This window comes from Perca fluviatilis, chromosome 20 (genome assembly GCF_010015445.1).
Source record: "Perca fluviatilis chromosome 20, GENO_Pfluv_1.0, whole genome shotgun sequence".
NCBI classification, from domain to species: Eukaryota; Metazoa; Chordata; class Actinopteri; order Perciformes; family Percidae; genus Perca; species Perca fluviatilis.
In genome coordinates this window covers 15128560-15271726 of record NC_053131.1, presented here as the reverse complement: position 1 = coordinate 15271726, position 143167 = coordinate 15128560, and the positions used below count along the sequence as shown (strand labels likewise).

At 40.2% G+C, this 143167-nt stretch overlaps 9 protein-coding genes across 29 annotated transcripts; 8 read left to right on the top strand and 1 right to left on the bottom strand.

The window, feature by feature from the left end:
* The first annotated feature begins 17020 nt into the window (after positions 1-17020).
* On the top strand, positions 17021-27131 carry lbh (LBH regulator of WNT signaling pathway). Of its 2 annotated transcripts, none has more exons than XM_039786377.1 (3): positions 17021-17235; positions 22170-22271; positions 25217-27131. In XM_039786377.1, exons 2-3 carry the CDS (start codon positions 22194-22196, stop codon positions 25433-25435), a joined length of 297 nt encoding a protein of 98 aa, XP_039642311.1. In that variant the 5' UTR covers positions 17021-17235; positions 22170-22193; the 3' UTR covers positions 25436-27131. The 2 variants fall into 2 exon arrangements, with proteins under 2 accessions (XP_039642311.1, XP_039642312.1); XM_039786378.1 differs by lacking the exon at positions 17021-17235 and adding an exon at positions 17245-17362.
* Positions 27132-34704: 7573 nt separating this feature from the next.
* On the top strand, positions 34705-53462 carry lclat1 (lysocardiolipin acyltransferase 1). Of its 8 annotated transcripts, none has more exons than XM_039786031.1 (8): positions 34708-35031; positions 41943-41995; positions 42456-42751; positions 47202-47369; positions 47823-48021; positions 48422-48568; positions 49981-50097; positions 51093-53462. In XM_039786031.1, exons 3-8 carry the CDS (start codon positions 42695-42697, stop codon positions 51617-51619), a joined length of 1215 nt encoding a protein of 404 aa, XP_039641965.1. In that variant the 5' UTR covers positions 34708-35031; positions 41943-41995; positions 42456-42694; the 3' UTR covers positions 51620-53462. The 8 variants fall into 8 exon arrangements, with proteins under 8 accessions (XP_039641970.1, XP_039641965.1, XP_039641964.1 ...); XM_039786029.1 differs by lacking the exon at positions 34708-35031 and adding an exon at positions 41291-41444; XM_039786030.1 differs by lacking the exon at positions 41943-41995.
* A 2280-nt stretch (positions 53463-55742) lies between these two features.
* Positions 55743-59702, bottom strand: ypel5 (yippee-like 5). Of its 3 annotated transcripts, none has more exons than XM_039786774.1 (3): positions 59573-59702; positions 57863-58034; positions 55743-57743 (listed from the first exon to the last, which is right to left on the bottom strand). In XM_039786774.1, the coding sequence occupies exons 2-3, from the start codon at positions 58001-58003 to the stop codon at positions 57519-57521; spliced, it is 366 nt and encodes a 121-aa protein (XP_039642708.1). In that variant the 5' UTR covers positions 58004-58034; positions 59573-59702; the 3' UTR covers positions 55743-57518. The 3 variants fall into 3 exon arrangements, with proteins under 3 accessions (XP_039642708.1, XP_039642709.1, XP_039642707.1); XM_039786775.1 differs by having other exon boundaries at positions 59558-59658; XM_039786773.1 differs by having other exon boundaries at positions 59477-59655.
* Positions 59703-59912: 210 nt separating this feature from the next.
* Positions 59913-76221, top strand: plb1 (phospholipase B1). Of its 7 annotated transcripts, XM_039785082.1 has the most exons (45): positions 59962-59976; positions 60073-60157; positions 61858-61988; positions 62658-62704; positions 63492-63555; positions 63650-63713; positions 63856-63890; positions 64448-64514; positions 64693-64741; positions 65156-65221; positions 65321-65386; positions 65468-65523; positions 65692-65764; positions 65863-65970; positions 66112-66165; positions 66554-66622; positions 66868-66954; positions 67042-67102; positions 67185-67243; positions 67654-67727; positions 67849-67892; positions 68455-68563; positions 68704-68755; positions 68895-68975; positions 69501-69566; positions 69656-69756; positions 69836-69917; positions 70164-70268; positions 70356-70451; positions 70556-70627; positions 70719-70796; positions 70872-70932; positions 71025-71083; positions 71467-71534; positions 71716-71759; positions 71899-71998; positions 72094-72145; positions 72273-72353; positions 73227-73292; positions 73505-73599; positions 73877-73958; positions 74436-74540; positions 74679-74774; positions 74875-74949; positions 75118-76221. In XM_039785082.1, the coding sequence occupies exons 2-45, from the start codon at positions 60105-60107 to the stop codon at positions 75370-75372; spliced, it is 3408 nt and encodes a 1135-aa protein (XP_039641016.1). In that variant the 5' UTR covers positions 59962-59976; positions 60073-60104; the 3' UTR covers positions 75373-76221. The 7 variants fall into 7 exon arrangements, with proteins under 7 accessions (XP_039641019.1, XP_039641021.1, XP_039641022.1 ...); XM_039785085.1 differs by lacking the exon at positions 60073-60157 and having other exon boundaries at positions 59913-59980; XM_039785088.1 differs by lacking the exon at positions 60073-60157 and having other exon boundaries at positions 59958-59976; positions 61936-61988.
* A 1007-nt stretch (positions 76222-77228) lies between these two features.
* LOC120549601 (serine/threonine-protein phosphatase PP1-beta catalytic subunit-like) lies at positions 77229-90733 on the top strand. The gene is made up of 8 exons (XM_039786619.1): positions 77229-77359; positions 82118-82249; positions 87565-87795; positions 87897-88001; positions 88251-88322; positions 88532-88683; positions 89239-89373; positions 89494-90733. The coding sequence occupies exons 1-8, from the start codon at positions 77308-77310 to the stop codon at positions 89596-89598; spliced, it is 984 nt and encodes a 327-aa protein (XP_039642553.1). The 5' UTR covers positions 77229-77307; the 3' UTR covers positions 89599-90733.
* A 2130-nt stretch (positions 90734-92863) lies between these two features.
* manea (mannosidase, endo-alpha) lies at positions 92864-97252 on the top strand. 2 transcript variants are annotated; one of them, XM_039786320.1, is made up of 5 exons: positions 92864-93182; positions 93913-94526; positions 95350-95459; positions 95652-95728; positions 96175-97252. In XM_039786320.1, exons 2-5 carry the CDS (start codon positions 94022-94024, stop codon positions 96806-96808), a joined length of 1326 nt encoding a protein of 441 aa, XP_039642254.1. In that variant the 5' UTR covers positions 92864-93182; positions 93913-94021; the 3' UTR covers positions 96809-97252. The 2 variants fall into 2 exon arrangements, with proteins under 2 accessions (XP_039642254.1, XP_039642256.1); XM_039786322.1 differs by lacking the exon at positions 92864-93182 and adding an exon at positions 93640-93785.
* A 1861-nt stretch (positions 97253-99113) lies between these two features.
* On the top strand, positions 99114-105863 carry fut9a (fucosyltransferase 9a). The gene is made up of 3 exons (XM_039786318.1): positions 99114-99741; positions 101511-101766; positions 102063-105863. Exon 3 carries the CDS (start codon positions 102071-102073, stop codon positions 103151-103153), a length of 1083 nt encoding a protein of 360 aa, XP_039642252.1. The 5' UTR covers positions 99114-99741; positions 101511-101766; positions 102063-102070; the 3' UTR covers positions 103154-105863.
* A 5142-nt stretch (positions 105864-111005) lies between these two features.
* fhl5 (four and a half LIM domains 5) lies at positions 111006-114568 on the top strand. The gene is made up of 6 exons (XM_039786319.1): positions 111006-111132; positions 111322-111509; positions 111727-111901; positions 113289-113458; positions 113622-113808; positions 113951-114568. Exons 2-6 carry the CDS (start codon positions 111348-111350, stop codon positions 114100-114102), a joined length of 846 nt encoding a protein of 281 aa, XP_039642253.1. The 5' UTR covers positions 111006-111132; positions 111322-111347; the 3' UTR covers positions 114103-114568.
* An 891-nt stretch (positions 114569-115459) lies between these two features.
* Positions 115460-122549, top strand: si:ch211-266g18.9 (transforming growth factor-beta receptor-associated protein 1). 4 transcript variants are annotated; one of them, XM_039785006.1, is made up of 12 exons: positions 115460-116264; positions 116380-116574; positions 116766-116920; positions 118781-118863; positions 119027-119374; positions 119539-119596; positions 119684-119827; positions 120002-120136; positions 120227-120371; positions 120447-120868; positions 120982-121084; positions 121225-121271. In XM_039785006.1, the coding sequence occupies exons 1-12, from the start codon at positions 115577-115579 to the stop codon at positions 121248-121250; spliced, it is 2502 nt and encodes an 833-aa protein (XP_039640940.1). In that variant the 5' UTR covers positions 115460-115576; the 3' UTR covers positions 121251-121271. The 4 variants fall into 4 exon arrangements, with proteins under 4 accessions (XP_039640940.1, XP_039640939.1, XP_039640938.1 ...); XM_039785005.1 differs by having other exon boundaries at positions 120985-122549; XM_039785004.1 differs by having other exon boundaries at positions 120982-122549.
* Positions 122550-143167: the final 20618 nt, after the last annotated feature.

The window sequence follows — 143167 nt, the reverse complement described above, 5'->3', positions numbered from 1 at the left end:
AGTGATGAACCCAGGTGGCAGAGTGGCTTTGAAGCACTGCGAGCCTTCTTATGATTCCCGTGGCCATCCAGGTGTGTGTGGGCTGGCCCTTCTGTCTCAGGCAGAGAAGGCCCTTTTTGTCTGAACTTTGACAGCCAGGAGAACACCATTGATCCCCATGAACACCCCCTCCCCTTCAGAGTGCCACCACACCTCCAAGACACTCCCCAGCTTCAGATGTGGGAAAGAAACCAAAGCTGTCTGGAGGATGGAGGGGTTGTTGGGGGGCGATGAAGTAGTGCAGGAGGTGTGGGCAGGGATAAGGGCTCCTCTAGGTGAGTAGGAGCAGCCCCTCTTAGCACTAATAGGATAATTGTTTGCACTCCACAGGTGCTCACCGTCCAAATGAGGTCACAGCTCAAGTGTGGCTCTTCAGCAGTGGAAGAAGATCGGATATTTTTCGGCAGATAACTGGTAGATGGTTAATAGGCAGGCAGGCAAGCACGCACCAAAGGAACAGATTGAAATGTGCAAATTAATTTAGACATGGCAAATACATGCATATAACATTAAATAGACACATTCAGACATAGTGGAAACATGACATTGAGTCAAGTTATATGGACTTTTATAATCTCACACTTTAAATAAGACAGTGGGCTATTTATGGGTTGATAATACTCTATTTCCTTTTTTATTGTAGTTTACAAAAGTCACTCTTAGCTGTTGCTCTTTTCCATTTAGCACTAGACACATAATGTATACGGTAGTCAGCCTGTATTGGGGTTGGCTGCTCATTCTTACATTTAAGTAACCTCATCAGCTCTCTCCAGTAACCTGATTTGGTTTTCTTAATTTGAGTAAGCAACTAAGAGAAATCTATACAGATGTACCAATTTCTGCCTGCGAAGCTAATGCTGCATTTCCACTGCATGGACTCGACTCGCATGTAACCGTTTTTTTTGTTTTCTATTGCCAAAGGTTGTGGATAATGCCTGGTACAAATGAACATAATATGTCAGTTGATTGCATGCAGATAAGCATCTCTTGCTTTAAAGAGTTTACACAACCTGCTTCTCCATCAAGTCAATGGCAATACACATATACAAGTGACTCACACACACACACACACACACACACACACACATACATACATACACACGCACACAAAAAAAAGATAAATGAAAAACTCAAAGTCAGATATAAGCCCCCTCCACTAGTGTTCCGTGCCTTTGATGGTCTCATGCAGGTATTTTCCTTATGCTATTTCCTGTGCTTTTTATATCACTCATTGTGTATGTCCTCCACTGAGTCTTTAGGAAAGCCCCCTGATATCTCTTTTTTCTTATCCACAGGTACAGTCACATCTTGTTTTGGTGTTGGTTTGATCCACAATTATTCCCAGAAAAGAGTGTTGTTTTTCTGAAGAAGCTGGATGTCCAACCCTGCTTTTCCCTAAAGGGTTGTTTGGCCCAAAGAAAAAAAACATATTAAGGGGCAACCTCTTCAGTAAAGAGTATTTCTAGTGCAAACTACAGATTCACGAGTGAGGTCCGTGGATTATACTGACAGTAACAGGAATATTATTTTTTTATAGTTTCTGCAGAATTTTTAAAATTTAATTTTTGAATTTGATAAACACCCCAAAATCAAATAAAACCTACATTGAGTTGAAGTAGAAATCTTAGAGATACAGTATATCTCACAACCACTGCATGGCTAAACCACTGTTTGTAACACTTATGTTATAGAGAATCATTGTCTTTTTTTTAATAATTTCTACTAGATCAATGAAAAAGAAATGCAAGATAGTGGGAAGAGAGGAAAATCCAGAATGGAACAACACAGTTATGAATGGACAAAGACTGTTGACAAAACAGTCTTCCTTTACTGTCCCTTTCTTTCTTTCTTTTGACTGGAACAGTGTTACATATTCTACATCAACACATGATGTTTACTCAGTTGTTATGGAATCTTTCAATGAATTATTCTAAGTTCAAGAATGAAATGTCAAGCTCCTCATGCATGTTAACTTTTAAGCTCAAATGTACGTGAAGTCCTGAAAGTACTCAGAATTGAAAGCTTTGAAACGTGAGTAAGTGGGCCTTGAGTAGGGATTGTTTTGTCATCTCTTCATTTTCCCTTGTTTTCCAAACTGCCAAGCTCAAAAACAAGGCTGTACCTTGCGCCTGTATACTTTTATATCAATGAATTAGTACCTCTACATAACCTTTATTACAATCGTAACTTTTTCAACTTTATCATAACCATACTTTTACTCACTGGAGGTGATCCCTCCTGCCACAGAGGCAGTATATGTGCAACTTTTGTGCATGCAAGTGTGTCTCTCATTGGCCATTAAGTTGTGGGTGATTTCCTGCCTGTTTTGTAGTACTCTGTTTTTACAAAGAAAAAGAAAAAATCATATATTAACTCGCTCCCCAGTCCATATGGAGGTCAAAGTCCCAGATCAGCTACAGTCTTGCTGTTGCTCATCGACACTTCAGCAGGGCATTTAAAGTTCAGACAGGAAAAATAGTACTCTTAAGTGTTTTCTACAGTGATTGAACATTAAAAAGTGTTTAGATCACTGAAGTGCACTTTGGAAACTATAATGTGGAATTTAAAAACAATCCTTCAGGCTCGTCTGAACGCTGCTTTAGGCCCGATGCCACAGTGCAGACCCAAGTCACAATGGGAGACATCACAGAGTCACGGCCTGTAAATGTTAGCTTTAGTTTCTTTTACATCAACAGTTTACCCATCTCTAATTGGAACATGGCCCCCCTCCCGTCTCTTCCTATCTAAACACATAGACATGCACGCGCACACACATAAGCTCACACATCCAGATATAGTGCCACAGTCAGGCATGCACGTACACATCCAGTGAAATTATGGGAACATCTGGAGGAGCTCATCCAATGCACAGACAAATGTTTCCTGGAGAGCACCAAAAGAACCATCAGAGAGGTTTCAAACAGCCCCGGCATTGCTTAAACACACACACACACACACACACACACACACACACCTCTTGGCTGCAGAGGTAAAGGCCAGATCAGATGAGCGGAAGGAAACAAAGAGCGTCTTTTTGCACTCAAAGGTATTGCAGCGCTTAAGGTTAACCCTCCAAGTACAAGGGGTTAGCTCCTCACATATACACTGTCCTGCCAGGGTCCCAGGCTCACCAGGACACAAAGACAGCCAAAGGGCATGCTGAGCTTCTTGTGAAACAATTTCAGTACGTCATGGTCCTACCTGTCTGGCCTCTGACAAGCTCCCACACCACACTCAGAGTGCAGTAGGGAGGGAAGATCAATACACTGCATGTGCATGTAGGTGAACAGTGAGACAGAGAAGAATGCAGATACAACTTCTCAGTTTTTTGCCTTTCAGTCATTATTTTTGACAACCAAAAAGGGACTTTTTAAAAAAGAAATTTAGAATTTGAAATGGTCAAGTTGTAATGTTGACAGAAAAAATGAATCTTTTTGAAACTATTATGATTTTTTACTTATTTAGTCCAAAAATCACACATTTGCCTCAAAGGTCATTAAGAGGAGACAAGTTGCATATTCAAATTGTGTGAGTGTAAAACTTGTATTCTAAATGATAGATTAGAAAAGTATTCACTCTTCCTCAGTACCATTACGCAAATGACAGCCGGTTGCTGAAAATATTAATTAATAATATTAATATAAAATTTTACTTTTCAGTGATGTGTTTGACATTAAACAAAACTAGAAAATGTGGTTGTCTTAATAATAAAGCCACGTTTAACAGTTGACTCTCCACAGAAGTCTCGGACTTGTCTTTGCATTCTTTTTCCCTTTTTTTTCCATCCCTCTATTTCTCTGTCAGACACGACAGAAAAACACAGTTTATCATTATCACCCCCTCTCACCTGAGACCTCACCTCTTGTCTCCCCTCTCGCTCTACTTCCTGACAGCCCCTCCCTCCACCCGCTCGGCCCTTTCACCCTTCCTCTCCCCTGCCACTACCCATCCCTTCACACGTTCTCTCCTCCCCTCCCTCCCCCTCCTCACCTCCCTACCACCTAGTGAGCACATTTCCTTACTCCCTCCTTGCCAACAAAGGGGGAAAAAAAGCTTTTACTCATTAGCGGATGACCCTTGCCCCTAGGCCACATTTTAAGAGGCTCTACTTGACTCCTGACATGGCCGTCAGCAATCAAAACATGTGCGTTCAGTGCATCTAGACCTGGAAAAGCAGTGTGTATTGATGCTTGGCTCAATGTGTGTGTGACAGCAGTCTGACAGGAGACAGACAGGTTCACTAACTACTGCGCAACCTCTGTGGTGGTTCCTCTGTCCCCGGGCCGGACGTTGGCGATGGTTACCCACGATGGAGATAGATCACTCTCTCTCTCTCTCTCTCTCTCTCTCTCTCTCTCTCTCTCTCTCTCTCTTACTCCTCATGTGGCCCGTTTGCAGGAGCCCCATTAGCTTTATCACCAATGTGTGTTTTTACTCATTGGGAAAGGTGAAGGGTTTAGGCATGGCATGTCAGAGTCAGTGCGTAATGGTGTTGATGCTTTTCTAATTGCTCGCAGAAGTTGGATGTGGTAAGTTTGTTTAAGATCTGATGTGTTTGTGTTTCTAATTGCGCAGACAGGATGCAAACGCACATACGCTGTTTATCGCACTCTTGGCCTCTCTCCGTCTCCCACACACACAGACACATTGTGCTTGATATAAAAAAATATATATTAAAATCACTTTTAATCTTTTTTTCAGCTTTATGTTCACTAGATTTCTCTGAAAAATGACAGAAAAAAAACAGCAAAAGAGTCAACCTGAAAATGTGAGCTAACCCAAGGCTCTCTCCTGCCCCGGTCAGTCTTTTAATGAGGAAGCTGACAGCATATTCCCTAAGGCAGGGTGCTGCTACTGTAGTAATAGCCCTTCATTGCTGACAGATTCATGCACACTCCTCGTTTGATGTGGCTCACTCCTTGTGCTTCGACCTCGGCTCGTCTACTTTTGGAATGTTTTGTTCCAAGGAAAAACAGAGCTTTTCAAAGGACAGCAACCAAGCAATTAAGGTCCTCTGTTTTACTGTGTGGTAATGTGACATACCTCTTGGTGTCTCTGACACTAATATAGACATGTCTGCTCCCAATATGGCAACAGAGGGCTGGTATGTGAAAATGATTTAGATATGGTGTGATCAATAACAATGTTTCAAACCACTACGAAGGGCATCTTTATATTTGAAACAGAAACAAAACAAGAAAAGAAAAACAACAATTCACTCAGCCTTAGGGACTGTAGAAAAATGATTAGGGGAGAAGAGGGGTCAGAGAAGGGGAGGGTTGTATATTTTCTCTTTTTGCTAGGGTAGGTAGTCTTTTGGAGGGTCTTTTCAATTTTTCACATCACAGGTTAAGTCTTTCCTTGTCAAAATCGTATACCCCACAAAGATGGCTTTCATTTTGATATTTAATCAATTAAAATAATTATTTCCATTCCTGTCTTCATGGCTTATAAAGGCTGTCTGAAAAAAAAAAAACTTCCAGCCATGCAGCTCAGGCATCATTTAACTGAATTGAGGGACAGTCAGACATCTGATCTCATAAATATCAGACTATAAATTTTATTTCCGATAAGTGAAATCCAGGCTCAGAGCCACAGAGCAGCAGCCTGGGCTTGTTTCACTCGTTCTGTGGCTGTAATAACCATACAGTAGCAGCTCTTTATTCAGAGTTACTGGAATATTCACAATGTTGTTACTATTTTCATTTTAATGGTCGGATCTTGCTTTATACAAAATGGAAAATATGATTCAACTTCCCTTCCCAAGCCAATAATATTTGTACACTCCCTTAACTGGTTGGGGTTGGAAGTTGGGAGTCAGGGCCTCCAGGTCAGGGTCGATGTTTGGGCCTGGAGGGACCAAAAGCTAGACAGATAAGGAGGAGGTTGTTGGTGGAAGTCTTGTCTGGGGCCTGTCTTCACCAGTCCACCACCCAACCCCTGTATTTGGACAGGGTTTATTTTCAGCCTCTGCGTTGATGTTTAACACGAAAGCCTGCAATATCCAAGCACTGAGCAGCAACGGTGACATGTGGCCACCAGACTTTCAGAGCATTTTCTCCTCCCTCTCCCTTACAACCCCCACACACACACACACACACACACACACACACACACACACACACACACACACACACACACACACACACACACACTCTGCCCCCTCTTCTGCTCATGCTGTTCCTCTGAAAACATTGTGTCCCATGGCATGAGCAAACATGCTTGGCCATCCTTCCTGTGAACCTGTAGAATGGAAGGACCCCCTCTCTGCAAGGCCCATGAGATATCCCAACCTCCTCTCAGTGTAACTCAGAACTGGTGAGACAACAAACCTTGAAGTTGGCTTTCTGTGACCTTTTAAAGGTATTTTAATGGGCCTATCTCCCCACTATTGAAATATTTGGTGGGGCAGGGTAATTGTATCTCTGTGAAGAGGAAAACAGCTAATCCTGCTTGAAAAGGCTACCCTCTAGTGTTTGAAGCCGTTATGACTCAAGACATCAAGGCTTTAAAAGTCTCTTTCCACGTAAACTAGAATAAATCAGAGCTTGATTAGTGCCTTGTTTTCACACCAAGTTGCATCTCGAAAATGACCATCAGAACATTATGACCGGCTACAGGCTGAAGTTAACAAAATGATTAAAACAATCTAAATAATTCACAATGATTATTCCTACATGCAGTAACAATAAGCTTATAGCTATAAATGATCCATATTTGTTTTATTAGTTCTCTTCAGATGAAGATGCAAACAAATAGATGAGGCTTGCTAGATGTTTTTTTTCCTAGTTGGGAGGTCTCCATTGCCCAAGCCTTGCCTCGCTTTTACCCTCCGAGATGTAAAAATGTTTGGCTGATGATGGCTATTTACTCATAACCAAAATGGACAGCTTGCAGAGACAGAGATGCTCTTTTTCCTCTGCCTCCAGTGTCCCAGTTATCCCGAATTAGTTGACTTTACTAGAAATGTGCGTGGAAACCCGTTACGGGTGTGGTGCAGTCAATGATTTGACTGTGTAAAAGTCAGACAACAGAACATTAACATCACATGTACATACACTACCGGTCAAATGTTTGGGGTCACTTCAAAATTTCCATTCCACTCCATTACAGACCAGCTGCAGCTTGAATTTTTTTTTTAATCAGGGCAGCAGTTTTCAGATTACATTATTTGCTTACATAATTGCAAAAGGGTTCTCGACTGTTGAAGAAAGAAGTGGCTGATCTTTAATGCAATATCTACATTGCCCATTATCAGCAACCATTCATCCAATGTTCCAAAGGCACATTCTGTTTACTAATCTGATATCATTTTAAAAGGCTAACAGAGAAAACATTGGAGAACCTACAGAGGGGCAAGCTAAGAAAAGAAATATTAGTGGGAATAGAAACTGGAAAAAATAGGAAATGGAAGAGAAAGATGAGAGCCAATGGCATACTGTGGCACAAAATAACAATGAAAGGGTCTGTTGTTCACACAAATTGAACAAAAGAAAGCACATTTTCCTCAGTTACTTAAAGTGGTCTGTCTGAACATGCAGATCATTTTGAAACCCACAGAGATCTTCAAACTCTGCTCCCATCAACAGGGTTTTCCCAGCCACTTTCCTGACCCTTTCTTGCTTTCACCAACTGAAAGGTCTGATAAACCCATTATTTTACTTGCCCAGCAGTAAAAGAGCTAAAGAGCAAGACATATTTCTCCAAAGGTGGTGGAACCTAAAACAGGACTGAAAGTAGGGTGAATTGGACATCCAATTGTCTGGTTGCCAGAAACATGACTTCAAATTATTGCTAATACTGCAGTTCTTTCAACACCACACCTTTATGTTATATTTTCAGTTTGTTCCACTTCCCTTAAGTGGCGAAGAAAAGAGGCAATGCAACGTTAAATGTAGGCTACATTTTAAATTTAGTCAGAACCACAAAAATGTCATGGGCAACATCTCTCACTGGGCAAATACAATCTAAACTCCCTGCATGTTTAGACATATTTACTGGTATAGAAACATATTTTTGGGGTAAACTGACCCAGTGTGCGAAATACCCAATATTCAATATTCAGGGGTGGTCCATATCTCCCGATTGTTGCGCAATACTGATCTACATTTTCTCAATATGCAGTAGGCCTAATAACATTATATATATAATATTTCATGGACGAAAGCCAAGACAAACAGTCTATAGCCTACATGACAACACACACACGCACACACTTAACAATGTTTGATAATCCGATATGCTATAGTATTCGTAAAGCAACAATGACATAGGAGGTTGCATTGGCTAAAGTTGTTTGGATGCACGTTTTATAACAAGGAGAAGCAAAGTTGTGCATTACAATGCAGACATGACAATAATTGGCACCAATCTGGCGCACTTACAAGAGCAATCAACTGAATAAATGCCAGGTATAGCCTATCGGAGACTGGCACGCAATCAGTGCACTTGCAAATGAGAGCCTGCAGTATGACCAATCGTGTGACATTATTTAACCATCCATCTAAAGCAAATACGATCAGACAGATACATCATTGAACACATACACAAAGCACATTCGCCTAACCGTGCAAACAGGCCATTTCTCAAATTGAAAAAAGACCATGGTGAATGCTGACAGATAGCCTACAACACTCTCTCTCTCTCTCTCTCTCTCTCTCTCTCTCTCTCTCTCTCACACAATCACTCCACTTCTCCAATTCCAAGGCTAGGCTGCTTCACTAAGACCACAGCCAACCACAAGGCCTACATTACCATGCAGTATGCCGAAGGCCGGAAAGGACACACGCACAGTCGCACACACTCATCTTATGCACAACAATCAGTTCTATCATCACAATGCAGTCACTGCAAAGATTGAAAAAAATATCTTACCTTAACTTAGAATAGACCAAAGATGCCTTGGCTCGACTTCTTGTGGTTGCCGTCCTGGTTTCCAGGAAGAAAAGAGGCGATGTCCTGCTTTAATCCAGCTTCTGACGAATGGAACTGGGTCGAATTTGTCCAGAGGAGGTCCATTGAGATCCACAAACAGGAGTGAAGACAGGCTGTCTTTGCGCAACCTGTTGAGCGTCTGGTTGTCCGTCTTATTAACTGTGGATATTACCAACTTCGGCTCCGTTAAGCTCCTGCATTGTCATGAGTGGGTTGAGCTTTTTGTACGATAGCCTTTCCTTTGCCACGGTGTAAGCTGTTTTGAACGAGAGTGTGGTTTTCTTGAGTAAATCAGACTGTATGCACTGGTTAAAAGGGCATATAATGCAGCTTTCGTGTCCACCCTGTTGCCAAAACTCTGTCCTGCATCTAAAAAATGCACTGGGATCAAAGGAGTTCAAATGTATTTCTACAGCATTCAATATAAATGTATAAATAAACATTACTAAGATAATGTAAGGAATATGTGTAAGACAACTTCACAGAGAGAAGTGTGCATGATCACTGCGCTGTGTTTGCTCTGGTCAGTCTCCCATGGATGCTGGACAGCTGTGTCACACCTTCGAGCCTCAACTCTCAAACCAGGTGATGACAGCATTATTGTAGTTAGGTCCCCGAAGGGTTATGGTCAGTGTGTTAAAACATTATATAGGCCCTGACGGTCGAAGTGAGAAACAGCTCTTTTCACCTGCTATGCTCGCCACAGTCTCTACAACCGGCAGACTCCCATGGTTGTGTGAGGTCTTTGTCGAGCTCTTCATTCGTCTCCCTCACCACTGATAGCGGAATACAGTAAATATTTAAGAGAGTTATTGCCGGGATCGGATTAATAACATGCAGTCTTGATTTTCTGCAATGCATCCTTTGTTCCCCTGAGAAGTTACACAACATTAACAAGCTGTCAAGCTGTGAACTGACATGGTTTGTCTCAGTGACTTGTTGTTGGTTTGCCTTAACGTTCTATGTGTGTGTGTGTGTGTGTGTGTGTGTGTGTGTGTGTGAACGAGTGTGTCTCCGTGCCTCTGTATAAGCACACAACAACATTTAAGACTACACACACTTGTCAACACACATCTGTCAATTTTCATGTCCAGAACGTTGTGTATGTGTGTAAGGCAGAAAGAGAACAAGAGAAGGAGACAGTGACAGTGAAACAGCATGAGAGTAAGAAAGGAGGGGAGTAATGGAGCTTGACTAAACCAAGCGCTTGTACATAAATTGACATGTGCAATTAGGGAGATGTACACAGTCCCCCTGGTCTGTTTAAGATCTGGAATAGTTTCCTAACAGCTTCAAGATGCCCTGTTTTGGCTTTGGTTTCAAATCTAAATCGGGTTTGACCTTGTTGAATAATGGTGCTGGTGAAGTTCCCTCTGTTCTCTTTGGCTAAAGTCCAACTCCACACCAAACATGACGGCAAACACAGAACAAGGTTTGGCTTCGCTGGAATCTGATGAATGGTGGATGAAATTCTGACCTGAACTTGAATTCCTGACATTGGATTGTGTAAGGTGGTCATAAACACTTTTGGTTTCCTGTTTATATGGTGTATAAAGATGGAGGGGGCATTAAACTAGAGGAGCTGAGGGTTGAGCTAGCATACTTGGTCTGGAACCTCTCAGAATGAAATGTTTTGGGCAGCTCTTGCTTCTCTTCTTTATTTTGGTCTTTTTCTTACTTTTTTGTTCTGCTTTTGTTTCGGCCTTTTCTGCCCCTTCTTTCACTAAACCAATTCACATACTTGCACAAACACTTGAGTAACTTCCCAACTTTTATCAGTAGCTATTAGCACTTTACACAGTAACGAGTGGCAGACTGCAGTGGCATCTCATGGGTTAAAGACAGCTGCCCACATCTGTAGCTGTGGTTAGCTTTTAATTGTGAGGCCCAGCAAGTGAGCGAGCAGCATGGCGGAGAGGGGGCTGGCAGGCCCGCATATTTCAGCCGAGTGTTCACAGAGCAGCTTTCCGGCCAGCCATGTGGACTCAATGATGGCGTCCAGGGGTGTGCCGTGCTCCTATGAAATATTAAATCTGCTCGGCCCCCAAGTGTGGACAGACCACCTGCAGGCAAGCGTGGCGTGCGGTGAGCCCGGAGATCAGATGTCCCTCAGCAACACACATGCACAAACACACACATGTATGCATACGAGAGAAATATACTTGCCAATGTCCCCACACAGGATAAACCTGTAGGCCTGCACATGCTTACGCTAATGGACATAAACACATACAACAGAAAAAAAACACTGAGAACATGGAAACACTCAAACTGATATGGGAGGAGAGATCTCTACAAAAACATATTTCCTGCATGTGATCATTTTTCTTTGATAGGTTTCTGTTTAAAGCGATAACGTGGAAAGGTTAAATTCACCTATTCAGCTCCAGTGAACAATGAATACTTGTTATTTTCTCTCTTGAAACAATCAGCAAAAGCAGTGAACAATGATGAAGAACAAGAAAAAGATCACAAAAAAAAGAAAACCTAAAAAAAACAACCTTGGAAAGTCCAAAAAGAAACCTAAGCCTACTGCGAAAAGCAGCCAAGAGGACAACGGGTGCTTGTCGACTGCCGTCCCCTTCAGGGCCTCGTTCATTTACACATCGTGCAGTCGGTCCTCAGCCTACCCTCTGCTCCCCTGAGGCATCTCTGCCTGCCCAGATGTGCAGCTGTTTATGTGGAGCTGCAGTAAAAGCAGCTGGCCTGGTCTTCACATGCTCAAAATGAACAGATGGGGTCGCCATTCTCCAAACATAGAGTTCTTGAGGAATGAACTGACTGGCTCAGATAACCTGATTGCAACTCACAACCGGTTCAGAAACAGTTTATTTTCTTTATCCTTCACTGTTCAACCAAAGCAAAATCACACTACCTATTAATGATTATTACAATGTGGCAAGTGGTGCTTTAGGACTTGTGCACACATGGTTACTACCTCAGGTTTATGATTTGAAAAAGACTAGAAATATCCCAATCACTACTGTGCAGCTGATGAACTTGTTATGTAATTCAATCAGGAGAGACTTTGTTGCAGATATGCAAAGATTTATTTGCAAGCTACATATGCAAAATATGAAATGTACAAAGTTTTGGAGATTAGACTCCATCGTATCAAATATGTTTTAAAGGGGTAGAGAAACCCAGACATATCCCCCGATGGAGTCTAGACACTGGTGGTGGTGGTGAAGCAGACTGAATCGAAGGCGTCAATGGGAGCGGTCAGCCGGAAGAAGACCCAGGGTACCGTGGGTGAAGATGACTGGAGGCGGAAGGGGAGGAGGAGGGTCGCACTGTTTGCCTGAAATGACAAGTGACAACTGCATAGGAGAGAATAGATTTAAAGCAGGGATGTCATGCTGTGATTGGCTTGTGAAATACATGGGCGAATCTGATTGGTTTAACTGAAAAGTGAATGCCTAGAAACATCTGATCAGTTTAGGAGAGATGTGATAACGTTATTGAAGTCACCCTGAAATAATTTACGCTGAGCTTCATTAGTGAGCATCAGCACTAACAGAGAATATGTAAACAGACCAAGCAAAAATGTATACATATCAGCATCATTTTTATGGACTAATCAAGGAAGCCACAGCAAGGCATGATTGCACAAAGAAATTTAGAAAAACAAAAAGATTGATGCACTATAAACAGGTTCCAGTCACATTATACTATGTGCCTTTTGTGTTTTAATATGATAACTTAATCCAAATGACTTAATTTCTTAACTATTCCTAATAATCCCTAAAGCATAATAATAATTGGAGAAAAAAAATCCTAAAGCATTTCTGTCACATGCTTTCTGTAATTACTTACTTATTATTAATAAAACATGTTTGAACACATTCCAGTTTGCTTGCCATGTCCTCACACAGCCTACAACTACAATGTTTATTGTTATTGAGAATATTGTAAAAACATATTAGTTAAATTAGCTCATGCCATGCACAATAATTTATTAGTAGCCTATATGTCATAACATTCATAACAGTAGCTGATGTATGCACATCATGCAGTACCTTCTGATCATTACATAGACACTAGTGACCTCCTGTGGTCACTTTGAGTCAATGAATCTTTCTCAATAAATGTTTTTTTTGTGTTATTTGTCCAATTCTTGATAGGGGGTGCCGAACTTTGACACAGCTGTGCATGAGGGATGCAGATGAGATATCGCAAGATTACAGTAAAAAAATAGGTTTATTAGGTGTCTTAGGTTTTCTTTTATACCATATGTTGTAGCAGAAGTTCATGCTGAGTGGACAGATTTTACCAAAACACCAGAGCTCATGACAATATGATGATGTCACTAACTGAGTCACATCCAAGGATGTTGCTAAGAAGCTGCAGTGACACATAAAATAAACATAAATAAAGTCAGAGAACTAACCAAAAATCACCACATAGCCAATATATAATATGCTGCATTGACATCATTGCCAAACACTGTTCATTTTCAAGTTTATCGATGGTTCTGACTTCTGAACACCACGTTTAACAAGGAAACATATCTGGTCAAAAAGGAAAGACTTTTACATTTCATACAATAAATCAATCTAAATTGGCATCAGTTACATTGGTAAAAGAAGCCTATACTTTTCATTTTAATTGGTTTAGAAATACCTACAAGCTTTGTTTTTCATATATAGGCCTCTAAGTCAAACTTACTTAAGTATTTGGTTTCAGTTGAACATTGTGTTGCTAGTAGCAACCGCGACTGACAAAGTTCCATAGCAGTTACAGTTTACATTGTTACATCCATAGACATACAGTATATACATGTATATACACATATACATGTATATACAGTATCTCACAAAAGTGAGTACACCCATCACATTTTAGTAAATATGTCATTATATCTTTTAATGGGACAACACTGAAGAAATGACACTTTGCTACAATGTAAAGTATTAAGTTTACAGCTTGTATAACAGTGTAAATGTGCAGTCCCCTCAAAATAACTCAACATACAGCCATTAATGCATGTAAAGCGCTGGCAACAAAAGTAAGTACACCCCTATGTTAAATTCCCATAGAGGCAGGCAGATTTTTATTTTTAAAGGCCAGTTATTTCATGGATCCAGGATACTATGCATTCTAATAAAGTTCCCTTGGCCTTTGGAATTAAAATAGCCCCACATCATCACATGCCCTTCACCATACCTAGAGATTGGCATGGGGTAGATTCCATAAAATCATCTCTCTATCATCTCTTTATCAGGATGCATAGTATCCAGGATACTATGCATCCTGATAAAGTTCCTGATAAAGGTCTTTGGAATTAAAATAGCCCACATCATCACATACCCTTCACCATACCTAGAGATTGGCATGGTTTTATGTCAGTTAGCCTAATAGCTAGTTTGATTTGCATTGAGACATGATTTTATGGAAAGTACCCCATGCCAATCTCTAGGTATGGTGAAGGGCATGTGATGATGTGGGGCTATTTTAATTCCAAAGGCCAAGGGAACTTTATCAGGATGCATAGTATCCTGGATCCATGAAATAACTGGCCTATAAAAAATAAAAATGTGCCTGCCTCTATGGGAATTTAACATAGGGGTGTACTGACTTTTGTTGCCAGCGGTTTAGACATTAATGGCTGTATGTTGAGTTATTTTGAGGGGACAGCACATTTACACTGTTATACAAGCTGTAAACTTAATACTTTACATTGTAGCAAAGTGTCATTTCTTCAGTGTTGTCCCGTTAAAAGATAAATAATTTTAAAATTAAAAAAAATTAAAAAATAAGAAATATTTACTAAAATGTGAGGGGTGTACTCACTTTTGTGAGATACTGTAGGTATGGTTAGATCCACCATTTTGTCAGATATGTGACCAAATAACTCCCCAAACACCCTCAATGGAGCGTTATCTGTCTATTTTCATTTCAATAAATGCCTTTTAAGTCACTATCACTGAAGGATGTAACACAATGGTGATTGAGCCTATAACCCACTGATGAAAGTATTGCAATATTTATAGCCTATATTTACAGTACTACGAACTGGGTGTCTGGCTTGACATCTCTACAAAAATACTGTATTACAGTTTTGATCTTTTGTATACACGCTAAAAATGGGGCTATGCACACAATGCTGAAAAAGCATGTAACAACACTTTAAGTTACAGATAAATTACTGTTGGGCTAACTGTTATGTATTTAACTTTTCTTACTTTTGCTCATGTGGACTTATCTACTAGACTTATTATTGTATTGTACTTTCCATGTTGCCTTAAAGGTCCTATGACATGCTGGTTTTTGGATGCTTTTATATAGGCCGTAGTGGTCCCCTAATCCTGTATCTGAAGTCTCTTTCTTGAAATTCAGCCTTGGTGCAGAATTACAGCCACTAGAGCCAGTCCCACAATGAGCTTTCCTTAGTAGGTGCCATTTCTGTGTCTGTAGCTTTAAATGCTATTGAGGAGGAGAGAGGGGGCAAGGTGGAGGGTGGGGGTGTGGCCTTAACCAACTGCCACTTTGCTCGTTTGAAAGCCATGATGTCTCTCTCTCATGGGCGGGCCAAATTCTCTGGGCGGGCAAAGCAGAGAAAGGGGAGGTAACCTTGCTCCTTATGACCTCATAAGGAGCAGATTCCAGATCGGCCCATCTGAGCTTTCATTTTCTCAAAGGCAGAGCAGGATACCCAGGGCTCGATTTACACCTATCACCATTTCTAGCCACTGGGGGACCATAGGCAGGCTGGGGGAATGCATATTAATGTTAAAAAAAACTCATAAAGTGAAATTTTCATGCCATGGGACTTTTAATGTTGATCTTTTACTGATGATACTTACTTCTGTCAAGTGACAGCTCATTAGTTTATTTAGTTAGTCTTTTTTTGATGTGTAGCCTAATCAGACCCATCGTTGGCAGGCCCTTTTTCCACACTGTCTGACAATATTCAGTATTAGCTTATACCAAATCTTCACTGGAGCTTCACTGAAATATTCTATATGTCCTGTGCATTATTCATTTAGAGTTGAACAATATTTGAACAAGAAACATGAGGTTTTAATGACTGATTGATTTTTAAGGGGTGAAAGAAAACTCTTTGTGCAGCATTTAAAATGTGCTTGTTTCCTCGCTGTTTGCTTCCCTGCCGGGCATGTGTGTGTCATCTGCTGTCACCCAAGAGATTTTAATAAAGGGCATTTGCAAACTGCCAGATTCACTGAAGCTGTGAGCTGCATTTTAATGTTATGTTTATGTAACCACAAAGATAATGAGGTAGTATTTAAAGATTTACTCTTAATAAAATGATGCACTGTTGCCAATGTTTATTATTATGAATGAGATAACTAAGGACTCGCCCTTGCTCGGTCACAAGGTGGCAATAGAGGCCTACCATCTACCCCTAAAACTGCAAAGCCTCACTGTGCACCTGCTTTCTCTGAGCCAAATGTAGCCTACATACAGTACACCTGCGTGCAGGGAAAAGGACAACTGGACATGTTATAAGGTGTGAAGGTCCACTATGTCCAAGAATTCCTGAACATAGCATAAACACGGTCAGGTCCTGGAAAACCTGGCTTATTATACTTTAAGGAAATCATTTTGAAATGTATGAAACAGTCTGCTTACATGTGTAGTCTGCATGCTTTGTTTTATAAAGTAAAAGGCAACACCATGCAAGAGGACCATTCATTGCAGCTGCAATATGCAGACATTGACCTTGAAATATATTTGTGAATGAAAGGAGGAGCTCTCGCTCTCCTCATTTGGATAAATGTCACGGATTACCTAACGGACGAATCAGTGTGCTTTTTGTCATTCAAGAGGAGGTAAGATTTTTTATTTTTTTTTGCCTTGGAGACTACAAATCAATAGCATCATGCAGTATCTTCTTGTCCATTCCCAATGAGAGGGTTCAGTGGCTGCTGTCGTCATCAGGGCTGGGGGCGGAGGGGGGTTTCGAGTCACATGTGCTCTGATTGGCTCCTGCTGCTAATGCGCTGCCATTGAGGTTTTCTGCTCCGTGCAGAGAGGAGGCGTGTCTTCGGCTGAACAAGCACACGCCTTTTGCATAAATGCTCAACACAGCTGAGGTGATGCTCAGACGCACCAAATTATAGAGCTGCGTTTTGTGCTCAGACTTTGTCTCACAGTTACTTTCGGTTTACGTAAGCAGTGCTGTTCTGCCTTGGAGAGAGAAAGTAGAAAGAAGTCCGCAGCTGTCATTAGATTCCATAATCAGCTCTATTGACAGCAGGTGTGAATTCATGTCTGTATTTCCCCAGCAGATATATACTGGTGAGTACATCTCTTTCACCTTCACCTGTTCACAAGTAGGCGCAGCAATGGTTTGCTTGCTTTGTGCTTGAAAGAAATTAGTAAAACAAGTATCAGACACTGCAGTTGTTGGCTTTGCATCTGACGGGTAAGAACAATGAAGTGTGTGTATATATAGTTGTGGTTTGTTTTTGCTTGGTGATTTCCCCTCAGAATCGGCAACCTTTTGTTGCTGCACCCACTCTTTCCTTTTGAGATTTTCTGTGGGGTGTTGCCCCCGAAATTGGCACTGGCATGGCACCCTTGATTGGAAAATTTAAAAAAAAAAAAAAAAAAAAAATATTCGAGGTCTCACTTTTGTCTTATTTCTTAGAAGCAAACTGATGCCAGTTTGATGTATTTGCTGCATGTGTCAATTCCAAAAGGTCAGTGTTTTCTATTCAAGGAAAAATTCCATTTTATTTATTTTTTAAACCTTGACGTACACAGGCTTACTTGGCTACTAAACATTTTGAATAAGACACTGCTTTCATTCTTTGGTCTTTAATGGTGCAATGCAATTGGAGAACGATGGATGCACTCTGCTACAGTCTATTACTTCTATCTACAATCTCACATTTCCTTTTGGCAATCAGTACACTAACCCGTTGATTTGCTTCTTGACACAGAAATGAGGAGTGCATCTTGAACCTTTCTGTGTTCTCTTATCTGTCAAATGTTTTTCCTGTCTGTCGAGAGGATGTGCAAGTCGCTTTTGAAACATTGTTTTGCGAGCACTGTTCAAACCTCAGCAGGCTTCTTGCTGTTCCTGTTTCAGACTCGACCTCTTTACTGTAACCACACTATGCTCTCTCGCCTGTGCTTTTAAGTACAGTATACCAATGCTTCTGTTCTGTGATGTTAACTTCTATAAGAAATATGAAAATACGGTTTTAGTTTTTATTTCAAAGGTATGCCTAGCAGTACTTGGATCTGCAAGATTGGGGCAAGCTTCTAGACATAAGGTCAACAAACTTTTCACTTGAGATTACCATATGGCACTAGAGTAGTAACTGATCCTTGATGTCTTTTCAGTGGTAGACTCAACTCGCAGGAATCCTTCCAGCACGCTCCTGGGGGGTCTTAGTCAGTCCCTGCACCACCCACATACCTGCAGAGCTGTGTGACTCAGCTGGTGGAACGCTCAGCACTGGCATGGAGCTGCTGTCGCCACACAGGCTGAGATTTATGACAGTAGTAGTAAGAAGTGTGGGGTGGCAGAGGGGAAACAATGTTGATAACGCAAGATGCATATTCCCTTCTTGTGCAGTGAGGTTGCTGCCTGGGCTCTTGTCAGCGCCACTACAGTATAGACAGGAGATAGCATGGCCTTTTTATAGTGTTGAGACAGGTGGATGAACCTGTGTCATGCTTAGGTAATGGCTGTTTTTTCTTTGGGCATCCTTAACAGAATTTTGACCGTTTGGTGTGAGGCAAATATTATTACTGACCATAACAACTAGCTCTGTTAAAATGTGACCGCTGCCTAGGGCTGGGCGATATGGACAAAATCAAAAATCACGATATTTTTTAACAAATATCACAATATATTTGACCAAATGCCTCCTATATCGCTACTGCAGCTATATTGTAGTGTTGACTGTTGGTGCTTTCACAAAATATTTACACAATGAAATTTTGGATAAATCATCAGAATCTATGACTAAGTGGGTAAAGGCAAATAATAGAACAGTTACAACAGCCTGGTAAGCTCAGAAAATGAAATCGCTGTACTGTAATGCAGCCTTTAAAACCAGGAAAAGACAACACTTATGCCATATTACAATATCCAAAATCTAAGACTATATCTAGTCTCGTATCACGATATCGATATAATAGCGATATATTGCATATCTCTACTACTGCCTACTAATGTATGACTAGCTGTAGCATGAAGTTGAGAGCAAATGGCAACATGGTCACTATATAATGAGGTGGGGTAGATGTTTTCCAAAGCAGAAGTGAAGGAGACTGCTAACAACACGACATATCTACTCCTCCACTTGTCTGCCACTCTAGTGGTTGTAATCCACAGGGTTAAAATTCAGACTATGTCAAGTTCTGTTCTCATACAGGGTGGTAGTAAGTGCTAGGGTGATTCTGTTTTTTTTTTTTTTGTTTTTTTTTTATAAGTTCTGATTCCAGGACACACTGAAACATTTTCACCATTTTCTGTCATTTGATAGAGCAAAACTAATCGCTGAATTGAGAAAATAATCTACAGATCAATTGATAATAATCATTAGTTGTAGCCCTGATTAACTTAATTAACAATCTTTCATGCAACTGTAGTGTTAAATATTGCATAAGTAAACTCAAGTAGAGCTGCAACAATTGTGTTAATATTCATGGTCTAAGATGTTTTCAAATTGTTTGTTTGACCAACATTTAAAAAACTATTTTATTAATTGTGTATATACCACTAAATATGCACATTTCTATATATATATTCCCATGGATGGATGTAACCTAGGAAGCTGGCAGAACCAGGTATGCATTATCTTGACTAGGTCAGGAGGTTAAGAGGTTTATTTTATCAACCACACACAATCAATGAAGGTGTAGACTGGCTGCTTATCTTATGTCGTACGTACAGGTTGCATAGGCTACTTGGAGAACACCTAACGTCTCTCTAGGAACCAAGTATTCCACCCTGTGAGAGGGACACACTGTTCAGCCCTGCCTGACACTTAAAGCAGTAAATGGATGTGACTGTAGTCTGTGTATGTTTGTTTCCTCCCAGGTTGACTTGTTACTTGTGCACCCCCACTTCCTCCTTATTGTGCCCCTTTATGTTTTATTAGGCCGATGTTCTGTTATTCTTAGCCGAGCAGGATGTTTATACGATCCCCGAACAGAAATATGACTGGCAAGGCCGGAGTGTTTATCTTTCTTTCCCTTCCCTCCATGTCATCCCCCTCTGCTCAGGTCTGTCACTGTCCAGCCCTCCGTTCCCACCTCCACGGTGTTTTGCATGCCTGCCTCGCCCTCTCTGCATCCCAGTCAAAGATGAAATAAGTGCAAGAGCAGGCCCAGCTGACATTTTTTTCAATGTTAAAACTTGCGTATCCTTCAAGCCTCCTTTCTTTTATTTTTAGATATCAGTGTATTGTTTCATCCAAGTATGCCACGTCGAACCGGTGCCGTAAAAGTTATGTTGCAGTGATTCGTCTAGAAGCTTTTCAATTTTCTACCCTAAATCCTACTGCGATGTCAGTGTTTCCCTTATGAAACAGATGAGGGGTGTGTGTAATTGCAGTGATGGAAAAACTAATTGATAAATGAATTGCTTCAGGGGTTAATGATCTCCTGGCTTTGAGTGACTCATGCCACTCTATTCTTCCCCCACCCCCCCATACGATGTATTTTGTTAAATGTGCCTCCTTTGAGTCAACATGACTGCAGTGTGTTTCTGAACGGAACATTAGCAACATGAGCGACAGTGTTTCAGAAAGTTGTAAATGCACAATGTGGAAGCCTAGAAATCCTGTGGGTTATATCCCAAATTAACAAAAGTTAATTTGCTGAATATTACTTTGTAGCCACAAGTGTAATGTTAAATGCTAAAATGTAGTGCAGTAAGTGGCGAAGAGTCTTTAATTTAGCAAACTGTCATTTACAAGGCAATATCTATGTAAAGTTTGCTCTACCATTAAACCTGTATATTCATAGAGATCTACATGGACTCTCAGTATGAGTGGTGTTTTTTTGTTTTTTTGTATGTATGAGTCATAAATGCAGACAAAATGCATAACTGTGCTTCTGTTTGTGTGGAAACATTGAAATGACTCGGTATTTTCAGTTTTTCTACTGTTGCTACGGAGCATACCTGTCATAATAGATGAATAAGACTGGTGAATGGTAAAATCGTATTCCTTGGATGTTAGAACACATAATCGCACCTTATTTTAAAATGTTTAAATAATCATCACCATTCTGCTGTATCCAAAAATAAACATTCAAGATTCAAAGTAGGTCAAGCGAAGCTCAAATCTTTGCCCCCAAACAAACAAAGTCCATTGAACCAGATAATGTGGGGATGTGAGTGAGCCTCTTGTCATGTACGGTTTACTTTGTTTCATATAGCCAGTGACCACACTAACCACAAGCCTGTGGCCACTGACCACCAGGTTTCAAATGGAGAGCATGAGAAGGCTGCCCAGCATCTTGTCTCAAGACAGCGTCTATCAGCCCTAGGACCTGCTTTGTCTTTTTATTTTTTTTAAAGCTTTACTACGACAATGCTAGATAGTGAATGCACTGAACATGGATAAACAACCTATTGTTACTAAACTCTAAAATGGAAAGTTTGGCTACACTTTGGAACGGAGTGCATCAAGTTCCACCCCAGTCAGATACCACAGCACTCCCCCAGCACACTCTCACAATGACTGTTCTTTGGTTGCTAGCGCAAGAGCGCACCATCCTGTATTTAGAAACGGCTAACTTATGCAAGCCACATCATGAGCTGTGCACCTTTTGCAGTGCATTAGCACAGCAGAGCACAAACTGGATGCTTGATGTGTTGTGGTCAAGATGTGCAGAGTATAAACAAAACTGTCTTAACGTGCAGGTAAAGCAAACAACCATGGCTTTCAGGTTTTGACTGTGTGGATGCATATGAACAGTTTGATGGGTGTTTTTTAAATGGGTTTTCTCCTTGTAATATGCCATTATTGATTTCTAATCATGACTTAGTATCTTTTGTCCTCAGCATATACAACCTGTCCACTAGTAGATTTAGTACAAACACGCACCACATTTATAATAATTGCAACCTTTTTTCTTAATTCATTTGTGAACCGGCACTATGCTTTAGTGCTAAAAGGTTGTGCACAGTATACGTTGTCTCTTGGAACATGATCACCATTGCACAGAATCTAATCACAACTTTTTTTCATCTTTCAACCCTGCAGCCCAGTGTTGTGCTCGGCCAAAATATGACTGAGGTGATGATCAACAGCTCCCCCATGGAGGATATGAGGCTCAGCCCGAGCAAGGACAGACTCTCCTTCCAGGTAGGACACACGCACGACAATGAAACGCCACTTCTGTCTCAATTCCCTACCCTTACATTTTTATTTGGCTTATTCATTCATTCATCACCGCGTGTTGTGATTTGGGAACAGCAGCTGCATTTGGTATGATACAGTAGAAATGTTGGTATAATGGATATAAATGCAAAAGAAAAGGCATTCTAGATATTGTCTCTTTATCCACAATACCCCTGGCCAAACAAAATTGTTTTTGCATAAAAAGACTAAATTTAGAATAGTTTGACTTGGTTTACAATTATGAGTCGGGCTAACACAATTGTTTTGTCATTGAAGTGTAATACCCAAAAGATGATTACATAACTGAGAACATTTTAAAAATGAAGAATGAAATAACAATGCTAAGAGAAACATTACAGCAACATTCTACACCCCTTATTTTTCATGCTCTAATATGTTAGTTAGAGGGCATTGGAGTTTATGGTCAGTCACAACTTTAAATGTGTGTGCGGGAAACTGCATGTAATTTACTGCAGCCTGTCCCCAAAATAAACCCTGCAGATTCAGAGAAATGAGAGAAGCAGCCATCAGGTGGTCATGACAAGGCGTTTTCAACGGCTTTGTTTTACTGTCTGCTCAACAGGGCCATCTTGGAAAAAAAACTACTTAAACACACAGCTGCTTGCTTATTTTAGTGTCACTTTTGTACCTTGGGTGAAGAAAAAGAAGTAAAGGGCCCTATGTTAATACTTAAATCAATTAATCTTCTACAGTGAAATGCAGTTAAGTCTAGACAATTTATGGTTTTGGAAGTTGGCCTAATAGTTAGTGAAGCTGCATGTTAACTGGTGGGCCAGACTTACCAACAGTGTAGTAATGTAATTTCCTGTTTAAAAATGATTTTAGATAATTTCATACAAGTGACACAGTCATAAACTTAATACAGTAGCCTGCTAATGCCATGCTTTATGTAGACTACTTTGATAGGATGTAGACTGACCTAGAGGTTAAGTCTGGCTTCCTCTCCCCACAGTTCACACCCCAGCTGTGAGTCTGAGAGGATGAGAGGAGCGGATGGGGGGGGGGGGAGAAAAAGAGGCTGCCACTGCTCCTTTCTTTCCATCCCATACTCTGTATTTCCTCACCTCTGCCATTTATTTGCCCAAGGTCCTAGCCACTCCTTAGGAAAAGCGCTGTACGGAGCAGTGATGTTGCCACCAGTCACTTCCTCCATTATGGGTGCCAGGAGCTTTGACACAAAATGTGGGACGATACAATTCCAGCTGCAATTTTATTTTTTTACTTTTTTTAAGTTATTGAAATGAATGTGACCTACTAGTGGAGAAGGATGAGCACATAGTTGACTAATTTACTGAATTATCATCTCAAAAGGCAATTTCATGATTCAGGCGTATAGTGTGCCGCACACAAGTTTCTAAAATAGCCAGCATTGTGCCTGGCTGATGTGTCGTTGCTTCCTGCCACTGGAAGTGAAACAAGTTATGACGTGTAAGCTATGAGTCCAAAGGCAAGGTCATTTACTGCCTAACTCCCCTTGGTGCTGACGCACAGTGAGGATTGGTGATGCAGGCCAGAAAATGGAGATGCGCGCAGGCATTAGACATGAACACAGACCTGCACACACGCATAATCAAACCTCTTGCTGTGGTTTTATACACAGCTGTTTTTGAACCATGTAAAAGCCACAAATACACGTACATGCTTTCATAACCTGAAATTCTCACATCCACAAGGCATATTTATAGCTCTTGTTTTTTTTTCTTTTATTTTTTTTCCTTCTCATTGGTCTCCTGTGGAATTCATGGAGACTTGGACACAGCTGGATCCCCTCTATCTCTTCCATCTCTCTCTCCTGCCTCATCTAATGCTTTCTTTCCACTCGGCTCTCTGCCCAGACAGTGACATTGCTCCCGACCCCTCCAATGTCTTGGAGTGAAATATGCAGGTCTAAAAATATTCATCCACTTTATCCAAACAGCAAAAAATGCTGTTCTTGGACCAGGAGTGGCAGACCTTTTTTTTTTTTCTTTTTTTTCTGGGCCATTTTTCTGGTTCCTGAGAACAGAGTCTGTTGTCCAATCTCGCCAGGACAGGGAATGCATGTAATCTCTTGTCAGACTTTCTCTCATGCCCTTGAGTTAAGATCTGAACATTTGAGTGTGGCATGCTGCATATATAAGCAGACGTATCAGTCTGAATTTATAGATAACTTAGCTGATTTTCATGTTCTTTCCTAAGCCTTTTTTCCAACTCTGTCCACAGGAATGTGAAGTATTCAGCACCAAATGCTGACTGTTATAGGCGATAAGATGTTTTTATTTATACACAAATACTTTGCCAGTAAACCTTTCACGTTTTTAATGTTTTGAAATTCCCTGATTATGTTCCCGTATAATCTTCGGAGTAGTGGGTGATGTGGTACTGGATGAGTTTGTAAGCAGCTATGAACTGCTGGGCACAATGCCTACCAAAGCATTTAGATTAAACATGTTGCAGCATTTACTGTAAGTCTCACTAAACATGCCTCATTTACCCATACAGTACACAGCCACTGATGTAACTTTCTTGTGGAATTTGTTTTTGGGTGAGGATGTGGAAAGCTGGCTTGGGTGTTAGGAATGTGGGCTGGGCAAGAGCAGGTATGCCACTGGGATTTTAAGCAACCACTTCACATCACAGATGTTTAGTCTTCACATCACTTCCTTCGGTTGTTTAACCTTGTAGTGGTGCCTGCAACACTTCTACAAGGCTCGAGATTAGTTCTGTTGTCCCAGAGCCTACCACACACTTAGCACTGATCAGAAATATGCTTACAAATCATTTCTCACGTTACAACGGGACGGCCGACTCTCCTAGCTTGAATGGGCCTGCTCTTCCATTTAGAAAACAAATTGTATTAACTTCTGAGGTTAATGAAATATTAATATCCCTTGTCTTTCCTCTTTTAGATATTCCCAGACCCCTCAGACTTTGACCGTTGCTGTAAGCTCAAGGATCGGCTCCCATCCATCGTGGTTGAGCCTACCGAGGGAGAAGTCGAGAGTGGGGAGCTTCGCTGGCCTCCAGAGGAGTTTCTGGTCAGTGAAGAGGAGGAGGAGGAAGAAGAGGAGGAGCGGGATAATGGCAGCATCCAAAATGGACAGCCAACACAGAATTCTCAGCACTAGAGGCTGTGTTGCAGCACCCATACTCGATTGTTCCCGCCCATTGCCACACTGGTTACACTGCACCTCAGCACTCAAACAACCTGGCAGACACACATTCAGTGTCTCGTGATGCCATCTCGTTGCCCTCGAACCCAAAGCATCGCACACAATACACACAGGCAACACTTTCTCACACAATTTATTCTCCTTGACTGCAAACCCGCTAAATCGCACTCCTCACAAAAGAACAGACGAGCACACCTCCAACCTACACATAGTTCCTACCATGCCTACCACCGTGTGTGTCTCAGCCCAGAACGGATGTCCTGTTGGGACAGCGGCAGCTCACTGCTCCATGGACAGTTCTTACACTGCAGTGGGCTACAACTGCTCTGTACTTTACTCCAAAATGGCTGGCATCATGACCCCAGAGACTTGATACTCTCATACAGAACTATTGTGGTACCCGTGGGGCTTATGTCTGCAGTAACACTGTCCATACCTTCTTAGTTTCTGGATTGATATGTTGATTATTGTAATTGCCACTGCTGTCCATAGATTTTGTCTTTCTGAGAAGTGAATGTTTTGTGATTTTTGTCTGAAATGGGTGTTTGTGTAAAATGTTATCGGGATTTTCCCCTCCCCTCTTCGTCTAAAAGATTTTGTGACTTGTGTCAGGCATTCACAGTACAACAAAACTAAAAGGCAACCTGGAATTTTTTTTTTTTTTTTTTAATAAGAAGTGAGCAGGAAAGTGAAAAAATAAACCAACATGCCCTGCTAATGCAATAAATTGTACAAAGCCTTTTTGTGCACTGAGGGTGCAGTCACGCTAGGACTCCTGTGAGCCTTTTGACAAACCGTACTTGGATGACAAATCAGAATAGTACAACATTGAGAACAAAATCTGACGCAAGCAGGTTTATTGTTCAAAAGGGCAAAGCTGAGTACTGCAAATTGTAATTTTAAAAAAAGCAGTTAATGAAGCAATGTACAGACCCAATGAAGGATGTGTAAATACTTGTTCCCAATGAGCCAACCCCTGAGGCCATGTAGTGTGCTGATCTGGTTTGTATGATGGGTTTGTTTTTCTTTTAGACTGAGAATCATTTTGAGCTGTACACTCCTGAACTGAAAGTTGTTCCTAGTCTTCCTTTTTCTTTATGGAAACAGCCATACTGTTAAAGTTCAGGTCGCAGAAAATTAACTGTGGGACAGAGTTCGCAAATAAGTAAAGTTATATCTGACAGTATTAAATTCTGTTAATTTTGTTTTTTAAAGTCTGGTTTGCCAAAAAGTGGTTGATGGGAAGTCTTTTATTCTTTGGTAGTAATGTCTGGTATTTGTTCTGCGATTTCAGAAGTGTGGTGTGTGTGGTATATTTTTTTTTTTCTCACTTTTTAAAATCACCACTTATAGTTTGTGAAACAAGTCTTGTCATTTGTAGAAAATATTTCACATTTGTGCACACTATGAAATCCTGTTGTACAAGCATGATTGAGAAGATTTGTTTTTGTAACTTCTGATTTGAGTGGCATTAGGGCTGTGTACAGAACATCTCTCTCTTTCTCCTGTCTGTAACCTACAGGTCCCACATTGTTTTTGTAAAGCTCAGGGAGATTAGCCGCCATCTTTCTTTTGTTTTGTTTTGTATTTAGACCACTTTTCTCTGACAATTACAGAGGCTGTAAATAAACCTTTGAATTTGCTATCCGACTGTGTGACTCAGCTGTGAGAATAATTGACTGTAAAGAGACTGTAAGAGCCATTTTTATGGGAAGATGAAGTAGACTAGTCTTTTACAGGGGTAATCCTTCAATGCATTTATATTGTTTCCAAGAGACATTACTTCTGTTTACTTTCATCTTTTATGTGAAACCCCACCTCCCCCAATTTTCCATACTCACTTCACCTGCAGTGGTTACAGAAACACAGTATTACTTCCTGCTTGGCATCTGTCACATACAGAATCTCTCTACGAATATAGATGCATCTATCAAATGGTTCTATGTAGAAGCGAGAACAGGCCACATGCTACTTCCTGTCTTCAACTTGCACAGACAATCTGACTCCTAGTTAAGCTAAATCTAATTCCTGAGCACTGAACAGCTTCCATTCCTAAGTTCTTAAAACTTGCATGTCTGTGGAAGCAAGTCCTCACGCTCTACCCATAAACACTCACCACACTGATACAAGACTAATAAAATGTGGTTGAGTGGTAAAGCTTTAATGGGGAACTGCCACATTTACAGGAATAAACAAAGCTTTCTGATCACTGTTAGAATGGAAACTTCTCAGGTGATTTGCTGCTATGTACTGTATTGGTGACTGAATAGGTCAAGTTTAATTGGCTAGTACAGGGAATAGTCCCATCAGATTTGCTGATGTAGGGCCTTTGGGGGCCAAGAGCCTGACAGATTGTTCCAAGGTGATACTCTCAGGGCCTTATGGTCACTTCCTGGAAGGTGAACAATGAACTGACATTCTATCCTGCTTCCTTCTTCCTGGAAAAAATGGAGCATAAAGAGTTATTAATACCCCCTCAGCTGATAATGGTGGTCAGAAGCAGAGTGTGTGTCTGGCCAAGGGAGCCGGTGGCTAGTTCTGAATAGGTTAGAAACGGAATGTCCTTTGTCCCTTTCTAAACAATTGCTTCTTGATCTCAGTGGAAAGTTTATGAGATCATGGAAAAAAGAAATCATAAGCAGTTAGAAAAAGACAACTGCAGTCCTTGGAGAGACTGCCTGAACTTGCATCTAGCTACGCAATCATGTGACGTCAGCCAGACACCTCTGAACTTTGCATCGTCTTTCAAAAATTACTGAAAGTAAGCAAGTAGTGAGAAAGCAATATGCTTCAGTTTTAATAAAGAAAGGTGCTGTGTTTCTGGAGGTTACGGAGATATGAAAGGAAGACCCTGAAGCATCTTTCCGTAGCATTTTGACATTTTGAGCAGCTTTTATTTTCAGCTCTTCTCCTTCAGCCACTTCTCAGCTGATTAACTCAGTAAGGAACCTCTGCAATTAAAGACTATTTTAATGCATCCGGTAATTGAAATTTGCTTCGCCTCTTAAAACCTGATTGAAGGACTAAAAAAATGTATTTCCATCTCAGTTACAACTCCCAGAAAGATCTCACTTAAAAAAACCTTGAAAACCTATTTTCTCAATCAGCGTCTTACTATGAATGATATGTTTTTATTTTTATTAATTTCTGTTGGTCATCATAATTTGGTTCCAGGAAATACATCAAATAAAGGCTAAACAACAAATAAAAAAATAAATAAAAAGAAAATAAATCAATAAAGACAGATTTCAAAATTTCATCAAAATCAGAATTTCGTCAGAATTTCATCTCTATTTTTTATATACTATGCTTCCCTCAGTACTTATTATAGATTATATCGACCCACCCCTACCAACCCACCCTACCGTCCGCCCACCTCTCCCACCCCATCCCCATTTACCCGCATATTACTGGTCCTCATTCAATACAGATCACACACACACACACATACACACACACACACCAACAGATAAGTAAAATAAAATAATACAAAAATAATTATAAAGGGGGTTCTAAAGACATGCCCAAGAGGGCATTATAAATTTGGCTCCAATGGCTATCAAATTGTTTCTTTTTATTTTTGTCCTCTGACTTTCAACACACAGATACTTACTATGAATGATAAACACAGCATTTTCTAACAAAGAAAGAAAAGCTTGGGGTTTTCCCACTGTAATTATTTTTTTCTTCTGTGCTTTTCTCACTGGTTTGAAGTGGGCGGTGCTCAGTGTGGAAAAGGTATTGTCACTACTTCCATGCACCAATCCGGATTTAGCAACATTTTAATCAGTTGTGGGGTTATTTGCTTATGTTGCCATATACAAAAACTGCTAAAATGAGGTATGCTATGCTATGCTATTCTACGTTGGGATAAACTAATCCAACCAGTTTCATATTTACCGTACAGAGATGAGAGTGGAATCTATAACTATCTTCCTATCTAACTTTTGGCAATAAAGAGAATGAGGATATTCCCAAAATGTCCAACTATTATGTTACACTCTTAATAAATAATTCTTAAAGGGATGCTTTGTAGATTTTTAAACTTAGCTCTGTGTCATCTTTGTGTAGGGTGTGTGTTTAGATGAACGGTGTTTGGCTTTCTCTGTGGTGCCAGTGCACGGAGGAGCAGAGCAGCGGAGCCCCATGACATCCTCCGTGACCTCGGCTGCTCCGAGCTGGGGAAGCCACCCACCCTTAATCTGCACAATACTGCCCACACTGTCATGACACAGAGCTGGATTTTAATAAGCAAAATATCTCTTTAAGGATGTTTTTCCTTACATTTTTTATTGCTTATTTAGTCATGGCTATTATCCTATGAAAAGAGGGTTTTAATCTCATATTGACCTTTGAACATGCCCTTATTTTTTGTGATTTTCTTGAGTGCAGATTTTAATCACTTTATCTCTTGTGTGAAAGTAATTTCTTTACACTGTTTATATGTTTATCAACCACTCCGCTTGATGTCAGAGGTGACAGCATTCATTTTGCAAACAGTAAGTGAAAGTCACTGAGTACTCTGTGACATAGGGGAAGGGAGTGTGTCTCGCACACCATTGTTGGCATGAGACACAGTATCTTTAAATGTGTGTGGGAGAGCGTGTGTGCCTGGCTATGTATTAAAACTGTTGTCAGAGCCCTCTGAGTGAAGTCACTGATAGCTCTTCTAGCTCATTCTTGGAATTCTTTCCAATGGAAACAATCCCATCGCTGATCCCAGTGTGTCAGCAGAGTCTGACCTGCCAACCCCTGAATTCTCTCTGACTCCCAACTATAGTCCACATTAACGCTGTTTCACTGTCACCCTTCTACACATGAACTAACACCATGTGAACATAACATAACCCCTCCCTCTTCAATATGGTGTCATGAAGAGAAAAAGGATGCTTATACGATGAACTCTTTTTCCACTCCCTCTTCTCATTTTACTGTTTTTCTCCAATGTAGTTGTTTTCTTGTTCTTTCTATTTTTTGCTCTCCCAGACTTTTATCCCATTCTGTTGTTTCAGCAAGTTTCCCATACTTGCATTACAGTAGTAATATACTCCCACAGTGCAGGTTATGTAATGTAAGTTAACATTTCATTATAAACAGTGTCCCTGTTCTTATTTAATGCTGCAACCTTATTGTATAAGCCACCAAGGTTTATTTTGTGTGTGCATGCATAACTGTGTCTGTGTGTTTGTGCAAAGCTTGCAAAGGAGCACATGTGCTTGGAGGTTTTATGTATAACCGTGTCTGTTATTATGAGTGCCATGTGCGTAAGGGAAAGATTCTTTTCCCATGGTTCCTTAAGTGTGAGAAGAAAGTAGAGCTCTCAGGACATGAAGCAAAAACTCTAGCTAGTTATTTATAACCTGTCTGGAGACAGCCCACCAAGCGTAGACACATATCTGGCACTGTCAACAAGGGAAGAGCTAGAATAAGATACGCTGAGAGGCATACAACAAGGAGGGGGGATTAAAAGGTGAAGGGGTCAGGGAGGGATGGAAAATTAAGGATGATGAGGAGGTAGAGCATTAAGAACACCTGCACTGTGGCCAACTTAGGATGATTTAAGACAAAATGCAACCAATGCAAAAAATGACACTTGGAAACTTGCTTAGTGTCACCATACCCTCATAAAATTAGCTACAGTACTTTCCAAATGATACTATAAACAGCATGAATGGAATAAAATGAAAAAAAGCAGAAATGCATAAGATCTCTAGTCAGTGACTCATTTTGTTGTACTATGTCCTTTCCCAGAATATATTTGACATTTGAAAACCCCACAGCGCCATGTGATACACCAGTCAGAGAACAGAGGACCACAAAGTAGTGATTGCGAAATAAAGCCTCCACAACATCACGATTAATCAGTCAATCATCATTATTACTCTGCCAAACTACTGTCTGAACCTGCATGTCAACACACCAGCAACGCAATTGCTGGGTTCACAACCACAGCACATTATTGGACGGATGAGTCTAAGTACCCAGGGACTTGTTCTCTGTTCAACAGAGCGATGTAAGGTACATCTCCATCTCATCCTAAAGCTTTTAGAGCTTTGATCAATACAAGTCTGCTGGCATCTGCTTTTTACTGTAGTTGTGTGTGTTAATGTGCTAATCCACAGGCTGCTGCTCTTCCATAGGCTGTTGTTGATATAAATAGAAAGCTTATGGCCCCGTCAGTCTAATCCTTATTGCCTATAGAGACCAGGGTGGAAAAAGGGAGGAAAGAGAGAGAAGATAGGACTAGGACATAGACGGAGATAAACACAGAAATCAAGATGCAAAACTGGAGTTACTGTGTTGTTACAGGTGTGAGGCCGATCCACGTTGTCAATTTGAAGAGGTAGTGAAGTGAAAGAGAAGAAGACTCAAGTTAAATCATCCATGCCCCCTCTTTGAACTACCACAAAAGCACAAGAGGTCATTAGAGGCAAGAATGTTTAAAAAAAAAAACAACTGAAGAGTTTTTTCTTCTTTCAATAAAGCCTCGTTAAAGTGATATCAATAGACTCCATTGAAAATAAACCACAACACTGTGTACAATGCCCGAAAAAAAAGTCACAGTGTCCCTCCCACGTGGATTGATGTAAGTGGAATGGCATGTGGATCATGAATTATTGTTGTTGGTCTCTACATTTATCTGTTGCATTTGACTTGGCTTACCTCCCATGTCGTTTTTATCAGCAAACATAACTAAAGTATACATGTTTTATGTTTTTTCATGGATTAAAACGACTGTGATTCTCACCAGAAGGCTTAGATATTTGGAATTCTCAAAAGGAATATGATTAAGAGTACCTAATCAAATTGCTTTTGCTAAATTATCGTGCACAAGCGTCATTAATCATCTGGACGTGCTTCTCTTTTGAAGGTGAGTTGGCACTAAACTGAAAAAATGAGAGCTTGTTTCAAAGCAAAGTTTTTCCATTCCCCCTCTGAAGTGATGCGTTGACCCTTGAGAAGTTTATACTGACAAAGCTATACAGTTCACTCAGTCTCTCAGATAGAGTGCATGCCATAGGGAACAGGTCATGGAAAAGTCTTGAGTTTGACTAAGTGCACTCTCTCTTTTACCCTGTCTGTCAGTCTACCACACACACACACACACACACACGTTTACACACAAGAGAATACATGCATGCTCGGATACGCTCAGACACATTGACTAATCTACGCACGCACACATCACTGAATGCTGAGGTAATTTGTAACAGTAGAACACCTCATAACTGCGGGTAAAAGAAACAAATGACACATGCTAGGATTTATACTACTTTAAAAGGCTATGTTGGGGACTGAGTCAAGAAGTATATCGCCAATAAGATGCTTGAGATTTGAATGAGTTCTGACATATTATTAACATGGGGATCTTGAGGATGAACATTGCAACATGAGCAAAACCTCTTGAGGATTAGTGAGGACAAAAGTAGTTACAGAAATGGGCATACCTTTCCAGTGGCAGTTAATGCAGCGAAAACATAATTGAAAGACATTTATGTCATTGCAAAGGTTGAACTTCCAGAAAGGAAGTAGGTTATATTTAGGTAGAGTATGTTGAAACAATGTGAAGCCTACTGGATATTTACTCTTGAAACAATTTAACCAAAGGGCATGAACGATGAACTTCTTTTCAGTGTGTTGTGGACTTGTCATGTTCATTGTTAACCTGTATTAATGATTAAAGGTGCAATAAGTAATACCGACAGCTAGCGTTTAAAATGATTAATGCATGCCAAATTCAAAATACTGGAGAGAGTCATCTCCCCCGGCCCCTCCTCCCCAGACTTAAAATTCGCTAAAAAAAATTGTTTGCATGTCAGTTTGTAACAAAGTGGGAATCATCTTACTGTCCAGCATAATAACCTTAAAGCTGGCGATGGTAATAAGAATATTCCATAACGTAACATAATATACATTGCAGAGCTACCATAGAGAACGTAAGTTGTGTCCCAATTCAACAATTCAGGCTACACGGTTGTTTTGCCAAAGTTAAATCTTGTTTCCGTTATGAGGAAGTCAAACTTGAGGTTTCCTGTCATATGTCTGTCATGGTGGTTGTAACGTTAACCAGTTGTGGCCCGCTTGCCCCGATCCTCCGGTAACTTTAACAATTAACGTGTGTTAGCATGGCGGCGTTAGCCAGCACCAGTCGAGATCACTTTAATGGCAGTGTCAAAATGCCCATCCCTACTAGTAGCCGTGATAAATTAGCATACGGCTCAATGCTTACCTGTTCAGGAGGAAATTAGCCAACTCTGCGTCCTATGGGCTCTTAGCTGTCTCATCTCCAATATTTTCCCATCTTTTACCACGTCTCTGGTCATGCAACTGTTTAGAAAGATGGCAAGTTTGTTTTTTAGATTGGGTAGAATTAATCTATCTCTGTTAATCCAGTTGCTTCTACCATGGCTGCAGCATGTTGTTTTTGCGTGTTTGCGTTTAATGTCTGGCAACCGGTGTCAAAATGGGCAGTTGACAATCACAAAGACCAAAACAAAAACAGACATTCCATCCCAAGTGAAATTCCAAAGGAGAAAATACTGGCTTTAGCATTGTTGTCAGAGAAGATAGTATTTCAACTTAGCATGTTTCCTTAATATTTGATGACATATTGTGGTCATTTTTTTATTTAATACAGTAAATATATTACATATTGGACCTTTAAAATTATATTTTGATTAGTTAATTGGATAAAGGACTTTTTTTATTTTCACCTGGTTATAATGTTAATGTTAATTTAAATGATGATGCTGAGATAAATTAACTGTATTACTAAACGTTTTGGGGGATTGGACTTTATCTGTATCTCTAGGTACAATTTCAAAAGTATTGCTTTTATGCTGCTTTTTTCTTCTACTCTGCTATTTTGAATGGAATTATTGTATTTTTTACTCCACTACAAATAATTGACAGCTATAGTTACAAATTACCTACTTTGCAGATTACTGTATGATCAGTTTTAAAAGTATGATGCAAAATGACAGCTTTACATTGTAAAGATTTAAAGATATTTTTCCTCAATGTCTACCACTCTCCCTTTGCACCTTCTACAAAGACTTTATGAGTAGAGGTAGTTTGACTGCTGCTCAAAATATAACAAACACGTCAACCATAGTCACTAACAACATGAGAAATCTACATAGATAGCATTCACTTTTGCTCCACATGTTGTTTCTGCTCCTCGCAAGTGGAATGTAACTTGCACAAACAGCACCCCCTGTTGATGTCTGGGTGTAAGGACAGGTGAGAGGTAACAAGTTGAGAGGTCGTGTTAGCAAAACGGCGGCGGCTGTACTTTTGCTGTAGTCATAGTAAGTAAAGGCACTCAAAGAAAGCTTGTCGTGGGCTATTATCTTGCGAAAAACAAGCGTCAGCTTTAAGGACTAGAAACGCAATTGTTGCTAAGCTTTGCTAGTTAGCTAACTTTAGCAAGCTGCTACTGGCTTGCTTAGCTACTTGCTATGTCGCAACCAAGTGCTTGGACTTATTGGAGCTAATAACTAGCTCACCTAACTGAAACTAACTTTGATTCGGGAGGAGAAACACGGAAGGTGGGTATGTTGTCATCCGACAGTATGTAATATCTACCGACAGTAGCTAGTTAGCTAGTGCATTATCCAGCCTTGTTAAAATTAGCAGGATAACGTCGGCTAGCTTTAGCTATCTTATGTTTTATGTTGGATTTGGGTTGTTAAATTAGCATGCATGTTGTTCGTGTCATCCTGGTTGTGAGCCTGGTCGTTAGCTTTCTCTCATTTTTCCAAGTAGCCTATCCTACGTTAACGTTATGGGCAGCACAATATACGGTAGAGTTGTAACCTTCTTATATAGCTACTGTCTATGGTTGTAACTTATCAATGAAGTGGCCACTGAAGAGCACAAACTGTCCTAACGGAAACTATCATAACATCAACCAGTCCATTATTACTTCACATTTCATCTCACCATTTTTAATCTAAAGGGTTGTCACTTATTTGCATGTAGCTAAGGCTAGGGTTTAGTCATCATTTGCGCTAACTGAATGGATGATCATTTACAGACAGAAATGGCAAATCTCGTTTAGGGCCTGATTGTGTAACCACTTAGCTTAAAGTTAAACGTTGGCTAACCTGTTTGGTCATTCTGGTTAAAGTCCTTGCTCCTTATTTACCCCACCCTGAGATTATGGAAAATGTGTGCACGTTAGATAATGAGCGACTTATTGGTTTTGATTAGACTGCATTAACAAGGCAACGTTTAGTCCGTGTTTCCTAATGCAGGTTGATTTAATATCAGCAAATACCCAGCGTTATTGAATTACTCATGATGCAGCCACTGACATGCACCTTGCTCACAAACTCATTACTCATTCAGACTTAATGTGCAGCTGATAATAAACCCCAACCAGTTCAGACATATATACTCAGAGACTGTAAGAAATTAGTCTTAATATATCAAAATGTCTTCCTGATTTGATGCAGTTTTGTTTACACCAGGATTGTTGTCATTTGTTTCCCCACCTGTGTGCAATTAGTATGTATACACAACACACATTACCCCCATTACCTGCCTGTGGGGCTGCTTAAAAGTGGTTAGACAGGAAAGGACATTTTTCAAGGAAAAGTTACCCAAGAAAACCATTGTCCAATTTGATGACATCATCAATTACTCTGTGTTAAGTCCTCTATATTTTATCCAATTATTCACAGACTTTTCTAGCTGACTATGACATCCACCTCCAGTTAGTGCTCGGCGATAATTTGATATGATAATTTATCGTCTTTCAATGGAATCAATATTGTGAAAAAAAAAATCATATTGAAATTTTGTGATACACAATTATGTTGTCTCAATTGACAACAAGCACATTAAAAACTTCTCAGAAATGTATCTGTAATACCTGAAGGAATATGATTTGAAAATTGCAGTTTGGGTTTTATAATCAAACTTTACATTACCCCACAGATCAATGCAATTACCATCAACTGGATTACATAACCCATGACTTCACATACGTTAGCAGATGTCGTGATGTATTAGAAGAAGGAAGTCAAATATCGTCAAAACAATTTAAAAATGTCTAATGTTTAAATACTTTTATACCTCTGTATGCGGTATAGGCATACAACCGCAAGATGTTAATTCTAGAACTGCGTTACAGCAATATTTACGTAATTTGAACACCGCTTTACGTTCGGATCCTTGCACCATTTCATGTTGCTCAGTACTTTTCATTTGTCAAGTATTTAATTCACACAGGAGTATAAAAATAGGCTATACCATTTGCTTATTTCATATATACTATTTATTTCTTGAATTACCAGATGACATCTATCTATCTATCTATCTATCTATCTATCTATCAATCTATCGGAATCCAGATATGAAATGACCTATATCTGGGTTGAAGATTTTGACCATATCGCCCAGCCCTAGCTCCAGTTGTTCAGTTGAAAAAGCTGTCCCAGTGTAATTGTGTTTTAATCCTCCTCTCAATACTGCTTAATTTTCCCCTCATACAGTAAAAGACCCTGGTTGATTGTGGCAGTATTGAGGGGTGCAGACTGAGTAAGGTTGTTAAAGGTGCAATATGTAATACAGTGTCTAAAATAGTTACTGCAGTACAAATTCTAAATACTGGAGGGAGTCATCTCCCCCGCCCCCTCCTCCCCAGACTCAAAGTTGAGACAGCAGCATCCACAACAATGTTGCTAGACGTTTGTCTCACATAGCCAGACATTACTTCACAGCACAGCGGAGTAGCTAACGTTAGATAATGGCTATATTGACAGTCATAGAAGCCCGTGCTCACATGGAGCTCTGTACCCAACTGACAGGCACACTTTTTGGGCTTAGAATTACGACTGAAACCGCTAAAAACACAACAACCTCGCTATCCTCTCCACCCGACAGACAGACACACTTCCTAGGCTTAGAATTACGGTAGGAACTGCTAAAAATAACACTACCCTGCCGTCCTCTCCACTCGACTGAACACACTTTATTGGCTTAGAATTATGGCAGCAAAACACGCTGCAAACTCACGGTCATATCTTCCCGATTTACAGCCCCCCTCTCTTGGCTTAAAATAACTCACCGTTGTCGGCTACGGCCGCTGAACAAAATCCCTGGAAGAGCTCAGTTATAAAACTGACAAATCATATTTAGTTTCTTTTTTGAGTTGATATTAATGTAACTGTGTTAAATTGGCATATGATATCGTCTCGTATCGATCGCAGGTTCCTGAATTGAATCAAAATCGTACTGTGACAGACTTAAGATATCAGCAAATATCCTATCGATGCCCAAAGAATCGATGCATCATATCGTGATAGAACTTGAGATTTACATCCCTATTGCTCAGCTCTGGAGTGTTTTGTTTTCTCCAAGTGTCTTCTAGGTTGTAAAAATAGACCTGCACTTCAATCTATTTGCAATTCATTTTACAGCATTATCTATTTCATTCTTCCGCTCTCTCTTTTCCTCTCTGTCTCTTAAAACACACACACACACACACACACACACACACACACACACACACACACACACACACACACACACACACACACACACACACACACACACACACACACACACACACACCACTTAAGCTCATTGTTTAGCCTAGACATGCTTGACCTCTTCACTCTGCTCTTCTCTGTTGGGATGTCTGGTCTTGGCTTAAAGTAAGGAATGCAAAATGATTGCCAGAGAATTTAGACTTGGACTATGAGGAGTAGGCCTATGCTTTGCATTGCGTGTGGTGGTGTGTTGGAGAAGTGCTTTCGGAATCATTACTCTCTTAAAAAAATAAATGAACAAACCCAAATGAATGGCACTAAATCAAACCACAAGTGGTACTTGCTTTGGAGCATGGAAACAAAGGTGCTTCCGTGGATGCCTTATTGTTATTTCCCAGGTGTCCACGCCAAGCGATGAAAACATGTTTATTTAACATCTAAATGTCCATAATTCCATTCACTTCTCACAATGCAGGCTCCAGGTGTGCCATGCATTTTTGCTGTATGTATAAACGGGCTCGTCTGCTTGTTCCAGGAGCCACCCAAGGGTGTGCTTTTTGGGTGTGTGGGGACACAGCCTAATTGTGCTGAGCAAGCGTGTTTTGTCACCTCTCGTGTCTCACATTTTCCATCGTTAAAGCCAGTAACCCTTAAACCCTTACTGCCAGCATAATCATACACGCCAAACACACTTGATGATACCTTTTGCAATACATTAATTGAAGTGGAAATGTGAACATTTTAAGATCTTTATCTCAGTTTTATTAAAGATTACATTTTGCATGCCGTGCCATTTGTCAGCAATGTTCTGCTTCTTTTATAGTCACACAGGCTCACACAAGATCCAGGTACAACTTACATGAATAGAAACTTAGCCTACTTACTGTTTTCAGTTTATTTACGTAGCCCTTCATTATGTCTATCTATAAATCGAGGAACCTCTGTGCGTTTGTGTTTCCCTACACATGTGCAGTACAGCAGCTGTGGCGGGGATAGCTTCATCTCCAGGGTGGCTGATTGCCTTCCCCCAGCTCCATGTTTACAGCTTGCTACGAGCCTCTGTACAGCAGTGGGAGGCGGGTTAAAAAAAACAACTGCTAGCAACAAATCTAGCGACTTTCTGTGGAAGAGACGCCAGTATTGTCCAGAGAGAGCGAGGTCGCAACACCTCTTTCTGTCACTGACTGAGGAGCAGCAGCAAGGCTATGGGTGCGTCGTGTAGCGGGCCAGCGCCTTGCATGGCGGCTCCGCCACCATCGGCGTATGTGAATTGGTGAATAAGAGGCAAATTTACCATCGCAATTCTGCCACACTCTCTTGAGCCGCCACAGTCACCTCTCTCTGTCACTTCTGTTCAGTGAGCAGCAGCGAGGCGAGGCTTGGGCGTGTCATGTAGTCAGTCCCTCCAGGATTTCACAGCCTTTTTTTGATTGTTGCGGCCCAAAATGCCTGATTTTGCGGGAGCTTTTGTAAAAAATTGCGATAGGAAACTTGTTTCGGGGAGAATAAAACTATCCTGGGCTGAGTTTTCCTAGTAACCTTACCAAAAAGCCTCAGGATGCTGAAAAGGATGCTTTTTGGTATAATATGAAAATGGCTGGTGGATTTAAGACAAAAAATAACAATTTATTGAATTAATCAAATTTGAACATATGTGTAGGGTTGGGCATCGAGAACCGATTCCTACTTGGAATCGTTTCAAAATTACAATTCCATCAGAATTGTTTCTTTATTGGAATTGTTTGGAATCGTTTGGAGGATTTGGTTTAAAATCTGATCATGGGTTCCAAATTTAACATGCGCAAGTTTTGGTTTCCGTAGCGGCCAGGCGCTTGTTGTGTTGCAGCCATGGAGCACAGTAAGCGGTGCTCTAGTGTGGCTTTATTTTACATTGAAAAAGCCCCGTCAAACTGCAACCCACCTTTGAATCAAAATAAAACTTTCCTCTTATTTGTGAAATAAGCATGTGACCCGTTTCAACTCCACCACTCAAAGAATCGGAATCAAGAATCGATAAGAACCGGAATCGAAAGGAAGAATCGGAATTGGAATCAGAATCGTTAATATCCAAACGATGCCCAACCCTACATATGTGGCTTGTTGATCTTTACATTGTTAGTTTATTTCCTAACCTAGCCTGGCTTGGGACACAACGTTCATACGGTTTGATAAAGTACTTATTGGACTTTAACTTATCATTGCACTTACAATAACAAGCGTAGCAGTCCTCAATTTAGGTCATCCCGTACGTCTCATCTCCAGTTTTTCCTGCATCTGCCGTGTGTGTGTGTGTGTGTCAGTAGCGGGGGGGGGGGAGACTGTATGAGCAGTTGTGCACTTTGCAGGAGGAAAAGTAAGATAGAAATTCTATTTCTTCTAACTTTCTCCCTATGTGGTCCATTATACAAGTAAATCTAGCCGAACTCACAGCACAGCTGTTTTCTTTAACTTGAGTTTGGTGATTATGTCAGATGATGTCGCGGTTTTAAAATCATGATTTCAGCAGTGCAAAGTTCCTGCCATCGGCCCGTTCCAAACAGGCACACGCTCCAAGTGGGCACCTGCGCTAGTCTAATCAAAAAAGGGTCATTCATATTTAGAGCTTGTGAAATGATGTTCAGCTGAAGAATTATCTTGTGCATATGTGAAATGTTTTTGTTCACACACATTTAATTTGCATCTGTAAAAAAAAATAAAAAAATAAAAGTGTTGTAGCTGTAGAATAATTTGTGGAGGAATATATTTAACAGTGAGGTTTCACAAAGTGTGAGCAACAGACACAAATTCCCTATCTGCATGTTAATGCCTGAAATTACAAGCATACATTTGTGACTGTTTTTATGCCCGATCGACCCAGTCGACCTTAAGTTCCCCAAAAGACCAATTTATTTCCACATAGTCAAACCAAAAGATTAAGATCTGGGTCTAGTGGATGAATAACGCTCTCTCAATAGCAACCAAGTCAAATTGTCACTTAATGTCAAATGTTTTTATATGCTGCCCTTGCTACATGCTGAGACATGACATGAGACATGATATGGAATCAAACAAGTGTCATTAATATTTTGTGCTTGTGAAATGATGTTCAGCTGTGGAATTATATTTTGCATGTGTAAAAAGGTGTTGTAGCTGTAGAATTATGTTGTGCATGTGTAAAAAGGTGTTGTAGCTGTAGAATTATGTTGTGCATGTGTTTTTGAAATTTGTGGAGGGATATGAGATTGTGAGCGACAGACACACAAATGTCCTATCTGTGTGTGCGACCCTAAAGTTACAAGCATGTGTTTTGACCCCGGTTTTTATGCCCAAGCTGACTAGCCAAACAGCACTTTGCCCCACTGACCATCCAATCAGAGGAGAAGTCAAACTGTGCAATCAGGGGGCAAAAGGTTCTGTTCTGTTTACTTCGTCCATCTGGAGCATGTTGGAGTCAACATGGAGGATCTGACTTTTCTGGGAAACAGGTGGGTTAATTACACATGTTAACACGGAACATGCCAGTAAAGCTTTACGTCGCAATTGACTAGACATATCAAGACAGCTGCGCGTGCATCCAGGGATTACTTAATTTGCATATTTATTAGTTTATGTGGTCGTTGCTAATGTCTTAGCAGCTTCACTCTGTTGTCTAATGTTTCTTGTTGTTGTGCTGTCGAAACGAGTAATGTTAAGGCTAACCTTTAACATGTGCTTCCCGACATACTGCCGCAGGCCCTTGGGGTGGATAATGTTAGCGGTTAGCAATATAGCTACAGTCTATTGTTTTGAGTGTGGCTGCAATCGCCAGACTCTGAGAAGTGTACTCCAGAGCTGTTACTATCTTTCTAGCAAAAAGTAGCGTCTCAGGGGTGAGATACATTAGAATTATTGCTAAAATACCGTAGGTCCACTCACCAATTAAATTTCTTTATTTTTATTGTTATAGTAACTGGCTGATGGAAATCATTTGTCTTTGGGTCTAGATTTGTGGTGATGCGTGTCCATGTCATGACACTCCATCCAGACATTTCCGGAGGTAAAGCTTTCTGTTTGCTGAGAAGTCTTTGTCACGTTTAACTGTGATTGGCACAGCTGTTAAAGAGCTATGAGACCAGTAATGTGACTGGCTGAGAGTATTTATTAATTGCCACACTCACTGATCTATATATTTACCTTCACCCGGCCCTTTTGCATGTTGCGCTGCTGCACGTACATGAACCAAAATAGAAGGTGTGCATGGAGACAACCACGCAGTTTTTGCGCCACCACAACCTTGCATTTATTCAAATTTTGACCGAAATGCAAAATATTAAAGTGAGGGTGCGATGCATGCTTTGCCACTGCTCTGCTTTTGAGTTGCTACTGCATATATATATATATATATATATATATATATATATATGTATGTGTGTGTGTGTGTGTGTGTGTATATGTGTTGTCAATGCTGACTAATTGTCCTTCACATAATTGAAACATGTTACTATTATGTGTTTTAGTGCAAAGGATCAAGTGAAACTGGGGTGTTGCAGCTGGAGTGTGTCGCTGCTGCAGCAGGGAACATTCCTCTGCCTGGCCTGGGAGAACCATGACTGCCCTCGGCATCCCCAGAAACTGCAACATTCTCTTCTCCCTCGTCCGGACTCTGTGTGTCTACAGCGCCCTCATCCCCACCACGCGACACCTGTACAGGAGGCGATATTGGAGAGATTGAAAAGACTGGACAGAGAGGAAGAGAATGAAGGGGATGCTGATAAAGCTCCCAGAACTAAAAAGGATGGATGATCTTACACTGGTGATTCAGTTCTTTCTTTCAGACCCCTGTGGGGCGTGTACCATGGCAAGAGGCAGTTGTTAGAAGAGTTCTACTGAACTAAAGAACTGTATCACCAGTTGTGGAATTAGTATTGAGATAATTTTACCTAAGTAAAAGTACTAATACTACACAGGGTTTTTCCTGGGTGTTAAAGCGCATAAGTGCGAATGACGTCATCCGCTTATTTGCTTAGTGGTTGTCGGTTGCAGCGAGGGAGAGATCACTAAAGCAAAACATGGAGGAGCAGTTTCTCACTAAAATGAGAATAGCTGGTCCACCTTAAAGGTCAGGCCACCTTAAGTTAGTGAGCCTGTGCGGAAGTTGAGCAGACGCCCGTCTGGTGCGTTGATTCCTTTACAGTGTATGGTCGGCTCGTCCACATTGTTTTTACGTTCATACGGGTGTCACGATTCTCCAAATCCACTCAAGTAAAGTATAAGTACTTAACTGCAGTACTTGAGTGATTATAAAGTACTTACTTACATTCCACCACTGTTTCGACATGTACAAGTTTTTTTTATGTAACATGCTGTGATACTTTGAAGTGCCTAATAAAACTTGAAAGCTTGAAGTGTCAACTTTGAAAATTGAAACATTTTTGAAAGTTTGAAACTGTTCAACAAATCCTCCAAAGAGTAGTTTAACCGATTCAGCAGAGGGTATCTATTCATATAGAACCACAAATCCAGTTTGCTTCCTCCAGGCAGCATCACTGTGGTGTACACTGGATGCATGTAACATATATATGCAGTGGAAACTCAAAAGCGGTGCAGTGATATAGCATGCATTGCACCCTCACTTTAATATTTTGCACTTTGGTTGAAATTTGATAATTGCAATGATAAATGCTATGTGGTGGCGCACAAACTGTGGGTGTTTCGATGCACACCTTCTATTTTGGTGTATGTGCAGCAGCACAACATGCAAAAGGGCCTGGTGAAGGTAAATATATAGATCAGTGAGTGTGGCGATTATTAAATACTCTCAACCAGTCACGTTACTACTCAGTATACAGAAAGCAGAAGTGTCTGGATGGTTCAGAGTGTCATGACATGTCACAAATCTGCACCCAAAGACAGCTTGAGTATGGGTTTTCATCAGGCAGTTATTATAATAAGGGAGTTGTGTGTATGTCAGAAGTTTTTTTGATAAAAATATATGATGAAGAACATACTAAGAGACATCACATTCACAGGATAATTTTGCATCCAGCTCGATAAAGTTGTTGAAGAAACCTCAACCATAGCGCAACAATGAGTGAGAAAGGTAATTCTACTAAAGTGAGCGCATCGCAGGAATGAATGATAATGCTTGATTAGAAGTCTACACGTATCCATGGAAAAGAACATTAAGTAGGAATTGAGAAAAAGGCTGAAGAAGTGCAGAACAGCCCAGACATGGAAATTGGAATCATGGCAGCTTGCGCTCTTGAGAAGGAAACCGAAGCCGAGGGTTGATTATCGATACAACAAGGTGTATATTCAATACGCTTGTTTGTGCCCTTTACTCGATTACACTGTGGGGGTTAAAGGCCTTAGATAAGTGTGAATTAGTGCAAAACAGTGCCATAATATGTTTTTTGGGTGTGCATAAATATGCACCAACACTGGCTATAGTATAGCTATATGGCTAAATGGAATTGTTTACTCGATATGGATGCAGATAGGTTGACGAGGCAAATATTTCTCAGGGACAAAGACATTCTTGGTTTTTGGTCTAAAGATATATGCAAATTGTTTTGTAACTGGGGGCTTGGTGAGTGAATATTGGTCTGTTTAAAGAATCTGTGTTTGCTAAAGAGAGCAGTGGGCCCGACGATATATGGTATTTAAGCCAAAATTGCGTATTTTTATGACGATAAAATCTGAATATGGCAGGGAGAATTATGTTGTATACAATTTGTCTAAAAGGCAAAGATCTCTATGTGCTCCGTTGAGATCTGGTATTGTACCTTTGACTGTGGAAACTGGACGATATGTTATGTGTTGTTTAAATGATCTAGAAATGTTTTCTATTTTGTTTTCTACTGTCCTTTTTATTGTGAACAGCGTGATACCTTGTTTAGTAAGATAAAAAACATATTAAGTAAATATGGATGATGCTCAAAGACTGGGATGGCTGTTCACATGTGAAACATATAATGTGAGATATAGTGAGATATCTTGAGAAAGCCTGGGAGAAGAGAAATAAAGCTCTTTACTGAGATGATTTATAGGTATTTGTTTGTATGTACCGTTTTGGTCTTTTTTTTTTTCTTTAAATATTTTTTGGAAAAAAGAAAATGTTTGGCATGACAGCAATAAAGTAAAACTAACTAAAAAATGAACTAACGATAAAAGTAAAGACATTGATTTGGTGATTGGACCGACGCTATTTTAGCAATAATTATCTCACCTCGTACACGGTCGCATAGCTTGGTAATTGATGTTAAACACCCGCGTTTACACTCTTAATGTGTTTCAAGGATAAAACATGAGATGGCCAGAAGATTCGGCTCCAGCTCAGTTTTGCTCTAGGTAGACGGCGTAAACAGAAAAGAACCTTTTGCCCCCTGATTGACTTTTCTTCTGATTGGATGGTCAGTGGGCAACGTGCTGATTGGCTAGTCAGCTTGGGCATAAAAACCGGGGTCAAAACACATGCTTGTAACTTTAGGGTCGCACACACAGATAGGACATTTGTGTGTCCGTCGCTCACAATCTCATATCCCTCCACAAATTTCAAAAACACATGCACAACATAATTCTACAGCTACAACACCTTTTTACACATGCACAACATAATTCCACAGCTGAACATCATTTCACAAGCACAAAATATTAATGACACTTGTTTGATTCCATATCATGTCTCATGTCATGTCTCAGCATGTAGCAAGGGCAGCATATAAAAACATTTGACATTAAGTGACAATTTGACTTGGTTGCTATTGAGAGAGCGTTATTCATCCACTAGACCCAGATCTTAATCATTTGGTTTGACTACGTGGAAATAAATTGGTCTTTTGGGGCACTTAAGGTCGACTTCACTTAGTGTATATTTGGAATTTTATTTTTAAAGGCCCTGAACACTGACATACGAGGAATTACATAAGATCACCAAGTCCATGTACTAATAAGGCACATTGAAACAGGTGCAACAAAATGAACAGGAGAGAGAGGAAGATTCCAGTCAAGCACACACCCCTCAGAAGAGGTCTAATCAGGCCAAATAATTGAAAACACCTGTATACATATGTAGGGACATGTTCCACAAGTGTAATATTACCATTGGAAGCTGAAGTGGCCACCACTGATGTCATTGAAATGACAAGGGATCCACATTGGCATAACCAGATGCTCCCCTTTACACTTACCTGATATGTCATGGACAATTGAAGGTCCTGTTACTTGGGTTTGGGATTTCAGAAGGATTACAGGCTCAGTTCCCTTCCCTCAGGGATCTAATGACCATGGTATTTCTGCTGTGTTGCAGCTACCGTCACTAACATGCTTAACCATGCTAATTCAGTCTACTTTGATGCTTTTCCATGTACGTTCATCTAGAGCGCTGGCGTCTGTGCAGTTTGTATTTATGTGTTTTTTATTTCAAACCAGTTGCTTCATTTGCTATTTTCAAAATTGCCTAGTAAATTCTCGGGCTGTGTATTGGCAAGAATCTGGCGATTTGATACGTATCACGATACATGGGTCACGATTCAATATATTGTCAAATATTGTTACATACTGTTATAAAGTCAAATAATATCAGGTTTGATGGCACTCAAAAATACCTGCCATAGCTTCAGGCATGCTTTCTTCTACTACTTTTTTTTTAAGAGATGTTCAGTTTCCATCTTATATATATATATATATATATGCATATATCCATATATCATTTTTAAAATGGCAATGCAGCCATTGTTAAAATTTCCAGTTACACTTTAAAGTTATTGACAAGATTTTACAGCTTCGGTGGATACCAATCTTTTATGTTGTGAACGTCCGAAAATGTTGCTTAAAGTTTATGCACCTGTACAGACTGTGAATAATTATTTATAGCCACAACCACACTGGATTTATTGACCATACACCCACAATTTGTTACCCACAGTCAGAAAGGTTCCTCTATTTACATTCCACACTAGGAATGTCTGCCCTGGACGTTCCACTGTTTGTGGGAAAATATCTCCGAAGAGCAACAGAACAGCAGTCCTTGCTGTTGATGAGACTGCCGATAATCCCAGTTGTTTCATGTTACAGAATTGCTCCACTTTAGCTAGCCTGCTTTCCATAGTGGAAATCCAAGTCAGGAATTAATTCCATAAATATCATCGTTTTTTATTCGTAACACAACAACGTCAGCTCACGCTTTGGCTGCTCAAGACCATCTTATTTACATAGCGTGGACTTATACTCAGGTTAATCTTGTCTCCTTCATCTCTCCACAGATGGCTGTGTCGGTGCGGGGCCTGTACTTTGTGGTGACCCTTTTTTTGGGTAGTTTTTTTGGAAGTGTCTTCATGTTGGGTCCTTTTTTGCCCCTCATGCTGCTGTCTCCTGCTTGGTACCGCTGGATCACTGATCGCATCGTCGCTACCTGGCTCACCCTGCCTGTGGTGTGTACTCCAGCTTAACCTTTACTTAGCCTACTAATGTGGGTGCCAGATGGCTTTAAGTTACCTGGGTTTGACACGGTCACGATAGTCTTCGTCATCTCCTTATTTATGCCTCCCTGTGTAACCTCAGATTTTATTTTCATCAGAAGTATTTATTTATTTATTTAGATTGCCATTGAGAACAATTATGCAAATTTTGTTTACAGTGGCCACAGGAATTGAAAGCATTATTTATTTATTTTCTTCTCACTCTCTCTTAAATGTATCTTACCACCTTCCCTCTTACCAGTCCCTCCTCTCTCCCTCTACATCCTTTTTCAATAACCATTATTGTTTCCCCTTGATAATCTACCTCTCCATTTTGCTCTCTCTTACTGCCCTTTCCATTCCTCCCCTCTCTTGTACTACTTCATCATCATCCTCCCTCTGTCCCGGCGTCTCTTCCCTCTGTAGTCATTGCTGGAGCTGGTATTTGGGGTGAAGGTGGTGATAACAGGTGATGGCTTCATTCCGGGAGAGCGAAGTGTGATCATCATGAACCACCGTACCCGCCTGGACTGGATGTTTCTTTGGTGCTGTCTGCTCAGGTACAGCTACCTTCGTCTGGAGAAGATCTGCCTCAAGGCTGCCCTGAAGGCTGTGCCTGGCTTTGGTGGGTATACAGTGGGGGCTCTGTCTTTCCTGCACACACACACACACAGCACACACACACAACACACACACACACACAGAGAGAGACAGACTTGCACACCATAATATAATATATGCTTTGCGAAGCATTTCTTCAAAAACATCATTACATCATTGCAAAGCAGTTTACTTAGAACAGAGGAAGAGAAACAGCTGAATCTAAATTTAAAAGAGGAACAGTATAATGCACATTCCGAGTAGTAGAATCACAGAGCATAGGTACTCTGATGGAAAAGGCCAATGTCAGATGCTTTTCCCGGAAAACATAGGCCCTGCCTACTTTGAAAAGTCTTACCGAATCAGTTTAGCGTAAGAATGAATCTATTACACATGTAAATGTGTACTTTGTATGTATTTTCCAGGCTGGGCAATGCAGGTGGCCTGCTTTGTCTTTATTCAGCGCCGTTGGGAAGACGACAAGAAGCACATGGGGAACATGCTGGACTACTTCTGTGACATCAGAGAGCCATTGCAACTGCTGCTTTTCCCGGAGGGCACAGACCTCACTGGTAAGAATTAAACAATGCGACTCTCCATCCATTCTTTGGGACAATTTGCCCACATTTCAGTTTTTCTTCTCACCTTTGCACTGACACTGTTATGCAAACCCAATTTCCAAGTGAAAAGGCATAGCAAAATTGACGGACACACACCCCACACAGTCATTTCTCCAAGAATGCTCTGATCTTGTTTCAATCCAAGCATCAGCGACACCAATGTCTAAAGCCCTTTCAGACCACAAATAAGCCAATCAAAGTCCTGAGTAGCTTTACTGGGTTTGACATATCATGATGTCACGAGGGGTCCAGTGAAGCAGATTAAGGGCTTTAAAGATTGTTTTTACGTTTGGTATTGTTAGCGCCTGTGCATTTGTGTGTCTGCATGCGCACACGTTTGCATTTAAGCCTCTTACACCTAAAGGCTTAATTTGACACAAACAAGCATGTACTGACGCCTTATGCGGAAGTCGTCCTGTTCCTTACTCTTGGCATACATACAGACCTCCATCTACAGGATCAGGTCCAGAGTGCACTTAAGCCCCTCTAAACATTTCCATGACCCCTTTTAAAGCTTGTAGAACTTGTGTGAATTTAATGAAAGATTGTGTAAGAATGACAAGTCACAGCTTTGCCCCGAGAGAGCATAGGCCTGATCAACAGAGTTCTGTCCGTAGTCTTTTTGTCCTACAAGTTGGCCTGAAGGAGCTACTTGTTACATAATATGACAAATGAGTCTTGATATAGTTTACATGTTCCTGGTTAATAAACAATCATCTTTCCTGTGTTGATGTCCCCCTGTGGTCTTTACAAATGTGTAAGGGTTTGTCACTGGTGGATGTATTTCATGAATGTGCTCATATCCCGTAACTAACATGATTGTTTAACTGTTATTTTTATAATAGCATACTGTTATTTTTGCCATTGTATTTCTTATCTACGAAGTTCTATTTTTTTTATAGATATATTATAAATTAGACTATAGGGCTACTCAGTATATAAGCAGCTGTAAAGTACAAAGTCAGAATGAATCCAAATAGACAACTAATACTGCTGGCTTGTTAAGAGTCATTAAAATGAACTTTAATTACCTTACATTGGATGTAAATATAATGTATGTAATAATTGTACTGTTATTAGAAAGTAGAGTAACATGATCAGTCTAATGCACATAAAAAAATGTTTTCAGTTGTGTCTTAACATAAGTAAACAATTTTATATGGCTGTCTCTCCTTAGCTGTGTCACAAACCGGGCTGCACGGCCATGACAAAATATGCAAATATATTTATATGCACATAGTTGATTGCTCCCCAATTAGAATAGTTTCCACATACAACATATGTGACATCATTTACAAGATAACACAACGTATTATGGTGAATGCAGTCGCCAGAGGTTTATTGTGTATCTGTGTCTCTTGCAGAAAATACAAGAGCAAAGAGTGATGCGTTTGCTGCCCAAAACAACCTGCCGAAATTCGAGTATGTGCTGCATCCCCGCAGCACTGGATTCACCTTCATTGTGGACAGACTACGAAAAGGTTCAACTGTTTCTGAAATCATGAAATGTCTACAATAAACATGACAATGATCGGCTCATTATAAAAAAAATGTATTGTTAGTTGGCAGTCAAACGGGTGGGCATTATTTGGTCACCGTCATCATGATAGAAATATTTTATCAGCAAAACCAAGGGGACATGACATGCTTTCATGATGATTGTAGTAGCATCAGTGTAAGAGAGATATCATACCTGTTATTCGTCAGAGTCTCAGACCTACGCTTCATCCTACTGCCAGCCATTACAGCACCCCTGAGATTCTCATGTTTCCCTATGAGCTCATTCTGGCAGTCCTCCAGAGTTCTTAAATACCACCTCTGGCCCTGCCGTCTCATCCCCCCCACCTGCCCTGGATGCTGAGCATGGCACTAACTCTCCAAGCAGGTGTTGGGAATCGCTGTGATGTCAACAGACTTAGCCAATTCTCCTCTCCCTCTCTCTGCACTGCTGACTGACATGCTGTGCATGTTGTCTTTGTCCACGTCCACTGTGGTCCTCTCAGCTCTATTTTTACCTTGGTAGAGCTGAGCTGTACAGGAGCAGGCGCTGGCAGGTGTCACCCTGTCCACTTGATATTTCATTCAGCTCTATGTATGTGTGCTGTAAGGGCACTGCAGATCAATGACGACGGTATAGAGCTTATGGTACTTTTGAAGGCAGAGAGAGGATGAAGCTCTAAGCCCCTGGAAAATTAGAGATACATGAGTAATGGAGCTATGAGCTGGGATTATAAAGGGTGCATACAACAATTCCAAGAACAAGTGTGGATGTGGAAAAGGAATAAGTCTCCCTGCGGTGTCATGTCTGAAACGGCGTAGTTTACAGTAAGCTGTGACTGAAAGTTTAGTATTTTACACAGATTTAATTTTTTTATATATCATTTTGCGCTAGTTCAATGTCTTGTTTTGGTTATTGGACTATTATAACAGCAAGTGATGTTCCTGTGATCATTTAAAACTGTGTCCCTTTTCCTAGGAGACAACCTGGATGCCGTCCATGATATTACAGTGGCATACCCCAAGAACATCCCTCAGACAGAACGCCACCTCATCATGGGGTTTTTCCCCCGCGAAATCCACTTCCACGTCCGCCGCTACCCAGTGGCTTCCCTGCCCGACTCTTCCTCTGACCTCGAGTCTTGGTGTCGAGAGCGCTGGGCTGAGAAGGAGAGCCGTCTGCGGGACTTCTACTCAGGCCAGCCCCGGGCCTTTGATAGGGACGGTGTCGCGCGTGTGCCACCTTGTAAGACGGAGCTGCGAGTGACTCTGATCAAAGCTGCCTCGCTGCTGTACTGGAGCAGCTTCATTGCTCTGTGCTTCACTGGCCTGTGGCTGTGGGCTCCATTCAGGCTCTACTGCCTGGTCATGGTTGGAGTGTATATGGCCCAGCAGAAGCTGATTGGCGGGCTGGAGCTGCTGGAGTTGGCCTGCCATCGATACTGGAAGTCCATGGCTGCCGACGCGGGTGAGAAGAGTAAGGGTCTGGATGGAAAGCTGCTGTGAGGATGGCTGACGGGGTTGGCTGGACAATGATATGTTTCCACCTTTGCTCAGCAAGGACACTGTGGACTCAGTTGTCTTGGCCTGTTCAGTCCAGAGGGCAAGAGGATCCTTTTGAGGAACCCAGTGCTCCATGCCTTAGAAAGGAATGGGAGTAATGAGTTCACTTCCTGACGGTATGCATGGTCTCAGTGGAGAGAGCTTACCTTTCTTTTGAAGCAGAAAAAGAGGAATGTTATTTAGAGTTATCTGTGTTGGATTCAAGGAATGTATCACACATAATGTGTCACTTTCCCTTTGTATTCCTCTCCTTGTATGAACTCTGTTATTAAGCTTGCTGTCGGTGCATTTTATCAGTTTATGTTGTTGGTGTTTATTGTAGTTGTTTGTTCAGAACCTCAGTGTGGACATGTGTCATGATGAAACGATGCTGTTAGTATTTGTTATACCGTTGCCATGTCTTTGTAACTGATGTTATTGTATGCTCTGTGGCCCTTGGTTTTATATTATTGTCATGAAATATGGAGCAGAGCCATAGTACAGACCACCTGTATGACTTGACTCTAACCAATATTCAAATCAGCACTGTAGTTAGCTGGATTAGACTGATGGGACTAGTTAAATGAATCAGTTTTGATTAGTAGTCACTAGCAATGGATTAACTAAGGAATATACAGGTATATATGTGTACCATTGTTTACCTTTATTGGGTATAATTACCTTTTTATACAAATTGTCCTCAGAGATAACGTCTGTGATGATGTTTATTACTGTATGGGTCAGGAAACATAGACTATGTTATTTTGCTTGTTAGCTCAAGTAGCTTTTGCACATAAAGGCCAAAGGTGAGAAAAGCAGATGTGATTTTAAAAAGTAACCAAACAGATTGTAGTCTGACTTTGTTGGGAAAGGGTAGCCTCATCCACCACTGGTAAGGGTACCCAAAGCTACGCTGAGGTAAGACTTCTTGCAATCATCAGTTTATCAGGATCAAAGATCTGACTGAGATCCTATGTCTGTAGAAGCAGATGAGCTTTGTGCCCTTTCTGGGAATGAAGGGATGCCTTGTAGAGGCAGGATGTGGGTGGTGGAAGAATGTCCTGTTGGGACAACATTACCCCTCGATGTGCAGGGTGGCATAGACGACCAGACTTGGAGTGGAAAACTGGCCACGAACTCAACCTAATCCAAAAAAGCCCTGTAATGCCCACCTCTGCCTGTGTCCCTCTCTAGAGGACTGGCATTGATGCGCCTGCTAAACTCAATTAGCAAATGACAGCTGAGAAAGCTACTCCAATTGTGCCAAAAAAGGACCGAAATTGAAACAAGATTTGAGTGGTGCGTCAACCACACTTTTAGCCACCGATCTCTCCTTGCCACTCGATACCATTTCAAACTATGTTAATTCTGAGTCAGGGTACATTTGTGTCTTAGACAGTCTTTAGCGCTTTCTGTAACCCTGCAATGTGGGATCTAGATGACCACTTCAACCCTATTTTGTGAGACAAATGTCTATTAGTGAAGTGTCGGGTTTTTTTTTTGTTAATATGAATCTGAACCCTGTAGTTTCAGTGTAAAGAGGCTGTTTCCAGTCACTGTGATCCAGCTGTGTTAACAATTTTATCATCAGCATGTAGTAGTTTACCAAACATGGTACTATATCTGTTCCTTTAACCCTGAACCAGCCAGAATCTCCATGTATTACTCTTTCACCTGTGCTGTTTTCCGTTGCTCATGTTACAATCACTTGCTGATGCTGGACCTCTTCAAATACACTGTCCTCAGGTAAATAAGAGTCTCTTACAGGAGGAAACGTACATATAAATAAATATACTATACCAACTCATTCACGTTTCCAGTCATTGTTCTTTCGAGTTTCATGGCCAACCTAGGACAAGTTGACCACTGTATTCTATATACTAATACTGCTCCTCTGACCTTTTGATTATTGATGTAATAGCTCATGTAATTAGATTGACAGCAACATCAGTTTAAAATGTCAGACATTGCCAACGCTATAGTGTGACATTACATTACATAGGAATTGTGATGGTGGGTTTTCATTACACGTTACGCCGACGTTTTTAGTTGCTGCAGAGCATCTTGCGTATTGTCTCAGTAGCCCTTTAATCTAGAATGTACTATAACAATCACACTGCAGTGAATGAGTCAACAAGACCTTGAATGCTTATGTTACACAACACTAGGGCCACAGTTTGCACACACACACATTCTAGTCTACCATAGATAACCAAAAAGGTCAGCAGCTTTGAAGGTGAAGTACAGTCGCCATAGTAACTACTGTTGACTCCCCTGTCTCCTAGCAACGGGATGTAGAGTGATGTCAATGGAAAGCATGCTATTTTCTCCTGCTGACAGAATGATGTCACTCCTTTTGTGTGTGTGAAGACAGAGTGGTGGAAAGATAGAAGTTTATTTCTATATTCTATATCTCTGCTCTCCTGAGGGCATAGAGAGGGGGTGTGATGCTGACATGGAATCAAAAGACAAAAAGGCAGTGATAAACTAAAATAGCTGTCCAGAGACGATGAATCATGGGCCAATTAAGGGTGCAATTATGCCCCTGCTGCTTTTTTTGGTCCCCCCACCCCTCCAAATCATTCTCTCCATAAAAATATAACTTCAAAATTGCTCTGATAGGCTTAACAGTGGGTGGAAGTAAGATGAACGAAGCACACATCATCCTATATGAGACAAATGAGACAAACACTTCACTAGTGTGTCTTTTTTTGTTCCTGGTCTTGAAAGCTGAATTGGTGCATATGATACGTTAAACCCTCACGAGAGCTTAAGGTAAGTATTTAGAGAATCACAATGTCCTGCCCAAGAGCACTGTGGAAGTGTCTGAAGGGTAATTGGAAAAATAGCTCCCTCTGGGAACACAGAAGTAAAGACTGTGTCACATCTAGATTTGGGCCATGGATATCCAATTACATGCAGACTAACAGGATCAACAAAGCAGTGTAATTATCTTATCTGGCCCAATGGCTTTTTCAATAAAGAGGGCAGATAATCCTGAGGTTACGCAGGGACAAAGTCAAAGATGCTACACTATGAATTATGAAGCAGTGAGCTCTGTGGAGATGGAGCCTCCTTTTTGCCTCTAGTCATGTCCAGCATTTAAATGGCTCTATATATGGTCATTAAAAACTCCAATCTTCTCAATCCATAAATGCTCTAAATCCCTAAACCAAAAGAATATAAGCAAACTGCAGTGGATGCAAAAAATAGCTGTGACCACAACAGCTTGTTGGGGTCAACAAGCTTAATTAATATTTGTCTGAGCTAACTTTAGTGCTGCATGCTCAGTGTAGGGCTCGTCCAGAAGTGACTGCAGAAAAGCAGACCTGTTGTTGATTCCACCACTGTGACACAGACACACTGACAAAGAAGGCTTCCAACAGGATCAGAGATATAAATAACTCCACAGCAGCACTGCAATATTAGTGGGTGGATTCGGAGAGAATCGTCACTGCCTATTTATAAACCCAATGCAGTCAAACCTCTTCATTGTGGGTGATTCACCGTGAGTGCTGACAGGAAAGAAATGGAATTTATTGTTTAGTAATGTAGGATATTTTTGTCCAAAAAAAGTACGCTTTTTCCTAACTACTCATTCAGTATGTGCCTGTATTGGGGATTTATTTAACTGCACATAATTCAGAAGACATTTCTGCTCCAGAGAGTAATAGAACTGACATGTATTTCCAGACTGCAGTGAAGCTCTACATCCCCTGCCAAGCAGACTAACGTCAGAGGCAGGCAAGGGACTCAGCATCATGCATTCGAGGGAAGACATCTTCAGAAGTCATCCCGTCTCTCAGTATCCTGCTGCCACCTAGAGGTCTAAAGATCATTTTATGGACATGAACGTGACAATATTCAAACACTACGTTTGTAAATCTATGTGTGCTTATTTACACATGTATCTTCCGCAAAATGTTTAAGCCACATTTTGGAATCTAAAATACAAACATCTCTTCAGGAAAAGTAAAAATATGTTAAACCACCTAACTTTCCTCTCCTACAGGAAGAGGACGTTTTGCACTCGCTGACAAAAAAATATGGCATACGCTACTAAACAAGCACAAATAAGACAAATAAATGTAACCCAGGAAGACTACATGTTTATTTAGAAATCACGTCAGAAAAAACCTTGCTATAGTCAACCATACAAGATTTTTTTTTTTCAAACCTCCCATCGAGAAAATATACAGTAAGATAAATGTATCAGTCAATAAAACAATAATCATATAGAGTAAAGCAAATAAAAACAATGGCCTATCAATAAAATGGTAAACAATTCTGGCACAATGTTACACCAGGGCCAAGCTGCTGTGCTACAACCTACTCCAAGAGAGATTGAAATGTGTTTTTTTGTTCTTTTTTTGTTCTTCTTTTTTTACAATTTGACATTTTGACTGAAACCTTCCATTCAACTATTAAAGCTTGCATGGCTTTGCGTTAGTAAGAAACAAGTCATCTTATGACCAAATGTGCCCAAAGCATAGGATTATAATAAAAAAAAAAAAAGAAGAGGATGGGTCACTATCCCAAAAGTAGTTAAACAGTAGAAGATGGCATCCAACTGATTAAATAAATAGAGTACAGGCAAACTTAGACTTGATTTTAACCCTTTTTTTCAGTGTGGCTATCCAACATTGTAATATATTAACTGTTAAGAGAATGTCTGCCATTGGGTATTGTTCCAAACTTGTCTCACATTCTCCAAATTCTGGCAACTTTCAAATGCTTGCAAGACCCATCCTCTCATAATCCTGTCTTTAAGCCGACAGGCAGTCAGAGAATGTCGCCATCACGTCTCAGACACATTCCTCCTCCGTCACACTGAAGACTCATGGCTTGAAGGTACATAGTCCTCATAAGTCACCAAAGCACACCACACAGGTACAGAATCCATGGTAACAGATGGAGAGTGGTAAACTGAATTAAGTTAAAGGATCAATTGCACGATTGTCTGCTGTTCAGGAGATCACGTCCACACTATGAAGTGCAAAAATGGGACACATACAGCCACTTTGTGTACATTTCGAGAATGCCATCAAATCAATCAAAATACATGCACATCATGTGAGCCAGATCTAAATAAAACTCCTACTCATTGTCAAACACTACAATGAATACTTAAATATGACATCAATCTGTGCGGTCCTTATGGTATCATTTGGACGTGAATATAGATTTCAAACACTATTACATTCATTACACTACAGGCTACTAAAAGGTTACTGGTATGGAAATAACAACTATCATGGGCTTAATTGCATTCGGTATTCACCAGTTAAAGATACATTGAGACAAACGTCACAACACAGAAGCACAAGCCCCACTGAAAGAGTGACACCTCCAGCCGTTCATTTCACATTGCTTTGCCCCTGTCTGGATGATGAACATACTCAGCTCTACTGCCTCCAGTTATCTAAATAAAACAACTAGGTGATGCTTTTGTGTGACTGACCATGTCAATTATCATGCATGTGCTCATCTACCATACGAAAAAGGTGTGGAGCATGCCTTGTGAGGTGGTGAAAATCCTGTGCGGCCGTGCATGAAGACTTAAACAAGTGAAGTTGCAACTCCCTATCTGTGTCCCCAGCTGTTTTGAAGGGGTGCCCTGTGATACATAAATCAGGAAGTATTTTGGGGAAGCCTTTCAGCAAAAGAAGAGCCAGCAAACCAACCTTCTAATCATCAGAGATCTAAGGTCATAGGCCAGAGACAGGGAGGGGAAGTGGCGGGGGGAGGGGGACCACTAAGTCTGCAGGTGGTGGTGCACAGCGCAGAGGCAAGGGGATAAAGGAGAGGGATAGGAGGACATGGGAGTGAGCTTTCTCACACAAGTTATTCCAAGGTTAGGGGCTCATGAGTTGTCTGAGGGGACGTGCTCCTCAAAGCCCTCACTCTCCCTAACCAGAGCCCTCTCCAGGATGACACGTCCCTCTTTGTACCGCTGACTGTCCTCAGTAGCAAACTCATAGATCCAACCCAACTTGCTGTTGCAGTTCTTGCAGCTGACGTCACGCACCATGTGCCTGCCGGTTAGCATCACTCTGTCCTGCACCTCGCTATACTGTAGGTTCACCACCTGCCGAGTGGAGACACAAACATGCAGCACAGAGATTTTGAAGCAGGGAACTAGAATCTGTTTATCATGGTTGATGCAGAAGTAAACATCATAGGTAGTTACCACGAATGTCTCTGTACCTTGTTGAAGAGGAAAGCTCTGCCTGTGGCTCCTGTGAAGCGTGTTGAGATAAGCTCAGACCTGTTGGTCAGGATGGTGTCGCAGTTGGCACAGGAGAAGAGGCGAGTTCCGCCAATGTGGTCCAAGAAGATGCGTCCCATTGTCAAATCTCTGGGAGTGACTGAACTTAGGCTAAAATAAGAGAGAGAGAGAAAATGCAAGCTTTTTAATGATAAAAAAAAAAAATCGGAGTTGACTATAAACAGTGTACAGGCAGTAACACCTTACAATACAATACACTAAAATTGTGAAGTCTAAGAGGTTTTGCCATACCGTTTATAACTGTGGTGGCTACTCCTTTAACATAGCTAGGTGTGTGAGGCTATTACGGGCAATGTTGTTTCAATGAGCAGTTTGTTACTGTTTTAAGGTAACATAGGATTTTAAGTCTATGAAGATTCTCAGTCAGCCAGACTATGGGATATCTAGACGTCAAAGGCAAATGCACTTGCTTTAAGTAACCACAATGAAATAAGGAGCAAGTAAAGTTGTTTTGGTTTATGTTTAGTTTCGCTTTTATGCCTCAACTCTCTCACGCTCTCTTTTCTCTCCACTTTGTTTTTCTTCCTCTAGCTTTTTCATTTTCTGAGGCTTTTACTTGTGTTTTGGGAGGATAATAGATAGTGCCCCTAAAGCCATGGAAACCCACAAACACACTGCATCTTTTAATGTGCCCCCCATGTCTTGACTGCCAATGTGTGTGCTTGGGGGGGTTCTGAATAAGGTAATATGTAATATGTGAACTAGACTACCGAATCAATGTGTAATGTGCGTTGGCCCTAAACGACACTACAGAAGTTAAATGTCTGAGGCTTCCAATAATCAGTCAGAAATGTAGATCTTGGGTTTTTATCATTATTTGCGATAATGACAGACATTGTGGACTGATTATTTAAGAAATGTTTATTACCTTAAAAGAAAAATTCGATTACTCTCCAAAAAATAGACTATATTGTGATAAATATATCTCATCACAATATAAAATAACATGTACTCTGATAAGAAGATTGTATACATTTGTAAACTGAATGCCAATTCGCAGCATTTGTAATCTTTCTCACCAAAAATACAAGGCAACATAAAGCAAGGTACATAAATACCCTAACTTTTATTGTTTACAGTCTCAAAGAAAAACTAACATTATAAGCTCAAATAGGTATTAACCGAACTATATTTTGAGGGGTTATTGTTACTTCCCCTCGTCAAAGTAGCTCCCTGTTGAGCATTTTACTGATTTCAACAAGTACTTTTTGTTCCTGACTGGCTTGTCAAGATGATTATTGACTGTAGATGGCAGCTGAGCTTTGAATGGTGCTGCAAATAATAGCCGTTAAAAAGAATTTAAAAAACAGCCTCTCTTCAAAACACACATACTTTTGAGTAACTGACAAAAGGGAACACGTTTGCTGATTTTCACATGTTAGCTGGGTGGTGTTGTACTGATTTATCAAGTCAAAAGAAGCTAACGTTACGTTAGCCGTCCCAGCTAACAGCAAAAACGACGACAAACTATGAACAAGACGACCAACAACATAACGTATATTTCTGCTTAGCTCCAAATGACGGCGTCCTACCTTTTCAAATTTGTTTTAGTGGCAAAATATGTCCCCACCAGCGATAATGTCACCGATGTTTTAGGTATATTTTAGACGCACATATGCTGTTTTTACCGTCGTCGTTGTGGCTTTGTTGTCCTTTTTCAGCTGTTCCCGTCTGAGCTACGCTCGACGCGATAAATGTTTGTGCAGGGTGGTAGGGGAAGACTCATGAATATTCATTAGGGAACTCATCCCTGAATGGCTAGTACTCGTTGCCTGCTCTGGTTGGGTTGGTTAGGTTTAAGCAAGAGGAGGGTTATGTTTAGGCAAGAGGAGTGGGATTGGTTATGGTTAGGGTAGAGAATGTCAGGGCGAGCCAATAAGGGATGAGTCTTCCCCTACCATCCTGCAAAAACTTTGCTCCAAGCTAATATCAACATCCGGTCATGACGTAGAAGCCTGTGCTGTGCTGAAAGCAGCCCATGGGTGCGGGTTCTCCACAAGGTGTCAGCAGCAGAGCAGAGGAAAATCTTCACGTTAGTGAGCATTACAACTATATCAACGATAGTTTTATATTTTTTTTCAAGTATCTTTTAATGTTTTTATTTTTTTTTCTCTTACCTTGTACGCAGTGGTGGAACACGTACTCCGATATTTTGCTTAAATGAAAGTAGCAACAATCGAGTACAAAATTAGCCTAACGTTACTCTCTTACAAGTAAGTCGTATTGTGTATATAGTAGTATCGTGCATTCGACATTTTACATTTTACAACAAAACAAAGTATTAGCATCAAAATATACTTAAAGTACCAACTGTAAAAGTATGTCATGATGACTTAAGTAGTTAGTAAGTTTTTATTTGTCCCCGTGGGAAAATTGGTCTGCAGCATAACGTAGGCATTTCAACATCACTAAAGACTGCAACAGACATAGTCAACCCAAGCCCATATTAAAATGTCACCAATAGACATACAAAAGTCATCGGTAGACATACTTGTCTCTAAGTTTTTGAGCAACCATAACATTCTGATACATTTATTTTGATGCAACACAACGTTATATAAACATGTTTTGCTGGAAATCTCCACATCATGATAACTTGCTGTTTTTACTCTCCCTTGACTCCAAGGGTCAGACTATCTGCGAAGTCAATCTAAGGACAAACTCATAAAGTTGGCTAATTAGCAATCTAATTGTATCTCTCATAACATCTCCAAAACTGAACCTGTCCAGCTTCACTAAATTGCTGGTTGTTAACATATAATTAAATAACCCCACGTGAACTTTATGAAACACCATGAAGTTACATTTATCATCACAGTGTACAAAGTATCTTATGATTGTGAAGCACTGACATGACTAGAAGTTAAAGAGCAACGTATTAAAATGATTTAAAATGAAATGCACCAAGCATGTTATCCTTATGATTTTCATAGTTCTGTCAATATTATTAATGATGTACTTGCTCTTTATAACTGAGAGAACCAAGATTATAAACTTGGATTAAGAACATTTATGGTTGTGCTTTTACACCCAAATAAGTTTTATTAGGATCCACAAATGTATTCATTTCACTGGAAGATCACTGGTTAGTATCACTGTCCACAAACCTATGTCCTGTTCTTTGAAATGATGGAGCAGCTCCAAATTGTGTCTCCTGATGACATACTTACCGCTTACCGAGATGTTTATGTGGCCAAAATACTATTGTCTAAACTCTCTGAAAACAAAAGTTCCACCTACTCCAAATACTATAGACAAACTGAAAACGGCAAGCTTAGAGAAGTAAGAGAGAAGAGAGAAGTCTGTCCAATCAACATTTATACCAATTATTCATATATAGTGGTATTTGATTATAATGTTATTGGGATATTATGATAAACAGTATTACTGTCTGGCTGTCAAAGTACAGCAACCAAAATATATTTTATTATTATTGTTTGGTTCATAAAGGATTGTGTTTAGTCTTTTTCATCCATCTAAACATGATATAAAGATTTTTTGACGATTTATGATTGGGTGAGAGAGCCATAAACATAACTTAACATTTAACTGACCTTCCATAATGTGTTAGTTTGGTCTGTTGCAAAACATGTGCATATTCTTTAGATCTACAAGAAAAATTGCAGGGGACACAGATACACATTGACAAACACATGCAGAGATAGTGCGGAGGAGAGGAATGACTTGTAATTAGATTTGATTGCTATTATTCAGATACACTGATAAGAGGCAGATATGACTGAGAGGAGGAATACATCTTTCTCACAAGAAGTGGTTGTCCTCTTCTTCTCTCCTTTCTAACACTTTGCCCTCTTGGGAAGTCTTTTCCTTCTCCAAACCCTTTGCAGGTACAGTGTACTTTTACAGTCAGTGAAAGCTTACTTATTACTTACTCACTTATTCTTCCTCTGAGGCTGAGGGGAAAAAGAGGAGGGTATTATAATAACCTTCAGTGTGGAAGGTACTCAGTGTCTCACCACAACATGCCTAGATCTGCACTCCTGATCCTGGCAGCCCTTTTTGGATCCTGCACTCAGTTTACAGGTACAGTAGTACAGCACATGGTTATATATTTACATTCGTTGCATTGACAAAGTTTGTACCTTAAATTCTTTGTTGTAGTCACAGACCTTGAGGTGAAAGGTGGCACAGTCAGGATGAGATCAGACTGATTCGGTAACTGAATAGCCAGTCTGCTTTTTTTTTTAAGGATAGGTTAAGTTCACACTGTTGTTCGATGCACGTTGTGCCCAAATTTAGCATTTATAGGCCATTTGCCACAATGTGGATGAAAGTTGCTGTTATCTACAAACATGTTGCTTTACTTTTTACAAAGTGTGAGCTTTGTATAAAGAGCCTTTCAGTTACATATGCAGTAAATGTGCACTGTGCACACATGAGTTTTGGATGCAAAGTAAAATTCTAAAAGTAAATACATCATTAATCAGTACTGACCTCTAAGGTAAAGTAAATTATAATAACAACATATTTATAGAAATGTCCTGCCATGGTTTAACGACAAAAAGAGCTTTACTATGTGCAAATAAGATGCTGTATTTTAGGGGGAAATGGAGGATGGAAGTGTTTTTTTATTCTTGAACTTAATTAGCAATTTTTTAACTAAATGTTTCAAAGTGAAATTGTCCCTCTTTGATTTCATATTGGTATCTTAGAAATGTATTAAGTTATTTTTGTTTGTGTTGTCACATATAGATTCTGTCAACGTTGATGTACGAAAATATGAACTACCACCAGAGAAGGTACAGTATGACAGTAATTAGGGCTGGGTGTCATTCAAAAGTTTTCAATACTGGTACCGGTGCCAATACTGTGAATTTGATACTGTTTCCTGAACATACTTTTTTTAATACACATTTTATGAAATACATTATCAGGAGCTTAGAAAGAATCCCGCACACTGACCGTTACGCAAGCAATTATTTACTTAGAAAATACATCGTTTCGGTCTCAGACCTTCATCAGGTGAATTCCTGATGTTCCTGAATATACCTGATGAAGGTCTAAGACCAAAACGTCGTATTTTCTAAATAAATAATTGCTTGCGTAATGGTCAGTGTGAGGGATTCTTTCTAAGCTCCTGATCTGCAACTTTTGGTCACATCCTACGCACCTGCCTGACAAAAGAGGTGTGCAAAAAGCTTTCCTACGTTGCAAGGAAATACATTATTACAAAAGTAAATTACAACATTCCACATTACAGTACATTTTACACCTATGTGACGCACGTGAGCCCCGTCTCTGTGCGTGACATAGTGTTTTTCCTCCGTCCCTCAACGACATGTAACATTAGAGAACCAATCACAAGCATAATTAGATCTTGGTACAAGCATGCTGCATGCTTATTGGCTGAGTGACGCTGATGAGATCTTACTCCTTAGGAATTGAAATATGGTACTGAATGACATGAATTTTTTCGATACTCAATATTGTGGAGGCAATGCCTCAAGTATTGAAGTTGGGTGCCCAGCCCTAACAGTAATATACCATATCAATGGCAGTCTGAGAAATTGTTTCTTTGTGCTACAGACACAAGGTTACATGCCAATACTCTGCTCACCTACACCTGCACCCTCATCCCCATCCTTTTCAGGTACTGAACTCAGCAAACATCATCAATAATCATATTCATTTGACTTGAAATTGTTTTCTAAAACATGTTATCCTCTCTGCTTCCTCTCCATCAGTTCATACTGTCAGACCTGCTGATATCTCAGCTGTTTATGTCATGGGGATTCCACTCTCACAAAGGTAGACAGCCACAAATACAATGCACATATACTTGAGTAAAACACAAATGTGGCTTCCTGAGCTGCTTCAAAGCAGAAGCTAATATATTGAAACCTTTATTAGCCCTCACTAACTCTGACAACATGTCTGTATTCATCATTAGGGTTGAAGCATCCAGAGTTGTCAATAGAGTCGCTGGTAAGTCTATTAACTCTCACCCACATGCCTTTTTACAGTCAAGTAGAAAGGAAGAGGTGTATAATCATCTAAAAGAGACAGATTTTGGCGTTTGATTTGCACATAATTCCTACTGTATTTTATCTATCTATGGGAGATAACAATTATGAATACATCATACATAATCTTTCTAGACAAGTATCTGCACTTTCAGTATGCTACATTTTCTTTTATTGCGTTCTCAGACCTACGGTTTATCAAAGTCGTAGTCAGGACCATGTAAATGTCAGATACAGAGCACACTATGAAGAAAAGCTTTTAGAGTTTAGCTTTTACAGTTATGTTGAGTTTATCTCTAAGGATAAGGCACTGGGCCATAAACACAGGTTGTTGACCTTCATTCACATAAAAGTGAACAAGGCTGGCAACATTACAGTAATGGATGCTTTCACCAGCTTCCTTTTTCACAACAGCAGTTAACACATAATGCAACGAAACCCACTGTCTGACTGTATGGTAAGGAATTATACATACTGTAGATTCAAGTCCATACAATTGTGTGTATGTGTGTTGAATAGAGTTGCTGTCCATGTTTAACCCTGAAGTGATCGCTCAACATGTGGTTCAGCCCTCATTGCAGCCAAGGTAACACACACACACACATACACACACACACACACACACACACACACACACACGTACAGTCACACATTTAACTGCTGTTTAAGGATATTACTGCGGGTGTGTTCATTTAAATATGTGACTGTACATGTGTGTCATGTGTGTGTGTGCGTGCGTGTGTGTGTGTGTGTGTGTGCTGCAGAAGCTTGTTGGAGGAAGCTGAGGAACTGTCTCTCTCCCTCTTACATCAGGTACACATAACACATACACCTCTCATAACAGCACAACAACAGTTAACAAGTCTCTCATTGTCAAAGTGAACAACCTGTATTTCCTCCATTTAAGACAAACTCCCCAATAAAACCACAACTTTTACACTTAAATGTTTGTACGGACTAAACAAACCAAATACATCAGGTTAATAAGTGGTCATTAGAGGCGCTGCTAGGCAGATGTTTTCCCTTAGGACAGTATGCTAAGCTAAGCTAACTGAGCTGACTTGTCAAGAGTGTACCCTGATTGATCGGCCAGTGTGAGATAGGTTAGATTGTAGGCCTCCATGACCCTCAACAGGATACGTAAATGTCCTTCCTTTTCCAGAGCTTTCACCCACATCTCACAGTAGATGGAGTTTGCTCAGTTTGCTCTGTCTTGTATCTTTGCAGGTGACAGACTGGAAGTTTGGGCTGCTGTTTGTCTCGGCAGATTTCATGTGTGCCTGCTCACCACACGTAAGATTCCTCACTGCAACAAAATAATGTTCGGTGCAGCATACATACGAGCTAGTAAAACATTTGTTAAGAGTGTATTACTGTTTCTTTGTGTTTCAGGTTGCTGCAGATGTTAAAGCTGTAGTGCAGGAAGTGGAGGCAGCTCTGCAGTTGTTGCAAAAAAAGGTATTGTACTATTTGTTGAATACAGTTTTGCCATGAATAGGTAGAATGGAAAAAACTAATATAATGGGTGTATGTTTACAGTTGCATCACAGTTTAGTTCACGTTGTGGTCTGGAGCACAAATCATCAGCAGGACAAGTGAGTGTTTTGAATTTTAGGTATTACAAATCTAGCAAAATACCTGGTTTACTCATTTATTTTGAAATGATAGAAACCCTGCTTTTTACATGTATGTAGTGTAGTGTTGTGATCTTGTTTACTGTAAAAATGCATGTGGCAGTGATGTGCTTGCTTTCTATTTTCTAGCAGGTGTGACTGTATGAGAGACGAAAGCATTAACCAGCGATTACATAAAGCAACTCTTCTGAAAACACTGCAGGTACGATACATGTAAATGAATTGTGTTTCTGTGCCTGTGGCTCATCTAAATCATATTAAGCTACTTACTTGACAAATACCAATTTGTCTGGTTTTCAGGACTCTCTAAGTCATGTCTTGGAAAACCCAAAGTGGCACAGTGAAATGGCAGACTTCACTGTTGTGCTGCATTCTGCACCAGTTATCCTTGAACCCATCTCAGATTCTGTAAGTAGAAGAAAACTTTCCAGATCCACTTATAATCAATATTACTGTAACTAATAATTGTAAATGATTCAGCCTTCCTTCCAGTAACAATGCATGCAATGGCTAATGTCTAACAAGCATATATCATGTGTTCCTTTGTAGGAGAACACATGGTCTGACCTAAACCAATTAGCTTTGCAGCTGTGGACAAACCTGGTAAATTATTATTATTCCAAGTCATAAATAACAATGACATTGTACTAATGTACACATTAGGCATGCTCATAACTTTCACCATTGATCTATATGTTCTGACCCTGACATCTCTGTTGTAAAAATTAGCGAACAGTCACCATAATCTCTCAAAGCAAAAGTAAGAATGAACAATGATTACAGTGCATGTTTATAACTCTGAAGAGAGATTAGATAAGAGATGTAAAGATTAACGATGAGATTTTCCTACAGGATGACTTTCTCCAGCTTTGTTCATTTAACATCTATATGCAGATAAGAGAATTGTGTAATCGGCACTTGTTTGACGCTGCACAAAATGGCCCCACTGAAACCTAAATATCTCAACCGATCATGACTTTTCCTCCTCCAGCTTCAGCCATCGGCAGGTCAGGCAGATGTCATGGACACAAGCGTCATTGCTGTTCCTTGCCCTACCCAGGTGAGGCCCCGCCATCCCATAACACTGCCACAGTGAAATGCTTCATAAAATGATTGAATGTGTTGCAGCAGCATTTTGTATTTAGTAGATATAATTAAGATCAAGATTTTTTAAATCTAATACTATAATAAGATTTAGATCTACTATCCCAGAGGGATATTGGTTTTCACAGCCAGTACAACACATACACATAGCAACATACAGACATGGTTAAAACTGCAACTTCTTTTCCACTCTCATCCCAGGAACGGCCTTTCCTGCGGACGCAGAAGAATTCCCCCACTGACACAGAGGGCAAAGTTAACAGCAAAGCCTCGACACTAACAGATCCTGTAAGTCTTTCATCTCAACTTCAGAACTACAGTGTAGAATGACAGCACATACAATTCAACTAATTTGAACGCACTGTATGTTTGCAGGTTATGGGTACTGAGATACCTTGCACAGACCGCAGTCCATCTCCCACTATACCCACTTCAGGTAAAAAATATCTGTTAACTCTGTTTTTGCTAATGTATTTTGGAAAATGTAGTTCAATCCAACAACTTTATTCTTTGTGTAGTTCATGAACTCAGACCTGGAGATATCAAGGTGGTGGCAGCAGTAGGCGACTCTCTTACAGTGAGTGTTTCCCTTCTCCTACTTTTTCTGCTCTAAAAACATACTTATCCAAATGGGCATAAATAAATAAAGGCATAAAAATTGATCCAATTCAGATATACAGTATATGTAAAGAACAGATGACAGATTTAATGATATGGAGTTGTTTTTTTTGTACTGTATGTGTATCTGGATATGTGCGGACATTCAAACACAACAACCAAGGGATACGCCACTGGGAGTTATGGGTAGATTATAAGGCCTAATTAAAAAGAATAGGTGCTCAAATTTTAACTTTAATACTGAGAAATGACTTGCAGAAATTTTCAAATTGGCTTGTGACCCCCACACCTGCAAAATGCTACTGTAAAAAAAAAATAAAACTTCTCTTCCTCTTGTCTTTCGATCTCACATGTGATGTTTTTCTGCAGGCAGCCAATGGCGTGGGCGCAAAGACCGACAACCTTCTGTTAGTGATTAATGAGTACAGGGGACTGTCATGGAGGTAAGATAAGCAAAGATAAACCTTTGTTCCAATATTGATAGTTTAGGAAAATACTTCAGCAGTTCATTTGGTTATTCTGTGAGCTGTATTTGAAACTAACAAGTCCTTCTTCCATTTTCAGCATCGGTGGTGATGAAAACATTACCAGTGTGACCACTCTGCCAAGTATGTTTGTATCTTATTTAATTATTTTAAATTGTTTATGTTATGGCATTACCCAAAATTCAAAACATTAAATAAGCTTCAACGGTAGCATTGTGCTTGATAGCATCTATTTTGATGGTGTCTGATCACCATCATTATAGGCCTCACAGCAGAACTCATTTTTATGTCAGATAGTGACATTAATCAACTACATATTTTAGGATGCGTTTGATTATCAAAATTAAGACGCCACTTCTTCAATAGCTGTTAAAAATTTTAAATAAAGTATCAGAAGCTATAAATTGTTTGGTTAAATAATACTACAGAAATGCAATAAATCATAGAATAACATAATACATTCAACTGGTTTTACAAAAACAATCCTTAGTTGAGGTTCAAACTAAATAAGTTAGTAAGTGGACTTTAAAATATTACTAGAACAAACTTTCATCCTCAGTTCTGTACTAATTGTTCCAATATTTTTGCCGCTATGATTTTAATGACCGTACATAAATACAGAGCGTGCACAATCGTGTAATTTCCATTTTAGTTTCCTGATCTTCCCTGTGCTTGTGCTCTGCAGACATCCTGAGGGAGTTTAACCCCTCGCTGACCGGATTCTCAGAGGGAATTGGTAACGAGAACTCTCGTCAAGCCTTCCTCAATCAGGCTGTGGCAGGAGCCAAGAGTGGGTCAGTCATAGTACTAGTATTACTTACTTTTAACTTTTACTTACCCTTTGAATTCTAAATTATTCTTCATAAATAAAACCTTAGCAGAACTTAAGGAACATCAGAACAAGAATTTTACCATTTAACCGTTCTATTTTCAGTGATATGGAACTCCAGGTGCGCGTCCTAGTGGACAAAATGAAAAATGATTCGGTAAGCAGTGGTAAACTACAGTAGAAACCATAGGAATGGTAGCAATACATGCAGATATGCTCTCATGGTAACCTTTGTCTCAATTTTATGTTCACAATTACCAAATTAAAAGATTATTTACCTCTTATCTCCTTTACAGCGCATTGATTTCAACAACGATTGGAAAGTGATAACCATGTTTATTGGTGGCAATGACATATGTGACTTCTGCACAGACAGCGTGAGGACCATACTTACTTTTTTCGCAGTGATTTTATATTTTGTACTTACGTTGGCATTATGCTTTGCTTATTTTACATTATCTACAAACATATAGATTTAGGACCTGTTGACATTTCACACAATATTGTTTAAGATCTACTTCACATAATAACATATATAATTCATATAATTTACTGTCATATTGAAATCCACGATAATCCAAAAAAAATTTTATGGCTACAACTTACAATTATGATCATTTGTTTTGTCAATAAAATGTCAGAAAATACAGAAAAATGGCCATCACAATTTCCCAGAGCTGAAATTGATATATTGAAAGTGCTTTGTTTTGTTGGATCAACAGTCCAAAACCATCATAAACTAATACTTAGAAAACCAACAAATATTAACATTTGAGATGCTGGAACCAGCAAATGTTTGCTTGAAAAAATGGACTCACTGATTCAAAAGATGAATTCATTACCGATATAGTTGCCTATGTATGCCTACAGCTTTCATTTCATGTGAAACATTTCTTCCACAGGTTTTTTTCTCCCCCAGGAATGTGGTCGGTCGAATCCGCCAAGCTCTGGACATACTCCATAGTGAAGTATGTTTCATATGTTTGCACAAACATATATCCAAGTCATAATCCAAATGACAAGACAACACCTACTAACTTTGTTTTGTATTTTCCAGGTGCCTCGTGCCATTGTCAATCTGATAGAGCTGTTAAACGTTGTACCATTGCGTGATCTGCACAGCGATAACACTCTGGGCTGTCCCACCTGGTTTGTAAAGTAAGTGCTTTTTTTGGTTGTGTAAAATAAAAAAACTGACCAAGTCATTATTTAACAGTTTTGGATGTTTGTGTTTCAGATTACTTTGCCCCTGCATAATAAAGCCTAAAAAAGGCTCCTCTGAACTTCAGAAGGTCATTGACATCAATAAAGCCTATCAGGTACAAGACTAAGGGATGCTGAAAGGAAGAATAGAGTGTTTTGTACATATTCTTAAGTGCTTTACAAACACAATTCATATACTGGTCTTAATTTGACATTTAAAAATGCTTTTAACCCCTATTTTAGGGACTAAATCATCACCATCATCATCACTATTATGACATTGTTAACTCAAAATGACTGTCACTGAAAAATCAAACTCTTCTTTTCTTGGTCTTTTATCTTTTGGCTGTCTTTCCATCCAGCATGCTATGAAAGAGCTAATTGACTCTGGGCGGTATGACACGCACCATAACTTCACTGTGGTGCTGCAGCCTTTCCTCAGGGAGATTTTCCTTCCCAAGTTAGAGGTAACACACCTGAAACACCCAAATGAAGTTTTCATTTATTTGACTATCTTTAAAAATGTCTTCCCTCCTGTCCCTTCTTTTTAAAAGGATGGCCGGCCTGATCGCTCATACTTTTCACCCGACTGTTTTCATCTCAGCCAGAAGGCTCACACTCTCATGGCTCAGGCTCTTTGGAACAACATGGTAGGATTTGCTTTATTAGATGACATTTCCTACATGTGTATTTTGGCACACATGGTTTTTATTTTCTCTTATAATGATATAAATAAATCTTTCACAATCTCTAGTTAGAGCCAGTGGGCAACAAGACCTTTGAACAAGACTTCGCGACTGGCATTGATCTGAAGTGTCCCTCTGAGGTGACTGAGTCCAACAAGTTATCAAAAATTATACAATATATGTTTTCATCATTTTTGTGTATTCATGTGTTTATGATTATTTCTTTATCAGACCAACCCATTTTTTAGGACTGCTGTCAACAGCAACTACACCTTTCCAGGCCCTCCTCCCACTCCGGCTCCTGTTACAGTAGGTCATAGTTTCTGTCTATTTATGCAGGATGTATCAAGCAAAAGAGTATAACACATCTTTGTCATTCTTTAGAATTGGGGCAGTGACTTTTCCTGTATTAACACAGCTCCATCCAACTCTGTGCCCACTTCAGGTAAGCACTAAACATGTTACTTAGGTATTACCTTACCTAAAGGGAAATAGAGAGGTTGGATGTAAATTATGCTCATGTTGATCTTTTGTTAGCTCACAGGTTACGACCAGCAGATATCAAAGTGGTGGCGGCTTTGGGAGACTCTATAACGGTAAGTTTGTACATAAGAATAACCTGTAAAGCACTTTTCTGTTTTGAAAAGTGACAAATAAATGACGTCTCCTTGCATTCTTGCTAATAGACTAAACAATGTCAGAAAACGTAATAGCATCCCATTATGTTAAGTGGTGTAACAAATGATGTAATAATTATATTGAAAAATGGAATAGATTTGTTTGTGCATGTAATAGTAATGTTATACCAATTTTAATTTCTTTTGGGCCTATTAGTGCTATTATAGCATTTTCTTGTCTTGTGCATCATCAAAATCCAGGTTGCCATATTTTGTAGTTTAGATAGCATTTTTAATTAAATAGGTCAGAGGGAGAAACAGAGAAACGTTTGGGTAGCTTAACCATTTTTTTCTGCATGTAGGCTGGCTTTGGTGCTAAGGCAAAGAATCTCCTGCAGCTAAGAACTGAGTACAGAGGGGTGTCATGGAGGTCAGAGGCTACACACACACACACACACACACACACACACACACACACACACACACACACACACACACACACACACACACACACACACACACACACACACACACACACACACTATATACAGAATACAAATTGCACATTGCATTGTAATTGTTTTATTTATTGTGTGTTTTTCATTAAAAAGCATTGGAGGAGACAAAAGTCTTGAGACTGTGACAACATTACCTAGTAAGTCCCAAGCCCTATCTGTCCTGTAGCGCTCTTGTCGTATACAGTAATGCATATCATCACCACTAGGTGGCAGATTTGGACTGTACCAAAACTTTGTCTCCTGTGCAATTTTTTTTTTGTTTTGTTTTTACATTAGATATACTTAAGAAGTTCAATCCTAACATCAAAGGAGTGTCAAAGGGACAAGGCAAATTGCAGACTGGCTTCAACATGGCTGTATCAGGAGCTAAGATATCGTGAGTTCTAACATTTCTTGGATCTGTTATCAGGTTCGAATGGTTCCCTTTCATGTGTTATGTTTTAAGCATCTTGTGCACAAAATTTCATACAGAGAGATCCCAGAGCAGGTCCGCCGCCTGATTGATACCATGAAGAATAACTCTGTGAGTACTATAGTAATGCATGCACCGTTTTGTGACATACTTTAATGCGCAAGAAAACAAAAACACATCATCTTTGTTCCATCTCTCTTTCTTTCTGATCCTTTCTCCATCATTTGAACAAAAATAGGCGGTGGATTTTGAGAATGACTGGAAACTGGTGACCCTCTTCATTGGAGGCAATGACTTGTGTCAGTACTGCAATGACCGGGTGAGTTGCTTTTAGAAGTGGTCACGTGACAAGCAGGATGATCCAATGGATGAAGGGCATTTTCAAAGCACTCTCCTCAGTTAAACGATTCTCCTGCCATAGCACAGTGTTCAAACATCCTGTTGTGTTGTGTGATGCCCTGTGTAGAGCCGTCTCATGATATCACTGTCCTAGTGGGACTACGCACCGGAGCAGAATAATCAAGCTTTGTGAGCTGCCCTCCCCTAATTGTTTTATTGTGTCAGAGTAAGATGAGAGCAGACATGGTTTCTTTTCAATGGGCACATTCTGTCAAAACATCCCCCCCATCCTCCTCTATCTCGGCTATCTCTGTCTGCATTAAACCAGCACACGAGGCACAGGCACAGGCCTTGTTCTCTACCAGGCATAAACAACACAGAGGTCAACCAAGATTCTCTTCATCCTGTCGGTCTCACTCCCTCCTCCTTCTTCTTCTCTCTCTCTCTCTTTCTCCTTTCTCATTTTGCTTCCATTTCCCTTTTTATCTCTCCCTCCATTACTCCCCTTGCGCTCCACTGACAGTGTAGTCTCTCTTTTAGTGTTTGTGCTTTGAAGCAGAATATCAAAGCACGGCATCAATTTAAGATGAGCTCTGAGACTGTGGTAGTGACAGCTTAGGGTTAGTTGTTGCTCGTACGCTCATACATGTTGCATTACGTTGGCTCTTTCGGTTGATTTGCACTTTTTAGCTACACACTTGGCCAGTTTCCCCTTAAATGTGCCTTAATAATTATGCGCCCACAACAGAGAAGAGTTGTAAATGGAACAAAAAAACATGAGAGTACATGGATTAATAAACAAGACTTGTATATTGTGTATAATTTTATTATTCTTTTTGTCTCAAAACTACAGGCCTCTTTGTCACCTCAGAACTACATCCATCATATGATGACAAGCTTGGATATGCTTTACAAAGAGGTAAAAAAAAAATTGTGTTATCTTCCAATAAATAATAGTTGGTTTTGCAAAAGAATGCTGTAATGGGCTAGAAAATAAAATTTACAGTTTTCTCTCCCATATTAAAGAGGTTCACATTACTTCCGTTAAATTAAGATTGATTAAGGAATCAATTCAGAATTTTACTCTTTGAAACTGCATAAAGGTCATGTTTTCTTGCTCTCTGACCATAGGTTCCCAAGACAATTGTCAATGTGTTGGAGATCCTAGAAATCGAAGGCCTGCGCAGGATCAAACGGGATAGTCTCGGGTGCAGTGTGTTACAAAAGTACGCCCATCCACCTACTCAGTCCACAGCAGATTGGATCTTTTGAATCAACAGCACTTCTTTTAATATTGATATAATAGCTCGTCAATCCAGAAAAGAAATACATAGTAATCTGATGATTATTAAAGGATATCACATGAATGAATCAATCAATGACAAATCCGATGTATGTACTATGCAAAAAGTATCGATATTTATTAATTCAGTGATTATTTAACATGTATAAAAGCATTCTATTTGCCTAGATCATCTGTTTATTTTCACCCCTGGTCCTTAGGTATGTCTGCCCATGCTTCCTGTTCCCAGGAGAGGATTCCCTAGAGCTGGCTGAAATAAAACGGATCAATCGGGAACTACAGGTTAGCAGACTGGGACAGTGAGGCAAAAATGTGTGACCAGCAGCATCTAGTTAAAGTCCCCCCTGCACTCAAAAATGTTTGAAAACAAAGTTTTGCTTATTGTTATTTCACTCTGATATTTGAGCTCCACTCTGCAGAATGATGTATGTGCAGAGATTGACACTAGATGGCTGTTTTTACATTCATCTGCTGAAGGGGGGGAAGTTTCTCTGTCTTAACCTTAACTCTGAGTTTAAGACGTGTGCATACGAACATCACAACTAGTTTGAAAGCCAATCATGGTCCAATATGCAACATACTTTAGCGTGATGTAGAAACATTGATCTTTCAGTATAGTAGGAGACACCTTATGTTTAGTTGTTTAGTTAAACATTTGAGGTGAAAATATTTGCATTTTCATAGATTCTGGATTTTTTTAATGAGGGAGAAGAAGTAGATGGAATTAGAAGATTTGAACTTTTGTGGTCTTTCTTTCAGATTGAGACGGAAAAATTGGTATATGGAAGCCGCTACAATGAGAGAGAGGACTTTGCTGTGGTCCTGCAGCCCTTTTTTAGGAACACCATTGTTCCTTTGAATGCTGTAAGTCTTTCACGTAACCCTGAGCCTTCACTGCACTCTGCACAAACATACGCATTAGCTTTAGGACAGTAACAAGACCTTCCCCTCAAAAAGTACATAATTCCCACTAACACTGATGTTGTATTATTTCTTCTCCAGGATGGCAGACCTGACACCACCTACTTCTCTGAGGACTGTTTCCACTTCAGTGAACGGGGACATGCTGACATGGCTGCAGCTCTGTGGAACAACATGGTAAGTCCCTGTTTGATTGTGGATAAGTCTTTCTAAATGACCACATCTCACTGCAATATAGTCATGTGCTGAGCAAAGATGTTCTCTGTTTTATCTCTAGTTGGAACCAGTGGATAAAAAACAGACTTACAATAATTTCACAAATTCCAGAAATAACATCAAGTGCCCCACTGAGGTAAGAAAGGTGCCACACAAGCACGTCTCACATGCTACTGCTAACCCTCTTGTGATTTATCAGTACAATTTGTGCATAATGGCATGAATGGTTCACAACATGGTAACCATTCACATTCATAAAAGCCAATGTGATTGAATAGAAGCCTTTCTCTCTTGTGTGTTTCAGGAGCATCCTTACATCTTCACAAAGGTGAACAGCTTTCCCAGTTCGACCACCACCACAGCACCCACAACTCACAGCACAGCCCTGCCTCTCACCTCTCAATGCACGGACAACGTGCCAGTGTGGCTCGCTGCTGTGCTGGCCGTAACGGGTCTTCTGATTGGCTGGGCTGTCACCTGGCTCCTCCTCTCCCGCAGAGCCAAGAGAAGCAAGCAGATGATGACAGCTGCAGTGGAGATGAAGGACACTGTGTTTTAAAGTGCTACTTACTGTATTTTGTACACTGTACAATTGAAGGACCACAACAACAAAACACCATTGCAATATGTAAATGAATTGTGCTGATAATAATACAGTTTTTCTTAACAAGACAAGAAAGACTAGAGAAGTTAATTATTGTCCTTGAACCACAGAAAATATTACTAATTGCAAAGGTGGAAAAAGGCTACACCAGTCTTCACCTAAGGAAAGCAAGGGTGACACTCCATTATAAGTCCTGCATTCAAACCTCACCGAAGTGATGTGGTGGATTTAAATGATGTAGCTGGTCTAACAACTGACATAATGAGACAATGCAGTCACCAACCACTGCAAATCAAACAGTACATTTATTGTGCAGAAGTAAAGACTGAAAACATATTACTGCTGTTATATATTTAATTTTATTAAAAGGGTAGAGCGTGTTGTATTCTGTACAGAATGTAAAGCTCCTTTAGGCAAATTTGTTATTTGTGAAAGTGGGCTGTATAAATAAAATTGACCTGACTTAAAATGAAACTGTATTTTAATTCAATACTGTCACACATGTAACCAGGAACATCAGATAAAAGTTCTGGAGTACACTCTTTGTAGATGTAAATATGATTCTAACATTGTGTGGCTATTTTGATCAATGATAAATACTTGGAAAGACAATGTAATTCTATTTGTATCGTAATGCCTTTGATTGTAATAATTGTAATAGTGTTTGGTTATTTGGAATATATCATTTGCAATCAGTCATACAGTACAAACTGTAACCTAGCAATATTGTTCAAGGGACATTTGAACAGCCAGACACTGACATGTTGTAGCCTGCCTGTCCAGGAAATTATCCCCATTACACCTTAATGGTATTTATTTTAGATACACAGGGAAACCAGAATATCACCATATCATAAATTACACAAACCACCATTGTGCAAATTATTCTGCTTGGATCCCAGCACACATCAGCCTGCATGTATTACCGTCATCATTACCACCAATTACCACCAATGAGATAGCCCACTGATAAAACATAAAAGGGGTTATTTTATAACCTCCTAAGAGTGATGAAAGCCACTGGCCGCTTCTGTTGATTATGTCGCAAGAATACAGTCATGGAAAGTACATTAACTCAACTGCTGCACTACAATTTTGAAGTATTTGTACTTTACTTGAGTATTTTCATTTTGTGCCATATTATAATTCTACTCTGCTAAATTTCAGAGGGAAACATTGTTCTTTTTACTCCTCTACATGTATTTGACAGCTGAAGTTATTACTTACATTGCAGATTTAGATTTTACCAACAAAACATACTACCCAACATATAAAATAGTTAATATATTAGCTCCATACTGAACCGGCTACAGCATTAAAAAGCTTTAGGTTACTTTTCATACTTTAACTTAAGTGAGTTTTTAAATGCCTGACTGTTACTTGTACTTTTTACATTGTGTCTACTAGTTACTGCTTAAACATAGGATCTGAATAATTCTCCCACCACTGCTTATTTTTTTTTAGATCAGTTTAAACTAATATGTTGGATGGTGAGACTAGTTGGATTAAGCAAAACATATAAAGCATGGTTCTCAGCCTAAAGTCACAAATAAATTCCTTTTAATTAATATAAAGGTGGTTAAAGTGATGCCAAATTGAAATTAATTAGTAATAAATAACAGCATTGCTTCACAGCCTGCAATCGACGTGTATGTTGGATGGTGAGACTAGTTGGATGTTATTAAGCATAGGATATACAGTATGTCTGTCAGCCTAAAGTCACGAATAAACTAATTTTAATTCAAATAAAGGTGGTAAAGTCATTTACACACGGGTTCACTAGCTACTTCTCTGATTATCATCGCCAGTTACTGTTTTCTTGACAACAGCGCCTCCTGGTGTATTTAGGAGGAATCAAACCGGCCAACACTGTAGCACATCAGTTTGAAGATGGCGGAGGGTGAATTGAACGTGGACAGCCTCATCTCTCGGCTCCTGGAAGGTGAACAATTTCAATACATTCTCTAATGTTACACGGGGTTACCTGTTCATGTTCATTAAGCCTGGTCTGATTTGTGTTCTGGAACTACCACAACACGCAGGACATTGAAACGATGTTACCCCCGGCTAGCTCTGGCTAACGGTTAGCTGGCCGTGTTTATAAACACTGTCAGCGGTGAACGCCTACATTTCTCATTTTTCGCAGTATTTGTTACGTTGCTCTTGCCAAGTAACTTTATGGTGTCGTGGTCTTTACTTTAGTATGTAATTAGACTTTGTGCCTGATGTTTTTTTGTTGTTGCTGTGTTCTGGCTCATTTATTGTCCAATTGATGTACGTTACGGCTGGTATGGATCTAGAAGGAAGGGCTGGGACGTTCGTCCTGTGCGTTACAGCAATAAAATACATCCCAGAGTCATTTGTCATGGCTCTGACGGTTATAACTGTTACGGACATTAATATTAAGTAAGTTAAGTTTATTTTATTTTATTTTTCACCAGCGCCCCTGCCCTTGACACGGTTACGTTTTGCGTTGTCGTTATGATATAGGTAGCTGCTGTTCATTATCTATTTATGGCACATTATTGAAAATGGGGAATAAGTTGACGGATTGGTTAAATCTATAGAAATAGACCTACATTAAAAAATAAAAACAATAATATATGTACCACCCTTTCATCTGATTTCGGATGCCCTTATCACTACACCATAGACCGACTAATTTGAGTTGTGAGGTAGTTTGCTTTTTCTGAAGTAATTTTTAACTTTTGTGTCTCCCTCCTCTCTGGGTTTGTGGGTGTGTTTTCAGTAGGCAGGTTGCTGTGATTCAGTGCACTCATGTACATTAGGCCCATGAGCACACATTCCCTTTAAATGCCTATCCGTGTTAGTATTGGTACAGGTGGCAAAAACATAAATTGCAATTGCAACTTGCCTGTTTTCGTACTTGGTAAATAAAGGGAATTTTGTGTTGTGTTTTAAGACCAGGTTTTGGCAGAGAGAGGGATGTGCAAAAATCCTTTTGTGTTGGCCACCTGCTCAAAAGAAGGCAGGGAGTTTTCTGTTCCCCTGTGATATATCCTTTGAGTCAGACTGGACCACTAAGGCAAATTCAGCTGTCCTTGGCATACTTTCCACTAGTATCTGTGACTCTGCTGGAGGGATGAGACACCAGCATTGCCAGCATTGAAATGCTAAGATTTATTTATAGTAACTGCTGGAACACGCCATTACACTGCAGCTGCCTTGTGTTTCTTGCAATTTCATTTTTATGTTGGCATTCCTACCAAATGGTGAAATTAATTAAAAATAAATAATATCACTGCTTCACAGCCTATTATCAACTTCTTCTCTGTTTTCTACTTGTGAAGCTCTTTTTTCTTTTCTTTTTTTTCTCTCCGTTGGAAGGCTTGTTGATCCTTCACACACTGTGTTTCCTTGTTTCTCAGCTTGGTCTGCAGTGACTTGTTGATTGTGTTGCCCATATTTCGAATATAAGTTGGACTTGGCGTTGGTTGAAAGTGGTCAGTTTTGCCGTGATCTTGTTGGTGCAAGATGGTGATTGTTTTTTATTTTCATGCTCTTGAAACAAGTCACTACACGTGACTAATTCATTGGATGTTATTGTTTCATAGACTTCTTCTTACATAATAGTTCAGCTTTGTCATTAATAGTGTGAACTCGCTCAAGAGTTAGAATCACACATGTATTTAATGATTATGATAAATGCCCATTATGAATTGCATCCTTTTTGATTGTCTGTAGGCCTACTGTAGATAAGAAATGTCTACTAGTAAAATGCCACTGCCAATGCTTCTTGGTGACTATGACGGGTGGGGATTTTGTTTACTAAATTACTCTGGATCAGTCCAGGTCTTATGACTGAAAAAAAAGAAAAGAAACTTATGCTCATTGCTCAAATTTACTGGTACTAGTCAAGAAAATGCACCCTTTAACTTAGCAGAAACCAAAGCCAGGCTTTCAAATGGGCTTGTACCTTTCATTAATCCAGGTTCCTATTTTCCCAGTATCCAGCTATAGGTTTGTGGGCCTGTTTTGATAAAGCGAGTATTGTATTCTTTTGAATCTGTCAGTTTTTAATGAACACATTATAATTTAAAGCTGTGACAAAACCAGTAGTGGTCTTAAATACATACACATATTTTTGTTGATATTTCTGATGTTCAGCACAGACTTACCATAACAAGAGACTAATCATTTGAAAGCTCTTGAGCCCTTTATTTTGCATCTCAACATCACATAATAACTTCTTGTATGTTTTGCTGTCTGAGAAAATTCGGTCTTGAGGAACAGCCAAGTGGCAGTGAGAGTGCTTATTCATTGGAATTAAAACTTAGGAAACACTGGGCCGCTTTCTCCAGACTCTCGTACAATCACACAGACACATGGTTTATGATGGTTGCAAATCCTTGTCATTGCTTTATTTTAGCCTTTGCCCCATAATGTTCTTAAGAACGTAATCTTTTTTTAAAAGTACCAGACTGCAGCAGTGCGAACAGTAAAAGGTTCAGTGTTAAAGCCGGGCAGGCTAAGCATCCGAGCTTAATTCGCTGAGCTTTAATGAGGCCTGGCCGTTGAGTGAAGAGCCCTTATTCTGTAATTTTATGCTTCACACCATGCGTGGCACATGGGTATGAAGCCCTGCAGATACAGTAGATGGATGATAAAGATGATGTAAAGCAACACTTTATTAATGTTGGTGGAGCCCTAGAATAGTTTTTGGCACTCAGAGTCACCAACTGTGAGAATCCATATTCCTCTGGTTCTCTCCCTTATCTCAGGTTTGTTTGGATTACATTCCTAATGAGACGTTGACAGTGAGGGAGTATGAGCAATGTGTGTAAGTAGCATGTGTATGCACACATATGCGTTATGTATGCACAAAAATGCATGCTTTGAGCTTAGGGAATTGCTCAGCAATACATCAGTTAATCCATTTTGAAGTGCTCCTTGTTTGGTCATTCTATAATTTGTCATTCAAAGAAAAAGGCAAATAGCAAAAAAGTGTTCCTCTCTAACTAACGCACATTTGTTTCACTAGGCTTAGCTATCCTTTATTGGAATCTTTAGTGGGCGTCTAGCTTGAAGGCAGCCATGCCACAATGGTTAGTTATTACCTAATTCTTCAGTCATGGATTTGTTCATCACTGTTTTTTTCATCGTCAATGGTTCATCTTCACGCAGCGCTTTGATATGCTTTGTGTGACGCCAAACTGAGGCTTAAACGAAGATGGCTATTTAAGTGCCGTCCAGTTACTATTTACTATGTTAATATAGTGACAGAGCACAGGTAGTTACTGTTGTCATCACTATAATGATGATAACAATAATAACTGTATTAAGCACCTTTTTTAAAACAAAGTCACAAAGTGCTTTACAGTAAAAACAAATAATAAAAGTAAAGAAAATCCCCCAAAATATAAAAGAATTTAAATAATGACAAAAAATGCAATCAGTTAAGAAAAAAAGGTGTGAAATAAAATTGAGTTCCAAAAAGAGGATACTAGAGCTGGGCAATATATCGATATTATATCGATATTGTGATCTGAGACTAGATATCGTCTTAGATTATGGATATCGTAATATGGCATAAGTGTCTTTTCCTGGCTTTAAAGGCTGCATTACAATAAAGTGATGTACTTTTCTGAACTTACCAGACTGTTGTAACTGTTCTATTATTTGCCTTTACCCACTTCGTCATCACATCCACATTATTACTGATGATTATTTATCAAAAATCTCATTGTGTAACTATTTTGTGAAAGCACCAATAGTCAACACTACAATATCGTTGGGTATTTAGTCAAAAATATCGTGATATTTGATTTTCTCCATATTGCCCAGCCAAAGAAGATACTGAGTTTGCCTGCCTGACATCCTCAGGCCAGAGGATCTCACGCAGCGATCAGGCTTAAGTTAGCAGATCACAGTTATAGGCAAGAGCCTGACCATTCAAGGCTTCAAAAACAAACTTAATTAATCAATCAAATCTTAAACCAAAAAATGCAAATATATAAAATGCAGACTTTTAAAAACCAGATGGAACTTAGAATAACTTGAATCTTACATGAGCCACAAGGTACCGTCTAATTACTATTTCCTATAGTAATATAGTGACACAGCACAATTATCACATTAACACATCAAACACTGCACTAACCAGGCTGTCCAGATATTAAATGAAACTCAAATATATAAAAAGCAGGCTTTTAAAACTAAATAGAACTTAACTTGAGTCTTATGCAAGCCACAAGATACCATAGCAAGGAAGCTGTTTTCATGTATAATCTCACTTTTCATACCTCTGATTATTTCAACTGCTGACTGTAGCCAGCGTTTGCAATTCTCACTCCTCATTTCATCGTTGTAATATAAAGCTGCTCCCAAAGCTGTGGCCAAACGCCAGAAAGTAGGCTTAAGCTAACAGCGCAACTACACAGCCAATAAGCCCACACTGGTGCTGAAGATGCAGGCTGCTCTCATAGTCCTGGGTTTCTTGAGTGTGGCTGAGACTAAGCAACTATAAGTTACAGAACCATTACGCTCACAGCTCATCAGATTGTAAGATTGCTTTGTGATTCTCCTGTGAGTGTTTTTTTTCACCTCCTTACGTGAAACGTTATTGTAGTGTACTGACGGAGTTTGTGGTGCTGGGGGTTGTGGCTGCTGTTGCGTTAACACTGACAATGATGCTAACAGATGTTGATGGCACTGACGGTGTCTTTTCTCTCCTCTCCAGTACGGGGATGTCGCCCGGGGAAGATAGTCCAGATGACAGAGGCAGAGGTGCGGGGCCTCTGCATCAAATCCAGGGAGATCTTCCTCAGCCAGCCCATCCTTCTGGAGCTTGAGGCACCCCTGAAGATCTGTGGTCAGTGTTGTACATTTCTGGACTTGTTTTAGGCCATTTTCTCACAACCTCATGTTTTTTCACTCTCTCATAACCTTCTGTACTGTATAACCTACTCTAAAGGCTCTGACACACCAACCCGACTATCGGCCGCCGGACAGTCTGGCGAGGTCGGTGACTCGAGTCTGTTCGGTGTGTTCTGTGCCGTCGTCAGTCGGAGGAGCCGTTGGCGTTCATTTTGGCCGATTTGACTCGTTGAATCGGCCAGTGGGCAGGCGGCCTCAATGACCAATCTGATTGGTGGAGCGCTAGCCCTTGACTAGCGAACCCGAGAGCTGACAAAGCCAGTATCTTCTTATTACTAGCCATCGTATTTTCTTCCGTTCAGCGAGTAATGATCCTTCTTGACTACTATCAATACTCTCTGATGAGAACAATGACTGACGACAGCGTGCTATGTGTTTACTAGGTCTAGAGAGATGTTCCGTCATTTCCGTTTTTCAGTTTTTGGGCGACAATACAGATTAGCGCCGCTTGCTGTTATGGGGACGTATTACGTCTCGCGCACGCGCAGAACGTACGCTGATGTCGGCGTCGCTTCGGTGTGTTCCGAGGCACTTTTTTTGAGAGACGGGAGCCTTTTGTGCCGATGGTCGGCCATAGGGTTGGTGTGTCAGAGCCTTAACACTACTATGACATTTCCTCTAAGCACGTCTGGACTGAAAGGTTTACTTATGTAACCAGGCCGAAAAACACAGCCTCAGCTCAGCCTGGGTCATATATTAAGTCACTGTTACCCTATCGACTTGACTCCCCTGTGTATGTTATTGAAGGATACATATATGGGAATTTCCAATGTATAGTTTGTGTATCGCTGTCTTACACACTTAATATGGACAGACCGAAGTGGAGCAAAGCAGTGCACATTCGCAGGTGAACTCCCTCTCAGCAGTTGAATTGCTACCACTATCTCTAGCTGGCTCCTGCACATCTCTGTCGGCACACTCCCACATGCTTTAGCTCTTCCCTCCAGTGTAGCCCGGCAACTGCAAGCAACTCAGAACTGTCTAATATATGTGCCAGTCCTTAATACAGTACACAAGCTCACATATAGGCTCAGGCCTACACACAGTTCATTTGTGGCTGTCCTCATACCAGTTTCCTCCCACACACATTGACTTTGAGTTTGTTGTTGTGTAGGCCTAATACTGTGTCAACCTTTACTTTCTTTTTGTTTTTAAACCCAGTTTAATCGCCAGACTAATTACTTGCCTTTAACCCAAGGGTGTGACGACCAGAGAGCACCAGCACTGAATATAAAAACCAAACAGTGAATGCCTTTTAATTATTTACTAGGGCCACATGGATCAGGTGATGGGTTTTTATGTGGGTGCTTTTGTTTATCTGGCTACACAAGGTCATGCAACAGTGCACTTGATTACAGATTTGTTACTTAAGTAGCAGTGCCCTGATGCTAGGCTAATGATGGCCATTACATTGTGCATGCAACAACATTGTTGTTTGTTTAATTATTACTGATCTGATTTCTCTATTGGTCTGAACTTTCAGCGCATAGGAGCATGGGCTGCATACTTGGGAGTCATAAGATGCACTGCTGCGTCTTTTTATTGTTGTATGGTTCTATTATCACGATTGCTTTTATATTGTGTTGTTTTCTGAGACAAATCATGCTCATTTGTAACACTGACCTCAGGTCTAGCGCTCCTTTTTTTCCCCCGATTCTCAGCCTTTTGCTCTGCTTTTTAAACCGTAAATCTCTGTGCTGCTATTCTCGGACTATTTTGACACTGCAGAGGCAGTGCTGAGTAAATAATTCACTGTCCTCCTACAATTCCTTGTGACAGGACAGGTGGAGGGAGGGGGGGCCCATGGAAAGACAGTCTTGGTGAACAACATTCCCATTCAGTCATGCAGCAACTCTTAGTGTGTGGAGTTGAGGATAGTTAGGATAGTAGAGCTAACCCGAGGTGCCTTTCTGGAGGCATGCATTTTCAAACAGACAGCCAATCAAATGGTAGTGGTTTATCCAGTTTTTACTATAGAGCTACAGCTCCGCTGAAGTTAAACCTGCTCTTACAAAGTTCACTCACCTCCGACTGTCTCTAAAGAGATTACAGTCTATGTTGCCATGTCTCTGTTTACCATTTTATCCAAATGTGGCTTCCTTCCTGCATTTCATTTCCTTTTCTGAGTAAACTGCAATATAAATGAGCAAAGCTAACTGGTTATGCCTCATGTCCATTTCTGTTTTGGTGCAACCACAAGCAAGATTTATTGTTCTCTGCATGTTGTCCTCTGTATTTACTTTTTTCTCTGTATTTACTCTGTTTTCCAGTATGTGTTGCTTTCAGCCTGCCAAGACAAAAAAAAATCTGTTTGTCAAAATCATTATTTTCATGTTTCTATGTAGGCTTGTGTTTGTAGTTTACAGATTTTCAGTCTTCAGATCTGTTCCCAGCTTTACCTAGGTTAGCAGATTTAGGATGCTTTTATATAAAATAAAAATTAGAATTGTAGCATTTTTCAGTTCATGTTTCGGTTCCTTTTCCAAAAATGTGCAGTTCTTCCAGCATTGGGTCTGTTGGAGGTCGGATCAAGTTCTCACCACAAACGAAACGCTCCAGTCCAGAGTTTGTTTGAAAGCGTACAGAGGTGGTGGTCTCGGGACGCTTGTTTGGTCCGCTTTTGGTGCGCATCTGAGTGCGATTGCTGCATTCACACTTGCCCAAACGAACCGCACCAAGGGGGATACCAAACTCTAGCGCGATTCAACCAAACTGAATGAGGCAGATGTGAAAGCCCCCTTACACTGTTATAAATGCTCATAGACAAAAAAAAGAAGACGATACGACTCATTTTCAGCTATTGTGGCAGACTGACATTGAAACTAGAAAATGCATTTCCTACAGAAAATGCGTGTTAATGCTGAAAAGTATTGAGAATAATTTATAATAATTTAGTTAATAATAAGTTAGTTAATCAAGTTTTAATTAGTATGAGTTTCATTGAAATGTTATATAATACCAAAAATGTATGAAACAAAAGTGAAATATTTTAAGGTTTTCTGAAAAGCTGTCGCTACACTAAATTCCTGGCTTAAATGTGTAAGAAAAGGGTGAAGTTGTAGTAAAATGTGGAAATGGTTCTAATTAATATGACTAATTTTAGTTAAATAATACCAGTATTGTATGAACATTGTGGTAATTTGTTTTTGTAAAAGCTAATGCTAACTGAATTGCCGGCTTTAATTTGGATGAAGAAGTAGCTGAAAGAGTAATAAATTGGCTCACAAGGTGAAAACAATACCAGCGTCACTGTTGCGACTGGTAAAAATCCTATATCATCTATAAAACTGATATCTTGTAAAATACTTGATACATGAAAGCCCTACTTTTCCACCTACCATCACCTACTGTCCCATAAGAAGTTAAAGCTCAAAAATAGGGTTTGTAAATAGTCATATTTAAGACATTTAAAAAGCTTTCTTCATGTCATACTGACAGCTTGTAACCTGGACTATGTTGCTGGATCACTGCATTAATACTTAGACTTGTTTCATCAAAGTTTTGATATTGTATTATTAATGTAAAGGATTGTGAAGTTGTTAACATTACCAGTACTTGCATCAGAACTCTAGATGGCAAGCTGGGGCTGCGTGTCCAGGGCAAAGACAATGATTGATGGTGAAACGCAAACCAACCGGCTAAGCACAACATGAGCACGGAGTATAAGACAAAGCTAGACTTCAAACATCAGAACTCTTCCTTTTAATCATTCATTTGTACTGGGAAAAAGTGTGTTTTTGCATGCCATCCTAAGACACAGGCAAAAATAAGTCTAGGCCTGCTGCCATATAGGTTAGATGCCAGTCATGGTTTGGGTTTTGGTGCCTAGATGACTGATGGGCACCATGAAATAGAAAATAATCATGCCAGCCATTCTCATGATATAAAGTTGTAAGTTTTGGTGGTCATTTTAATATCAAGGCCAAACATCTGCACAGCTTAACAAGGCCTCTTATTTCATTTTAATTCGTATTTGGTGCCATCTTGTAATGAAACATTGCCATAAAAAGAGTGTGGCACATGAATTTACTTTCCGTTTTGGTCACAATGAAGCCTGTTATTATTGTCCTAGTCTTTTTGTTATGCTCTCTACAGTCATCCGTGTCTGAAGAACTTAGCCTAAATTAGAGCAGCTCTTAAGTTGGTGCGAGCGGATATAAAAGGAAGCAGGTCTTGGCTAGGTGATGAAGTGGGGCTCCCCTGCAGAGATCCTGTGCTTTGGTAAGAGCTGTTCCAGCACATCACTGCCTGACTGATATCAAAAAGAGACAAGTTTGACCCTGAATCCTTAGTGAGTTGTTAAAATTAAAGTTAGTTGGTGTGGATATGTGTATGCGTGTCCTGTGTTTTTGTGATTAACCTGGATTGTCAGCATTCTCTCCTGCTGTAGCTCATTTCCCATGGGCCATGGCCTTGATCTGGTGGCAGTTGTAATGGCTCATTTTAGGTGTGTGTGCTTGCTGCTGTACTCCCACTAAAGCATAGATAGGCAGAGTCATATATCCCCACTAACCTACATGTCTGTCTGTGTTCTGAAAATCAAAATGGATTCAGAGAAATAGGAGTTTGCATCTGTATATATGTGAATATGTGGTTTGGAGGTAGAAAAAGATTTTGGCTTAAGTCCTGCATTTGCTTTGATGGTATTCTAGGGTTGCAACAGTTTTTATAATTGAATCTTTTCCCTAGAATCGATTTTATTTTATTTATTTTTTTTTTTTTACCAATGACTCACCTAAATGTCGTCTTTTTATACGGTACCGCCGATGGCGACTACATCATATTCGTTTCCAGCACAACAAATGCAAAAAATAGATGTTATGTATGTCTTTACAAATGAAATAAATGTTTGACTGACTGACTGACTGACATGTGATGTGCAGTTTTTAGAAATGGCTCATGATATATTGTCTCTAGAAGTGTATTATTCAACTTTTCGTTTTTGTTAGGAAAAGAAGAAAATCGCAGTACACAATACTATCAACCGGCGCCCCCGTTCGAAAAAAAAAAAAACCGAAAAAAAAGTCGTCCCAGCCCCAAACAAAAAAAAAAAAAACCCCCAATGATGGGGAAAAAAAAAAAAGGAAAAAAAGCCAATCGTCCCAGCTTCAAATAAAAAAAAAATTTCTTTCATAAAAAAAAAAAAATTTAAAGGAAAAAAGTTTTTCGTCCCCCTATTAAGCACCCTGTCCTCTGGACTGCACTGTAAATGGTCAAACTAACACCCTTGCCTCCCACACCATTTTTTAGGTGATATCCATGGGCAATACACAGATCTACTGAGGCTGTTTGAGTATGGTGGTTTCCCTCCAGAGGCCAACTACCTTTTCCTGGGCGATTACGTGGACCGAGGGAAACAGTCCCTGGAAACCATCTGCCTTCTGTTGGCCTACAAGATCAAATACCCAGAGAACTTTTTCCTGCTCAGGGGCAACCATGAGTGTGCTTCCATCAACCGCATCTACGGCTTCTACGATGAGTGTAAGTTAAAGTTAACTCCCCCTGCACACACATACTCACCAACAGCCCTGAAGCACTTGTAACGTTTGGTTTTATTAATGTGTGTTTGTGTGCTCTACCAGGCAAGCGCAGGTTCAACATTAAGTTGTGGAAGACCTTCACTGACTGCTTTAACTGCCTCCCCATTGCTGCTATCATTGATGAGAAGATTTTCTGCTGCCATGGAGGTAAAATGGATGGATCTCTCTCTCTCTCTCTCTCTCTCTCTCTCTCTCTCTCTCTCTCTCTCTCTCTCTCTCTCTCTCTCTCTCTCTCTCTCTCTCTCTCTCTCTCTCTCTCTCTCTGAGAGGCATGTATTTTGTTCCCTTGTCCCAAATGCAAACCGGAACATTTTGATGTCCTGGTTTTGAAATATAATCGTGGTAATTTCAAAGAAAAGTAACTCCTTTTTATTCATTATATTTATTTTATTTTAGGGCTATCGCCTGATTTGCAGTCAATGGAGCAGATTCGCAGGATCATGAGGCCAACAGACGTGCCTGACACAGGTACTGTATTTTTGTGTGTCTGCACGTACTTGTACTTCAGCGCATGCTCATACTCGTACACGTTTTCCCAAATGAATGACTATTACATCGGTAGATCTTCTGTGTTGCATCAGCAAAGTCAGCTAGATCTTTAGCGCATTTGTGCCCCCGCTGCCTGTCTATGCTCTCCCTTCAAGTCTTTGATCGCCTTCTCTCCATGTGTGTCTCAGGCCTGCTGTGTGACCTGTTGTGGTCAGACCCAGATAAGGATGTACAAGGTTGGGGAGAGAATGACCGCGGGGTCTCCTTCACTTTCGGAGCAGACGTGGTCAGCAAGTTCTTAAACCGCCACGACCTGGACCTCATCTGCAGAGCCCACCAGGTAATTATGAAGGGAATGAAGCTACAGAGCCAGGATGTGGGGTGGAATTGCAGGAATTGCATGGCAAGCAAATTGATCTTGTTTTTTTTTTAGGAGACTTAAGATTGGTTGGCCCCTCAATTAGTTTGTGTGTCTTCGGCACAAGTTATTACTGTGGCTGTTTCAAAGACACAGACACAAGAGCTAAACCACACATTAATAGACCTTGTGCAGTAGTGTAGCCTAGTGTATGTCTTTTTTTATCCCCCATTTATTATAACTTCATTTAGCTCTCAGTTATTATCTATGCATGTTTTTGCTGATGTAAAATAGTATTAAACAGAGAAAGAGAACCTACTATTTGCAGTTAAGACCCTGGCATCAGGTATATTTACCTGATGGATGACTAAAATCAATTGATTATCAACATTGGAATGTAAAACATTTCTATTATACATTAGCTGTTTTGGCTCTGCATTTAGCATTTCATCTTGATTCAGGTATAGGTGGTTGAAGATCTGTTTCTTGGTATTGATTGCTGTAGGCGGTGGGATAATGTCATGTGTCTTCTAACAGGTTGTGGAGGATGGATATGAGTTTTTTGCCAAACGCCAACTGGTCACACTTTTCTCTGCTCCAAACTACTGCGGGGAGTTTGACAATGCAGGCGGCATGATGAGTGTTGATGAATCCCTCATGTGCTCCTTCCAGGTAGTCTAAAATTATAGGGACACATGGACATTTATGCTTTTGATAACATTATCTCGAAAACGCTCACACATGCATCCTCTCTCTCTGTGTGTCTCTGTGTTTGTGTTTCGTTATTCAAAGATCCTAAAGCCCTCAGAGAAGAAGGCCAAGTATCAGTATGGTGGTGTAAATTCTGGTCGGCCTGTCACCCCACCCCGCACCACCCAAGCCCCCAAGAAGAGGTGAACGTGAAGCTGTGGCTCTCCCCACCCCCCTCCTTCTCACCCTGTCCGTCCTTGGTCTGCCATTACGGCAACCCCTGTAACTCCCCTGTATAGTGAAGATACAGGGCTTATCTAATTGCCCAAATCTTTCCCTTCTTTCTCACCCACCTACCCCCTCCCCAACTCCACTGATAGCTCTTTTCTTAATGTGTATGTGTACATAAATTTGCTGTGACCAATCTGTTTTATTTTTTTTGTTGCCTGTTTATTGGTATTTTTGATATTATTAACAGATAATCTTTTTTTTGTGGTTTTACTTCCAATGCCATTTAAGGTTGTCTGAGGTTCTGTGTCGTCTCTGTGTAGAGGGGCAAAGGGACTGAGTTAGAAGAATTCTTTTTTTTTTTGTTTAACATGCACATTAGAGATTGAACATTGTTTTTGCCTCGATCCCTCTTAAAGTAGAGGGACTTCTTCCAATGAGACTAAGGTCTAAATCTGTAGACAAATAACATTTCTAAGGGTTCTGTTTAACAGTTTAAACACATCACAGCATATGCAGTGCGCTTGTGGTTGTTCTGCAGGCGCACATTTTATATATTTAACCATTGGAAAAAGTGCACCTCCCAATGAGTAGCAAAGAATGTGAAGAGACCGGCTTGATCGGATGCTGCTGGCAGTGGACACGCTCTCCCCGAACACAACGCCCTCTGGGCATCGATTCTTCCACTCCGTTATGCCTCCCTGTGCCTCGACTCCACACCCACTCAAAAACATGCAGCTCCTCACACAGAGCTGGTATTGACATTTTTTGGGGTCTATTTATTATTTTTGATCTCTTCAAGATAATTTCCCCCATATAATCCTCTTGATTTGTAGTAAGAGATGCTGAGAGATTTGTTTAATGTCTGTGCACAGACATTTAACAAATGCTATGAGTCACTTATGGTCAGTATTTTACCTGCAGACATACTGGATATATGGTGTACTAAAAGTGCTTATAAAATTGTCATTTCCTCATCTTTGTATGAAGAAGCACATAAGGATAGAAAATGTCTAACAGCACTGGTTGGCAATTTTGCAAGTGTGTAACGTATCTAAGTAAAGCCGTACAGTGTTTTAAAAAGATAAAATAAATAAAAAGCAAGCTTCACAAATTGCTCCACAGTATTTGAATTGTTTAGTGCTGTGTTTATAGAGCACACAACATTACAAAATGAAGCAAGTTTGCTCTTGGAAGCTTTTAAGTAAAATGCCAGCTATCCTCCTATCACATGGCCCAATCTGTTCTGGTACAGAGTATGAAAACTGGAGGAGTCAGGAGTGGGTGGCAGGACCCGGCCGTTATGCTATGTGATAGTGATGCCACCTGGTGTATAAATACAGTAGTACAGTACAAAGTTGTACAAATCAGATGTGTATTTCAATAAAGGCAGCTCAGGATGGGGCCTTTCATTGCATTGCCAGTACAAAATGTTGTCAGTCACCACAAGGAGGTGCTGGCAGTTAACTTCAGTCTACTGCAAATAAGATGCAGTTGACTCTTTGTGGAAAACAGTTGCCTCTTTCTTTCTTTTTTTTTCTTTTTTTGTTGCTCTTTGTGGTATGATTCTTTCTGTTCTATATTATCTCTTCACATTGTTTACTTTCTAATCACTTAATTTATTTCCTAATACTGATTAAAAAAAATTGAGGTGTTACCAAAAGCTGTTTTGCAATTTGTACAAGTTTGTTTGAAAGTCTATGAATTCAATAAAATGGATGTAAACCAAAATTGATGTTTTTACTGATGTCTCTGCATGAATGGGTGCCGTTTTACTGTCAAGAAATTTGAGACCTTGCAAAGTTGCGATTCCCTCTAGACTTTTTTTTTTTTTTTAATTTCAACATACAACTGATACTTAGTGTCTTGACTGGTTGGATCTTTGAAAAGCAGAGGAACACTTTTTCTCTCCTGCTTATGCGTCATTCGGCCCAGTGTGACAGTTTATGCATCTAGGCCCGCATGCGCTTCTTAGCCCAGTTCAGAGCTCTGTGCATCGGCCCTGTATACAACCACAAGATCAGTGGCAGGAGAAAACATGGAGCGCCCAGGTGGAGGTGGGACAAGATCCAAGCAAAGGTGATCCACAGTCCCACTTTTATAAAGAGGAGAACGTAGTAGATGATGCTCTGTGAGCTAAATGTGGAGTTGCCCTGAGGAAAACATTTGAATGTATTAATTTTAACATGTACTTTTCTTCTTACAATAAAACAACCAATAGCCTGTCTTGCCGAACCTGTACATCATGTACCTCCACTGCATCTGGCATCATCATATCCTCCTGTACCTCCACTGCATCTGGCATCATCATATCCTCCTGTAACTCCACTGCATCTGGCATCATCATTTCATCACTGTCATCAGACTTCAGGAAGTAGGGGGTCTGATAGGAGAGAGTCCTCCTTTTCTTCTTTATGCACCCAGAAGACTCCCGTGGCTGTGGTTCTTCCATTGTCAATGTGTGTCTGCATAAGAAGTTTGGTTTTGAGAACTTCAAACAACTATGGAATATTATAAACAGAAATATTAAAACAAATCTTTCAATCAAAAAAGCTTATTGGCATAAATGTTGATGTTTCATGATTGCCAAAGCTCAAATAAATATTGAGCATTAAAAGAAGAAGAAAAAATTATAAGACAAGAAATGCTTTAAATATACACTAACACAGAATAATAAATCAATCAAGAAGGAAGATTGGCACTTGTTTTACACTTAGTTTGTGGAAACATAAATATTGTGTGTCCATATGTATTAATTTGTAATATATGTGCAGTTTGCTTCACATACCGTTGTGCCTGATGGTGGAGATGTTTTTGTCAGTTGTTGTTAGCAACCACTGCAAAATAAACTTCAAATGTATATGGAATGTTATATAATAACAAAATTGGAATAAAAACATATACAAATCAGAATCAGAATCAGAATCAGCTTTATTTGCAGGTATGACGACACATACGAGGAATTTTGCTTTGGATTATACAATGCTCACAATGTACTTACTCAAGCAAACAACAAAAACAAACAATATATACACACTATAAACAGAAACAATATAGACAGGTTGAGGCAGTAGTGCAAAATACTTTTTAATGGCATCAATTTGTTGGTCCTTTTAGTGAGGATTGTTTTGTGTAATACACCTTCCCAGACGAATGGGGGCGACGTGTATCACTGTGATTCGGTTAGGTTCAACTGCTCCTTTGGCTGTTGTTGACAGAACAGGACGCAGCGCGTAACATCAGCTTCCTATACATCATGGATGGGTCACAGTCACTGCGCGCTCGCTGCTGTCGAGCCGTTTACAGATCTGCGACGTTTTCCGGGACAAGCTAAACCGAACCACAAGTGCAGGCTGTGTCCCGTCCTCTGCATCTCATAAAAGGAAATAATTTATGAAGAGTCGTCCGAGCTGTTAAGACTGATTGTGTTTAACACTAGAGATTGTATTTCAATGCAATAGGAAAACAAGCGAAGTGTTGTGACTGTCGGAGGGTACAACTAATATTGTGTCACCCCTGATATTCTTGGCTGCTGTCGACAAGTCTAAAGTTCATCAATACAGGTAGAGTTGAAGTAGCGTTAGCTAACGTTGTTAGCTTGTTAATTTTGTCTTTAGGCATCTCTGAACTGTATGCTAGTAGCTATATGTGATATAGCACAGTAACTGGTTTGTTTCTGACTGCACTTCCGCTAGTGTGCAGTCATTTACAGCAATGTAGCTATAGCTCTCTCTGTCTTTCTGCGCCTCTTTTATTCACTGCTTTTTTAGAGAATATTAGGCAACTGATTTGATTCATCGTTTGCATAATTTTTCAAACCGACCGCCAAACATTTGTTGTTTGCAGTCTCAGAAATGTGAGGATTTGCTGCTTTTCTTTGCCTTACATTAGAGTAAAGTGAGCTAGAGCTGCGACAATAAGTCAATTAATCCATTAGTCCTCCACATAAAATTATTTGGCCTTATTTTGATAATCTCTTATAGTTTTTCAAGCAAAAACATGATTGTTAATATTTGGGTTTTGGACGGTTGGAACTCTAAGAAATTGTGATGAATGTTCATTACTGTTTAATACATACAACTATTAATCAAGAAAATAATTTTTAAAATAATCGTTAGTTTCACCCTCAAACTGAACATAGTGGTGTTTGGACATCAACAAACAAGGTAGTTTAAGTTTTTTTTTTTTTATAGACAAAATGCTTAGTTGATTAATCAAGAAAATAATTGTAAGTTGCAGCCCTAATGTTCATTTGTACAATACTTATATCTCTTGTTTCCTCAAACCTACCAGGCTGAACAAAAAACTCACTGACCGAGCTTCAATGGCATCCTGTCCAACAACAGTCCCCCACTGCTGTCTCAACAATGAACTGTGGAAAGCCTCAAGCACTGACTGAAGAATGGCAAGGTTTAGACGCAAATCTTGCATCACATTAATTGCTTTGGTATTGCTTGTGCTCATAGTATCGGTTGTGTTGAAGTCGCTGACACCAGAAGACTCTCCGTTCAGCAGCCCTGTTGGTGCGGAGCTGTTCCCGGACAGAAAGGATGACAATCAAATCCAGAAAGAAAACAACAATAAAGCAGACCAGACCAAAATAAATGACTCCGCTCAGTCAGAGAAACTGGAAGCTTCCCTGAGGAAGTTCCCTCCTCCAAACTACTATCTCCATGCCTTCTACTACGCATGGTTTGGGAACCCCCAGTTTGATGGCAAATACATCCACTGGGACCACCCGCAGCTGCCCCACTGGGACGGTAAGGTGGCTCAGGGGTATCCACAAGGGAGACACGTCCCACCTGATGACATCGGGTCCAACTTCTACCCCTCTTTAGGGCCTTACAGCTCTAGGGATCCCTCCATTATAGAGTCTCATATGCAGCAGCTGCGCACAGCAGCCATTGGTAAGACATGGCTGGACATTATTTCAACGTTCTCACTTGTCTTTTTCTAATGAAACCATTACTGTGATATTATGATGTGGTTCAAATTGGACCTCATTTATTCACAATAAATACAGTTTATTCATCAACATCATTAGTTGAGTTACATTTATTCAACTAGTGCCACTGCACTTCCTGGCCTAATGTTATACATAAAAATGATCTGGATGAGAAGGGAGCACTGGTATAGGATCAGAACTCCGTATTGTCAGATACCTTGACTTGAGGTAACCAAATCTAAATCGTGAGGGGGAAAAGTAGGATTGGTACGTCCTTGTTGAAATCGCTATTGCATTATTTTCCAGTGATGCAATATATTACGATACAGCAGATGTATGCCAAGTCAGGTGTAAAATAATTAAACTGATTTTCATGGCAGTTAAATGTGTTCCACTGTTATGTATTGAATCTGACATAAGTCTACCTACAGTATGAAGCAAAAAAAGCAAATTTTGTTCAATTTCATTATTAACCTTGCTAATGGCTATGCCGTGTATGTAGATAGACAATAATAATAATAATAAGGTTCCCACCCAGCCCTATATTATGATACATAATGCAGTGATGATAATCAGCAAACTGGTTGTACAACTTTTCAGGTGTTTTTGTTATTCATTCGTTATTCAGTCGTCTTATATTTAAATTAAATTGACTGATATCAGGGAAAATGATTGCCAGCATGTTCATTTCTGCCTCATACTGCAGTATATAAGAATAACCTATTATTATGAACCATTATATGTGTGTTTTTTCATGTTTAAACTGTTACTGTGTTTGTTCTCAGGTGTCATTGCTGTTTCCTGGTATCCTCCTAATATGAAGGATGATAATGGTGGTCCAACGGATGACTTTGTGCCTTTGCTGCTGGAAGTGGCACATAAATACCATATTAAGGTCTGTATGCAGATAGTAGTGTGTTCTGTAGGCTGTTTACTGTATACTGTTTTGTATTTAGCAGCAGACTAAATGTTTGATGTACAGAGCTCCTTAAAAACGTCTAATATTCTGAACTCTTAAGAGAAAATACATCTGAGAAATGTATGTCTATATGAATGTTTTGTGTCGCTGTCATTTCTGAGTTTACAGGTAGCGTTTCACATTGAACCATACAAAGAAAGAGATGAAGCCAACATGTTCACTAATGTCAAATACATCATTGAGAAGTGAGTGTTTTTCTTTAGTTTTGTCAGTCAAATGTCACACCATAATCATACACTCCCTCTGGAAATCATTGGCAACACTTTACAATAAGGTACACAAGAAATAGGTAGTTAATGATTAGTTACTGTTTTTGAAAGGGTAGTTACCCTTTCGTTACCCTTCTGAAAAAGGGTAACTAGCCTTTTGAAAAAGGGTAACTACCCTTCTGAAAAAAGGGTAACTAATCATTCATTACCCTTCTGAAAAAGGGTAACTACCCTTTCAAAAACAGTAACTAATCATTACCTACCTATTTTTTTGTGTACCTTATTGTAAAGTGTTACCAAATCATTCTTTCAGGATTCATCATCAATCAATAATTATCGTGGTTGCATCAGTCTTTTTACTCCTTTGACATTTTCCTTTCTTTGCTTGTTTATCTTGTGTTGTGTATGCCTCCTCTTCTCAGATACGGAGAGCACCCTGCTTTCTTTAAGTACCGGACAAACAATGGCAAGCTTCTTCCACTCTTCTATGTGTATGACTCATATCTGATGAACTCGGAGCAGTGGGCCAAACTGCTAAAACACACAGAGAGTAACAGCATTAGGGATACCCCGTATGACGCCATCTTCATTGCCCTGCTGGTCGAGGAGAAACATAAGAGGGATATCCTGACTTCCGGTTTCGATGGTATCTACACCTACTTTGCTACTAATGGGTTTTCCTATGGGTCCACTCAGCGGAACTGGGACTCTATTAAAGCTTTCTGCGAAGATAACAACCTGATATTCATCCCAAGTGTGGGCCCCGGGTATATTGACACGAGTATTCGACCCTGGAACTTCCAAAACACTCGTAACCGCATCAACGGCAAATACTATGAAACCTCGCTGAGTGCTGCATTGAAAGCCAGGCCTGATTTTATCTCTATAACATCTTTTAATGAATGGCACGAGGGGACTCAGATTGAAATGGCAATTCCCAAAACAAGTCAGACTGTGTATCTGGACTACCTGCCCAATAAACCTGCAATCTACCTGGAGATAACCCGCAAATGGGCTGCGATATTTGGTGGCGAGCGACAGAAATGGCAGGATTGATCCGACTAAGAGCCATAGCAATGTTTATTCACGGTTGTATAAAATAATTTAAATAGAAACTAAATTAATTTCTAGTTGCAGAATGCACAACAAAATGCAAATGATGAAATATTGTATGGGAACAGCCAACTTAATTTTTAAGCCACAGGCAAGTGAACTAAATTATCTGAATTTTGGCTGCAGTGATGTATGTGATTTTTTTTTTTTTTTTTTTTTTTTTTTACACGAGTGAATTATTGTTAATTTAACTGATGTCTTATTTCTTATGTTTACACAGCCCTGTACATTTTGGTATTCCTAACGTAATCAGCATGTTTAATCACAGACTCCATGGTCTCCACCGTATCCAGCTAAATCTTTTAGGCATGTTTTTCCGTCCTGTAATCTGTGCCTATATTAAACCCCGATAGAAATAAATAAAGTGCGTCCTGGAAAACAAGGAAATTAAACAAAGCCTGCTGGTATAAAACTGTGGCATCACTCTGCTTCCAACTCTGCCTCAGCCCAAAAAACAATATACAAAAAAGCACAACATAGATCTTGATATTTGAATGGCGTGTCAAACTAAAATCTGAGATGAAACATAGTGATGGAACAGTAGAGAGATGACATTATTGAAACATTATTTTTTATCTGTGGAATAGTTTACCTTCTAATTATTGGTCTGACAATGTCGTACATGCCTGGTACAAGTTGTCATGGTCTCTTTGTGTCACTTTAAAGGTGCCCTGCCACACGTATTTCATTACTTTGTGGTAATGTCTGAAGTTCTACCATGGACTCTGTAAAAAAAATTTGTGGTAAAAATGCCTTAGTTACCTTGTTTCAAGCCATTCTAGCGTGGTATAGAAAGCCTGCTGGAAGACTCAGCTCGATTTGTGCCAGTTTTTATTAATATTCAACGAGCTAAGCTGCTTGACTCTGATTGGCTAACAGCTAGCCAATGAGAGCCTGGCTATCAGCATCCTTTACCCAGCGCAACTGAGTGAGCTCATGAATAGTAATGAGCTCAGGCAACACCAAGTCAGACTGACCAGCTTTTGTAATATGCCTGATTTCTCCGCTTATTTCTTTTCAGTGGCTAGAGCTGACAGAGGAGGTAGCAGTTCATTTTCACATACACAACATAACAAACACATAAGGACCTAACATATATCAAAAAATACAAGTAAAAACGGTTTTGTGTGGCAGGGCACCTTTAACACCCCTGATTTTATTTTGGAACTTCCTTTTGGGGGAAACATTTCATGTTGCTATAGGTGTGTTTCTGGTCACCTGGCGCACTCCAATTCTACCAACTGCTGAGGGAAATATCTGGCTCTAAGGCTGCATTCACACCAAATTAGGCATTGCAGCGAAAATGCCAGTCTTCCCATTCATTTGGATGTGGGTAGTGTGTTTAGGCTGCGACCGTGCTGACGGCAGGGGATGCGGGGAAAGAAAACGCAGCGGCGAAAAATTGAAACCGAATCAACTTTTGGAGAAACTCAACCGGACGTCATGCTGCGGTGGATCACACCGGCAATCAGACGTAGCACAATGGAGTGGGGAACAAAATGGAGACACAAATGGGTCATTTAAGTGACACCGCCACATAACCCTACACCTGATTTGGTCTGAATGCACCCTTAAACTGCTAAATGTTCCAGTTAGTCGCTACCTTTGTCTGCTGTTTGGTGCTCAGTAGTGTACAGTGTTTTTTAGAGCTTGAAGTCGGAAAGACGTGGGCATTTACCAGGCAGAGAGGGAATCTAATGAAAGACGCTATTGAGTCACATTATGGGAATTGGAGGAGCCAGTGTTTTTGGAGCTTGACTCATAGAAGGGACAAAAAGTGGTGATATCTCAGCCTCTGCTCCTTTGACTTGGACCGTTCTTTTCTTCTCCTTTGTTAAATCTATCCCTCAGTCCCACAACTTTATAGAAGTGCAATAATAAGTCCCCAGAGTGCCCCTTTAAATGATTAATGAATGAGCTAATAGGCATAACTTGCTATGTTGAAGATTTAATGGTAATTATGGTCACATTTGGAGGCTCAAGTGCCTCTTGGTTATTTGTAGAATAATTAACCCACCTTGTGTGCTGAGGCATCAATCTGTAGTTCATATCAGCAAGTGATGTACATTATGAAGATGTTGTGAAAAATTGGCATACATTACACATTTACCTGATGTTGGATTTAGTTAGTGGTTGTGGTGCATTACCATCACTGGCTCGCGGTCATAGGTCAGCCTTTGGCGTACCGCTACACTAAAAAGGCAGCCATGTACTACTTAGAGCTCCCGTTATTTTGTTAGCCTATAAAGAGTCGATACAGGCCAAGAGGGAAAACCTTTTGATCCGCAGCAGCGATGATTCACCTGTTTATTCAAAGGAGAACCGCAAGCAAATGATTGAAGTGTGATATGCACAAACGCTGTATCTCAGCATCCCACGCACACACACAGACGCACGCGCGCTCAGACACACATACACACACACACACACTCCGCCACAGCCTGCAGCTGCATTGACGGTAAACAGAGCAAGGTAGCGCATGGGCAGCCAGCAGGGAATTATTCCACATCGCATCACATCACTGAGCATACATGGCGTCCTCACACAACGAGCCATGAATGTAGTGTGCAGGCTGACGGGGTAGCCGCCAATAATTTTTTTATTTAAATTTTTTTTTTTGCAGCCATCATTCTTTGCGTCGGTGTGCATCAGCGGGGACGATTCAGCGCACATTGCTACAGTAGGTATTTTCTGGATCAAGACGATGGATGTGGGCTCATCCGGATCTATTCCTGCAAATACGGCGGACGGGCGCGATTTTTTATTCCAAACGCATCCGCATCTTCCTTATGTTGCAAGGTGTCTTTGAAAAGAGTTTACGGACCTCTGGAGGAAATGAGAAGAAAGGTCTATTTTGACTCACGCCTGTCGAGATGGTGAGTGAAATGCATGGCTGTGTGTTTTCTCTCCCTGCACCCCACGGCTGAGCAGCGGTACCTGCTTTTGACAGCAAATCCTCGCCAGCTAATTAGAAAAAGATCTCTCACTGTAAATTCACTGACCGGCACTTTCACATTTCCAATGCACTGGGCAGTTTCTACTTTAGGGGAATATATGTTGTTTTTTCTCCAGTGAATGTGACTCGTCGGCTGTGTTTGCATCGCATATAGACTATACTGTACATTATTTTTTTTCAGCATCATCCTCTACGCTATTATTTATACTCTGCGCGTTTTTGGTGCGCAAAAGGGTGCCGTGTAAATCAACACATAAAATATTCCAGTGAATGTATTCTCATCAACTTCGATGCAGTGTCACGCCTAGAGACAACCATTTTAAATAGTGTGGCTCGACTATAGCATCACGTTTTAAAATGACCTTCAGTGCTCGCTGGCTAGAAATTAATTCTCACCTGGGATGGACTATCATTTTACAATCAGTGCTGTGGCCCACCTGACAGAATACACATACATCAAAGTGTGTGTGTGTGCAGAACATGAGCGCTCTCCTTTTGCCCTTAAGCACAAACCTGTTACTAAAGCCACATCAGGGATTTGATGATGTGACTGATGCTACCAAAATCTGTGGTTGCGTTTTTTTCTGCCTCTCTCCAGTTATTTCTAACGTAGCCTCGCTGCAGACTACTCACCCATGCGGTGCTCTTTCCGTGTCCCAAATACATCACAATGCGTTTGACAAAAAACAGTTATGTTATTTAAAATCTGAATGTATTCTTGAACTGCACGTCTCATTCAGATCTCATTGGTTGGTGCAGAGATGGAAAGAAGAGAGGGAAATAACGACTGTGTGAGAGCCATATTACCCTCTCAATCTCAGCACCGTCACCATGGAGACACTAACTTTATCACACACTGCATATTTAATAGGCGTGATTTTGATCTCTGCACTACTGTACACTTCAGCCTTTCTGAATCTGTACTGTGTCTAATATATTAGACGCCACTACACCATATATGAAGGTATGCATGGGCTGCATCCTCTGTAAAGCAGGGAGCTTATCATTGCTGCTCACAGAAAACATGTTACAGCTGTGTAAGAGGATTTGCCTACATGAAAATGTATTGATACTGCAAGCCTTTAAAAGGACTACAGTCATCTGGCTCTGGTTCATGTGGCCTTTGGGTGCAGATCTCTAAGTCACAGATGGGAGAGATGAAGGGGCACTGTCATACATACAGCTAATATCATTCCCCATATGTCACATTGGACATATGGTGTGAGAAAAATCGGTCTTGGAGCTTGTCTTATTGGTTTAAATCTGCTTCAGTGATGTGTGGTTGAGGTCTATTTCTGCTTGTATGGCCTCTTTATGCAACATGCAGGTGTGTTGAGCCCCAGAAAGCTGGAGAGTCTGGGTGCCTTTCTACTCTCCTCAGCCTTAAGATGGCAGTATTCTCTTACAATACATAGTAGATGCCAAAAACTAATAACACCTGGAAGCTTACATCCATGCTTAACAAACAAATTTGAAATAACATCCATGATTAACTGGCTATTTTGCAATGACCTTTAGTGTTTTCATTTTATTTCCCAGCTAATTGAAAAGATTTGTTTGTGGAGATAAAGCTTATCTCTGCATGTTGATTGCATTTTCAACCTCACATGGATGCTTTTTTTGTGGTGGTGATCAGTCTTTCTAGCCCTAATTGATTCTCTCTGATTCTTTTTCCCTGCTCACGTAAAGGAGGCGCCATTAAGAAGACCTGTACATTCAAGATCAAACGCACCTCACTAGATCATTAAGGATCATTGTTAATCTGAGTAAAAGCAAAGGGGCATCTCTTAGCTGTGACCTGCAAAAAAAAAAAAAAAAAAGTGTCTATGAGCACTGAATCACAAAGAACATTGATCCCACCGTCGACCCAATGTAGGATCTGCTCCTTCCGATGCCCACAACCTCTACTCTTGCTTGGATTTCAGCATTCAGTCAAATCCACCAGGTTTGTATTATAATGAGCCTGAGGAATTCAGCACATTCTTCATTACAAGTATTGATCCAAACTAGTGGGTGCCTTGCGCATGGCAGGGTGCACACTCATAGATTATAGCAAGAATAGGAACACTGTGTTCACATGCAGATGCTCACAAGCTAACTATTTAATTGAGGCACAAATGATGTTCAGAGGCAATTATCCAGTATAATAGACACAAACATGGTTGGAAATGTTTCTGGATGTTGTATCCTGTTGATCATGACTTTATTCTGGCTGTTTCTTCTTTGGTGTGCCCTTTCCAGGACAGAGTATGCCATCTGCACCTTTTCACAGAATCCTACGACCCCTTCTGCTCGGCACATTCATACTGGGATGCTTTGTGACTCTGTTTTTGATGTATTTTAAACCATCCACCAGCTGGTTATCGGGTCCTGTAGAGTCAACAGTATCCACAGACCGGGTCAAGAACCTCTTCTCCATCAAGAACGATAAAAACGTGACCACCGTGCTGATCTGGCTCTGGCCCTTCGGACAAACCTACGACCTGGGCGTGTGCAGCTCTCTCTTCAACATCGAGGGCTGTTTCATCACAGCGGACAGAAACCTCTACAACAAGTCGGATGGGGTCGTCATCCATCACCGAGACATCTGCACTGACCTGTCCAACCTGCCGCCTCTCCAGCGACCATCCTTCCAGAAGTGGATATGGATGAACCTGGAGTCGCCGTCGCACTCCTCCCAGCTGCCTGGGATCGAGAACCTGTTCAATCTGACTCTCAATTACCGTCAGGATGCTGACATTGAAGTGCCTTATGGGTCGATCGTAGCAGCGGAGGGTGAGGAGGACTTTGTCCCACCCAGCAAAAACAAGCTGATCTGCTGGATTGTGAGCAACTGGAACCAGGACCACGTGCGGGTCAAATACTACAATGAGCTGTACAAACACATTGAGGTTCACGCGTATGGACAAGCCTTCGGGGAGTACATCTCTGACCAAGATTATTTCCCCACCATTGCCAGCTGCAAGTTCTACCTGGCTTTTGAGAACTCCATCCACAAGGACTACATTACTGAAAAACTGTACAACCCGCTCTCTGTGGGGACAGTCCCAGTGGTTCTGGGCCCGGCCAGGCAGAACTACGAGAACTTTATCCAGGGAGACGCCTTCATCCACGTGGACGACTTCACCTCGCCCAAGGAGCTGGCCGATTACCTGCTGCTCTTGGACAAGAACGAGGAAATGTACCTCAGGTACTTTGAGTGGAGGCGGCACTTTAAAGTGAAGAAGGCCTATTTCTGGGCAGAGCACACATGCCTGGCTTGTGATTACCTGCGTAGGCACAAGGAGTACAAGGCATTCAATAACCTTGACAAGTGGTACTGGGGCGCATAGTGCTTTGAGGGCTATGCAGTGCTTGTTTTGTTGTTAAAGGCAGTGCTTTAAGATTTTTGTCTTTCGGTTATAATGAAGGTTCATTACTGTTCTGTCCAGAGCTCCCGAATGATGTTTTTCTATTGGTTCAGTGGCCCAGTGAGACATCCGTCTTGTTTATTTTATTTGCAAGCCAATTTTGCTAAGCCTTACTTTGCTTTTTGTGTTATTCATTTATTATCTATTTTTAATGAATTACAAATGCACTACATGTTTTATCGTTAATTCAACCCATGTTTTGCTTAACATGACATTTGCTGCTATTTTTTATGTTTTTAATTCATATTATTAGTATGATTGCTTGAATGTATGGATGTTCCTGTATTACAGATAACATTCATGATGCAAGGTTGTTGTTTATTTCTTTAAGTATCATCTTTTCATGAAGCGGACGCCGGAATAGTGTTGGCTGCAGAAGGAGATTGACAAAAAAAGTGCAAATATTTATGTGATATTTATTCAAGTGAGGCATTATATGATAAAACAATCTCATCTGTGCTAGTGAGGCAGTCACCTATGCAGTGTTTACTGAACTCAAATGTGAAAGTAGTTCAACTGTGTCATGTACATATTGTGTATTTTTGGAATTATGTAGCTGTCATTTTTTTCTCCATATTTTTGTAAGTTTGCATTTGCACTGCTAATCCAACTGTTACCTATCTTTACATAATGTACAGTTAAACAGACGGACATAGTGTTATGTGGTTGTAGATGGCATACAGTGATCATTACCCCGGTAGTCTCCGACAGCAGATGTGTCTCTTCTCTGGGAGATGGAGGTTACTATTTTAATCATGTTGTTAATTCTTCATTGTCACATGTGATGTGCCACAGCACAGTTGGATCGTGTGTGGATGATGATAGTACAGTACAGCATTGTACTGCAATATGAAATTCCTAGACACCTCATTATGTTGCATTCTGATTTGATTTGTACATTTTAATTGAATAGTGAAAGTGACATGAAAGAGCACAAAATGAACATAACTGAATTTTGCCGTGCGTACTGTAGGTCATCGCACAATGTGACATTAACTATTTACACTGGTATTTTCAACTATTTCAGCACATGTTACCTTTACTGTATGGGTGAAGTGGTTGTGAATTAGCTAAAATCAGATCAGGTGAGATCTGCCCACATGTTTGGGACCTGTTAAAAAAAAAAAAGCTGTGAAATGTTCAAGATTACTGCAAGATTATCCATATACCTGTCTTTGAATCATCACACTGCAGTGTTGTGTGGGCAGCACACGAAAGACATTGTTCTGGATTTTTTATTTTTTTTAACACTCTTTTTTACAGTTGTGTGGCTTGCCAGCCAACCTACGCCACTCGAGAGCACACTACAAAAAAGCATATGCATCTGTAGATATCACATCACTTTTAAATGTAGTCAGAACAGCTAATCCACTGAACAATGCATCTTAACAGCACTCAGCAGCTATTGACATGAAGTTTTTACAGAAAGAACTGTTCAAAACCAAGTCAACATTTTATGCAAGATGAGCCATCGTCTTCTTGGTCAGAGTATTCAAACATGTTTCAGGTTATTATCATTTTGATATTTCTTCACTGTCAAAGGGACCATTGATGTAAATTAGGATGAATTCAATTATTTTTCTTATGGAATATGGTTCCAAATGCCATAGTGAAACCTGTATATAAACCTTGAAGTGAACTGAATCATCATCTGGATCAAACCAGCCCACTAACACAGATCATTCCTGTATGTGCACCAGACTGATGGACCTCCAATAGTGTTTGCATTTAAGGGGAAAAGAAACAATGTGTTGTATATATTTTTAATGTTTAAATCTCTTTATAACATGCAAGTGTTGTCAGGCAGTGAATGTGATTTCGCTGCACCTTTGTAGGTAATGTTGGTGCTTCAAGAGGCTGTGAATTAAGACGAAAAGAGAGACACACTTAAAAAACGATAACCAGCGTCAGAGACAATGGTTTAATGTTGTCAGGTGGACGTTTCATCAAGTGGGGGAATTTTACACAGAACTTTTTTTTTTCTTTTTTGATTAGGCGGTAATCTTGTTGGCATGACCTAATTGAAAAAGTTGTGCCAAAATGCAGCAGAGATATAGCACTTTTATTCATGTGGAGTTGTGTGACTCACTGTGCTAGTGGCTGTCTTTAGATGGAGCTATTGTGAGTACAAAAACTGTCACACTGCCGCTCATGTTTTCATATTGTACAGTCCAATCTCCTGTATGAAAACAAAGGTTTCTTGTCCATTGTGGTTGGTGACTTTAAGAAACAAAAGGTTTTTTTCTTTGTGTCGTCTGTCTCTCATCCTCTCTCCCTTTCTCTGTTTTTTTGCACAAAAACAAACATGAGGAACTGTGGCTTCTCTGTCCCCCTGTTCTGAGTCTGTGAGTGTGTCACAGCACCAGAGAATGAATCAGGATGTCTTTGGATACTGTCTGACCTGGCACTGATTTTGCCGGAGTCCTTTAGTGTGATGACATTTTTGTGTGTGGTTGAACATGACGATTTCTCCAGAAATGCTCATTTTCTCCCAGTTCACTGAAAAAAGTCAGTGAGTCAATCAGTACAAGTTTTTTGCCAAATCATTGTGTTTTGCCAAATGTTGTGTTTCAACTGTAGATGTCTGATAGTGTCAAAGAAAATAAAGATATGGACAAATGAGCAAACCTGAGTGGAGCATACAGAACAGTTTTTTATAAAGAGACAGCTGATGAAGTAGTTGATGGTAAATGTATGAAATCACTGAAACCATTTTTCCGACAAAAAAAACAGAAGGAATAGTTTGACATTTTGGGAATGCATTTATATGCTGCTGATTGATAGCACTCTCAAACTTGAAAATGGCATCAATCTTCTCTTCTAATTCAAGCCAGTTCAAACCATTCCTTTAAAGGTCCCATGGCATGATAATTTCACTTTATGAGGTTTTTTAACATTAATATGAGTTGCCCCAGCCTGCCTATGGTCCCCCAGTGGCTAGAAATGGCGATAGTTGTAAACCGAGCCCTGGGTATCCTGCTCTACCTTTGAAAAAATGAAAGATCAGATGGGCCGATCTGGAATCTTCCCCTTATGAGGTCATAAGGAGCAAGGTTACCGCCCCTTTCTCAAACGAGCAAAGTGGCAGTTTGTCAAGCCCACACTCCCACCCTCCACCTTGCCCCCCCCTCTCTCATCTTCCATAGAATTTAAAGCTACAGACACAGAAATGGCACATCCTAAGGAATGCTCGTTGTGGGACTGGCTCTAGTGGCTGTAATTCTGCACCAAGGCTGAATTTCGGGAAAGAAACTTCAGATACAGGATTAGGGGACCACTAAGGCCTATATAAAAGCATCCAAAAAGTAGCATGTCATAGGACCTTTAAAGTTGAGTACTTCTGCCATTTTACATGGATCTTCTTGTATATATGTGAAAGTTTGAGTTCTTTAGGTTAGACAAAGTTTGTTGGTCTTAACTTATTTTACATGATGCCACCTAACATAGTATTCTTGCATCTATATCAAATAAAATTTCCGCAGATGCTGCCCACACTGTTCTCCAGTGCCATGTAATGCAGCGGAGGTATAAATAGCTATCCAAAAGCCTTGATAAGTGATTGATGAGAGCGAGTAGAGTGTGTTGTGTTGGTTACGCCTCGATCCTCTGGTTGTTGTTAGTTACCCCATATCCTCACTAGCTCTTTGGTATTTGCAGTCCTCTCCTCCACCACACAGAGATGACACATATTTGTCAACTGCTCTCTGCTTAACGCTGCGGGTCAAAGTGTGTGATACATGTGTTTGTGTTGGTGGGATCAGTGGTGCAAATAATCTATCGATGTCAGATGGGGATTAATGTGAAAGTTCAGGTGACAGGGGGGCTTTGTCCCTCCATTTTTCAGAACTCAAGACAGTGTCACAGAGGAGAACATTGTAATGTCAAAGGTGTGTCTTGTAGAGACGAACCCACACAAAATAATTGCATACTAATATAATATATTATAATATATATAATTCCTTTAGGAGTGACTGGAGACCAAAACAGAGCCAGAAGAGCGAGAAACTGGATGTTTGCTAACGCTTTCTCCATACTCTTTAAAGATGATAATAAAAGTGTTTGTGCCCGGTTAGTTTTCGCTGCACCCAAGTGACCAAAACTTATTTCAGGTTTGAGATATAACAAAATCTCAAAGTCACATCAGTCCTGTAATAATGCCAACACAAACATTTGACCATTTACCTTCTCTGTCATTTAAATTCCATGTTTTGAACCGTAGCAGATCAGAAAATGATTCCTGACTGCTGTGCTTTTTGGATCCATCTAATAATCTGGAACATTTACAGTAAGATTGTTTGTTTGTGTTTCAGTACAAGGCACTGAGAATGAAGTGATGATTACTGGGAAAGCGTCTTTCAAAACTGGAGAAGAAAGGAAGTATTGTTGGGCTCTGAAGCTGTCTGAGGTTGACTAAAGATTGTGATTCTTCCTGTAGCAGGTATGTTAGAAAGTTTTTTTTTATTTCAAATGCTATCTCTGTTTTGCAGGCTGTTAATAATTGATCAACATTCTAGGTATAAATTTCTTTTTTTGAGTTTTTTGTGCTCTGACTTGCTGCTGCTGGCGCCCAAAGGTAATCAGCTGCTTCGACTACAGAGTTAATCCAAATACCACTAAATCTGTGGGCTGGGAGGAGGCGAGGGAATCGAAGAGGAGAACATTTTAATGGGTTGTGCATTCCTAGGAGTAGACAACTTTCTCTCCTCTTTAGAAGTGGAGATCATATGTCTGGCTATGTGGCAGGCTTTGTCACCCACTCATACCATGACTCATTTTGGTGAGAACTGGGGAGGGATTACCCGGGCGCTCACAGTGCCTCCCTGAAGGGGTGTAAGGTTTTGTGAGATTGTAGACTTAGTAGATTGTATCGCCTCGCCCCCAGGCAACCCCCTATGTGACTATCGTGTACAGTCGAAAACGTTGCATTGAAAGCGAGCTCCCCACGTCGCAGAAGAGTACAGAGGCCTGCTCAAAGGGCCAGGTTTGTGTGAGTCCTCTCATAAACTACCAGACCTGCCCCTCATCTCGACCTAATGGATCCCACTTATGCTGTCATCACCATGCCAACCAGCTGTCAACGCTGATGCGGCGAGGCTTTTGTGCTTTAGAGAGATGCAACTGTGTCGTGTTGATCCGACAAGTCACCACCTCAAAGGAGCCACCAAAGTAAATGCTTCTCTTCTTCTCTGAGATCATTTGATTAAGATGGGGGCACTGACACCTTATTGTAAAGACTGAATACATTAAGATAAGAGGACACCCGAGTCCAGGTCAAATAAAGGCCTATTTAGTGGGGCTCGACAGGCCGCATACGAAATCTGTTGGCAGCTGCTCACTAGTTGACTTCAGAGGATTAAGCAGGCAAAAAGGAATATGCAAGATCAGCAAGCTTTTTGCTCTGCAGAGTTGGCACTGTCTGGTGTAGAAGTTAATAATCCGAGAGACAAAGACCAGCACCTGTTATTTATCGGATGCAAATCAGAGCGGTTATAATAAAATTACAAGCAGGCATGCATGAATGCAGATTAACACTGAGAATATAAATATATGGTGTGTGGCATTGGTTCATGCTACATACATGTCCCACAAATAAACAAAATAAAAAACACAATAACACAATATACAATAATTTCTGCTTTAATATCCAGTGAATAAAGCTGTCTGTTGACACACAATTTATTTTTCATGACTTTCATATTATGTTAATACACTTGAAGAGATGAGAGTTTTTGTTTGCTGGGAAATATAGATCACCTCCATCCCTGGCTTCATGTCACACGATGGCAGACAAACTGTGCAGTAGCTCCCAATGCAACATTTTTGAGAGACAATGACTATTATTTGCCCCACAGTTGGTTCTGGGTTTATTTATGGCATGGCTTTGTGATTTGCAGCCACTGATCTGGACACCAGCAGGGAGCAAGGGTAAAATACAGTGGTAATTTAATCCAGAGCAGTAGATGACTCTGTGTAATCCGGCGGATCCACCTACTTACAAATAACTAAAACCTGAAGGGTGGCATGACTTCAAATCAGAAATATTTCCTACATCTTGTCAATTTCTGACATGGTATGGGTATTTTGTGCTGAAAGCCTTACATAAACACGCAGCTTGTAGGGCACAAACATTCGTCTTACATTATTCTGAGGTTTGTAGATACCACCTACATGCAACGCAGGCCTGTGTTCCGACATCATCTGCCGATCCAAAAATAGATTACATTTTATGTATTCACATGAGTATAATTCTAGATGAATTTCTGTACAATAAGTGGTACTGAATTTAATGGAGAGAAAAGACAGAGTACATGGAGACAGAGTTGCATTCCTCTCAGCCTCATCCCTGTCACTGACCTTCCTGTGTGTATACGAGGGATTAGGCCTGTGGGCTGACTGGTGGTCTTCTCCGGGCTATTTTTACGAAGATGTCCGCCCCCTGATCCTTTTGGAAAACTGATATGAGCACATGTTCCAAGATTCAAATGTAATTAGTCAACTGTTAGTCAAAGATGCTGAAGAACTGGGATTTTTTTAAGGTGTAAAGGAGAATTTGTACTGTTTTTTTCATTTTTTTTGATACCTACAATTGTAAATAAACTTGGTATGGGGGATTTAGCCAAACATACATGCAAACAAATCAGAGGCAATTGAATTTTATATTGATCTGGGCACAGTGCTGAACTCACTGGGTCAAAATTGATCCAATTTGGGTCCATATAGAACCAACGTAATAACTTTACCACCCAAGACAAGGGGTTGTTTTGACCCAGTGTTAGTATAATGTTACTGGGTTTGGTATGATTGCAAACCATTATGATCTACTCACTTGCATGTCACTATTTATCACTAATTGTTATATGTACAGTATACTTTGCAGTTTTAGGATGTCATCGTTTTGTACAACTAACAATACATGTGAGAGTTTTAAGGTAAAACTTGAGCTTGTCGTGTCTAACACCAGGTCAAAATTACTGTATTTTAATTAAAGAGTAATGTAACAAAATAACACGAACACTGGGTCAAAACAATCAATTGGTCCTTGTTAAAGTTGACCTAGTTTTGCATGAGTGCTATATTGACCCAAAATGGGTCTGTTTTTAACCCAGTGATTTTTATTGTGTTTATTATCTTTTGTTCCAGAGCAACACACTAAATATGTGTTTTTAATGAAGCTATTAGCTTATTGTTATCAGCAAGATGGTCACCATCAAACTTGAATTGCTGCTTCTCCTCCTTTATTTTGCCGTGGATGGATAGGACATCCATAGGCCCGCAGCTTCCCTCTTCTGAAGTGCTGCCAAGGCGCTCTCAATAGCTACTGAGAGTTCCTGGCAATATATAGTTCAGTACCTGGCAACCACAAAGCTGTTGGCGCCTACCTCTCATCAGCCATCTGCAACTGCTCGTGTGTGTAGCAGGCACTGACGAAGGCCACAAGTGTGTCCAGACACGTCACAGCATCCAAATGGCCAACTATCTCTTCTGTGGCACTAATATGCAAACTGATATCAGTGTGTGGAAAATAAAAAATATTTTGCATTTTTAGTCTCAAATCTCATCTCGTCCTAATGTGTATTTATGTGATATTGATCAATCTTCTAATCCTAAAACTGCTTTAACACATTCCTGCAATAAAGCAACGATTGAATCATTTCAAAGGCTTAGCGATCTGTGCACCATCAGCTCCCTTAAAAGGTGTAGAAGGATGCAGTGGAGCATGTCCATTCTCCCCAGAGATTACCGCTAATAAGAGGGCCAGTATTTATAGAAGACCCCCCTTCCTAGTGGATCCCCCTAATCCTGCCTCACCCCTTTTTCATCCCTGCCCCATCCCTGTGCCTGGACCGCTCACTCTCTGCAGCCCCAAGCTCCAGCCTTACCCTCGCCCCATATCAACTGAGGTAGAGACTTCTTTAAAACAGCACTGCTTTTTTCCGATTCTTTCAAAAGAAGGGGGAAAAAATCTCTTGGCCTCTTTACGTGCTTGATGAGAAGGGGGAGAGATTGCTTGGACTATTACGGGGTAATTAGTATTACCATCTTCTTCCTTATTGTCCAATTTTCATCCTCCTGCTCTCTTTGACCTGCAGCTAAAAAAAAAAAAAAAAACACAACTATGTCCACCAACGAGCGTTTCAACTGCCATTACTGCAAAGACTCCCTGCTGGGGAAGAAGTACATAATGAAAGAGGACACGCAGTACTGCACTAAGTGCTATGAGAACCTGTTCGCTAACTGCTGTAAGAGCTGCTCTTTAGCAATTGGCTGCAACTGCAAGGTAAGGGAGTACCAGTGTTGTAATGGGGTAATGGCTTTGATTTCAGTAATGTCTTAAATAAGAATGTGTTATGTCTTTTATATTAGGATCTAAAGGTGAGACATTTTAAAAACTTGTCAACAAAAGTTGTTCTTATATGTTTCAATCCATGCACATAAATACAAATCTGATTTTACAGAATATCGAGTGCAATAAATAATGTGTTAAATATCAACAGGACTTGTCCTACAAGGATCTCCACTGGCATGAGCAATGTTTCAAGTGTGCAAAGTGTAGCCGCTCTCTGGTGGAAAAAGCCTTTGCCGCTAAGGACGATTTGTTGCTTTGCACCGAATGCTACGCCCACGACTATTCTTCTAAGTGCACCACCTGCAAGAAAACTGTCATGCCAGGTATGGTATGTTGCGATGATGATGATGATGATGATGATGATGATGATGATGATGATGATGATAATGCCGATGAATAGGGTTAGACAATATCACCACTGAAGGCTCACCAATTAACGCGTTGTATCTCATTTGTTTAATCTGTTTGAATTTTTTTTTTTTTTTTTTTAAGGATGACACTTTGGGGTTTTAAGTGCCAAGAAAAGGAAAAAAAACATATTTCCCAAAATATTACACAATCTTTCTCAACAGAGGGAGTCAAATTTCCATTTTTCAGCTTAAAGGTTGAGATTGAATGAACCCTCAATTTGAACACCTACAAGTCCATAACAACTGGGCACTTGCTTAATGAAGATCTTGCAATATAATGCAAAGCTCCAGAACTGCTTAATGCACCTTGTGGTTAGGTTGTTCTGTGAACTCCTCTTTCCAAGATCAAGTATACATTTTTTAAACCCAATTTTGAAGCAACTCTCAACTTTTTACATGGATAGGAAATCCTTAAAATACTAAAATGTAAACTTGAACATCTGCAATTCCATGACAAATGGCAACTTCATCTGCTAAAGAGGGTTGCTTGAAAATGGTATAACAATTATATCTAATCGTGCACGACACTAGCCGGGATGCCAGCTGAACGTAGCCCCCCCAACAACATTTGAGGTCAGGAAGTTTGGTCTGGAATTGATCCATTGTGGAGCAACTATGCTCGAACTAGAGCTGTTTGGACCAATCAAATTGTCAGGGCGGGCTTTATACAATGATGGACAGATGATCAACAGTAATGTAATCAACCACGTCACCAAAGAGCGCTTGGGTTGAATTTGTTTACAACAAAGATGGCTGCCGCTGGAGAATTGAGATGTGTGGATTCCGCCATGTTATAGAAGATATTGACAGTGCATTCATTTTAAAAGAGGAACAGAGAACCGCGATCAAGGCATTTGTCGATCAGAAAGATGTTTTTGCCGTCCTTCCTATGGGATTCGGCAAAAGTTTATTTTATCAGCTGGCCCAGATGGTCGCTATGGATTGACTGATTGGTTGTAGGTCTATCCAATTGAGTGCAGAGGCATTTTCTTTCCTGGTTTGGTTGAAACACGCCCCATAGTCACAGCCCAATGAGGCAGTATCAGACTCATATTCTGACTAGAATCTGAGTATGACGACGTAAAGCTAGCACGACACACAATATCTATCTAAAAAAATGATTCAAACATTAGACAGCGATGACATTTCTTCCTCTCCCCAAATTCTTTAAGATTCAAGATTATTAAGATTGCACCATCATCTTCTCCCTACAGATAAAGCAGGACTATTTTGGGCCACAGTGTGTTTCTGTCATAGAGGTACCATATGCTGACTAAGCTGCTCTCGTCCCCTGTGCCAGGATCCCGTAAAATGGAATACAAGGGGAACAGCTGGCATGAGACCTGCTTCCTGTGCCACCGCTGCCAGCAGCCAATAGGAACCAAGTCCTTCATCCCAAAAGACACCGGCTACTTTTGCGTGCCCTGCTTTGAGAAGCAGTTTGCCTACCAATGTTGTGCTTGTAAGAAGGTAGGGTTACAGCTGAGTCTGTTATAAGTATTGACTGCTGCAATAAATCCCCCTGACTCTGGTGTTTTAAAATTACACACATGGTGGCTGCAGAATAAAAGGATGCAAGGAATGTCATTGTGTGTCTCTTTCTTTCACTCTTACTTTCTGTGGATTTTTCTAGGCCATCACAACAGGTGGAGTGACCTACCAAGACAAGCCCTGGCACCGCGAGTGTTTCCTATGCATCGGCTGCAGAAAGCAGCTGTCTGGTCAGCGCTTCACCTCCAGGGAAAACTACCCCTACTGCCTCGAATGCTTCAGCAACCTGTATGCAAAGAAGTGTGTGGGCTGCACCAAGCCCATAACAAGTGAGTCATTGGCTGTGCTCGTTTTTCATTCACTCTGACTTGCAATTCTCCCGCTCATATTATTTGCATTTGTGTAGTACCTTTCAGATTAACAATGTGAAGATGTTGCATTAATCTCTGGATCTTTGTTTGATGTGTGCAGGTCTGGCAGGGGCCAAGTACATCTCTTTTGAGGAGCGCCAGTGGCACAGCGAGTGTTTCACCTGCATTCAGTGCTCTGTGTCGCTGGTGGGACGCGGCTTCCTCACCCAGCGCGACAACATCTTGTGCACCGACTGCGGCAGGGAGAAGTGATCTTTCCATGGAGGGGTCATAGGTTCATCCCAATAATAATGAGAGCTCCTGTTCTGATACAGATGTTGTGTATCCATAAATATTTCTTCTTCTTCGCATGCCTGTTACATAAACAGAGTCTGAATGCCAAATACTTATTTTGGTGTTATATAAATAGTTCTCTCACTTTGCTCACACACACAAAAACTGATGTTTCCGTAAAGATAAACATGTATCTTTAAAGTTAGTGCGCCATTGTTGCATTGTTGATGAATGTTTTCTTTGTTGGTTAAAATGAAAAATCCCCTTCTTTTTTTAATCAGGAATGAAAGCGAAAGGTCAATTAATGGATTAATCGATATACAAATGTTTGTTTCAGCTTCTTAGGACTTAGGATTTGACATTTTTTCTCATTCATGACAGTGAACTGTATATGTTCAGATTTTGGACTGTTGGTCATATTAAAAAAAACTATTTGAAGATGTCACTTTGGACTTATTTTTCACTATTTTCTTACATTATGGACTAAATAATTAACAGATTATTTGATTAAATACATTTTAATTTATGATGAAAACAATAGATAGTTGCCACACCAAAACATATTTCCCTTATATTTCCCAGGTCGACTTTCATTACACAAATATGTCTGCTGTATGCTTAGTTTACATTATTATGACTGCCTAGATACGTGTATTTACACTCCAGAAACACAAATTGATGCATGATTTATGCTTTTCTCGTGAAATACTTAAAGGTTGTTCCAAGAAAATACCTTTCTATGTATGTCATGCTGAAATGGATATCATTGTGGGCCTGCTGTTGCTCATCCTGATTTGACTTGTTCTGCTCTAACGATGCCATCCAGAGGAGAAGTCTGCACATGTCAGTTTAGGACAGACACAAAGTTCAGCGTAACAAATATAGCTGTGATAGTAGGTTTGAAATCCACATCTTTTTATGACCATTACCATTTAGACAATCATTGTGTGCTTCTGTTGCCTCTTGACCTCACCCAGCTCATTCACATTGTAAACAAACAGAGCCATATATGGTTAAGTCAGCAGATTACTTACTCTTCTACTTGTCCATTATCCACTATCTAAAGCTGCCACTTTGGTCCACGCACAAACCAAGAATACAAGCGACCGTAACTGGGGGCACCTCAAAATATCTGTCTTCCTCACCATACCTATTGTTTTTACACTTGTAAAAGTTGGTTTTCTTGGTGAGGCCGTTGGATGAGTTGTGTAAGTGTCCTCATTGGCAGGATGAGTGGAGTAAAAATGCTGACATAGATTTCCTGTCAGGATATAGTCACATGGGGAGGTGAAACTATATACATACACTTCAGAAACTTGTGAAGGAATCAAAGAGGAAGGGAGAACAGCAGAGAGGTAGGGACGTCTTATTTGACATATTTTACAGAAGATCATTTAGGCAGATACATTTTGTAATTCACCTTGCAAAAGTCAAACTTCCTTAAATATCTGCAATGGCTTTTAGAGCATTTACACAAACACATATCTATGAAAAGCAATCAGCCCCAAAAGAAAAGGACAAATCCAGCATCCAGTGCCTTGAGTGCTATGACCGAAATGTGTATATAGGGACCAAAGACGCAACAGTCCAGCATTTCATCCTTCCCAGTAGCACAAATGGAGACCTGAGTTCTGGCCAGAGCAAAATCAGAGAGGGTAGGTTGAGAAAACTAGGCTCAAGCAACCATGTAGCCCAACTGAGGATAGTCCCACTTTTCAACTATCTGCTGGTCCTGTGGGACCGGAGCGTTACTGCCCTCAACATGTTCTCCTTGGAGCCTGTTCCCACCCTGAAGAAGATCCAGCATGTGTCTTTGTTTGAGGTGTGCGACTCGTTGCTCGCAGCCCAGACAGCATGTGTGGAGATGGTGACTTCCTCCAGCCGCAGGAAGGTGATCCGGATCCACGTTGTGGGAGTGGACAGGTGGGACGTTGTAAAGGAAGTCCCTCTGCTCCAGGACCCTGTGGCCTTGGCAGTAGATGGTGCCAGTGTTTGTGTAGCTACCAGCGACAGGTATCTCCTCTGTGATATTCGGACTGGGAGCAGTGAAGAGCTTTTCCCTCACAATCACAGCAGGCAGCGTGTTATTGTTACCTCAGTGGGACGAGGGGAATTCCTCCTGAACGGACCTGAATCTTTGGGTAAGAGCCGCCAAAATGTTTACAGTTAATCATCTCCTATCACTCCCCCATATATCCATCTAGCCAGGGGATATTTGTTTTGCTAAGATATCATTACTCCATCCTCATCCCTCAGGCATGTTTGTGATGAAGACAGGGATATGCCAGCGCCCTCCCCTGCAATGGCCTCAGGAGGTGCTGGCAGCCGGAGTGTGTTTCCCTTACATCCTAACCCTAGAGCCCCAAGTGCTGTCTGTCTACAGCATGGTAGATCAGCAGATCAAACAGACTGTGAGTCTCAGCGGCGCAAAGGGTCTGCTCTCCACATCAGGTATATCAGGCAACATCAATCCATCACCTGATCTTGGCAGATTGCAGACCGAAAGGCTGTCAAATTGTGTTTTTGTTTTTAAAGATGTCGCTGTGTCTGTCTCGGTTTGCACTGATTCAGTCAATCATCCTTGCAGCTACTGTTCCTACTCGCTGGCTGTTTCTGAAAACCCCAAACAAATCTCCCCTCAGATGGTGTGTTAGTGTTCACAGAGAGAGACATTTTCAGCCTGCGTCTGGTGCCACTCGATCAGCAGATCCAGGCACTCGTCAGGCATGAGAGGGTCGAGGAGGCCTTGTTGCTGCTGGACGGAGTTCAAGGCCATCTTCCACTTGACTCATACAAGGTGAAATTCAATTTATAGACACACAGCAGGACGCAAACACATCACTGCTTTGATATCTAGGTTTCCAACAAATGTGTTCTTCTTTATAAAACACAATTTCTGAGGTTAACAAAATGACACAGACACATTTATAGTAGGCTTTTTCTCCTTGCTTTTTTTCCTTCCTTCTCCATAATCATGTTGAGTAAAAAACAACCTGCCCAACTATTATTCCCTTCAAAGGCAGAATGCAGTAACAACATATTTGGTCACAATTGAGAATCTGCTTCTTTTTTTAAAAATACTTAGGCCTCATGCACACTGCCTGTGTGGCGTGAGCGTGTCAGCTGCGTGGCGTGTCCGTTTTTTTTTCGGCTCCCATGTTAACAGGTTAGAGCTTGCACACTGCCTGCGTGACACGCACGTCTCACATTTTGATGTTTGAAAGTCTCTAGGTTTTGACATCAATGCAGATATAAATATAATTTAAAAATAATAATAATATCGATTTTCAAATATTGCACCTGTCAATACAGAATGAAATATTCTGTAGCCTATTTTGCCATCAATCAACGTTGTCTTTGCTGTAATCAAATCAGTATATATTTATGTTTAACATTTCATTTTATCAATGGGAAACATACATGTGTAGGCTATAGACAAGGCTTCATCTTAGTTTAGTGTGTTAGCATGCTAACGTAGGCTAATTAGCACTGAACACAAGTACCACTGAGGCTGATGGAAATGTTTATAGTTGTACAGCTGTTTGGTCATGAACTACAGTATTAGACAAATGGGGGACATGCATGTCTGTAAATTTCATGGCAATCCATCCAAAAGTTGTTATAAATATGTCACTCAAAGCTACAAGTCAAATTCATATTGGTGCTAAAACAAAGTCACAGGATCACCAAAGTCACAAGCATATAGAGTCTGGAAACCATGATTGCCTGTACTAACTTTTGTGCCAATCCACGTTCAGGATGTTGAAATATTTTACAGGATATATGTTAAAACTTTGACCTGCTGGCACAGGATCACCAAAGTCAGTTGGATTCATCCTCTGGGGAACATGAATGTCTGCACCAACCTTCATCCATCCAGTAGTTGATGAGATATTTCAGTCTGGATGAACATTTCAGTGTTAAGTTTACCACATTAATAAAGCACCACCTACATCATAGAAAGTAGCATGGATAAACTAGTCTTGGCAAAAGCAAACTAACTGAGCTTAGATTTCTTTTATATTGTCCAAACACAAAGTACAGGTCGACAAATGTTTTTTTTTTTTAGGGGAATAATCATCCTAAAAAAAGCATATAATTCATGTTTAACAACTTACATAGCTGTCACATGCATTTAAACAAATGCTTTTTCTCAACTTCACTTTTTCTGTATTGTCTGCCTTTGTAACATTCACTGCTGCTATAATTTTACCATTTTATAAATGAATTCACACCACTGATGTGTAGATAATATGCATGCATTACAACCCCAGCTGGCATTGCATCATAGTGTTTGACTTTAGTATTTCATCACTGTAGAACAGATTGAACCAGGATGTCAAGGTGTAGGCTGACTACACTGTTACGAGCTGCTATTGTAGGTGTATTCCAGTTGGATGAATGCAAGTGAGGACAGCAGATGGTGCTGAGATTTAGGCTCATCTTTGCCATATCTCAGGTTACTGGTTAGAGGTGAGGGTGAAGAATTAGCATGATGATGCGGCAGTTCGTATAACTTATTTGGTTTTGTGTCTTAAAGTGAAACATATATTGCCCTCGAGATTTAAGGATAGTGACACAGTGTTCTGCCAAATGATTTTGGCTCATGTAATGGTGCTTTAAATATGTTAATGCATTGTATTTTTTTTACTGGCAGGAGCTGCAGAAGGCCATCACTTGCCTGGCTGGATTTGTTCATTTTTACCGGGAGGGTTTTTCCGAGGCCAAAGAACTATTCATGTGAGAGTAAAAAACCCTTTCACGACACTCCAAGTTCAAAGCACACTAAATAAACCACAGGAAACTGTGCAGGATTATGTGACTCTTGTGAATAGTGGGTCTTTTCTTCTGAATTCTAAACCAAAGTCTAACACAAATCAATACTCATTACTTACTTGAACAGTATAGGTGAGCTGGACCCCAGAGAAATCATTCACCTCTACCCTGACATGCAGCCATGTCTCAGCGAGGACTTTAAATCCCAGCTTGATCAAGTGAACAAGGGCAAGGATCTCCAGGTGCTCTGCCAAGAGGACAGGAACACATTTCATCATTACCTGGCCTTCCTGGGAGATTTTCTTAGAGCAGTCAGAGGGACGGAGCAAGGCCTGAAGTGTCCTCAGGAGGTGGACTGCGCCCTCCTGAGGCTGTACTTAGAACTGGGAGACACTGAAAATCTGCAGCAGCTTGTGGCATTTCCCAATGAGTGCAGGATGGACCACTGTGTTCCTGTTTTGGAGAAACACAACAGGTACAAAATAAATTATTTGTTATTATTGGATTATTTATTGTTGATTTCTTAAAGACAAATTATTCTTTAAAAAGAAATGACACCAAATCAACATTTGAGACATTTTCTCCAATTTGCTTTATTTCTGATGGGTCATTTGCTGTTTGATCTCTTTTTATTTACAGATTTTTTGCATTAGGTTCCCTCTATCAAAGCCATGGAAATCAAATTGATGCAATTGAGGTATCCTTTCCCAAAAGAACTGGACACATTTTATACATAAACTTGATGCATAAAAGGAGCGTGTTTTAGCCTTTTATATTCTTTCAGACTTGGGTGAAAATTGCAGATGGCTTCCACAAAGACCCCTCTTGCTCAGATGTATATGGACACATAGTGTGGACTCTCAGTCAGCTGCAAGACAGAGATGCTGTGTGGACATTTGCAGACTGGACTCTTCAGAGAAACCAGGAGGTGCCTTTTTTTTTTCATGCTCTTAACTTAACTGCAGAGGGCAGAGTTGCACAGTTCAACTATGTGTAATGGATATAAACACAGCAAAATGCCACCTATTACCTAAATTGCTTTGCTTATTAGACAATTATTGGTAATGAAATCCAGTAACAGTTTTTCCTTATTTGAAAAAAGATAGGGGTGCAGATTTTCAACAAGCGTCCACAAGATGATCAATTTGAGGCTCAAAACGTCCTTTCTCTCTTGGAGAAGTACCCACTGGCGTTGCTTTTGTATCTTGAGTTCTTAATCCATGATTTGAACAGTAAGGTGGGTACCGCAGCAGCTACCTAATCTAATATCCCTGACTCCTTTATTAAATACACAGCGACATGATTGGTGTAATCTGCCCTCCCCCAGGAGGAGAGACATCACAACCGTCTGGCCCTGGCATATGTTACTCAGACGCTGCGAGAGGAAGAAAAAGCAGATTTCAGGAAGACCAGAGGAAAGTTGCAGCAGCTGCTATGGGAATCCAAATGCTATGATGTCTCCACTGTATACGGTGTGTTGATGCTTTATGAGAAAATAAATCACTACTGAATTGTGACTTCATTATATTGCATTATTCTAATCGCAGAGAGAGTCAAGTCAGCAACCCTGCACATAGAGAAAGCCATTCTCCTCGGTAGGACCGGTGAACACTCTCAGGCACTGCAAGTGCTTGTTCACCAGGAGGGAGACCTCCAGGCTGCAGAGGCCTACTGCTGCAGGGCTGCCCAGGGCCGGGACTCACAGTTCAGGCAGACCCTGCTGCTCACGCTCCTCCAAATCTACCTGAGCTCTGAGGCGCTCACCAGCGCTGCTGTGGATCTGCTCAACAACAACCCTCGGGTCTTTGTGGCAGAGAAGATCATCCAGCTCCTGCCTGATTCCTGGTCTATTCAACTGGTCTCCCAGTTCTTAGTTAGATCTCTCCGAGAGTCCTTCCACCAGAGGCAGATGGTGAGGCTGCAGAAGGCTTTGGGCCAGGTAGAGTGCATGCGGCACAAAGCCATTTGGGTGAGTTTAATGACATACCGGTATTTCATATTTTTTTCACTCCATGAACATTGTGTGTATTCTTGTTTCCTTCTTATTCTGAACCCTGTTGTTCTTTCTCTCTCTCTCATCAGCAGATGCAGGCCTCAAATACAAAGTTCAGACTGGGCAAGGGGCAGAAGTGCAAGGTTTGTCAGAGAGACCTTGCAGAGCCACAGTTTGCCTGTAACCTCCATGGTGAGCTGATGCACACAAGCTGCACTGGCTTTTCATCATCGTGAAGCCACCGATATAGCAATCTATTGTCTGTTTATGCAAATGTTTGCATCTATGCACTCTTGGGAATCACATTCATTTTGTTTTTTTGGCCATTTTAGGCCTTTATTTGTGTAGGACAGCTTAGATTTGAAAGGGGAGAGAGAAGGGGAATGACATGCAGCAAAGGGCCGCAGGTCGAACCCACGGCCGCTACGTCGAGGAGTAAACCTCTATACATGGGCGCCCGCTCTACCAGGTGAGCTAACCAGGCGCCCATCACATTTATTTCTAGCAGGATAAGTGTCTGCTTCCTACCCGATCATTTTTCTAGATTACACTGTGTCATCGAGACAAACTCTGTACAAGGATTCAAATCATGGACCTCAGACCAGACACTTTCCCTGATTAGAAAAAAAAGAAAATACATTGTTCTAATAACTGGTTTCAGAGTGTAAAAGAGCAAGCAGTGCACTTTTTTAGGATGGCATGTCTGAGCCATTTCCTAGAGACGTTGTAGACAGCAATAGCTATAAAGTGGAGGACACTCAGGGGCATATATTCACTGATCAGACAGTGGTGTTTAACATGGAAACCACCTGTGGTCAACCTGATGACCAAAGGGAATTTGACCATCCTCCATGGCTGTATATATGCATCCCCGCCATCATGGTTTCCACTGACTGTGTACATGTGTCTGCATAGAGCTGGAAATAGAAAGTCAACAGCTGAGAGGCTGCACGTGAGAGACTTTTTTATTCCGCTCATGCATTAATATACATTTATGACCCAAAAAATAAAATCACAATTACAGGTTTAAAACTGAAATGCAAACAGGTCGAGGAAGTGCAGAGTTTTGGGTAATTTCACAAGAGACCAAATGACATGTCTGCATTGTGTATGGAACATGAAATCAGAATAGTTTTTTACCAACATCATCCCTATTAGGGAACATGAAAGATGTGTCATCCAAATAATAACACACAAACTCCAGTGTGTACATGTATGGTATGGAAATCTTGTATATAAACTTAAACACATATCATTAAGTTAGATGACATTTGAGATGTATTTGTCTATTTTTGTTGTAATTTAGTCATTAAGGCTAACCATAACTAAGTATTTCTTTATCTTGATGCATTTTGGGAGACGCCAATAGGGGCTGGAATAGTAACTAGTGTGTTTGGCTGGATTGCTTACAAGTTTTTGCTGTACGTTTTTGGCCTAGGGGTGAGTGACTAATTGCAGTGTAGATAAATAGTGAATTATGAGCATGTTGGAAGGGATTATGTCTTTGTGATGCCCTTGCCAAGATGTCTGCAGTTTTTCTCGCCGAATGAGGTTTTTGTGGGACTTTTTCATTCTTCTCACTGGGGGTCTGAGAGTTGTGTTAATTTAATGTTTCATAGTGTGGGTGTTAGGCAGCTCTCTGAGAGTGTAACTGGGATTAAATTTAACCTCTAACTCATATAAATAAACTGAATTATATCCCAGAAAACCCAAGAATATCACATTCCTAGCATTTCTCTTTTATGTGGTTTCAGGAAAAATTGCCATGTACATTCCTCCATATCGTCTCCTTGTAATTTTGATAATCTATGCATTTAATTGTAATCTACTGGTCAGTCCGTTGTAAGCACTCCTGGATAATCAGCTGAAAAGTATCAGTGCAGAGAAAAACACAAAGTATCAACTTCTCTCTGATTGCTTTTGAGATGGGATGGAGCCTCTCACAGTTTATATGGACTGACTGTAGGAGCTGCTGCTCTGTGACTGGCTGATCTTTGGGCCGTGCCTGATGACCAGTGACCACTGGGTGGACCCGAGGCCTCTCCTTCCCTCTCATGGACATCCGTAGGGAGCATTAATGTTGTTTTGAACACTTGCGGTTATGCTGTGCCTTAGAAACCTTTTTCTCATCTTTGATGTTGACCAACAGCCAAAAGAAACCAAAAGGTAAAAATATACAGACACAAGTACACCTTCTTCTACCTAAATTAAGACCCAATGTAACATATTTGGTGCATTTAAATGATTCTTATTTATTTGAGAAGTTGATATCAGTAGCTTCTATTGATGTGAATGTAACACTCTTGCAATCTGGAGTTCAGTGTGTGACTAGGCGGGGCTTTGGGTCACTGCAGGGTGCTCTGGGGTGCATCCGGCCAGATGGACATTTTACACATGAGGGGGAATGGATTGGAATCAAAAATGGACAGTTATGGAGGAAAGTATGGTGGGCTATATGTACATTGGTCTCCCATTATAAATATCCATTCTGCCACAGAAGGAAAACAAGAACATTTTCTTCTTGTGCTTTTCTAAATTTAAGAAAAAAAAGGCATCTGTCTGGACTGTAGGATGTAACTGTTACATAGTTTAGTTTTGTATGGACTAGGAGGAAAGTAATTATGAGACTTTTTTGCCTTATAGAAAAAGTTTAACGCTAATGCTCTGTTGAGGGTCCTGGAGACCCAGATAACTTGTTAAAAACACACATTTAACATGTTTTATCAGTTTTGTAACTCATGGCTTTTCCTAATTTTATATATATATTAGAACTGCTACAGAAAATGATGCATTATTTGTCACAGTTTGGGTTCTTAGAGACTCCAACTGTAAAGCATGGTATATATGTACATACGCTCTATATCTGTGATTGGTGCTGACAGTATTTTTAAGCAGAACTAGCCCTGCTTAATCCCAAATAAGTCTATTTGGACTTATGTTATTGGAGTTTTATAATAGTTTGTTTATTAGAGTCTTAAAGGGAAGAAATTGACTTTAAATAATGTCAAGGTGAAGAATAGCATACTGTACATTTCTTTGTCAATAAATTACTCTTTGGCAAACAAAAAGAATATATATTTGTACATCAATGTCCCACATAACATATACAAAAATAATTATTTCCTTATTTGGAGTAATAATTGTGCTTTATGTTAATTTACATATTTTATCACCTTCATCAAATGTACAATCTCAGTTTGTGGCAAAGGGGAAAGTGTTACTTTAACACTTTACTGTCACTAATTTCCCCCAACTCTTAGTTTGTTTTCATCTGCTTTTACTTTATCACTAACTCAGCTGTCGTTTCAGGTCCTGCCCCTTTCTCAGGCCATGCAATCAACTCATTCACATCACCTGGTCTTCCCTGCCCATCTCCTCACCAGGGCTCATTCCCTCGTTAGGCCCTCAGTATATAAACCAGTCCACTTTCACTTGTTCTCAGCCACATTGTTTTGTGTTTCTGCCAAGTGCTCCAGTGGTTCCTGTTCTGTGTTTGCCTGTTTATTTGCTCATTTAATATTTTACCTTCCCTTCTTTGGATTTATTAGCCTGTGTGACTGATCTCCTGGTGTTGATGTTTCCTGTACATTGATAAGTAAACTTTAATTTCTTGCAACTGTGTCATTGTTGTGCTTTTGGGTTCAAGTCTGCCAGTACAAGTGGATGTAAAACAACTCTACTTGGGCTTTAATAAGATCAGCAGAAAAGAAGATATTCAAAAGCTTGTGTGTGCAGTTTCTTTAACAACATAACAATTTATGAAGATGTATATTCTACACATTCACCACATGTAAGACTATAAAGCAAATGCTGCCTCAGGATTACGAAAATGTCATCAGGTACCTCACTAAATAAAGCCTATGGGAAAAACGAATACACAATGCTTCTGTGTATCATGCATCATATTTATAGTCAAAGCCACAAAATACTGTATCATATCCCTCATGACGCGTTTTTTAGTCTTAGTGGTTGCTGAGAGACAAGGAGAATCTCAATTTGCAACCCTTTTGGTAACAATAATGGTAAGGTAGCAGAAAACCTAGAAGATTGAACTTTAATTTCCACTTTCCCCCGCAAAACTAATTCTATAGATATAGCAGAAGTATGGGAATAAATAGATGAAGAGGATGTTCAAAGCATCTTTTTTTTTTAACTCCAAAGGCAACGCTCTCATTTTCATGGCTTGCTACCTTGGGGTTTGGCCACTGGGAGAATTGTGTATAGCCCACTGGAGACACAGAGGGCAGAGACTGTGACCACGGACACCCACCCTGCCCTGCTGCATGGTGGCATGGGTTATATACATCATACTGTATGGTATAGAGAGTCGTGTCTCTATGTCCGCAGGGCTGATATTGTTCATGGTTTCTCTTTCAGTGCTCAAAACTGAAAGAGACAAACCAATTGACTGGGCATTTTGAGGGAATAATTGTTTAAAATTCTGTACATAACTTTCAGAGTAATTATCCTTGGTGCAAAAATATAATTTCCAGATAAGTAGTTCCTCTTAAGAGGTACATTATATCACAAATAAAGTGTTTAGGAAGTGTACACAAATGAATAAGGGGAAGGAATGGTCAGGAAAGTATTCTAACTTTTTATTTTTCCTTTTCCATGACATTTATTATATGAAGAGGTATGTGATCTGTGGCAAGTTAAATCTCAAAAGAGTATGCACCGTTTTGCTACAGTTTCTGGGTTGAATGATATAATAATACATTTATTTTATATAGTGCTTTAAATGGTACTCAAAGGCACAAGGTTAAAACAATAGCAAGATTAGTATAAAAACATCAATAACTAGAGATGAATAGGAAAAAGGTGCAGCAAAACAGGATAGAAACAAATGGAAACAGTTAAGTTGGTTACAGGTTAACCAACTTAGTGATATGTCTCCTCGGAACGGTGTGCAATGAGCTTTGACGCACGTTTTCTCTCCTTTGGTGGGTTTGTCAGAGATGTTACCCAATCAGCGTGCATCTAAACTCTAATAAAATGGCAGCGCACCACGTTTCATTTGAAATGTTTTGCTACGTTTTGTCGACCGTGCACGCTTGTGCGAGCATGTTTTCAGTCCATGAGTGATTTGAATTCACACACTTTATCATCCATTCTTCCGCAGACAATGGTAAGACATAAAGCTTTGTTTACGTGTCCACCTTCTTCCTTGCCCCCCCTTGCGTGAATTATAGGTGCGACTTCCAGTTATTTCTTTCATTAAAGTCTGTGAGTTAGCTTTATACTACAGGTGTCCTCCCTTTCTAAGAGATTTTGTGGAAATAAATGATGTGGGAACACAGCCTTATTAGCTTTCTTGCCAAGAAGTTAGACGAGAAGGTCGATACCACTCATGTCTGAACAATAACTACAAAGTCAACGGTGTTAGCTGGCTATCTTGGCTTAGCATAAAGTCTGGATCACAACTAGCTCTATCCAAATGTAACAAAATCCACCTCCTATAGCCAACTAATTTTAAATAAAAATAAAAAAATTGAAACAAGGTTCGCCCCCCTTTCCTACCTCAATAATTTCCATGCAGTCCCTTAGGTGATTCCAAATGTTTCCATTTTTCCAATGAACTTGCCAGAAATAGACATTTCAAACACAGCTTCAGATGTGCATGGAAACACTTCTCTCTCCAACCTGAAGTCAACCATAAATAGATATATTCCTAAACAACTTAAAGGGCATTAGTTTAATGATCTGTACTGCGTACGACTAATGACTCAATTTTGGATGAAGAATGAGAGATCATTTTTGGAAAGTTTAAGGCTTTCTGGCAACCTTGTATGTTTACACTGCTCTTTTCTAATGAGTGAATTTCAGGGGAGATAAGTGCTTGGCCCAAGGGGTCTAGTTGTGGTCGTCCACCTGGGTCTTTTGATCTGGAAGCTTGTGTCTCATTTCCAGCACCTTTTCATCTCTGGACCATTTCAATTTCTGGGAACAGAAACAAACAGACCTGCTGAGTAATCTAAAAGTTGGGCCGGAAACTGCAATCTGGCAGTGTTATTGCTTCGTTGTTCCGCACCCATTCATACAAAAATATTAACTTCATCATCCATATGGTGAACCGTTTTTAATAGCACAAAATACGGGAAAACAAATTGTATCACCTTTCATTAAGAATTAATTCTTACCACTCAGTGAAAACAAGTCAATGAATCTTACTTACAAGTGGACATAATTTAGATTTGTACTCTTGTACATCTAAATTCAGAGCATACTGTTGTTGAGGGCTATTTAGCAAGCTGCAGGTGATGAATATAGTAGCATAAAAATGGTCCCGTGTGAAACGAACATAATTAAAGCTCTGACAACCGAGGGGACTGTGCTTTGCACCGCAGGATCCCCGATAGTTTCGGAGCTTCATTTGCGAGACTGCTTCATGTGATGTTTGACATCACTGATTACAGAGCATGTGCCACATTAACTGTTACTGTACCCTGGGAAAGTTAAGAACGTGGGATCACGCATAATTAGACATTTAGCGCCAATCCTCCCCACAGATGAACACACCCTTCACCACAACAGACGGGAGTTAAAAATGTCCCAGCGCCCCCCTGATATCAACCGCAGGAGTCAAAACCGCGCTCCCTTTGCTATCTAGGACTGAACTTACTGTAACCTACACAATAAAGGCATGAATTCCAATACTAACCCAAAAAGTACGGTGGCCGAGACTGTTGAACACAAATACAAAAGCCACAACACAAACGCAAAAGCTACAACACAAATACATACAACGGAAGTAAGTGTGTTGTTGACAAACGGAGCCGGAGGAGGAAAGTTCTTGTATGTTTGAGAAGTAAGTGAAATATGGTTCCTGGCTAATTATGATTACTGTCGGTACGTGATTGTTACAAATAAGCAATGTTGTTCAATATCTTTTTTATTTTCATATGTATGTACTCTTTCATTTAGGCTACGAAGCTACAGCTATAACGTTATCTAAATGGCGCCCAGCGTCTTTTAACGCGGTAGTGCTACGTTTAAAGTCTATAGTTTGTCACGGTTGGTCTGAATGAAAGAAACCCAGAATTTTAACCATGACCATGACAATCACGTACCGACAGTAATCATAATTAGCAAGGAACCATGTTTCACTTACTTCTCAAACATACAAGAACTTTCCGCCACTTCCGTTGTCACTCATGTCCGTTGTCACTCACTTCCGTTGTCGCTCATTTATTTGTGTTGTGGCTTTTGCATTTGTGTTATGGGTTTTGCATTTGTGTTGTAGCTTTTGAATTTGTGTTGTAGCTTTTGTGTTTGTGTTGTAGCTTTTGTGTTTGTGTTGTAGCTTTTGTGTTTGTGTTGTAGCTTTTGCATTTGTATTGAACTGTCTCGGCCACCGTACAAAAGGCCGCATTCAGTCTTTGAATGGAAGCAACTGCAGCATGATTTTCAAACAATTGGTATTTTAGAGCAGAAAAAGTCCCTTGAGCTATCATGAACTTATATATAGCAATCAAAGCTCCAATCACAGCTCAGACAAATTAGAGGTATAGTGTTTTAGCATAAAATTACAATTCTATTTCTGCAGATCGAATATCTCTGGAAGCATTGAATGTAGGATATTTCAAGGCTTTCATTAAGTCTTTCATGAGCCCTAATTACATTTTGGAGCGCCGAAGAATAGAACAATTCTCAGCTAACGTGAAGCAGCACGACATCTCTTCACTTTGTGGTTTAATGCACCAACACATACCCATACTTTGTGGTTTAATGCACCAACACATACCCATACTTGAGGATATTTCAGAAGTGGCCTGAGCATCACTTTACATCTAAAAATAAAAATGCAGGGAACAATTCCAAAAGAGTACAAGATGTTCTCTGACCAAAAAGTACACACAAAAGGCAAATATTTGTTCTTAAATCAAGTGAATGTGTGTCATATTTTCCTTAATTTCTATTTATTTAAGCTATTAACTTGGTCCAGTTGTTGATGTCTACAGGTCTTAGGGAGTGCTACTACTGCATATGTGAAACCTCTTGTGGCTCCGCAGGGAGCTGTGCGACGTTAAATTGCCTCAAGTCACTTGAGTCAGCGTTGGTTGGGGCTGAAGATTACAAGTTTGCAAATGAAAAGAATTTGGGGGCGTCGAGATAGAAATAATTACTAGACATCTGTAGCCCGCTCCTCATCTCTACTTGAGGCTAGTGGCTTGAACTTGCATTGTGAATAATGTAGGCACCAGGGGTCTCATTTATAAACATGCTGTATGCACAAAACAGGGCTGAAAATATGCGTACGCCACTTCCCACACAAAGGTTGAGATTTATAAAAAAAGAACTTGACGGGAGAATGTGCGACTCTCCACGCAAACGCTGACCCATGCGTACGCACATTTTGGAGACAATAGGGATTGGCGACGCAGATGGTGAGGTGGTGAACTGCAGAAAGTAAATGTGGGAATAACGATTACTCGTAATGTTTTCAAGTATTGATGCCTCACGCACATTTTTTCACTCCATATCATCCATGTTATCATGAAGATTAAATCCAGCAGTGTTATTTGCGCTTATACTGAGTGATAATTGTTCCATAAACACCTCGTAAAATCCAACTTAAATCTTAAATCAAAACTTGTTCTTAATATTTAATCACTGCTGTCTCATCGTCACATTGTCCGCTACGGAGCGCAGGAGGAGGAAATGGCCCGACTGCATGTACAGGATAGCATCAAATACCCTAGCATTAGATAAAGGCAGAACACAGTGTAAATAACTAAATATATGTCTTTAATACTGTGCATATATCATCAAATGTCCAAGTCTGGAAATACAGCCGTTAAGCTCTCGCGCAATCGTTATACTTAATTAATGTCCTCGTTATCGTTCCTAACTTTAATACTGTTCGTAACCAAACCTGCATGAAGAAAAGTGTGTTTGCCTATTAGACTTTCATCTTCAAATTGTATCTTGGGGGGTACCAATAGTTGATGCTGTGATTTTGGCAAGGTGTTAACAATCACTTTAATTGTTACATATAAATACTGTGGGGACCCCTGTGCATAAGTGGAAGAATCAGGAGAGAAAGAGACTTCAGGGACCACGATGATGACTGGCTAATATGTCGATTTTGATTCCCTAAAGCTGTGCTTTTGGATCTGTGTACTGAATTGGTTCCAGTAGAGAGGGAAACGCGCCAGAACCGTGCCATCCCGGTCCAAATACAGGTCCTCGCCACTCTGGGGGCAACCCGGCTGTTTCCAGAGGGAAAAGGCAGACAGCTAAGTGTTAATTATATAGTTAATTAACACTTAGTTATAATAAATATTATATATAATCTTCAACTTTATCACTAAGGCTAGTTTGGATATAATACATAGTTCTGTATCATATAGGTCTGGTATATCAAAGCTGTCCCCAGTAATGCCTGCCGTTTTGGACTGTATTATTAATATAGTTAGTCTATAGATCAGGTTTCCCTACACTGTGCGAGAACAGGCCAAAATTATAATTAAATTTGCAGCAATTCCCGAGCGTCTGAGAAGTTTTTTTCTTTTCCCCCGCCAGTCATTAACTGAACTGCCAGGGTCATTAACATACTGATCAGCATTCATGAGGTGCTTTGCATTGACTATTTATGGTTAAAAATGGGCGTGTACAGGGCGGGATAAGAGTCTGATTGCTGATGCGTACGCACACTTGTGCGTAATCTGTGATTTATAAAGGGCGCATTGCTTACAGATGAGCGTACGCACGGTTTTATAAAAATTAATTTTGGCGCCATGTTTGGCTTTTGGGCATACGTACACTTTAAGTAAGGATCCTACACACAGTTTTATAAATGAGACCCCAGGGGCCTCATTTATAAAACTGTGCGTAGATTCTATTCTGAAAGATTTCGTGCGCAAAAAAGTCAGAATTTTCGTACGCAAAAACAATATTCTGATTTATAACACCTTGCGGCGCACACCGGTACGCACTCTTCTCGTTATAAATACGGACGTGCGTTACCTTATGCGGTCCTGCACGAGCCTCACGCTCCTCCCAAGGTCGTCCCATATTTGTCCTAATAAGGTCCATGTTAATCAATCAATGAATATTCCAGACTTGAAAGGAGCCCTTGATCACCAATCACGAAACGGGAAAATGGGGAAAAAACACGATTCTGTGATTGTGAGATCGATGTGCTCCTAACAGAGGTAGAACATCCAAACAAAATCCTGTTTGGAAACCGTAACCCTAGTGTTCATATTGTTGTTACGCAGCCTTAATACTTAACAGATTTAGCTCAATTACCAATGATATACATAATTTATTGTTCATATTTGCCATTTACCCCTGTGAGATCACATTTATGATCATATGATCATTTTCGTTTTTTGTGAGAAAGGAAATTCAGTTATTAAAAAGGTAAAAATAGAAACAAGATTTTGGATCATTATTGGTGCAAAACAGGTGAAAGTGCTTGAAATGTAACAATTTGGTAACTTGTATGATAACTGTTTGGGAATAGCAGGTGCAGAAAGACAACATTCCCACAAACAGACACCTACAATCAGACACGACCACATAAAGACGCACAGACACACAGGCACACACACACACACACACAACACACACACACACACAACACACACACACACACACAACACACACACACACACACACACAGATACACATCAAACAAACAACGCATTTCCGAAGCGAGGTAGAGAGCAGCGGAGGAAAAGCGCATTTCCTCCGCTGCACGGTGTGGGAGGAGCCCCTTGCCTCCCCGTTGCTGCAGCCCCTCGCCGGCGCGCCGCGACCGGCTCTGGGTCGGTTTAGCAAGAACAGGATTGTTGGGTTCAGGAAAACAAAAACTGGGTTAGGTTCGGAAAACGAAAACGGCATACCATCGGAGTTCACTAAAACGCAGTCAATAAAACCTTGGGAGCATTACGCACGATCACACGTGTGGTCAAAAGTTTGCGGAAAACTGGGAACATTTTTACGCATGGAAATTCTTTATAAATCCCGACTATTGCGAGGAATGTTGCGACGAAAAATTTAACCCTGCTTCACGCAACTTTTTCTTGCGTAACAGGTTTTATAAATGAGGCCCCAGGTCTTGATAAGGACAAAAGTGCATGGAATAAAAGATGATATGTATATTTCTTTACTGCATCAATGTTGATCTATTTTAGAAACTGTCCAACTTCTTCAACAATGGGAACCAATTGACTAAACTACCTCACTGGACACAAAGTATTTAAAACAAGCTTCACCTCAACCAGCTCAACGGTAAAATGCTTACACACTGATGCATCAATATCAGCTACTGGATAACAATATATCAGTCACGGGTAGTTTTACTGCAGAACAATCACTTTTACTTTTCATACTAAAGTACATTTTGGATATAAGACTTCTGTACAAGGAGTATTTTTCCAATGTTGTACTGGTATTTTTACTTAAGAAAAGATCAGAATACCGCTGTTTGGTCCTGCCTGCCTCTGACACACGCTCTTTCTATGATGGAGGATTTGCTGAATGATGTATTTAGTCAGCTTTCAGCACATGTTCAAACCCTGTGGGTCCAGATACAGCAGTAAATCAAAGAGCAGTCATCATTGTGGCGACAGTGAATCACATCACCCTAAATAAAGCTTTCTAGCTTTCCATTGTCTAAACACAAAAACCAACTCCAAGGTCTATAACATAACATTGTGTATGCTTAACATGTTGCTTAATGAAGCAACAAAACCATGGCAACAGCCACTATTATATGTATGAGTAAACCAGAGTAAGTATGTCCTTTAAGCCCATAAAAACCGAGGGAAGTACATCTGCACGCTGTGTTCCCATTCTGAGGCAAGAAGTGCTTTGAATATTTTTTGAATCTTTCTCTTTATGCACAATGAAACTTTAATGAATGTTATGGTAGCAGATACTTTATTGAACAGGGATACATATCGTTTTCTCTATATTCTGGCATCTAAAATTCTCTATTATAGCAGGATCACTGTCTTTATCATTGTGAGGCTTGTCATTGCAAAGACAAAATACCATGCATTCAGAAGGTATTCAGGCCCCATCACTTTTTTTTCACATTTTGTTATTCTGCAGCCTTATGCTAAAATCATTTACATTTATTTGGCCCTCATCAATCTACACTCAATTCCCCATGATGACAAAGTGAAAACAGGATTTTTGCTAATTTATTGAAGAAAAAACTGTAGTAAAGTATTCAGACCCTTTGCTATGACTTAATTGGACATGATTTGGAATATATGTCTATATAAGGTATCAGTGCAAAAACCAAGCCATGATGTTCAAGGAACTGCCTGCTCAACTCAGAGACAGGATTGTGTGAAGGCATAGATCTTGAAAGCCTACATTAAAGGTTCCCAAGAGCACAGTGTTTATAAAAAGAAATACGAATAAATTCCCTTTTTCATTTCACTCATGAATAAAAAAGAAAAGCTGAAAAAGAAATTATCTGTGAAAGTTGTGGTTTGAAAAGGCTGAAAAATTGTGTGTGTGTGTCTGTGTGTGTGTGTGTGTGGGTGTGTGTGCTTATGCCCAGGTGAATGTGTGTGTGCTTATGCCCAGGTGATTGCTGACATTTACAGTTTATTGCTGCGTTTCATCACAGAGCATAAATCTTAAATCGTCTGAAGGAGCTCACTTCAGCTCTCCTGCTCTCTGTACAGACTGGAGAATCTTATGTTAAGCTCTCAGTTGTTGTCAAACTGGGACAGACTAACAGACTCGAGAGACTGGGCATCTTTTCACTCACAAAAAAAGCTCAATAGTTTATAATGTCAGGTTTTGGCACATTTCCGACCTTTTAATTTGAAGAGGGTGTTTCACAGTCACGAAACCTAAGGAAGATAATAGCAGGGTGAAAGTATAGCTTACAGTAGCTGCATGAGTACAGGCGTGGAGTATAATTAGCTTAATTTCAATGAAGCAAACCACTTGTCTGTGAGGTATGGTATGGGATCAAACTCTGCAACAGGGGGGCTTCACACTGTGTATAAAGAGAAAGTGAAGGGCTTTGAAATAAGAATACAAACATGAAACTAATCTCATTTAGGTTTTAAATCTCTTATATTTATCTGTTAGTAAATGTGTGCAATTTCCACTGACTTAACAACAGAGCAACAGGGGAGGATAACACTCTGTTATTAGAAATGCAATGTAATACCTGACTACAAACATTTGGCATCTGTGTGGAATCACTCATTAACCATGACCTTACATTTGGGTCAACAACAAAAATCTTGTTCAGCTTTTGTTCAAAAGTGTCAGTCGGCCGGTTGGTTGGTCCAGACTGAAATATCAACAACTATCATCTTTTCATCTTGTGCTATCATCAGTTAATGAAAAACTGGTGAAAATCCCATCAGCCTAATAAACGCTAATTAACTAATGTTAGCATGCAAACACGCTAAACTAAGATGGTGAACATGGTATTATACCTGCTTAACATTAGCATGTTAGCATTGTCAATGTGAGTATGTTATGATACTAGCTAGCTTAGTCTTATTCTCTGTGGTTTCGTTGTGACACAACCCACACCTGACTCACCATGGCAGTTCAACTCAGCTGTACAACACATTTTAGCTTCTTCTAGCTCATCGTTTTGGTTATATAGATGGCTACTACTGTTTTGGGTCACTCTCACAGCTTCATTAGCATTGTTGCAGATGTAAATGGCAGCTCTGATAAACCCACAGAAAGACAATGTTAGCAACTGGCTTGTGAATATAGTGGGTCATTTAGCAGCTAAAGAGCCAGATATTTCAGTCAGGAGTTGGTGGAGATCAGAAACAGAGCTAAAAGGAGAGTGGATATTGGACTTCTGTTCACCATAGTTCATCGTCAGGGAACACTCTAAATAAATGCTAATGTGACAGATCTTGTGGGTGGGTAAAAGACAACTGCTAACACAATCACATATCAATATAAGGTATGTTTTCGGCTTTTTGCACAGCTCACAGATGGCAAAAAATTATCAATTAATGCAGATTTAAAGCTACTATGTATACAATTAAAAGAAATTCCCGCTTAAGCACTCTGAAGCAATGCACACTGCAACCCTCCTACTCCCGTTAATTATAACCGGGGGCACTGAAATGAAAAGCTAAAAGCAACATGTTGCCTACTGTAGACTGTACCTATTTCCACAAGGTTTGTTTCATTTTATGAAAAGCAAAGACTATTGAAATTATTTGAAACATGCTACAGTCATATAAAATCCACATATTTGCTTAAAGAAAATAAAGGAATGGGTGCATCTCTGTATTGTAAAACTAATCATTGGTGGGAATAGAAAGAGATGGCTTTGAATAAAAAATACAATTGTGTTCACTCTGACAACCAAAGTGGTTACAGCCTCCTGGAAATAGCTGGTTTGGCTCGCCGGATGAGATGCACACAGCAGCACAGTCTATGAGTGAGGCCTGTTTCCATCTTGGAAAACATGTTTGATCAAATGTCCTGTCCCTTCTGTAGACAACCACTTCAGAAAGCTGCTGGCATTTAAATGCTACTGCAGGAGTTTCCAGACACAGTCTGAGTCCACCTGTCTGTCTGGCAAAAGATGGCATTCAAGCAGCAGCTACAACCACTGGTTTTATTCAACCACGAGCTGTTGCAATCTGACCAGAATGTGACTAGACCAATGTAAACACTGTAAAAAAAAAAAAGTGCACCAGTATTAGAACTGTAATGCTCTCTTCTTTTACCGCAGGACCTCAAACTTCCACATTTGGAGATTTTGTTTGAAATACAGAACTGCAAATAGCTGAAAAAAAGGACCAATTGGAAACTCTTCAAAGTCTTATATGTACCATTCAGCAGAACTAGCAGTTCACCTTGTGCCATCCAGACACGACTGTCCACCTCCAACTCTGTCACCAGAGAGAGAGACATATACTTACAGATTTTAGATGTGCCTTAAAAGCAAATCCCATACCCTTGGAAAAATGGTATTTACAGTAGCTGAATTATCCAGGAAAAAAAGAAGATTTGGTACAGGAATTATAGAAGAGATTAACAGAAGCTCTTTGTCGGGAAAGAAGGTCAGAGACCCAAAATAGTCATCAGGCCTGTCCTAGAAAGATCCTATAGCAAGCTGTCATTGTAGTTAAACCTATACATGCTGCAATTTAGGGAGAGAGCTCTGGGAAGTGACATTATAATTATTATGTTAGGAGGAAGGGAAAGTTTTACATGTGGATCACTCGGGTTAACAGGTCTACAGCCGTGGTCACTTAAGACATCTGCAGTGTGTCGAAATTACAGAGCACAATGACTCACACTCTCTGTGTTTAAAACCATTTGGCTCTGCTCGGGATGGGACAGTAAAACAAGCTCTCCCCAGAGAAGCTGTTGGCTCATCAAAATAATTAAACTCTTTTTTTTCTGCTTTGCAACATTGGGCCTGCAGACCACCTTGAAGGATTTATTATTTTTGTCATTAAATGTTGATCAAATTTAAAAAGAATGTGACCCCTGAATTTTACACAGGAAGAAAAAAGCCACGCTGGTATATTCATGAAGCCATTAAAAAAAAAAAAATCATACAGACCCCCCAAGAAGCTACTCCGATTTTAATTTATACAATTATATTTTCCATAGCTTTCACCTATATATTTATAGCTGCTTGCATACATCACTCAACAAAACCCAGCAAGGATTCAGCCCATTAGACACCTCAGCCTTATTCACAAATGCATGTAAATGTTAAAAGCTAGAGGTTTACAAATGTGCATGTTTCCTGTAGCTACATCATTCTAAACACTAGAGTTACCTGCTAAAAAAAGAAAGGGTTTAACAGCTCATTTCATATAAACGCAGGTCTAATAGCTCCTTTTAAAGATGTGCTCAATCATGACTTTTCTTTGTGAAAAAGGTTTAAATCACTTGTAATTTGACAGCATCCTGCAGAACTGAGAACACAGAAGTTCATTCACTGTGTTTCTGCTACATTTCTGAGTAAATGTCCACTACACACGACACAGCCAAATTTAGCCTGTGAGCTTTTTTAGTCATTGACTTCAGATTTGTTTTGTCTAAAAGTCAGGGACAGTCTCAGATGACCTGTGGTTAGACTTGTTTAATGCTCTATGGTTTCCCTTATGGTGGGTGTTCAAAAGATACACTGAAAGCAAGAAAGACCTGGGACCCATGCTGTGTCAGACAGCTCTCCATGGTCCACAATCACTGGCCACGTGAGGCTCTAGACAAACTCGAAATTCAAGTCTTTTTGTATTCAGGATCCACCCTTGGCATGTCTCTTCAAAATATCCTGCAAATATGAAGTCTGGTCCCCTAAACCCTTTAAACAAACACAACGAGAAGCCAGCTACCAACATGCAAAACATATGGAATAAAACTTCACTTTGTGCATTCTCATCCCAATTTATTCTGGGATGTTCTTGTGTCTGTGGAGTACCAATAACAAACTCCAAAACATCAGCAGCAAGCCACTCGCCGTTGTGGGGTTTTCTTATTTTCAGATAGAAAGCCAAACTCACTTTGTAACATTCTTGGTCGCATCTGATTTCAATTGACAAACCAACTGCATATTTGCCATTTTTATAATACTTTAATTTTGTAGAGATGAGTGAATGTGTGACTTTTATTGCTTTTATTGATGTTTCAAGTACAGTTTAAACAAGTGGTTTCTATTTTTGTCCAATTTCAAACATAAAAACTAGATTTCCACGCATGTATGCCAGGGCCCAAGCACTCGCCGCAACTCTGAACCAGTATGTGCAATGTACAGTGGGTTTTTAGATCTTTTTAGCTGAAAACAGCTGCCTGCTGAGAGCAATGAGAGTGAACCAAAACAGTAAAGTTGTGGGCCGGACAGCTAAACAATGAGCTGAAACTCGCTCTGAAAAGGCATCTTAAGCTGTTCGTTGGTTTGTCTTTTCACTGCTGAACTACCCACAGCAAGATGTACATTTCAAACTTAAAACAAATGTGAAAAAGAACTTGTTATGCATTATTACTATTGCTGTCAGCTTGGATTGGCTCCAGCCCCCTGCGACCCTCCAAAAGGATAAGCGGATATGATGGGTGGATGAATGGATGAATGGATGGATGTTAGTACAGAGTGGACACAGGATGACATTGTTTGTGTATATTATATAATGTGGAATGATTCCCATTTAGACTCAGTAAGGGCCACTGTTTCTGGCTCCGGCCAGAGTGTCAGCCCACACGGCGTCCATCAGCCAGCAAAACAAACCTCAAAACCACACGGGATCGAGCCTCGACCCCGGCATTGTTATGGACATTCTGTAAGTCAAGCTCCAGCTAACTTCCTGTGGTCATGTCTTTATATGCAAGCATCAGGAGCAAAGATATGTGAATTCTGTGGGCACTAACTAACAGTTTAGCTCCAACCCTTTTTTTGAGACAGACATAGCTGGAAGCAAATATAGTGTACAACACTTGTCTTGTCTCTCCACAAGTCATTATGGTGCAGTGCTAACTATCTGCTCCAGAAGGTGAGGTGACATTGTGTTGTATAAACATTGTTCTTTCTTGGTTGTCACTCTGCATTTCAGGAACAGAAAGTGCCATTTCCCTCCCACACATTCTTACTGCAGTGTGTGCTTAAGTCAAATGTAATTATGAACTGACAAGTCAAATATAAATCCACCTCTGCTCTGATGCAGTTTACTCTGCTGGGCGTTTTCATCCTCCTGTCTTTCACAAAGACTTCTCCACACACTACTGACAGTTTTTTTTGTGGCATTTGTTGTGAAATGGCTGATGCTGCCCGATACATGACATGACATGAAACCTGAAATTTTCGCAAGCTTGATGTAGCGGATTATTCATTATCCTTAAATACAGGACTCCACCACCTACACTTAAGCACCGAAAATCCCATTTAGGTGGTTTAATTGAACTTTGATTTCTTTAAATGATCCCACAATAAGCAGATACTTCGAGCAGTCTGTCTTCTTTTTTTTTTACTTTAAAGAGATTTGGAACAAGATGCAAAATGATCCAGAGAATAGTTGAAATATATAGTGTCATGAATAACAAGCAAAGACTGTGTCCTTGCTGGAAAACAGAAGAAGAAGAATGAAAAGAATATTTAGATATGTTGTTCTGACCTTTTTACCTTTGTAGTACATTGTGTGCACAAGTGCTGTTATGCCGCACCTCATAAACTGTCTGGCTGAGTAGTTATATTACTTCTTGGCTACTGCAATTCCGAAACTCTGATTTCCTCGGCTAAAGAAAGACTAAGAACACTGCTTCAAACCAGCAGCTGAGTCAGACCTTTTCCAGAAATAAAACAAATGAACTATGGAAACAGAAACAATCAAATCTCACAGTCGAGATAAAGCAGCACAACGACTTGGTTGACTGGCAAAAAGCAAGTTCTTGCTTTCAGATGTGAGTGTGACAAATATTTAAAACTCATGAACCTAATTACATAGTAAATTTCAAGTATTTACACAGTAAAACACTCTGAAGTAAGATTTAGAAAATTTTAGTGGTTTTTAGCTCTTTGTTGAACCTTGCATGCATGGCAACGCACTGCTTCACATTCATACAGCTATGCATTCACACCTGGGAGTTGTTGAAGGACATCCAGCTGTTGCTTTCTCATCCATACCCCCGTTTTCCTGGCATTCTGGGGTTTCAAACTGGTGACCTACCAGACATCAGCCCTCATCTTTTTTACCACCACTGCCATTTTTCAGTTACTTTTACACTTCCGGCTCCTTTTGGGTCCATGTTTGTTTTCAGGACCCTGTAATTTCCCCACCAATCACTCACAAGGGCCCCCATCAAGTCTGCCATTCATATAGTTTAAAGTAGCTCTTAGTGGTCCGTGGAGTTTATTGAAACATTAAATTTGTATCCCAGCCGTGATGGTGTATCTTTAGCCTTTGCTTGACTCACGTGCTCAACCGGTTCCTCTTACATCAACCGCCAATTATGTTCTCCTCTTGGGTGTGGGTTGGGCCTCGGTCAGCATGGCATAGAAACCAGAAACTTCAATTCTTGGGCAGTGGAGTGAACAAAAACAGACAAAATGCGAAAACCTTTCTTTCGAACACTGTTATCATTGTAGAGTACAAGCACAAACATCACTAACATTGCCAGTAACACTTTCCAGCAGTACTCTCTGGGAAATTCTGTGAAATCTACAGGCTTTTATTATATGTGGATGAAGGCCTGAACATAAGCAGGTCCTCAGAATGCCAGCTTATGTCCTCTGCAGAAAGGTCAGACAAAGAAAATGTGCCCTGTCAGAACTTCCCAGGCTTGTTTTTAACTTTCCATCTATTTCTGTTAAGGATGATACAATTTGCATTGAGTTATCCTTCTAAACCGGTACAAGTGGTGGAAGTAGTACTCAGATATTTTACAAACAATACCACAGTGTAGAAATACTCTTTCACAGAAAAAAGTACATGAGTATTAGCGTCCAAATATACCAAAAGTAAAAGTACTCATTATGCAGAATGACCCGTTTCAGAATAAACCATTATGTTATTGGATTATAAGTATGATGCATCACTTTAATGTGGCAGCTGGTAAAGGTGGGGCTAGTTTTAAGTAGCAATTACTTTATACTGCTGGATAACTTAATCTATATTAAAACAGCATTAATTTGTCAGTTGATTATATTTTCTATTAACAATTTGAATCTGCAAATGAACTAAATTACTACCTGAGGCTGTTAGATAAACACAGTGGAGTGACAAGTACAAAATATTTCCCTCTGAGATGTAGTGGAAATAAGGATAAAGTATCAAATCGCCGGCAGATCAGGGTGGGTTTACCCAGTCTACAAGAAAGGTACATGTGCCTAAAAATTGTACTTCTATAGTACTGTGTTTTGTTACTTTCCACCAAAATAAAAATAAAATTTGATTTCAATTTGATCCTGAAACAAGTTACTGTGCAGCTTTGCTGTGCTCTCAGTGACTTTGGGTGTGTCATATTCACAATTAGCCATTTTCTTATTTCTCTAAATGCAGTAAAAGCATTTCATGTCATATATCAAGTGTATGAAGTGACATGAAACTGAAAGCTTATTTTACAGCGATGGTCCTCCACAATATAAGAGCAAAGCGACGTCACCGCCTTCAGCCTGAATGCTGTTAACCTAATTCCTAATGGTTATTACAATGAAGCCTGCCGACCACATCAAGCTGCTGCGGTACTGTAATGAGCTGAGCAGAGAGAGAGAGAGAGAGAGAGAGAGAGAGAGAGAGTGGATCTGCCATGCACTTTCACAGCCTTCAATTTTGCCACTATAAGCACAAGGACACAGTGTCCTTTGCAAATGAATGCAGTGGCGTGTTTAAAAATTAAAAAAGATGCTGCGAGGTTATAAACAACATCCAAATTACACTGTTAAATCAAGTCTTCCTCAAGCCAAAGTATACTCTGGTTCAGCATGAATGTTTTCTGTCTCTTCGTAGGCTAACATGCAGGTTATTGTTACATGTTATGCATAAAGAGATTACTCATTATTTTCAGAAGGTCAGACTAAAAATGGAGAACCTCTTCTGCAGCATTTTTGAAAAACATAAACAAACAGAAATTATCTGAACCTATAAAATCCTAACTCCACCCTCTCTTGCTCTGTCATTTCAACTAAATTTGACTACAACTGGCACAACTAGGCCTCCTCTTGGAGCACAAGCATAATGAGAATTAAAAATAATATAGTATAAATAAAAGATATCAAAACTGGGAACACGTGGCAGCCACAAGCAATTCAATCAAAATATGAAACTGCTGAATACTTCAAAAGTTTAAACATGATTTTGCTCAGCTAGTAAACGTGCAATCAAAGTTAAAAAGATGACTTGCATTCACGATATTGGCACAAAAGTGATATTGCTTGAGTTGCATGTGTCGCATGCCCATGTAATTTGACATTCCTCTATCATCACACAGGCTCAAGTATTTAGTCTGCACCTTTGCTGTGAGCCGTCACTCCTGTCTCGGTTATGAACAGAATTTCAAGCATTTGAAAATGAAGATCACAAATTACATTATGTTTTATTTGACAGGAAGTGCAAACTTAAACAATACTTGCCAGACATGATTAAGTGCTATAAGCCAGTGAAGGTAGCACTTTGGAAAATTGCAGATAATTCAGTCTAATTTACAAAAAAAAAAGAGTTCAAACAAGCTCCATGTGTTAGAATCTTTAATTATACCCCTGTTGAAAGACGCCTGTCACAATCACGTTGTATAGACGCCACATATAGAAAGTTGGTGAAGGCCTCAATCAGGCATCATCCTTTCTGCAAATATATACATGTTGTCAGCAATATGTATATACATTATAAGAACACAGGAAGAGCATGTGCCATAAATGGTCCTATGTCGTGTAAGAATCTAGGATGGGATACAGAGTACCCTAAACATCGTGTATAGCTACTTGTGTGTTTGAGAACATGTGATTATTTGGGTGTATGCATTTCCTATGTGGCCAGGCTGAAATTGAGAAATTATAGTTGGAGGATCTCAAAGTAAGCAAGGCAAGGTGGAGGGTGAGGGAGGATAATACTGGAGGATAGCGCTGATTGAGAAAATACAACATCATGACAGAAACTAGCTGTAATTGTAGGAATAGGCCTGAAACCTCTGATGATGTATATGCATCCAAAAATAACAAGTGACCACAGGGGCATGGCCCCTTCTATGCAGCAGTAGCAGCAGCAGCAGCTCGCGCCTGGAGAGGTGCTGTACAACAGTAAAACCTGCCCTCTGGTGTCCAAACATCCATACTGCATATGAGGGCACACTGGGTTGCATTCACAAGACTGCACAGAAACAAGCCCAAATGTATTTTCCAGCGGCTCCTTATATAGTTTTATTAGCTGTTTTGAGGGTGACACACTTAATAAAAATACACAAACTAAGAAAAAGTGTTCATCCTGAAATAGAGACTGAAATCAAGGCCACTTTGTCCTCCATTAGCCACAATGATAAGCTGACCAAATAATACCCAGGAAGTGTACACAACTAAATATATGAAAGACAAAATATGTGAATACCTTATGATACATCAGGAATAAACATCATTATTTGCTTTACATCTAAGGCAACTAAAATCTCCATTACCTTCCATGGCACTCTGGACAACTTTTCCCCACCATTCCCCTTGTTTATGTTATCATGGCAGGCGTGGAGGTGCCCAGACAGTCAGGAAAGGTAAAGGCGAGTCTCTGCCAGCCGGCTGGTTAAAATGTATATTTGCAGATGTGTCTGGTACTGTACATCCTCAATGCAAGCTTTGTGAAACAACACAGGTGCCACTGCAAG

Coding starts and splice junctions, on each gene's coding strand:
- lbh (XM_039786377.1), top strand. CDS start 22,194: ATGACTGAGGTGATGATCAACAGCTCCCCCATGGAGGATATGAGGCTC. Junction 22,272..25,216: donor AGGACAGACTCTCCTTCCAG/GTAGGACACACG, acceptor TTCCTCTTTTAG/ATATTCCCAGACCCCTCAGA.
- lclat1 (XM_039786030.1), top strand. CDS start 42,695: ATGAAGGGGATGCTGATAAAGCTCCCAGAACTAAAAAGGATGGATGAT. Junction 47,370..47,822: donor CCTGGCTCACCCTGCCTGTG/GTGTGTACTCCA, acceptor TTCCCTCTGTAG/TCATTGCTGGAGCTGGTATT. Junction 48,022..48,421: donor GAAGGCTGTGCCTGGCTTTG/GTGGGTATACAG, acceptor TGTATTTTCCAG/GCTGGGCAATGCAGGTGGCC.
- ypel5 (XM_039786774.1), bottom strand. CDS start 58,003: ATGGGACGCATCTTCTTGGACCACATTGGCGGAACTCGCCTCTTCTCC. Junction 57,744..57,862: donor GAGCTTTCCTCTTCAACAAG/GTACAGAGACAT, acceptor TCCACTCGGCAG/GTGGTGAACCTACAGTATAG.
- plb1 (XM_039785082.1), top strand. CDS start 60,105: ATGAAAGTAGCAACAATCGAGTACAAAATTAGCCTAACGTTACTCTCT. Junction 70,269..70,355: donor TTTTCCTTCCCAAGTTAGAG/GTAACACACCTG, acceptor TCTTTTTAAAAG/GATGGCCGGCCTGATCGCTC. Junction 74,775..74,874: donor CAGCTCTGTGGAACAACATG/GTAAGTCCCTGT, acceptor TTTTATCTCTAG/TTGGAACCAGTGGATAAAAA.
- LOC120549601 (XM_039786619.1), top strand. CDS start 77,308: ATGGCGGAGGGTGAATTGAACGTGGACAGCCTCATCTCTCGGCTCCTG. Junction 82,250..87,564: donor GGCACCCCTGAAGATCTGTG/GTCAGTGTTGTA, acceptor ACCATTTTTTAG/GTGATATCCATGGGCAATAC. Junction 88,684..89,238: donor TCATCTGCAGAGCCCACCAG/GTAATTATGAAG, acceptor GTCTTCTAACAG/GTTGTGGAGGATGGATATGA.
- manea (XM_039786320.1), top strand. CDS start 94,022: ATGGCAAGGTTTAGACGCAAATCTTGCATCACATTAATTGCTTTGGTA. Junction 95,460..95,651: donor CACATAAATACCATATTAAG/GTCTGTATGCAG, acceptor CTGAGTTTACAG/GTAGCGTTTCACATTGAACC. Junction 95,729..96,174: donor GTCAAATACATCATTGAGAA/GTGAGTGTTTTT, acceptor TCCTCTTCTCAG/ATACGGAGAGCACCCTGCTT.
- fut9a (XM_039786318.1), top strand. CDS start 102,071: ATGCCATCTGCACCTTTTCACAGAATCCTACGACCCCTTCTGCTCGGC.
- fhl5 (XM_039786319.1), top strand. CDS start 111,348: ATGTCCACCAACGAGCGTTTCAACTGCCATTACTGCAAAGACTCCCTG. Junction 113,459..113,621: donor AATGTTGTGCTTGTAAGAAG/GTAGGGTTACAG, acceptor GGATTTTTCTAG/GCCATCACAACAGGTGGAGT. Junction 113,809..113,950: donor CTGCACCAAGCCCATAACAA/GTGAGTCATTGG, acceptor TGATGTGTGCAG/GTCTGGCAGGGGCCAAGTAC.
- si:ch211-266g18.9 (XM_039785004.1), top strand. CDS start 115,577: ATGGCTTTTAGAGCATTTACACAAACACATATCTATGAAAAGCAATCA. Junction 116,265..116,379: donor GAACGGACCTGAATCTTTGG/GTAAGAGCCGCC, acceptor CTCATCCCTCAG/GCATGTTTGTGATGAAGACA. Junction 119,828..120,001: donor CTCTTCAGAGAAACCAGGAG/GTGCCTTTTTTT, acceptor ATTTGAAAAAAG/ATAGGGGTGCAGATTTTCAA.